At 51.0% G+C, this 121,896-nt stretch overlaps 2 protein-coding genes across 2 annotated transcripts; both read left to right on the forward strand.

Annotated features, from left to right (window-relative positions):
* Nucleotides 1-27,797: 27,797 nt before the first annotated feature.
* On the forward strand, nt 27,798-70,657 carry TNIP3 (TNFAIP3 interacting protein 3; the record flags this gene model as incomplete). Its single annotated transcript, XM_080675491.1, has 11 exons — nt 27,798-27,845; nt 29,654-29,734; nt 32,076-32,141; nt 33,382-33,513; nt 34,500-34,628; nt 39,374-39,493; nt 40,942-41,067; nt 42,460-42,510; nt 43,724-43,822; nt 46,494-46,554; nt 70,602-70,657. The coding sequence occupies 11 exons, from the start codon at nt 27,798-27,800 to the stop codon at nt 70,655-70,657; spliced, it is 969 nt and encodes a 322-aa protein (XP_080531617.1).
* Nucleotides 70,658-88,223: 17,566 nt separating this feature from the next.
* NDNF (neuron derived neurotrophic factor) lies at nt 88,224-120,560 on the forward strand. Its single transcript, XM_080673879.1, has 4 exons — nt 88,224-88,567; nt 112,530-112,718; nt 116,423-116,547; nt 118,580-120,560. The coding sequence occupies exons 2-4, from the start codon at nt 112,531-112,533 to the stop codon at nt 119,977-119,979; spliced, it is 1,713 nt and encodes a 570-aa protein (XP_080530005.1). The 5' UTR covers nt 88,224-88,567; nt 112,530; the 3' UTR covers nt 119,980-120,560.
* Nucleotides 120,561-121,896: the final 1,336 nt, after the last annotated feature.

Below are 121,896 nucleotides of genomic sequence, written 5' to 3' on the forward strand. Positions count from 1 at the left end.
ATGCTCTATCCACTGAGCCAAGCCAGCTAGGGCAACAATTGCTGTTTTTAAGAAAACCTGGAATGTACACTCCACAAGAGCAGGGGTTTCTTTTTCCATCTTATTCTCTGATAGAATGTACCCACCACCAAGAACATCTGACACATACTAGGTGTTCAGTAAGTGTTTGCTGAATGATAAAGTCTGGTCCTTTTTTGGTTTTGCTTTCTCACCAATCTGCAGCGCTGGGAGCGTGATTTCAAACGCCGCACACCCGTTAGCCTCTGTGTAACGGAAAGCTCAGGCCATGGCACCAGCCGTGTGTTCTGGGCACGTTTTCTATGAGCACAGTCTTTACGCTGAAGGCCGTGTGCTGCTCTTCAGCCTATCCTAGAAGCTAGCGCTTCTTCCCTGTAACTCTTCCCTTTTGATTTAGCATTGTGGCTTGAAAAGGCTTTAAAAAGGTTATTGTCATTGTTTATTTTTTCTTTCCTGCAATTCATAGAACCAAAATGCAATCTTTCCTAGCCCAGATCTCCAAGAGACACCAAATACTTATACTCACCTTGAAGCAGGTCTATTATCCACACCCTTTAGGTCTTTTCTGTGGTCTATTTTTTAGAACATAACAAAACATTTTGATATTTGCTCGCTGTTTAAAATTGCCTTTGCCTATAATCTCAGTGAAGTTTGCATGTGTGCATGTACTCGGTAAGGACATTTTTCCTTAGAGAAACTTCTCCTTCCACGGCTTAAATTCCTTTCACAATAGTTCAGCTACACCACGAAATTCCACTGCTCACTGGGAAGATCTTTGACTATTTTTTTTGAGAGAGAGAGAAAGAGAAACATCGAGTTGTGGTTCCACTTATGTACACATTCATTGGTTGGTTCTTGTATGTGCCCTTGACCGGGGATCGAACCTGCAATCTTGGCGAATGGGATGATGCTCTAACCAACTGAGCTACCTGGCCAGGGTGGTCTTTGCCTTTCTTACATGGCTCTTCCCACTCATTAAAATAATGTTAGCCATCCTCCTTTCTCTTTCCGGTAGCCAACTTACTTTGAGGACAGTTCCTAAATGTTCTCTGCAAACCCTTCAGAATTCTTGGGTGAATCTGTTTTTTTGTTTGCTTATCTCCATAGCTGGGCTTAGGACTGATCCTATGTGTACTTAAGCTTGGATGTAGGGGTTCAGGAGCAAAGGTGTCTTCTCTGTGAATGCCGCTGCTCATCCCTGGAGTGCTACGCTGCAGGAGAGCCCCTCTGGCCTTGCCTGACTCTGGTACTGAAATGCATGGTCTTCTGCCAAGTTCATGAAGCCTCCTACTTTGAGCCAAGTCTGTTCAAGTTTGTTCTTGAAAGCTTTCACTTGAATTCTTTTCTACTCATGGCTCTCTTACCGAAGGAAAGGCCTTTAATACTCTGACAATACATCAATGAGAAAAAGCAAAACTTAAAACTTCATATGCGCACTCCTAATTCCAACGTAAAAAATACACACGTGCATATAAAGAAAATAAGGCCTATCTACTATGATTTTATTCTACATTTTCTACACTAAAGTTGTATTACTATAAAAGTAAAATTCTTTATTATAAAAGATGAAAATACTTGTTATCCCGATTCATTGACTCAGCACTTCTTGAGACTGACTTTGCTAGGTACTCCTACTTAGACTTCATTTGAATGTATATATATTTTTAAGTAATTACAAACTTTTTTTTCATCTTCAAAACTCAGTACTTTCCCCTGGGTATTTTATAACTCCACTTTCCTAAAAATAAGCCTGAGAATTCCTTGCTTTTCCCAGACTCATTGCAGTGCCGAATTGAACTGTGCTGTGATCTCCAGCACAGCCGGCCCCATACAGTTCCTCCCTGGCCCAATGCCTGTCTTTTAGCTCCTCAAACCCAAAGGGGTATATGGCCCTTGCTTTTCTTCCTGCTGTGTGAGCCATGCTTGTTATGGAATAAAGAACCCTTTGCTAAACCCACCCACCTCAGCCAGTGTCACTGGCTGATGTGCTCGGATTCTTTCCCTGTGGCATCGGCTCGCATCCCTGCTCCAGGAAAGGCAACGGTGGAGGGCTCACCTTGGGCAGGTAACTCCATCTCTGTGAACCCCAGTTTCCTGGCTCAGACCCGGGAAGCAGGTCCTGCCCCGAGAGCGCCCTCTGTGGCCTGAAGGAGACAAAGCACCCAGCATTGAGGGCCCTGCCCAGCTCAGCCGATGCTACCATTGCTGCTACCATGGCGGGGGTGTTTGCACACATTCCGACCAGACCAGGACCACCTGAACGCGGCAAATGTCATTTCTTCGGTAGAATGCGAACGTTTCCCTCCTTCCTGTCCACACTCGTAAATAAGGTCCCGGCGCCCACCTGCTAGGGTCCTCCCCTTCCCCCCCCCAACCCCGCTCCAGAACACGCCCCTGTGTCATCCTTCCCACTTGATCTCTGCAAGGCCATCCTGGGGACACCTGCTTCGGGTCCAGCATCTCACCCACCAGCTCCAGGGACTCCGCGTCTGGTCTTTGTAGCGTTGCCTTTATACACAGAGTTGCTTTCATGTCAATCCTATGTTGGTGGTTGATAAACAATAGCAATTTTATAGCACACTAGAGGCCCAGCGCATGATTAAATCGTGTGCGTGTGGGCCTAGCCTGCCATCAGGGCCATGTCTGCTGCCCTGTGATGCCTTGCTCGCTCTGCAGACGCTGCCGGCGCCCTATCACACTCGCAGCACTGCCCACCCGTGCGCACCCCGCCCACCCGCCTGCTGCCCTGCTGTGCTCTCAGCCTTGCCCACCTGTGTGCGCCTCGCCACGCCCGCTTCACCGAGCCCATCTGCCCTTCACCCTGCCCGCCCACTGGCCGCCAGCCTTGCTGCGATGGAAGCCTGTGGGTCGCGGGGGAAGGACCGAGAGGTGCTCCATGCACTTTATGGTGACTGGTTGTTGGGTCGTTACGGCCACGGGCTTTTTATAATATAGATAACTTTCACTTTTCTGGTTTCTCAGGTAATCAGGACCCTTGAACTCTCCCACCTGCACTCCCTGATTTGTTATTTCAAACAAGCACCAAGCAGCCAGTATTATTTTCCATTTCATGTAGTAATAAGTGATGTTTTCTCTAGAGTCAGAAATAATCCACAATAGTTTTATTTCATAACTGTGGTAAATATAAATGATACTGTGATAAAAAACCATTTAAATCCTTTTGATATTTTCTGATGCCAGGGTCACATCACTGTGTAAAAAAAAAAGTAAAAAATGAAAGAAAAGAAATCCCCTTCTGTGCGCATTTCCTGCACTTGTCGCCCCCTCTGGGTTGGTTTTGGGGGTTAGTGGGCTTTGCACCAGGGAGTTTAAAGAAGTATGTATTGAATTACATGAGAAAGCAGCCTTCCTGGGTTTTGTGTTTTCCTGTTGTGCATGGCTTTGGCGCTGGCCCACATTTGCAAAGGCAGCTCTGTAATCTGGCCGTTTCCACAGAGCTGACGTTTAAGCCCACAGGGAGGCAGGGGTAGCCCTGCGAGCAAAGGGAAGACTTTAGGGTAGAGGGGGTAGGGACTTTGTTTATTTTGTTATTTCCTGTTTGGGCTGTCAATCTTATGCCGGAAATAGCTCCTTTTACTTTCTGGAACCCTTGGGCTAGAAGAGACCCTCAGAGTGATGTGTTTTGCACAAAGGCTCTTCCACGTTCTCCTAGAAAAGCAAAACAAGACACGAAAGCGTCTTCGCTTTGTTTTGGCTTGTGCTGATTCCACAGATCTCAGAGGGGATTTCTTGGCTCGAGTCTGAGTTTCTGCTACACCATGAAATGCTAATTTCATTTTTATAAAATGATCGCTAATAGAACATAAAAGAAGTTAAATGCCAAATCAGATTTCTTTTTAAGCTTTAATCTTTAAGTACTTTTAAAATTTTAAAATAATTTCAAACGTACCCCACACGTGTAAGAAGTATACGAAAATCTTCTTTTCTTTCTTTTCGGAGCCATTCAGAAATCAGTCCCCACTTACAGCCAACAACATTCTCCCCTTTGACCACAAGATAACCATCTACTGGGGAGGAAACACTTATCCTTACTCTGGGTCAGAGGGCTGCTAATCTTGTTATAGAATTTACCAGGTGACCGAAAAATACACAGGAGTACTTGGAGGTCCAGGATAAACCCATTTATTTTCATACTAGAGGCCCAGTGCACAAAATTTGTATGGGGGGGGGGTCCCCTCAGCCCAGCCTGCACCCTCTCCAATCCAGGACCCCTTGGGGGATGTCCAACTTCCGGGGATTGGGCCTAAACTGGCAGTTGGACATCCCTCTCACAATCCTTGACCACTGGCTCCTAATCGCTCACCTGCCTGCCTACCTTGTCGCCCCTAACTGCCCCTCCTGCTGGCCTGATCTCCCCTCAATGTCTCTGCGTGCCGGCCTGATCACCCCTAACTGCCCCCCCGTCCCGTCCTGGTCACCTCCAACTGTCCCCTCCCTGCAGCCTGGTCGCTCCTAACTGCCCCCTCCCGCTAGCCTGGTCACCCCTTACTGTCCCCCCCCCCCCCCGCTGGCCTGGTTGCCCCAACTGCCCCCCCCTGCTGGCCTAGTCACCTCTTACTGCCCCCCCTGCCAGCCTAATCACTCCCAACTGCCCCCCATGCCAGCCTGGCCACCCCAACTGCACCCCTCTGCTGGCCTGGTCACCCCTAACTGCCCCCCCTGCTGGCCTGGTCACCCCCAAATTGCTCCCACTGACGGCCTGGTCACCCCTCATGGGCCCCCCCCCACCCCCCACTGCCGGCCTGGTCGCCCCATGCAGTCTGCTGTTCAGTTGTTTGGTCGTCCCTCACTAACCCCCCTGCTGGCCTGGTCATAGGCAGCCATCTTGTGAGGGCGTGATGGTCAATTTGCATATTACCTCTTTATTATATAGGATGTTTCACATGTACTAGTACAGTGACTCAGGGGGTCAGTTCTCCAAATCCTGGAGGAAGCTTTCTCTTTATCCCCTTCAGTTCCTTTGTTTTCTATCTGTTTCCTAACTACAGGCTTTTGTGGTGGGCTTCCACAGCCCCTCCTGAGTCAGTTAGAAGGGGAAGTTAGATTGTATCTAAATGCCTGGTCTGGGTGGTGTCAGTGATCTCCCCTGTAGCTAACCTGTTACATTCTTTGTTTATGGCCCTTTGTAAGATGGGAGTAATGAGGAAAACAGGACTTGCTAGACCAGATTGTGGAGAAAGGGGAAGTGACTTAATTATAGGCTATCAAGAATGTACATTAGGTGACTGGCACAGATTCAGATTGCTAGCCCCTAAAAAATGTCTTCTTCTCCCCATCAATCTAACTGGCAAAGGCTGGCCAATGGGAAGAAAGGAATCCACATTTATTCCTGTTTTTGTTTGCCCGGGAGTTCAAACGGAAATAAAAGGAGCAGTTAGACGTGGGAGCTTATCTCCCCTCCCCAATGAAAGAGGTTTGGGGGCCTCAAAGTGCCCGCGGGCAAGCCACGGGAGGTGAGAGTGTTTGGGGAAGATTTACTTGTACAGACTCCTTTCGTGTAAGAGAGGAGAGGGGCGAACTCATGCCACTTCCTCGAAGGGAAACTTAGTTTGTGCTTTTAGGGGGGTCAGCGGAGTGCAGAGACTTCTTCCTGTGTTTGTCGATCTGTAACCGCCTTCAGCTCAAAATAATCCTCGTGTTGGTGAAGTGGTGTCCCTGGGAGTGGCATACCCAGCTTCCCTGCCCATGAAAGTCAGAAAATGCATGCTGCCACAGCATCACCATCTAACCCCATGCCCATTCCTTCCCCTCCCAGCATCCTGTCTGCGTCCTCCATAGAGAAGAGGGTCCAGGTCGGGGGCACGACTGCCTTCAGCTGGTGTTCGGCCTCTCCGACCCCTTGTCTCTGCTTCACCTCCATGACCTGACACTTGAGAACAGTACAGGCCTGGCAGTCAGGCAACTGTCTCTCAACGTGCTTTTGTCGAAAGTTTCCTCAGAATCAGGTTCAGATGGTGCATTTTGGGCAGGAATACCACAGACGAGAAGTAATGTTTTGTTTGTTTGTTTGTTTGTTTGTTTGTTTTAATGCATCCTTTCAGATGGTCAGTTTGGATTTTCCTTATTACAAGTGATTTTAATTTTATTATTTGGTTAAGGTGGTGTCTGCTGGGATTTCCCAGTGTAAAGTTGTTCACATTTTAATCATTATTTATTTTGATGCTGAAATGGTCACAATTGAACAGGTCCTTTGAGTACTTCCTAATTTCTGGCACAAAAAGATTTTCTAGGCTCGTCAATTTCACATCCAGATGAACACCGCACACAGAAAAAAAATAAATATGGATTATTGCAATGCTTAACAAAGTCAGCCCGCCACCATAGATGGAAAGCTATGTGGTGTACCACATAAACGTTAAGCAATAACTATAACATAAAAAAACAATTAAAAAAGAAACATGGCTCCTAACCAGCATCAAAAATTATTAATTCTTATTAGAATTTTTAAAGTAAATGAAATAAGAATGAGCTACAGTTAATACACATGTGTACACTACACATTTGTGTCTCTCTCTCCTGAACTCAAAATTCAAAATGAAAACATCAGGAACTGGTTTCCACCTGAACTGAATGCACAGTGCCCTCTAAAGGCACCATTCAGTACTGCAGTATTTCCAGCTGCGAAGGAACCTATGAAATCTCCAGGTTTTCAGAAACAGGTCCCATTAAAGATCTAGTTTGCACTAAACATGACTTAAACTTAGTAGATTAAAGAAAGCTGTAGTTGACACAAGAATGTGGTTCTTTCATATGAGCATTCCAGACCTGGCTTATCTCCTTGCTTCAATACAGACACAACTGTAGAATATATTAACTAATGTTCCTGTTGAAATGCTTATTTCCAAGAAAATTATGGGGAGAAAACTACTTTGCCGAGCAGAATGCTGGTGACTCGTCGTGTCTGCATGCCCCACATTGCAGGCCTCTCTTTTTCAAGAATCAATCCTTCGTAGTGACAGGGAAAAATCTTTTTCTCTACCCATCTCAGGTCTGGGCTGGGGCTTGCGAGAGAAAAGCACCCACATTTAAGTCTTCCATGGCATGGGGACCTTCCTATGGAAAGCAGACCTCTCCCCAACTCTAACTGCCTTGTTATTAGGCTGAACACAGAGAAGCTTTTTTTGAGAAGTAAAGTGCGTGGCGAGGCTGAAGGAAGAAGGTCGGGGTGTGAAGTCTCTCAGCCTTAACCCTCGCCCTGGTCCTGGGGATGCGAGGGCCCATTCCTCCTGTGTGGGGCAGGGATGTCCTTCACGGGGTCTCCCCTCCTGCTTTCAGGAAGAAGAGGGGAGGATCCAAATGCTTTTCCCGCATCTGCTTTTTCAAGTGCCTTTAGCTCAAAATAACCCTTATGCAGAAGTGTAACCGGACAGCCAAGGGGTCCTGCTGCCTTGAGCCAATTAAGCAGAGACAGTGTTGAATCCTATGTGAGTGTTTATTCCAATAATGCAGGCAGCAGGGGGAGCAGCAGGCCATCCACAGCCTCCTCCCCCCAACCCCCCACCCCATCAGCCAGCTGCTTATATTGGTAGGACAAGATTACATGTGGAAGCAGGCAAAAGGGCTAATTATGGGTATGCAAAACGGGCAGTTTACAGGCAATGCTGGTTGGCGGTTGGTGGTATCAAAGGCCTGGGGGTTTGCAAAGGACTGGAGGTTTGCCAAGTCCTGGTACCTCTGGTTTCTGCAACGAGGTTGTTAATCTTCCCATGATAACAGGCAGCTCCCGGATGGGGAGGATGGGCTGCATCTCCAGGTGAGCCCCCAGGTCCCATGTGCAATCCCAGCCAGGTTGGAAAGTGCTTTCTTTAATCAGAACAACACAATCCTGGTTCATAGAGCAGGATGAACAGTCCTTATAACTGCAGCTGGCCCCACTGTTCCATTTCTGCCCCTGTCAGAATGGCGTATGTGGGGAAGGGGTATTCCGCCGCCACCCTTCCACAGGAAGAGTAACACATCATCTTCTGCGCTGGCACTGCTAGCCTAACCTCGTTCCCAGACGCTCATCGAGAAGTCAACGTTTACCTGCCGAGCAAGGGCACAGAGGTACCAATCGGGGATATGAACATCAGAGTAAGCGCCGAGGTTTTCTTGACTTAAAAATAAGGGTTTAATTGTTCATGGTGCTGGCTAGGAACCGGGTCTTGCCCGTCTTTATTCACTCTTTGTTGTCTTCCTCAAGAGAATGAAGTTTCATGACTTAAAGGCAGCCTTGAAGACATAGAATGCCAGGAAAACAACAATAATAAAAACACACCCGATTGGCCCATAAAGCTATCAAGCCATGTTCTTCCTGTGTCGGGGGTGAGGGGGGTCACTTTTCACTGTGGAATGAATGGGGGGGCAGGCAGCAGCAATGCCTGCACGACTTCTTCCTCTGTCTTTACCTGTGTCCCTGCTCCCTGGAGTCGACAGAGAAACTCGGCCCTCGGTCTCCCAAGGACCAGCCTAGCCCTGAGCCCTAAGAGGGTGTCATTTTTCTCTTAACACAGAGCGGGGCGGGGAGAGGGTGCAGGACACTTGCCTCAGGAGAAGGTTTTAGCCTTATTTTATTTCTTCTCTGGTGTTGCCCTGACAAGGGGTATACATCCAGGGGACTGGGTAGGACTCGACTCTGAAATATCTCCAGACCCCGGTTAGGGCCGCCTGGACCCCGACGGCTCGTAGCAGGAAGGCGTGCCCACTGTTACACACTCAGCCTGCTGGGCCTCGGCCAGCCCCTCTTCCCAGAGGCAGGTGTGTGGAGACAGGAGGGAGGAGGGAATGCGGCCTGGGGAGAGATGCCCCCCACCACTTCTTAGCCCCAGCTTCTGCCGCCTTCTGCCTGCTGACCCCCCACCCCGTCTGGGTGTCCTTGGCTATTTGTTCTCTCGTCCAATCTCTCATAATCCCTGCGAGGCCCCGGGGATGCAGGAACGAGCAAGCTGAACCCGCCCCGGCCTCCAGGTCTCTGACCTGATGGCAGACATTCGAAGGAACACGCAGTCGCAATAACGTGTGACAGGCTGGGTGCCGGCGGATGCAGGTTGCCATGGAATCGGACAGTGGGAGCGTCCATACACCCAGGGTCCAGGTCCCTCCTGGGGCGGAGGCGGAAGCGGCAGGATGGCTCACATTGAGCTGGGCAAAAGGCACACACGTCCCAGAACACCTTCTTGTCAAAACAGCGCGTGCTGCGAGGCGACAGCCTTCTCGGCCTGTCACCTGCCCTGGGGGACGAGGGCTGCACCTACAGGGCATTTCCTACCTGTCCCAGGACCTATTTCTACAGAACTCTGTCACCTTTGCAGCGGCTCCGCCTCTTTGCTCCAATGGGGTTCCTCTGTTGCTTGACCCTCCTGGGCGCAGCCACAGAGGTTTGGCCGAAGCATGTGGCATCAGCTCCATGACATAGCCCCTCCCCCTCCCTGCCCCATCGCAAGGGCAGAGGGTAAATAAACGGGTTCCCAGCCCAGAAGGCAGATTGAGGCCAATGACCCCCGTGGTGATGAGAAATGTTCCCCTTCCTCTGGGCTTTGGTCTCAGGCATGCAGACTAACGTCCACGCTTATTTAAATGATGACGCCACGCATGCAGCCTTGGGTGAAACTAGAAAGATGCACGTTTGCCTAAGGCCCCACCATTCTGTGAGCCAGCCTTTTCCCTCCGACTTCAGTCTAAAGCCACGTCGGTGAAAGTTCCCATCTCCTAAAATAGCTACAGGCCATGGCTCTTCACCGGAAGCACGCATGCATGGCGCCAGTTCCCTGTGGAGCAATTTATTTCCCCGAGAAGAGCCGGGAGCATCCTGAGATGCTGATCATAGTGACACTGAGTGGAAGCTGAGAGCCGGCACTCGCTGCTGCCACACAGCCCTCTACTTCGGCGTCACCGGGCACCACCAGGGCTGTGAGCACCTGACAGTTTCCAGTCCGGGGGACCTGCCGTCAATGGTCCCCTGTCTTATATTTGAAAGTGGACTTTGTTCTCTTCCCTAAGAAGACTGGGCTAACGACCAAGAGCCAAGCCTAACCGGGGGCCTGGGCAGCGGGCAGGGAGGCACTGTGGACGCCGAGGTGGGAGAGGGTGTGGCGGCAGGAAGAGCAGCAGCGCCCAAATTCTTGCCCTGCCTTGCTCTCTTTTCGCCCTCCCTGAGCCTCATCTCCCCACCTTCTACAGGACGAAGGCAAATGAAATCATCTCCAGTTAGTTCCAAGACCATGGTTGCATTGTTTTGTCTTCAGAGTGTAATTGTTTCTTCAGGAATGCACGCTGCAGGCCAATACTAACGAGCGACCGTGGCATGGAGCCGGGACGCCCGGCCTGGCGGGCTCGGGCTGCTGCCTCACCACCAGCCTTTCCCAGCAACTGGAGATGCAATGTCTTCAAGCACAGACGCCCGTGGGCTTGACGGACGAGCACAAGGAGTCAGAAACGTGACATCCTACAAACATAGAGTGAACACAGGGTTTAATTCACCTCATTATTCAGTGAGGGCCCTGGGAAGCGAAGGAGACCCATCTGAGGAGCTGAGTATTTGCAGGGAACTTGATCACGGGATGCTGGAGCCAGAGGAGAGCCAGGCTGGCTGCTGCCCTACAAGGCAGTGCATGATGACCAGAGAGGCATCAACAGACGAACAACGTCAAGGCTCTAAGCAAACAGTAAAATGGAAGGAATCCTTGGCTGAGCTGCTAGACCAGGCCCTGGAGGACACGCTGCACCCTCTGCTTTATTGGGTGATATTTGGAGGCTGCTATGCTAGAGGCTCCTGAATATGTAATAAAAGTCCGAGGCCCAGGTAACCCTGTGGCCAATTACCTCTGCCGGCTCTCTCGGCTGACCCCTCACTGGGTGGCTGGGCAGACTGTGGGCTCCCGATGGTGGCTGGGAGGGACAGCTCCCACGCTGTACGTAACTCAGGGGAACTACTTTCTAATTTATCTTTATTATTGACAGTGTAACAGATGCCCCCATTTCCCTGCCCCTTTCCCCTCTGCACGAGGCTCCGTTCCACCCTAGTCCTTTATGGCACTGTTGTCTGTGTCTGTGGGCTGTGCTCATATGCATATAAGCTCTTTGGTTAATCTCTGCCCACGCCTTCTCCCAGCTTCCCTCTGAGAATTGTCAGTCTGGTCCATGCCTCCATGTCTCTGGATCTATTTTGTTCATCAGTTTATTTTGTTAATTAGATTCCACATATGAGTGAGATCATGTGATACTTGTCTTTCTCTGACTTATTTCACTTAGCATAATGCTCTCTAGGTCCCTCCACGCTGTCTCAAAGGGTGAGAGAGCCTTCTTTTTTACTGCTGCATAGTATTCCATGGTGTAACTGTACCACAGCTTTTTATCCACTCGTCTACTGATGGGCACTTGGGCTGTTTCCAAATCTCAGCTATTGTAAATTGTGCTGCTATGAACATAGGGGTGCATGCATTCTTTCTGATTGGTGCTTTGGGATAGGAGAAATACTTGTTAAAAGTTTGTCACATTGGCTTAACCCACTCTCCTATTCCTAAAATCTAATTCCTATGAACTTCATTTCTACTTACTTTCCATTTGTTCTTGTGAGTGAAGGGTAGGAAGGAGGGATGTGAGCGATGAGTCGGCCAAGGGTCCAACAGGGACTCTCGGATGTCACTGAGCTCTGTCCCCGTTCTCTGTGATCTCTTAGCCTAACAGTATTGCCTCTGAAGTCTCTGATCACTTGCAATTCAGTAAGGAAGCCACCAAAACGTAAGGTTCTAGTCATAGTGTTTGATTCAAAGGGTCATGTCCGGATTGTCATGGGCCATGGCCACTAAAGATGAAGTGCACTCGCATCAGAGAAAGCCACAGAGAGGTGGTTTTCAGGTGGTCGTGTGGCAATAACTGGAGTTGGGCTAGTGCAGAGGTTGGCAAACTCATTAGTCAACAGAGTGGCAAACCGTGGCTCGCGAGCCGCATGTGGCTCACGAGCCGCAGTTTGCCGACCACTGGGCTAGTGATTTGATGTTTAGCTTGTGGGAGAGGTCAGAATGTGATAAAAACTAGAAATCCTTTCTTTCGAAAGAGTCAAGGAGCAGATACACATTATCTTGCATTTAACTTGATTTGGGGAGATTCATGGGTCCATGACCCATCACAGATCCTGGTCAAAAACTCCGACTTTAGAGAAAGAAGGAGCCACGTGAGCCAGGCCGGGTGCAACCCGGGGCATCACAGCCTGTCTCCAGGGCCTGTCCTGACCTCCACCTCTCTCGGTCGGCTGCATTTCCGTGTGGGCATCAGCAGAAATGTTTATCAGGAAGGGAAACCCACACGCAGTTATCTGGATAATACAGCCCTCTGTGGGCCTGCTGTATTGACAGTTGCTGAAATCACCAAGGGCCCCTGGGAGAGCACAGAGTCGTGGCTCAGGGGCAGCCTCACCCTGCCCCTGACAAGCCCCATGACCTGAGAAAGGCACTTAACCTCCCCCTAGGCTCAAGGTGCTAACCTGCAAAGCAGAGGTGACCCAGGGTGAGGGTGCCGAGCACAGCCCACGGGCACCGAGCCCCACCTTGTCAGCTGAGTAGAATCGGGGGCAGGTCACATGGTGAGGACAATACAGGTTGTCCCCTGAAATGCATGCACACCTTCACAGCTGGTAGCTCAGTTTTGAAAATGAAATGTATTTTCACAAACACTGCCTTATAATTGTTCCAAGTGTGTGTATACATTTTGGGGGACACCTGGTATGTACCCAGGAAAGCCAACACAAGGTGATGTAGGATTTGTCCTGCTTGTGTTCACAAGACTTGCGGAGTGGTTTTATTTCCTACCTCTACTCCGAAACCTGGCTCATCATGTTATGTTAAGAATATAACGATGTTGCACGCCCTTATTTGTAATCTAAAAAGTAAAGCAGAGTTTACCGACTTTAATCCTGCCTTTCAACGGTCAGAATTCTGAGCTTTATAGGAAAGAAGGGAACCTTAATAAACACTCCCCTTAGCAAAAGAAACCTTTGACATTCACAAAATAGGACAAATTTCACTAGCTAAAAACAGAATGTGAAAATATTTCCATCCACTCAGTCCTTACACTGGGGACTGAGCTAAAAGATTTGGTAAGGATGTTATGAAACCCAAGTCGCTGGCATGCTGTCTTCCATCCGAGATGTGACTGCACTTTTTTATTATCTTTTGAACAAAACTGAAATGCGTCTGTGCTTTTTGGGTGATTTCTGTCTTCAGCACTAAACGATGGGGCCCCTACTTTCCTAACTCACTTGTTAGATTGTTGGGTAACCATGGCGGAGCCTCAGAATCATAACAGCAGTGCCAACGGTGAGCACAGCCTGCCCGGCCTCGTGCTAAGCTGTGTACATGTGTTACCACAAACCCTACCCACAGTCCCATAGTACAACATTATTTTCCTCTTCCTATGAATCAGGCCAATGGGGTGCAGAGAAGGTAAGGGACTGACCCTGGGTCCCCACTGTGCTCCCCTCTAAAGGGACACTGACCTTAGCTGGTGGGTGCACTCCCTCCGCCCTCCTGCTCACCCGTAAGAGGCAGGGAGTGGCCAGTCACATGGCACTCCCGTGGGCTGCTGTGGCCATCGCATGAGAGCATCTGCGAACGCCTGGCTCTTGGTGGGCACTCAGCTCCAGTCCCTGTTATCAGACTGAAACTCCCTCAGTGCCCTGTCTACTGTGTCACTTTGTAGCAGCGTGCAAACGACTGAAAATTGAAGTGCACTGAGGGCCTGGACGAATGGTTACAAATGTGGTGAGAGATGGGGACGCCGGTCATGTACACAGCCACCTCACCTCCATGTAACCTGGCTTTGCATGTCCCGCAGGTGTGAAAGCGCGGAACTGGATCACGCCATCCGTGACCTCATCGAGAGGAGGGCGGCTCCTGGGCCCCGGGCTGCCCCTGCAGGGGCCACGCTGCCGCACGGAAGCTCACGTTCCCTGAAGGTAAGGCAACGCCTTCTCTCTGCTTCGTCTCAACACACCTGTCACATGTTCACCGAGAAGAATGGATGGGGACATTCCCACGTCCTTGTGGTAGGGAACTTCCTGATCGCAGGGAAGACAAGGCTGTGCACAGCCACTTCCTGTTACAGAAGGAACCCCGGAGCAGAAGCGCTCCCCGGTGAGAGTGACAGCCCGTGGCCACAGGACGCCAGGCTCCTGCAGGGAGAGGGTGTCTAATGCAGCCAGCACGCCCATCTGGGAGGAAGTGACCCGAGCTGTGTACACCTGGTCATGCTAGGCTACCAACACCAGCAGGATGCACATGCATTTAAAAAATATATATGTTTTTATTGATTTCAGAGAGGAAGGGAGAGGGGAAGAGAGAGATAGAAACACCAATGATGAGAGAGAATCACTGATCGGCTGCCTCCTGCACACCCCCTACTGAGGATTGAGCCCGCAACCCAATCTGGGCATGTGCTCTGACCGGGAATCGAACTGTGGCCTCCTGGTTCATAGGTTGATGCTCAACCACTGAGCCAGGCCGGCTGGGCCACGCATGCATTTTTAGGAAAAGAAGCTTTCCTGGTTGAAAGTGTTGTTTGGCTGCCAGCTTACTCTTGTTTGGGGACATGTGTCTCTGGTGCTTTATGGGAGCAAATAGGCTCAGGGTGAGCGCGAGCGGGGCCATGGTGGCGGCTTTCTGGAAATGCATCAGAAGCGACCACACTGATTCTTTAGCTCCATCACCCTCCCGGCGGGAAGCTGTGCTTTTGAAATGATCATTTTTTTAAAAATGTAGTGTAAGTAAATGGAGAGCATGGTTGACATGAACAAATGTTGCCCAACTTCTATTTTATTTCCTACTTCTGAAATGATTCATGCTCATTGTGAAAAGGTTACACTAAGCACTGAGATAACAATAAAAACCACGTAGAGACGGATTTACTGGGCCAGTGAAGCTCGGTTCCCGTAAAGGGGGATTGACTTTTGTTCCTAATTTGCATTCACAAGTTTGTATCTTTTTCTCTTTAAAAGGAGGCCCTGGCATGGCGCCAGGCTTGGGCCTCTCCAAACAGAGATTGTGCCCTTGAATCTCCTCCAGGGCACCACTCCTGAGCATCGTCAGTAAGCATGTGGGGTCTGTGTTTCTCTTACACACACACACACACACATATCCACACGCATGCACACACATGCACACACAATGCATGCGCACACACATGCACACACGGGCGCACACAATGCGTGCGCGCGCACACACACACACACACACACACACACACACACTGTTAAATTGCCCTTTATTTCAGAGCATGTTGTGGCTAGCCCTGTGCCTCCTCTTGTCATTCATTTAATGAACAGACAGTATTGTGCGTGTTCTGTACCTGTGCACGTTTTCCTGTTTAGAAACGCACTTTTTCCTGAAAATGTCATCTTTCCTTTCAAAGTCAGCAGTGGCTCTGCTAAGGGCTGAGCAGAGACAGGCTTCTCCTTCCTCCTCCTCCCCCTCCCCTCTCTCTCCCCCCCACTCCCGACCTCCCGACCCTCCCCATGCACCTCTGACCCCCATTAGGATTTCCTTCCATCATGGAAATGCGCGCTTTTCTCTAGCGCTTCCTGTCTAATCCTGGAAAGACATCTGAAGGTGAGAACTGAGCCCCGCACCTGAGCCCACATCCTCTCTGTCAGCTCAAGACCCACTTGCTCACACCTGCCTCCCCGCTCTGCCCATGTTGTCCCTGATCCTTCTCACATGGTAGCGACCTCATCTGCTTCCTCGCTGCCATCCTCTTGGTGACTCGTTCCCTCTCTTTGGGGGATTACTGAGGCTGCCTCTCTGGCTAGGATGCTGTTTTCTCTACACGTCTTGGTGAAATTGGCTCGCGTTCCTGCACCCACACACCCAGGCTAGGGAGAGCGCATCCCTTGCCATGCTTTTTCTTTTCCTTGTGACGTGCCAGGTAAAGCCATCTGCAGAGCAAGGGGGACAAGGCGAGGTCCGGCGATTACACCCACTGGGGGAGATGGGAACTGGCCGTGGGAGGCAGAGAGACAGGAGGCAGTAGAGTAACCGGTTGCTGGGCGGCGCTCAGGGGCTTTTGGGCTCCTGTCTCCTCACATCCCACCACCTCCCACCAGATTACAGGTGCTCAGCACTCCCCACTTTTGAACAGATGTGAGATGTGAGGAGACAGGAGCCCAAAGGCCCCTGAGCGACCACAGTATTGTCTGGCGGTGCTGCGGCTCCCTCATCCCAGCCTCGCTCCCTGAGCATGGCGCCCAGGGCTTCCCAGCCGCTTCCCCCGCCGCCACACTCCCAGTCAGCCCCGTGTCCTTCTATCTGATTTCTCATTTGTCCTCTCATTGGCATTGGACTCAACTCACTTCTTCAAATGTCTTCTTCCATTGACATCTGTAATGTGAACCCCCCAGGGCCCTTTTTTCTCGCCCCCCCCCCCGCCCTCCAGCTCACCTGGGCTGGCCATAATCACCCAGCCTGTGTGCTGTGTCAGACTCACCCGGGTCTGAATGGTCCTCGGTTCATTAAACTGCAAGATACACGCTGAGGACGCCAGACATATGCTGAATGTGGACTTCTTTCTACACGCATGCCAATTTCACTCAGCATTTTCTAAAGTGGTTCAATCTCTTCCCTGCTAAAACTTTCCGACATTAGTCAATGGGTCATTACTCACCAAGTCACCCAAACTTGGGCCTCATCCTGGGCTCTCCCAGGCCTCCTGCCGCTCACCTCCAGGGGCACCGTTCATAGAACAGCGCCTCCCTCCCTCCCGGGACGCGCAGGTCTGCCTATCCCTCCTTCATGTTGCCTTCGGACTGTGGTCCTTTCCCTGCATCTCACGGCTGCGCCAAAGCTCAGATACTCGGATCTCCTGCCCAGACCACCCCCAGGCGACACTATTTCTATCCTCAGTTTCCAGCCGAGGAAGTCAAGGTTCACAGAAATTCGAAAATGGCGCCTAATTCACAAAGTTGTAAAGTTCTAGTCTCGGGACATGACGCAAAGCCGTGAGTGTTTTCCTTACAGGGCCGCGCTGTCTCCTACACATTCGGTCCCTTCCCCAAATGCACCCACATCCCAGCCACGTCCCAGCCACCCCGTGATCCCACAGACCCCGCAGTTCTGTGCATGGGCCTGTCACAGGCTGTGTGTTCCCATGGCAACACTGGCCTCATGCGGATCACGGATCACGGATCACGTGGTGACAGGGCCAGCACTCAGGCTGGAACCAGGAGCCCGCCATGGTGGGAGCGCCCCTCCTTTCTGGGCTGGAGCCGCTGGGTCTTCACTTATCCTGGGAGTCAAGTCTCCTGGGAACAGCCCCTGGAAGTCTCCCTTCACCCTACAGACCGGGGATGAAGCCATCCCAAGGGCCCTTCCAGCAGACATGACTCCTAGGGGGGCGCCCAGCAGAGGAAGGAAGGCCTGCATCCGAAACAGAGCAAACACGTTGCATCTCCGGGAGACACTGAGAGGGCTGGGAACTCGGTGAGAATTCTCTCCCGGCGAGACCAGGCGAGCCACGACGGCAGGGCGGGCTGCGGGGCATCTCTTGCCTCCACGGAATGAAGCAGGAGAAGAGTCCACGACACACGCCCTTTCCAGGAGCAGGAAGTGAATGTCGTTATGACTTGACGAGATGTGAAGAATGGGGCTGAATAAGAGCCAAGAGTTGATGGGGCCTGGGGCAAAGTTCCCTATTTGCTCAGCTACCTTTGCCAAGAATAAGCAGAGGGAGAGCTACTCTGGGAGAGGGTGCGAGGCTGACTCATCACCCCGAGGAAGCGGAAGGAATCCGTGGTGAACAGCGGGCTCCCGTACGGAAGTGTGTGCTCGCCCTCCAGGGGTTGCAGCAGGCGTGGGCGAGCATAGGGCATTGGAAGTCTTGTAGCAAAAAGGAAAAACATTGTCTAAGCGAGAATAAACAGATTCCAGAACGAGTATTAAATGCAAGTGGCACTAAGCCAAGACAATTCATATATGAGCGTTAATTTCTGACCCTGTGATTTATGTCTTCAAATACAAAAGGAAGTGGTAGGAGGCTTGCAATGCTATCACGGACCAGCAGACCCAGGCCCCGTGATGCTTGGAATCAAGGATGCGGCTTGGGAGCAGGAGGGAGAGTCCAAGCCCGAGAGGCCCCCCTGAGAATTGCCTAAGGGCCCATCTTGTCTTTGGATTCTGTTTTGCGTTACTGATTTTTAACTAAGAAACATCACCCAAATTGGCTTTTAATACCTGTGGTACAGCCCTGGCTGGGTAGCTCAGCTGGTTAGAGCGTCATCCTGATATGCCAAGGTTGCAGGTTCGATCCCCACTCAGGGCACATACAAGAAGCAACCAGTGAATGCATAAGTAAGTGGAACAACAAATCTCTCTCTCTCTCTCTCTCTCTCTCTCTCTCTCTCTCTCTCTCTCTCTCTCCCCACCCCCCCCTCCATCTCTCGGAGATTATGAGGGAAACTTCCTGACAACTACTGCAAGGCAACCCGTGGTTTCTGGAACCACCTGTTTGAAAAAAAAAAAAAAAAAAGAATAGGATCTAGCTTCTATTTCTTATTTACCTTTTTTGAAAGTTGAGCTAGCTATTCTTTATTAAAGGAAATTTCGATAATTGAAATCTTGTTTTCCCATCTGTAAATGGGTTTTGACAAGAATATAAAGCGAGTGAAAGTGTGAAAGCACTGGTGGCGGCTGTGGCAGGTTTGGTCTGTGCTGCATCGTGGTGTGAGGCACTTCTCACGTTCCCTGGGGCGTCTGGATGGTTGGCTAGGAAACTGCCTGCAGGTCTGGCTCGGCTCAGCTGCTCTGTGTGTGCCTGCAGCCTCAGCGAGGCCATTGAAATGAGCACTGCGTCTTCCCCTTCGCTGTCAGTGCAGCTCTGAGAGTCGAGCCTGCTCATCATAGTGTATTCAAACCCCAGAGCTAAGTGCGTTAGTGTATGGAGAGGCCAGTGAGCTTGTGCCCATGGCGAGTCTGTGGCAAACTCCTCCTTCCCTTCATCACGAAGATGAGAAGGCCTCCACTGCGCATGACTATCAGGTGCGTGTCCAGATGAGGAGAGCTGGCTGTGTCTGCCCACCTTGAATCTAGTTTACAATAAAGTGTCTCACTGGGCGGCACAGGAAAACAGACACAAGTCCGTAGCTAAAACCAGACTCCCAGACACCACAATTCAAACTCTGAAAGAGGAGGCAGACGAAAGCCGTTCCCAACTTCTGCATGGCCTCCTGTTGTTGGATAGAAGGCGTTCCGGGGTAAACGGAGGCTCCCTCTGGGTGGGTAAGAGACTCCTTTGAATAGGACACTTTCTTATGGGCCCATTACTGGGAGGACTCGCCCAGGTTCCAGGAGATGAGAGGCAGGTGTGCTCCGGGAGGGTACGCAGCAGTGACCTCCGTGGAAATCAGGATCCGGCAGCCACAGGCCAGGCCCCTGGGCAGCCAGAGGAGCAGCAAGACAGCATGCAGGGTCGCGGGGAAGCCCCAAGCCTGGAAGTAAGGCGTGGAATGGGGGATGGGGATTTACCCGATTTTATCATTTTCCTGACTGGGTGACCAGAAGGCCCAGGCACCTGCACAGAGGAGAAAAGGAGAGAGATCCTGGAATCTGGGGTTTCTGTGAGCAGACACCTGGGGCGGGGTGTGGCTCTTCCCACCTTGGGCGGTACTCGCCCAGACTCCTGGGACCTCAGCGCATGCCTTAGAAAAAACCTTACATTCACCTTCCTGGCTATGCACAACAAATAACAGAAGCCTCTCGGTTAAGAAATTTATAAACTCATGACGACATTAAGGAAGCAAAATATTTGGCTTGGGAGGTCCCATGAATAACACATCCATAGGAGATGTTTCACAAACTGTCGTCTGCACTCTTGACCTGCATAGCTTTGTAATGGGACCTGGAATTCTACCCGGAGTTGGGTTTTGGTGACCCTTCTCTCTCAAACCAGCCCTCCCAGGTCTAGTTTGTTAGAAACAATGTCAATAATGGATGTCCGCTCTCACTGCAGTAGCGTGGAGGGTGGGGGCTTGCTGTAAAATTCAAAGGCAGACAGAGCTTTCCCTCTGCATCTGTGACACCTTTAGTCGGTCTGCGGAAAAACACCTCTAACTGAGCGAGGAAGGAGGAGTTACATGGAACAGTGTGCTGTCCAGGCTCAGCTGAGGGCACTGCCCTGGTCCCAGACATCCTGCTCTCTGGAGAGACAGGTGTGTGGATCTGATAACTGTTTGGGGGAAAGACAGGTGTGTGGACCTGATGAATGATTGTGCGAGAGACAGGTTTGTGAACCTGATGATTGTGGGAGAGACAGGTGTGTGGACCTGATGACTGTGGGAGAGACAGGTGTGTGGACCTGATGAGTGATTGTGGGAGAGACAGGTGTGTGGACCTGATGAGTGACTGTGGGAGAGACAGGTGTGTGGACCTGAGGAGTGACTGTGGGAGAGACAGGTGTGTGGACCTGATGAGTGATTGTGGGAGAGACAGGTGTGTGGACCTGATGAGTGACTGTGGGAGAGACAGGTGTGTGGACCTGATGACTGTTCGGGGGAGAGACAGGTGTGTGGATCTGATGACTGACTGTGGGAGAGACAGGTATGTGGACCTGATGAGTGATTGTGGTAGAGACAGGTGTGTGGACCTGATGACTGTGGGGGAAACAGGTGTGTGGACCTGATGAGTGACCTTGGGAGAGACAGGTGTGTGGACCTGATGATTGATTGTGGGAGAGACAGGTGTGTGGACCTGATGAGTGACTGTGGGAGAGACAGGTGTGTGGACCTGATGACTGACTGTGGGAGAGACAGGTATGTGGACCTGATGAGTGATTGTGGTAGAGACAGGTGTGTGGACCTGATGACTGTGGGAGAAACAGGTGTGTGGACCTGATGAGTGACCTTGGGAGAGACAGGTGTGTGGACCTGATGATTGATTGTGGGAGAGACAGGTGTGTGGACCTGATGACTGTTTGGGGGAGAGACAGGTGTGTGGACCTGATGACTGTTTGGGGGAGAGACAGGTATGTGGACCTGATGAGTGATTGTGGGAGAGACAGGTGTGTGGACCTGGTGACTGTGGGAGAGACAAGTGTGTGGACCTGATGAGTGATTGTGGGAGAGACAGGTGTGTGGACCTGATGACTGTGGGAGAGACAGGTGTGTGGACCTGATGAGTGATTGTGGGAGAGACAGGTGTGTGGACCTGATGACTGTGGGAGAGACAGGTGTGTGGACCTGATGACTGTGGGAGAGACAGGTGTGTGGACCTGATGACTGTGGGAGAGACAGGTGTGTGGACCTGATGACTGTGGGAGAGACAGGTGTGTGGACCTGATGACTGTTTGGAGGAGAGACAGGTGTGTGGACCTGATGACTCTTTGCGGGAGAGACAGATGTGTGGACCCATGATGGTTTCATGGCCTACGCTGATGCTGCTGCTCCCTGAAGCTCCAGAACCACAGAGGAGGAAGCGCTGACAGGGCTCCAGTCAATGCTGGCAGGGCTCGCGGCTGGTGCAGTGCAGAGAAACATTCCCCATCGAGAGGCTCAGACAGTCTTGTTCCATACAGACCACAGACCTGTCAGCAAAGCCATTGCCCTGCAATGCATGTGACACGCACTAAAAACTAAAGGCAGCCGTGGTGGAAAGAGGCCGTGGCAGTGTCTCCAAGCTGCAGGGGAGGATGGCGCGTGCCCTGCTCGGAGGGAAGGGCATGCACCTCCAGGGGCTGTGGAATTCTAGACTCACTCTCCCTGCTCCCTCCTCGGCCAAGCCCAGGTGTGGGGAAGGAAAGAGAGGTGATGCCCTAGTCCGGAGGCCAAGGAGCTGCCCTTTCTGGCCTCAGCTCTCTGGAAGCTCCCAGGCGGATGTCGGCCTTAGCCGCTGCATCCAGGGGAGGGGGCTTCCTGTGTGAGTCCTGTGCGAGGCACAGGCACTAAAGTAAGTGGCACTAATTGTTCTGGAGTTTACGTCCTGATGGGGAGGCAGGGCACGAGGAAGAAAAGTAGGTGGTGTGTTATCCACCTAGCTCAGTGGGGAAATATTGCTGCGAATGTGGGAAGGTCTCAACAAAGAGCTGCCATTCAAGCAATCACCTGTCACCTCCTGAAGGTGGCCGTGAGCCACGTGGACCCGGGGGAAGACAGGTGTCCCCAGGGAGGACAGGGAGTGTGCAGCGCAGGGCCGCAGAGCAGCGGCGTGGTGGGGACGGGGAGCAGAGAGGAATGGGTCAGTGCTGAGAGAGGCGGGCCACGCCTGTGCTGGGTGTGTGGGTCCTTGTGGCCGCTGTAAGGATTCTGCTGCTGCTCTGAGTGAGATGGAGGCCATGGAAGGAGGAGTGGCGTGAAATGGCGTATTCTAAAGACTTGCAGTGGCCACTGTACTCAGCATGGGTGGAGGAGCGAGAGGGGAAGCTGGGAGGCGTGGGGTTACTGTGGTCATCCGGTTAACAGGCTATGGAGGCTGGGACATCCCGAGACGAGGAGCTCAAGGCCACCCAACGAGAAACGGTGAGCGAGGCCTTGACACAGAGAGAGACACCAGTCCCTACTGGGTGCTCTCTTAGAGATTTTCCTGTGAATAAAATCTGGAAGCCACTGTTGAAGTTCCCATTTTGAGGAAGGTTATAGCAAGGCTTGTGGGCCTCACCTCGCCGCCCTCTTGTTGAATGGAAGTCTGCGGCTCTTGGCAGCGTGCTGGCCCCCGTGCTGGGTGTGTGTTCAGAGCCGAGAGTGTGTCCAGTCTGCTGGTTTCCAGTCTCAGCACAAGGCTGTCTTACTTGCCTCCTCCTTATGACTGTTTGGATGCTTAACAGGCACCTCCTTCCCCACCTTAGGAAAACCTGCCTCCTGAACGTCCCATCAATGATTGATGGCCCTTTCCTTTTGCCATGTTACTTTTTGCATAAATAATTTGATTGGCAGTTCTATCTTTTAAGGTCATATTATGATTGCTATCTAAGCTCCTACATGCATTTTCACAGATAGAAATCCCCGGAAGAGGACACATTACTCTCCCCATTTTCTCACATGTGGGCGTTGAGCCTCGGGGCCTTCAGCCTCACGCCAAGTTACAAGCAGCAGGTGGCAGAGCTGGGGTCTGAATCGGAGACTGGATTCTAGAATCAGGTCCCTCAGTCACAGCCAGCACTCTGTCTCCTGCCTGGGTAGCACATTTGCTTCAACATTCATGCCAAGAGATTCGGGATGCAGAGGAGGTCCTCCAGCCCCCTTTCTACAGGAGATTAAAGTCCATGTTTATCTTACCTGCCAAAGAACGGCTCCAGGCATTGTTAGAAATGGAGGGATCTCTCGGACTAATTTTGAGAAAATGATCTCAATGTGAATGGTAGTTACAGTCCAGTGACTGGTCATTGCTTGGTCCTTCCCTTCCCCGTATTTCTCCTGGTTAGTTATTTTCTCTATGAAATAGTGTCACTCGAGAAAAGAGGACTCCTTAAGACCGCTGTGGAAACGTGGAGTGGCATGTCTGTCTCGTGAAATCACTGCTGCCAGTGAGGTATCTCATGAGTCAAAGCTGGACACGGAGCCAGACTTAGAGCCCATGCCCCACGTGAGAGGGTGGGGAGGGAGAGAGCACATGGCCGAAAGCCCCAGGACTGGCCTGGCTCACTCAGTCACGGCCATGGCTCTCTGGAGTAACAGAAATCTGTTTATGGTGAAACTGCTTAGAGAAGAGGCAAAGGAAGTGTAACAAGGATTTCTGTTCAATAGAAGCAACCACTGCCCAACAGGGGACACCTGCACAGAGAACACCCAGCAGGGGACACCTGCACAGAGAACACCCAGCAGGGGACACCTGCACAGAGAACACCCAGCAGGGGACACCTGCACAGAGAACTCCCAACAGGGGACACCTGCACAGAGAACTTCCAACAGGAGACACCTGCACAGAAAACACTCAGCAGGGGACACCTGCACAGAAAACACCCAGCAGGGGACACCTGCACAGAGAACTCCCAGCAGGGAACACCTGCACAGAGAACTCCCAACAGGGGACACCTGCACAGAGAACACCCAGCAGGGGACACCTGGGCAGAGAACACCCAGCAGGGGACACCTGCACAGAGAACTCCCAACAGGGGACACCTAGACAGGGAACACCCAGCAGGGGACACCTGCACAGAGAACACCCAACAGGGGACACCTGCACAGAGAACACCCAGCAGGGGACACCTGAACAGAGAACACCCAGCAGGGGACACCTGCACAGAGAACTCCCAACAGGGGATACCTGCACAGAGAACACCCAGCAGGGGACACCTGGGCAGAGAACACCCAGCAGGGGACACCTGCACAGAGAACACCCAGCAGGGGACACCTGCACAGAGAACACCCAAAGACAGCAGGGCCAAGGACAGTGTTTCCTGGCAAGAAAATGTTCTGACCACTCCCTAGATCACTGTTACCACATCCACTGGTTACTACTGTTAAGTACACACATAAGACTGAAGGAACCTCAAACTACTAGTATATATAACTATGGGGGTGTGTGTGTTGGAAAAAGTATTTTACATTATTGTCCTTTTTTCTTTTCTGCTGATAGGATTCTACTGTTAGTGAAGTGTCCGTTTCCAGGAAATCTCTGCTTGGGTCCCCTAAAATCAGACCATATGAGTCATAACATTCCCCTGAGATCTCTGAACAATTTGATTCCCACTTCTAATTTTAGATATTGCCTTAAGGAAATGTCACTGCCTTTCACTTAAGTACACCGAAACAGACCAAGAAACCAGCAAAGAGTAAACACACATGTGCGCACACACACACACACACACACACACAGAGCACATGTCTGTACGATTGGCAGGTAGATATTTATCCTTCGACATGTGCGGGGCACCTGTTCCGTGACCGGGAACTTTGGACACAGAGGTGACCACACCCACATGTAAACGAGCTACTGTAAATGCCAGGCGAAGCACTTGGCCTAGCTGGTTGGAGGTCAGACAAGGTCAGCAGCCACAGGTTGGAGGGGGCCCACGAGGGCGGTGCTCCGGGTATCGGAGCTGCATGCACGGGGGCCAGGACTCGTTTCAGGGAGAGGAGGGCATTTACGGGGCTGTGCCCGGGAAGAGCCCATCCATCCCCTTTGAAAGGCTCTGACTTTCAGGAGTTTTAGGATTTATACTACATCCATGTGGGCATCTCATAGGGAGCTCTGAAGACAAATGTAAATTATGTGATCGACTGTAAATCCTTTCTTTTCTCCTTCCAGCAACATACTCTTCCCTTTCCTATTCTTGCTTATCTTTCTTCCACGCCAGAATGAGGCCTGTGCCCATCAGCCCCTTGGTGCAGCGCCCAGCACCCACCCCTTAGGCTCCCTGTCCCGCTACCGAGTGCTCCATCACTCCACTCGATGCCTTGCACAGGCCACGAGTCCACCAACTGAGGGAAAGTGTGAGATCGGGAAAGAGTTCATGTCCGATGAGTCACAGAGAAAACCCGGACTTCGCCTGGGAAAGGGCAGCATTGAACCTGAGAGCCACCTTTAAGCTTCCTGCGAACATGGGAGATCAGCTGTGCAAACAATGCCAGTCTCCTCAGTACTGAGTGGTTTTCTCTCTTAGTTCCATAAGATTAGCAGAATTATAGAACCACAGATGACTCACTAAGCCCCACACAGCTCAGCGCACACCGAGAGGCACTGCCCGAAAACCTGGCCTGCAGGACGCGGTGAGTGAGCGGGAAGAAGTCAGCGTTCACCTCCGGCTCTGGGAAATGCAGGGAGCTGGTGGCAGTGAGGGACCTGGTTTGCCTGGGTGACTTCCCCTCCGCGGGGACACTGCCCGGAAAGGAAGAATGGCGATTTACATACCACAGCAGGGCTCATCCACCCTAGCCTCTGAGTCACAGCCACCGGCTTGAGACATCCCGGGAAATCCCTGCTTGGAAGAGAGGAAACGTTAAAGTCGCAGTTGCTGGGCTTGTAACCATTCTGTGCAGCACAGTCCAGGGCTCCCCTGTAATGAAGAGACGCTGACCCTGTCTCTACCCAGTGCTCTCTCTCTCTGTGGGCTTTTGAAACTTGGTATACTTGGTCTCCCTTGAAACGACACCTCAAGAGCCATTTTCTTTCTTCTTTTCCTTCTGCTCTCCAAGACACCAGGACAGACAGCTCCCCTGGCGCACCCTGAGCAGGGCACGCGGAGAATGAGCGCTGCGGAAGGCGCCACGGAGCCCGCGGAGGTAAGAGCGCACTCAGGGAGGTGGGCACCCCGGCCGACAGCATCTCTAAGGGTGCAAAGGTGAACGAGAGTGGACACGGCCAGGCTGCTCTTCAGCTAAGATCTCCTCTGCATTGTAAACAAGGCCATTCAGTAAGAAACATAATCTGGGAGACATTGCATTGTCTTTGCCAGCTCTGGGCTATATTTCTTCCTTCGCTTAGTGAGAGATTAAATCCGGTTCCTTCCCAAGTCTATGCGTTTCATGTTTGGCTCTTGATTTAGAAGAATTCCATTCAATGTAGATTTTAAAAAGGATATCATATTAACGTGGTTGGAAATACAACATATTATTGCAATAGAGTAACCATGGTAAAATATTAATATATATATTTGGAATTAGTACCATTGTCTTTGTTTGGTTACTGGTTACTACAACAGATACTATTTGAATGAATGAATGAACGAACAAATGTGCTTTCTTGATGTCTTTTTTTAAAGAGATAAGCAAGACATCATAGGAACTAAGTGAAGCTCATTTTCTCCCTTGTGTATTTAACTGAGCCGCGTCAGGCCTGCCTGACATAGGGTAGTCTTGGACTGTGGTAAGTGAGAGGGAAACACCCAGATGCTCTGAACGGATTACGTTTTATGGGGGATAATTGTTACAGAATGGGGCCCTTAGTAGGACCAATGACTAAAAAATATGCATTTCTTGCAGTATCAGATGCCTTCATTAGCAACTGGATAGCAAAGCAAATGTAAAAGAAAGGATCCCCCCAAAAATTGTGTTTAATAGAATTTGCTTCATTTTAACACACGCCTGAGACATAGGAACCATGGCAAAGTGTTGGCTAATCTCCAGAGGAGCTTCTGGTGATAGATTTATGCTTGTAAGCCATTCCTGTTACTGTTCTCTCTACCTCCCTTCACTCCCTCTCTCTATTTCTTCCTCTGTCCTCTCCCTTCCTTCTCTCCCTCTCCTTCCCAGAACTGTATATAGCTTTTCAATAACTCTTATTTATAAAATAAAAATTAAGGATCCATATATTTCATATTTTTTCAGAGAAAATTATATATGGGGGGAAAAAAAGAATACACACTATCTGATTACTCTTTATTCAGATTCCCAAAAGTCAGGGTCATACAAATGTTTGCTGATCCCAGATTTTTTGTCTATATCACAGATAGAGAGGAGACCCTGTAAAGATCCTAACTCCATGTTCTCGGGCATGGTGTGACATGGGAGAACCTGGCACATTAGCATGAACCCATGTTCCCGGGCATGGTGTGACATGGGAGAACCTTGCACATTACCATGAACCCATGTTCCCAGGCATGGTGTGACATGGGAGAACCTGGCACATTGGCATGAACCCATGTTCCCAGGCATGGTGTGACATGAGAGAACCTTGTACGTTAGTATGAATCATGATGACCTGTGGAGTTTGTTTAAAATAGGGGTGGGATAAGTAGGTGGACACAGAGGAATTCTGGGCAGTGAAACTGCTCTGTGTGATGTAGTAGTGATAGACACCTGTCACTCACCATACATCTGTCCAAGCCCATCACGTGTGAAACGCCAGGAGGGGACAACGCTCACGCACACCATGGCCGGTGGTGCTGATGTGTCCGTGCAGGTTCACCTGTGTCACAAGGTACCCCTCGGGTGGGATGGTGGGAGCCTACACACATTGGGGGCAGCAGGAACACGAGGAATCTCTGCATCTGCCACTCAACTGTGCGATGACCCTAAAACTGCTCTAAAAATAGTCCATTAGGAAGAAAGAGGTGCCCCGGCTCCGTTTCAGAACTGCTGGCTCAGTGCCCAGTGCCCTGTGGTTGGCTGGCTCCCACGTGACCCGGGGCTGTGTGAGAACCTCGGGCCTGGCGGCGGCCACGGCCCCTCTGCTCCGTGAGCTCAGGGCACACTGGGCAGGGCTGGCTCTCAGCCTGTTCCTTCACGGATGCTCGATATTTACTCTGTGCTGATCCACAGGGCAGTCTCTGCAAGTCTTCCCCAGAAGGGAAAGCCCGAATGCAGCTCCCAGCACACTTGTTGCCTGGATTCCGGTGCCACTCTGGCACTCGCCGAAGCCCCTTGCAGTCAGAATGTCGCTTTTACTCTTTTTCCTGTTAATCCTCACCCAAGGATATTTCCCCCTGCCTCCATTGATTTTTAGAGAGAGTGGAAGGGAGGGGGAGAGACACACAGAGAGAGAAACAGGGATGTGAGAGACACATCGACTGGTTTCCCCCCCAAGTGCCCTGACTAGGGACAGGGATCGAGCCTGCAACGGAGGTATGTGCCAATGCTCTAACCGCTGGGCCAAACAGGCTGGGCCAGAATGTGGCTTGTAAAGGGTGGTTTGAGTTGTGCATGGGTCTGAATGGGAAGAAGCAGGAAAATGAAGAACAGCGTCTACAGATCTGCAAGAGGGCACCACCCCTAAAGAGCCGAGGGAAGTGTAACAGAGAAGATGGGAACGCAGTTCATAAATCATTTCTAATGAAAGAAGCTCTGACATCCCGTGACGATTGCGAAAGAGCATTTCCTGGCACGTCCCCGGAAGGCCAACGTGTTCTGAATGTGTTTCTTAATTGCTCATGAATATCTTTAAGCAGTTTTGTGGTCCACGGTAACTTGAGCCTGAAACCCAACCGCGGAGTGAGGGACTACCGCCCGATGCGATGTATCACTACACAGAGACGAGCCAGTAGCATGACGGCGGAGGGAGCTCCTACGGAATGCCTGGGCACAGAGGCAGGCGACTTCCAGAGCTGCTGTGCTTTCTTTAAACGAAAGCGCCAACCCCTGACCAAACAACAACAAACGACCCTGACAATTTGTTAGCTGGTGACTCTATTCAAAGGGCTAGTTAAAATGACGTAACCCACACGTCCCATGCCCACCCGCTGCTATAACATAATCGTATGATGGCCATTGAGGCAGCTGACTTCCTGTTGTTTTAGAATCAACTTTCTGCCTTTTAACTGTATGTGCTGGTCTCTTTTCTTCCCGGTTCCCTCACTCCTTTGACCTGCGCCAGGGCCGCCCTTCAGGTCACGGACACACCTACGAACATGCTTGTTTAGGAATGTTTCCTGTGTAAATGCCTCGCCTGCATCCATGAGAATTGTCAGGTTTCTAAGTGCATTTTTAAAAAAACAATTGAAGTCCAAGCTCATAAAATCCTAATTTCCTGCTTTCCTATTCCATAGATACTTTATAATTTGCTAGAGAATTATTTTGTATTAATTTATATAAGGATTCCAAGGTGGATATAAAGCTTATGCACCAACAGGCTCCTTGAAGGACTGTGATGGGAGGATCGTTGCTGCTAGAATAGACATTGTTTTATAAATCATGGCAGGAGAGTTTTCCAAATGCATGGAGTTTGTGAAGGACAGTATTTTTCCTGTTTATTTTATAGCCTATTTTGTTTCACTCTTTTTTTTTTCCAAGTGTGCTAACCCATCAAGAGGAAAGAACTCGACAAATTCTCTTGAACGAAAGATAAGGTGCTTGGAAAAACAGAGAAAAGAGGTAATTTTGAAATATGAGTTGAATCAACATGCGCCATGGGTTGAGGCTGAGAATGAAACAGAGAGTGTATCACCCAATTTTGTTACTGGGTCACAGTCATTCCTTCTAGGGGCTGGACTTATTAGTGTGAGAGCACATGCTTTTTCTTAGTCACCTGCTTATCTCCTACTTGCTCTCTCAGTACAAATGAATGACAGTCATATGATGATAATCTTAATTTTCTTGAAACTTAGAGCTTATCACCTGTGCCCTGTGTGCCTCACAACTTGACACACTGTCAAAGACCTTAAATATAGCTGGCTTAGGTGCTACGACCTCATGAACTGGGCATCCGCCTGATGGGTTGAGGAGTGGTACCATAAAGAATGTTTGCTTCTAAGATGTCATGGGGAATGTGACGGGTACTATTTTTTTGAGTTCTGAATTTCTGAGTTTAATGAATGTTAGAACCTCTTTATTCTTCTCGAAGGGGGAAGAAGTGGAAAATGTAGCAAGTTTAGCACCATGTATTGTTGTATCACAAATCAGCGAGCTGGACAAGATGCCTTAATGAGCCAGTTAGTTAGGAGTCATCTTTACTGAGAGCAGGTTCAGAGCAGATTACCTCTGTCAAATTCTGAACCAACACAGGAGGGAGTATTTCCTTTTTATATCCTTCTAGTTCTTTGTGTAAGTTATTTTTGTAGACAATTTGTAACCTTGAGTATCATATCATATCTAACAAACACCTGTAACATTGAGTGTCTATCTATACAGGCACTTGGCATCAATATCAGCGTATCAGTTACATGGCTAGCTTGCAAGGTCAGACAATTAAGTTTATCTTTTCTATTCAAGCAAAAAAACCAAGTTATTTTACAGTCTAAAAATAACAGAGTTGACCTACAGAGTAAGAGCCTATCTAAGAATAACAGAGTAGTTCAAACGCAGTTTCAAATGGCAGTTTTCCAAAGGAGGGATCACTATGCTTCAGTATATTGTCAATTTTGTAACTGCTCCTCTCAGCTGTTGTGTGTGTTACATCCTTCCTGTTGCTTCTCTGTGCCTTCTACTCCCTGTGGCACTGCATAAAATACCATGCCCCTTGGAGATCCCTGAGCTACAACAAGGCATGCTACCAGGGCACAGAAAGGTAGACCCCTAAAATGCCAATAGCTCAGGTGTACACTCTTATAATAAACTAGAGGCCCGTTGCAGGAAGATTCCTGCAAGAATAGGGCTTCCTGTGGACTGAGTGATGCAGAGAAGGGAGTAAAGCCCGCCGAGGCCCCTAGCCCAGCTGACAGGCCTGGACACTCCAGAGGTGGCAGAGCAGGGAGGCTGGATCCGCTACCAGAGTGGGCAGATCCTGCCTCTCCACTTGGTCCCTGCGACCCTTGGCTGGGCTGACAGGCCCAAACACTCCAGTGGCAGGGCTGAGGGGACTGGGCGCTGCCATCTTGTGGCTATGGGCGCTGTCATCTTTGTGATGGAGTGGCAGTTAATTTGCATATTACTCTTTTATTAGATAGGATACCCACCTGTATTCCCAGAATAAGAATTACCTTGTAACTGTCATTCTAAATTAGATAGTTTGTTTTGCAATTAGGAGAAAGTCTTTCTACTTTTTAGCCATTGTGGCTGCCTTCTGCATGTATGTCTGCTGGTAATTGTTAGAGTTTCTCTAAATCAGGAATTTGCACACTCCCATTACAAGGAAACTAAAACACAGGTCATAGTGTCTGTTCCTTCCTTCTATTTAGCACAGTTTTTTTTTTAACTTTTAAACTGCTTGCAACCTAAATTATTTCTAAATATTGTCTTATGACAAAACTATTATTCCTTGAAAACCTATACTTTCAAAACTCGATAGTATCCATTTGTTGATCCATATTACAAATCATGTGTGGATTTTTAAAAGCCCATTATTACAAGTAAATGATACTCAGTTAATGGGTTTGGAATTTGTTGGCATAAATTCTGCTTTTAAAAAGCTGGGAGAAAGATTTCACTATAATAATCAATATAAGCACATAGACACATACGGAAAGGTTTGAAAAAAGACCTTTTATATTTTAATGAATCTTACAGAAAACCATCAATACTTAGACATTTTTACCAGATTCTGGTTGGCTTAAACAAAGAAGATAAAAATTCACATAACTAAAGTTTCACAAAGCTAACGGTGCTAATCACATGTTCGGTGGACTGGTCAAGATACACCAGTGACGAGAGAGTTTCGAGAACGCCGTCCTCCCCAGGGCTTCCAAAACCTTAGCAACCTCACAACGTGATTTCCTTCTGGCCAAATTTCCAAATGGGCAGAACCCTTCGCTGATTTCCCAAGTGTTAACGGTTGCAGCTCCTGGAGGTGAACCGGCAGTGGGACCAGCAGTTCCGAAGCATGAAAGAGCTGTACGCCAGGAAGGTAAGCCCCTGCCTGTCCGGGATCTGCTTCCAGTCAATCACCGGGGGAGCCAAACAGGGGGGTTTGGGATCCCAGGGGCGGGACTGGTGCAGAGCCAGCAGCTGAAGGAGGCTGCCCTCGGGGCACTGGAGGTGAATGCCCGCTGTCAGTGCATGGTCTTGGCAATGGCTCACCTCGCCTCTGGAGCCATCGTGGGAGTTCTCACGCACATTGATAAGGGCGCATGGAGCACCTGGGTGAGAGGACCAGGGCCACAGACACGCAGGTTACCTGTGGGTGAGTCAGTCTCAGGTGCACCCCGTGTCACGCCAGGCCAGCTCTCTGATTCCTTCACTGGACGGCATGGCGACCCTGCACGGGGACACATGGCCCCAGGGGAGGCAACAGAATGGGGCATCCCCTCTTCTCGCTAAAGCAGGTTCTCTCTCAAGAAGCGTTTGCTTTGCTGTCAAAAACTTTTTTGGAGAAAATATCTTTTAAGAGGTCCAAGTCAATTTAGAGTTTAAAATCATCCCACAGCCAAGAGAGGAAGAGAGTGAAGACCCGGATAACGGGGAGTGCAGAGCCCGACCGAGAGCACAGGGCGGGCTTGCTCGTGCCTCCCGTGTTCATGCCCAGAGGCCTTGGACTTGGAGAGAGGGACACGCCCCCGCTTTGGCCACGGTCAGGCCCCCGGCGGTTCTGAGTCTGGGGAAGTGTGGGGGCCTCCACACTAAAGAACATGATCTGAGCATGTTTACGTGGCGTCCGAGCGGCTGGCGGGAGCGTGACGGGGTTGGGGACACACGGGGTTGGGGAGGTGCCATCCCCCTCCCTCCGGGGAGGCACCTGCCCTGGGGCCCCTCACTGCCTTCAGCACTCTGGGCTACAGTGGCCTGTGCAGGTCAGGCTGTGGGTTAGAGGGGCCTGCTTTCCTCGGGGGCGCAGGTGCCCCTGTCCCACCGGCCACTCCTGGGCAGTTGCGGGTGGGAGGCCAGGCCCAGAGGCCCTGTCTAAGCTCTCACTGTCCCCTGGGAGGTGGTGTGGTTGGAGCCAGGAGGGAGGCTGGGCTCTGGTGGGGGACCGGCCTCTTACATGCAAATGCTCCGGCCTTGTTCAGGGCATGGGAATGGACCCTGCATAGGACCCCCAGGAGCGGGGCCTGGCTGTCCCCTGTTGGCTAGCTGAGAAAAGACCCGGGGATGTGGGCTCCAGTGGGGGGCTGAGGGGGGGCTGTAACCCTCTGTGCCAACCTTCCCAGCTTGCAGAGCTGCAGATGAAGCTGGAGTCCACAGAGCGATTCCTCAGTGGCCTAGAGCAGGGACGGCCAGAGAGCCAGAGGGCCAGTGCCGGGCCCGCGGACCTGGCCCAGGAGCAGCAGCAGAGAGAGGAGGTGGGCACGGCCCGGTGACCCAGCCCGGGGAGCTGAGGACATGGGGCGGGGACAAGGGTGAGGGAGGACAGTGATGCAAGTCACAGGGCCACAGAGGGCCCTTCTCAGGACTCAGAAGGAAGGACATGTCCTCTGTCACACAAATGGGCAGATGGACCCTGAGCCACGGAGCTGGTGGCATATTTCTGGGGCATTTCAGCTAAAAAAAAATTCAGCTTTTTCTTTCTTTTTTTTTTTTTTTACTCACATTTAACAATAATATGACAATACCTTGTATTGGTACAGCTATTTTTCAGTTTACAGAGAGCTTTACAAATAGGTATTATTTTTTAAAATATATTTTTACTGGTTTCAGAGAGAGAAAGGGAGAGGGAGAGAGGGAGAGAGAAACATCAATGATGAGAGAGACTCATTGATCAGCTGCCTCCTGTACACCCCACACTGGGGGATCGAGCCCACAACCCAGGCATGTGCCCTGACTGGGAATCGAACCATGACCTCCTGGTTCATACGTCGATGCTCAACCACTGAACCATACTGGCTGAGCCAAATAGGTATTATTTTTGAAATCAGGAAAATGTAACATTTTGGAAAGTCCCTCACCCTCCTTATCACATTTAGCATTCCCAGCTCACCTGGGAAGAAAACGTGATTTCTGCCATTTGCAAGCTGAGAGAGCTGAGCTGTGAGGAGGTCAGGCGACATGCTGATGATGATCGCTTAGTCCCTGGGCACGGGAACTATCTCATTCACAGTCCCACCGCAAAGTGAGATCGGGGACTCGGATATCTTTGTCTGAGGTCACACAGCTTCCCGGCATTAAGGATAAAAGAAGGATTTCTTCGATGCTAACTCGCCCTCCACCAGGAAATGGGCTCCAATGGGATGCCCTGAGAACCCTGGGCCTGGCTGTGTGGGAGTTGGCATCTGCCTGCAGGTCAGTAATCAGAACTGCGTTGATTTTGTTTTCTCGCTCTTCACTTCAGAAGGAAAAGCAGACCCTAAGCGAAGAATTACACGCGCTGTGGAAAGAAAACAAGCTGTTAAAGGAAAACAATGCTGTCATGAGCAGGAAGAGGGAACATTATGAATGTGAAATAAAACGCCTTAACAAGGTACTAGGCAGGCCGGGCTGGGGCGGCCTGGAGAGCGGCCCTGTGTGAGGGCCCCTCCTGGTGAGGCACACGTGGCCCGCGCTGCAGGGGGCTCCCGGGCCCGGGCACAGGGGCGTCTCTGTGACATTACACATCTCTCCTCCCTGCGTGGTTCAGCAGGGCTTAGCCATGAGGCTTTGGGCATTCATGTCCCTGCAATGACTCCTCATGGAAAACAAATGAGAAATTCTAGAGGAGAGTCAGGACGGTGTTTAGTTGGCAGAGCCACATAGAGCAAGCAGGTGTTAGTGAGCAGCCGCCTGTTTCTGGGTCAACCACAGGAAGCAGGCTGCTCTGGACACCATCAGCAGGACTCTGGCGTGAGGCTGATGAGGTAGGGGGTGCGTGTGTGTGTGTGTGTGTGTGTGTTTCGGGGGGAAAGGATCAATGAAAAAATTAAATGCTTTGCTGTTGACTTTTCCAAGGGCCGTGTCATATGTGGACCAGGAGCCCTCGAAGTACACGGTTCAGTGGAGACACACATCTCTCAAAATACTAGCAATTAACCAAACTAATAGAAATCGTCTTCCAGAACAGGAGTGGTGGTTGACCCTGAAAATGCCTTTATTGCAGACTGTGTGTTTCATGCTGGGTTTAACTGTGACCAGGGTGTCATTTAAAGCAGCGGTAGCCACCTGGTGGTCCACGGACCACTGGTGGTCCATGAGGTTCTAAAGGTTGGCGGCCGGTGATTTAAAGGTCCCCACGTGTTAATATGGGCCCGTATCGTTAACAGAGTGCGTATTCGAGCTGTCTGCAGGCCTGAACTTCAGGGGAAAAAGAGGAAGTGGGGGTAGACTTCATAAACCAGACACTTCTCTATCCTCCAAGAGAAAACAGTGGCCAGATACAAATTCAGGGCAAAGATGTGTTTTCCCCCTTTTATTCTCTGCTGAAGCTTCTCCACAGATGACTTAGAGGAACTGGCATGGAGATCATCTTTAAAACCCTCCCACTTTTGACCGATTGCTTGGTCAACTTTCTTCTAGTCTCTCACTCATTTCTCTCCACGTAGCACAAGGTGTAAGTTGTAGAAAACAGAACATCCAGGAACTCAGGGTTTTGCTCATGCCTACGGGAACCCTTTATTTTTGTGTATCTTTATTTATAGTCATCAGAAATTTTTAAACAGTTAGACCAACACTAATGTTGTAAGTCTTGTGGTTCGAATTGTAAAAATCTCAGTGAGAAAAATTAATTTGGGTAAAATTCAAGTCTTTATGGAAATGTCCCCTTCTCCAAGAGAATTTTTCTGGCTGTCCTAATTGAAATGACAGCCTCCACCCTAGTCTCTCCTGCTTTAATTTTTCCTTGGAACTTGCTGCTATGGAATATATGCTTAATGGCTCCTGTTTATTATCTTTTGTGCTTCCGGACTCCCAACCTTGACTGGAAGCTCAAGGTCGAGGGTATGTTTCTGCAGGGCCACCCTCTCCATTAGACAGGATGGGCCCAGTGCCCAGGGCCCACGGTGCTTTTAGGGACTCATGAATATGTCAATTGTTCTTAAAATTAGAAGGAAATAAAAGTGAACTGTTAGGTTGAAAAATGTTTTCATATTCACATTCATCTACTAGCACTCATTTTCAGAATACAGTTATGAAATATAATTTTAATAGATATTTCGATAGTGGAACAGACTCACCAAGACTTTTCTGCTTTGTTCGGGTGCCTAGAACATGACCCTGCTCATAGGATTCTCTTAAATATTTGTTGAATGAATGAATGAGTGAATTTAATTAGCTAGGACAGTGGTCAGCAAACTCATTAGTCAACAGAGCCAAATATCAACAATACAACGATTAAAATTTCTTTTGAGAGCCAAATTTTTTAAACTTAAACTTCTTCTAACACCACTTCTTCAAAATAGACTTGCCCAGGCCATGGTATTTTGTGGAAGAGCCACACTCAAGGAACCAAAGAGCCTCATGTGGCTCGCGAGCCGCAGTTTGCCGACCACTGAGCTAGTACATAGATGTTCAGTAGCTCATTTTGGACCTGTGAAAGCATGAGATTCATGCGTCAACAACACATTACTTATGAGTAGTGAGGAAAATAAAAAGCCAGAAAATATTTCACCCCACACGTCTATCTATACCTTAAGTTGTCACTTAAAAAACACAGGCATAAAATGATGAGTCATTTAGTGCATGTGCTAGTGTCTATTGGAAGGTAAGAAATTATTCTCATTCACACAGTACATTTTTTTTGAGAATCCTCATTTGAGGATATTTTTTCCAGTAATTTATTTATTTTTAGAGAGAGAGTAGAAGGAAGGGAGGGAGGGGGCAGAGAGAGAGAGAGAGAGAGAGAGAGAGAGAGAGAGAAACATCGATTGGTTGCCTCCTACACAAGCAGCAACTGGGACCAAGGACCAAACCTGGAACCCAGCTACATGCCCTTGACCGGGATTGAACCCATGACTTTACGGTGTGTGGGCCAATGCTCTAACCATTTAGCAACACTGGCCAGGGCCACAGCAGATCTTGTTCTCTTTTTTTCTTTTTTTTTTTTCTTTTTTTTTTTTTTTTTTGCCACTGTAATAAGTAGCAGTTACTTGAAATGCTGATCTGGGCGGCTGTTAGGGCACACCACCATCACAGCATGGAACTCGGGGCCCACTGCCTGTGGACCCCGGGCTCGGCAGCTAATGAACATATGGTTTTCAGAAGCTCACACAACAGTGTGTCCTCAGTTCAGCTTAATTGCTTTGAAGGAGCACCCAAGGGCTTTGTTTTTGGTCAGGTTCTGGAAGAGAAGGCCACCAGTGGGAGACTCGCTGTGTCTAGTCTCACACCGTGAGGTGGGTGGGGATGGGCAGTGTGTCTGTGCTGCTCACCAACAGCCATGCTCCTGCCCTGTTAGAGAGAGAGTAGAAGGAAGGGAGGGAGGGGGCACAGGCACCTGCTCAAGGAAGCTGGAAAACACGAGATGGAATGCCTGTCCACAAGACTCACCTTTCATCTCTGACTCATTTGCAAAACTTCTAGGAGCCTGAATAACATGAAATGTAGACCAGGAAATTCAAATATGACAAGACCCACAAAGATGGTCTATTCATAGGGGCAGGACATGGAACCAGCATGTCTGATTGTCTTGACCTGTTGGACTCACCTCCCCTAGATTCTCTACTACTTACTAACACATTTTATTTTTTAAAGTATTTTTATTGATTTCAGAGAGGAAGGGAGGGAGAGAGAGAGAGAGAGAAATATCAACGATGAGAGAGAATCACTGATCGGCTATCTCCTACACACCCCACACTGGGGATCAAGATCACAACCTGGGCATGTGCCTTTGACTGGAATCAAACCTGGGACCCTTCAGTCCACAGGCCGATGCTTTATCCACTGAGTCAACCCAGCCAGGGCCTTACTAACACATTTTAAAAAATTGTAACTATTACGACATTTCCTAGAACTATGTAGCTAAGCAACAAATTTTAACAAACAATTCTTCTTGGAGGAAGAAGAAAGCTCTATTTCCGTTACAACTTCCTGAAAAATGACATTGACATCAGCCTGCACAGTGTCTGTGGGCGCTAAGGCGTTCCGTGATGAATTCCTAGGCTTCCACACATACTGGAGACCACACATTGGTTTTTCCTTCCTTGCCTTTATGAGTTCATTGCACAGTGATGTAGGCAGGTGGGCCGCTGATAGTATCATCACAATGGCATCGATGAGTTCCCGTGGCTCTGGAAGTCTCCCTCCCTGTTTGCACAGAGACTCGGACAATAAGCAAGTCACCGCCCAGCGTGTGCTCCGAGACCATGCCAGCGGGAGGCATGCTCTGTCACCATTGTTGGCATCTGTTCTAGAGGCCAGGAACCAGAGGCCCTCAGAAAGAGGCGCTGACACTCATTGACATGACCAGACAAAAGTACACGTAAGAGTGCTATGGGCTGAGGAGTACGGATGAGGATCCTGTTGGCAAAACTAAATGTCTTATTTCCTTCACCTCCTCACCCCAGGAGAAATGCCACATTGTACTGAATGTCATGAAAGCAGAGCGCCTTCTCTGTCCAACCCCCACCCCCGCCCCCCCGTGGGTTCCTGGCCTCTTCCCGGGGAACAGGGTGCTGCGGTGAGGCCAGGAGGGCTGCTGCAGAGGGCGGGGACGGACAGTGACTCTGCATGGCTCACATCTCTGTGTCCCTCTCTCCCACCGGGGACACGGCAATCTAGCAGAATATTACCCGGAATGGCATCGGGCCCAGCAGCATCAGCTCTGGGAGAGCAGGGTCTCAGGCCCCAGCCCCGGCCTGCTGACCCAGGGTCTCTGGAGCCATCACCCAGGGGCAGGTGTGTCTGCTGCCTCGCTGGGAAGCTGTCCCTCAATTCTGATCGTTACTGATAGAGTTCGTATTTGACTGAAGCAGAGAATCTAGAGAAAGACAGAGCCTAGAGAAGCAGCAGAGATATGCCGTCCTTTCGCGGCGGGCTAGGTGGAGGGGGGCTGTGACAGCAAAGTCTTCAGAATAACCATGAGGGCTGAATGCCATAAGTATCATCATGGAGAAAAGACTGATTCTGGAAAGACATAAATGCCCAGGCCAGAAAACCCAAAAGCCATTCCGTCCTGAGAGTGGCATTCATGAGGAAACACTGCCGTGCGCGTGCCTGGGAGGCGATCACGGTGACTGTCACAGAGAAATGCGTGCCATGTGCCTCACAGGTCAACGATGTGCTTGTCTTGCAACACAGGCTCTTCAGGAGGCCCTGAAGGTCGAGTGCTCTCCACTTCCCGAGGACCGTCTGCGGGGGCCTGAGCCGGGGTGCGGGCACGAGGAGATGAGGACAGAGATGGAGGTGCTCAAACAGCAGGTGAGATGCTGCAGGGGCGTGAGCACGTGGAGAGGCTGGCCCGGGTCCAGCGCCTTCGGGCATCTGTGAGTCTGCTTTGCACAGCGTGTCAGATAGTCAGCTCTTTTCAAAGCTTCGTGGCAGAGTACAGAACACGGCACCTCCGACTCGTTAGCAGAAGATCCCGAGTGTCGGATGGGTTCAGAGGCTTGTCCAGGGTCACACCAACGACCCTTCTGGCGCGATTCTGTGAGTTTCAGGGAGGCATGCTTCACTTTGCAAACAGTGTTAACCGGGTCTCTGGGCCGTCTCGTCTCAGAAAGTGGGCCAGCTGGGCTGTTGTTTGCAGCTTCAGCTTCCAGGCTTTTGAACAACGAGGGTGGTCTTAAAGGGAATAGTACTCCGCAGTCACTGAGGGGCTAAGCCTGCTCCTCCGCGCTCACACAGGCTCCGCCTCCTCCCCACTCACCTCACCTCATTCATGGCTGCCGAGCCTTAAACATTAACTATATATACCTACATGGAAGTCTATATGAGATGTTTAATTTCTTCCTCTCTCATCGATTGCATTTTGTAGTATGATAGAGTTAAACTTGATGAACCGCCAGTTAAAACTCATTGCCCTGTTGGGGATGAAGGTATCAAGTGCATTAGTGTTAACCGACAAAATTCTAACTACTAGGTTCCCATATGCATTGTAATTCACATCATGGTCTTGGAGGAATTCCTTTGCCTCATTCCCGAACCTTTGTGTGTTATTTCCACAGCTCCACATGCTAGCCGTCCAACCGTTAGTCAGCACTGTGCCAATGAAAAACAACAATAATTAAACCCGCTTTTCTATTTGGTTTGTTTACTTTTCTGAAATATCTGGAGCATCTCAGGATAGCTGTTCCATTGAAATATTACTATGTTTCTTTTTCTGTAATTTACCTCCAAAATTGCCTGTGGGAACCTTTGAATAATCATGCTTTGGTTCTCCACATATATGAGACTTTCACCTCCAGGCTGTGCTCACCTGGTCACTTACGTTTGCACACAGCGTGTCAACACGTAGTGTCATCACTTCACCGCGGTTGTTAGCAAACTTCTCTCAGAACTCCACACAGGCGCCACATGTCTGCGCCCTGAGCTGGGGGTGGTGGCTTCTCTAAACAGTCACACTTACCATGGGAAGAGGTCACCACAGCAACCAAATAGGCAGCCAATAATGGCTGATGACAATGCTTCTCAAAATATCCATGTTATTACTCTACTTCTGAATCCATGAATTCAGGAAAAAGTGGAGAATGGCCATGCTAAACAAAGAGAAAGCTAGAATTACAGTTACAATGACAGTCCCGTGTGTTAGGTGGAACCCCACCGTGAGGAAATTGTCATGGAAGGGAGAAACATGCAGACGGACAAGCCCAGCTAGAACTCGCTTAGGAGGAAAGGAGGCCACAGTAACGGCAGCGAATGTCTCCTAGGTGCAAATCTACGAAGAAGACTTCAAAAGGGAGAGGTCGGACCGAGAGAGACTCAGTCAGGAGAAAGAGGAGCTGCAGCAAGTGAACCGGACGTCCCAATCCCAGCTGAACCAGCTGAAGTCCAAGGTACACAGCAAAGCAAAGGGCCTTTGCCCACATGTGTATGTTGCACTTTTATCCTCTCCCTTAAGGGAGAACTTGGGACTCTTGGGCTTCTGGTATTTGACACTGTATTTTTTTGAGAGGTTAGCACTGGGGATGAAACTATTTATACTAATAAAAGCGTAATATGCTAATTAAACTGGACATCCTTCCGGACAAAGCCATGGTGGTGGGGTCAAGGCAAAGGCAGTTAGGGGTGATCAGGCTGGCAGGGGAGAGCAGTTAGGGGGATCAGGCCAGCAGGCAGGCGAACGGTTAGGAGCCAGCAGTCCTGGATTGTGAGAGGGATGTTCGACTGCTGGTTTAAGCCCGATCCCACAGGGACGTCGGACATCCCCCAAAGGGTCCCAGATTAGAAAGTGTGCAGGCCAAGCTGAGGGACACCCCCCTCCTGTGCATGAATTTCGTGCACCAGGCCTCTAGTTCTTAAATAATCTTGTGAGAAATTGGAAACAACTGGGCATTTCTTTTAGCGTAAGTATAGTGAGGAGTTACCCAAGCAACTTCTTTTCTGAAGTCTAATTCTTTTGATCTTTTTCTCCTAATATTTATTTTGGTCGCATGGGAGCTGGCCTACCCAGGACTCCCACTTCAACCTGAAACTCTCCAGTGCAGTGACGTTGTCTCCAAGTTCTTGTCACTTTCTTTGAAGGGCTGTGTTGGAATGTTCCTGTCTTCCTAAAGTATGCCCATGGCTACGTGTCATTTCTATGTCTGGTGGAACCGAGACGTTCCCTCTGTGGGTTCCCAGATTAAATGTGAACGGAGTATTTGGGAAGCCAGTAATGTGAGCCAGCTCATTGGAATGGGGTCTATTAAATGTAAGCTGCTAAAATGAAGCATAATAGACTATATTAAAAGTAGACTCAGGAAGCTACCATGATGGGTAAATATTAATGTGAATGAAGAAGATGCAGCGGACACAATTTTGGCTTCAGAAAAGAAAATGCACTACAAACTATCTGACACTGTCCCAGGACGTGCCCGGACTCCTGTGGAATGTGACACTGTGGCCGCCTCTGTCCTATTCAATGAGTAACAGAAGCTGTTCTGTGTCCACACCCATATCTGCACCTCTTCCCCACCCACCTCCCTGTGGAAATGTATCCCCCTAATGCTGAGAATGGTAATGGCCCCCCACACACTGGAATAACAATGTGAACTGCCCAAGTCTCCAGACTTCATTTGGGATTTTCATTTTGCGTGTCTGGAAAACCTGATGCCCACCTGCTCTCCCGCGCCTCTGCTCTGTGGTCCCCCACACCTCCGCGCGTCACCGCGAGCTGGTCTTAAGCAGCGTTAGGAGGAACTGCTCAGACCCTTTCTGATAAGCAGATGCCTGTGCTTTGTCCACAGATAAACGCATGCCAGGTGGAGAAAGAAAGGCTGGAAAAGCAGTTGGAACAGGTACGTGGATGCTCACTGACCTCCCCAAGCCTCTCAGCGCTCCCTGCGCCCCTGCGCTCCCCAAGACAGCAGCTCTTCCGAGGCCAGTCCCATGGCCTCCACGCTCCCCCAGGGCCCAGGCAGCCCTGTGCTCATGGTGGCCGAGTGCCGCGGAGAGAGCATCAGGAACCCCCAGCCCTGTACGCATGAGAAACACATGCTCTGCGACACGTGACCAAAGCCCGAGCCCGTGGGTTCTCACAAGGAGCATCCTGTGCAGACCACGGCCACCTGGGCGGCCACTCCCTGTGGTCCTGCAGTTGCTGACAGTTTATGGTGGGAAACTACCTCCGAGACACCCGCCTCTTCTGAGAAACAGGGTCCCCTCTCGGCCCGACACTCTCTCGTCCCCCGGGCCGTCGTAGCCCTCATAGCCATCCATTGCTTCCTCTCTGACTTGTTGTGCCAAAGGGAGTCGCCTCAGGTAAGAGAACTTCCTGGAGCTCAATGGCAAGGACCTTCTCTGAAGACAGCTCAGTGAAGTTAATGCCATCTACCTTTCAAGTCTCACTAATTTCTTCAAAATTAGAAAAATCGCAATTGCACCTCAAGTAAACCGGCCTGTGAGCCCATCTGTGCTGGTCCAGGGCCCACGCTGACCTCCTCCTACTCTGACGGAGGGTTATGTCAGACCTAGGCTAACCCTGGCCCGGGTGGCTCAGTTGGTCGAGCATCATCCTGTGCACCAGGGGGTCACAGGTTCGATTCCTGCTCAGGGCACACACCCAAGCTGTGGGTTCAATCCCCGGTCGGGGCTCATACAGGAGGCAATAGATCCAAGTTTCTCTCTCACATTGATGTTTCTCTTTCTCTTCCTTCCTCCCACTCTACTAAGATCAATTAAAAAAAAAAAAAAAAAAGACTACTGGCCAGTGTGTCTCATTGGTTGGGTGTTGTCCTGAGCACCAAAAGGTAGCAAGTTGGATTTCTGGTCAGGGCATATGCCCGGGCTGCAGGCTCGGTCCCAGGTTTGGGGTGGATAGAAGGCAGTTGATCGATGTTTGCCTCTCCCATCAATGTTTCTCTTTCTCTCTCTCCCTTCCTCTCTCTCTAAAATCAATAAATTAAAAAAAAACAAAAAACAGAAACCAAACCATGTGACTGTCTAAAGCTAGTGTCCATGTGAGCCCCTGGCTGCACCCACTCCCAGTGACCAGCGGCCTTGTCTCCTCAGATGCGTATCCCATCCTGTCGCTGTGGCCGGAGTCTCCACCTGCCGGAGGCGGGCACACCTGCCGGCCCCGGGGCTGTGCAGGACATACCGAGGCTCCCGGTGAGTAAGCTCGCTCTCCAGCCTGAGGGCTGACCCGTGTTCTGATGCGCATTCTGATGTGGTGACATCAGCCCATCTCTGGAATGTGGCACCTTAGCTCCGCCCCCAATCTGCGGAGTGACGGGGCCACACGCACTGTCATTGACTTGCCATATTGTGTCCACAGAGATATGAACATTCACTGCAAGGTGTCACATTGAGCTCCAACCCCTGGAACAAACACACAGCATTTTATATGGGTCGTTTTTAATGCCAGACCTGATTCTACCAAGAGGACGTTTTTATGTTTAAAGCAAAGCAAAGAGAATAAAGCAAAAATCAGTTCAAGAGACGCCCTTTCTGTTGTAAACTTAGGGTGAACGACTGTGGATGGTGCTACATCTGGGCAAAATAGTTTTTGACATTTTCCAATTGGAAGGATATTCTTAAAGGGGCCAAGAGAAAGTGACCCACTTCCGTTGCTCTCCACAGCAGTGCCCCTTCCCCCCCAGGCAGGTGCATGGACAGTGGGGCAATCCTGTGTGAGTGGAAATGACACAGACAGTCTGCCTAAATGTCAGCCCAGCACCCTCTCTGCCTCTCAGCCCCAGATTCCACTGCCCTTCCCCATGCCCTCCGTCCTGCCCGAGCAGACAGAGCCTTCACACAGGGAGAAAAAAGATGCCTTTTTCAGTGTTTTGCATTTGGCCCAACCACTCCCCTCTCCCACTGCTTTTATTAACGGTGCTTCTAATTTTGCGGAGTCTGAGACTTTAGCCGGATTTCCCCAGCAGAGCACCTACAGAGAGCAGGACTCTCCCTCCGGGGCCCATTCTTCTGTATCTGAATGTGACTCGAGCCCTTCCGCTTGGGAGGGCCGGTGCATGCGGCCGCAGGGATTTAATGAGCCTTCTGCTCGAACCCGGTCTTGTTGCAGAATCGCCACTTCTGTTTGCTCGCCTGCCTTCCTCCAGTTCTTCTGTTTCCTTACGTGCTTGCTAACTTTCAGTCTTTACAGAAACGTTTCTGGGAATCTTCAAAAGCGGCTATGATTCCTTACATACTTTTTCGAGAAGGGAGAAGCAAGTTAATATTGCAGAAACTATAAAGAGATAGAAATTTACTTAGATGTTAGTTCCTATGGGTTGAGGAATTGGAAAAATATTCTTGGGGTCGGTTGACTGTTAAACCAATAAATCATCCAGGTTTATCTGGAAGTAAAATGGCTTTTCCTTCACACCTTCACTTATGTACAGAAGATAGGAATTCTCCTGTCATAATAGCTCAGCAAACTTTCCTCATCAATTACCAGAGATACAGGCCCGATCATGTAAAACTACCACCCATAAGGCCTGCGTTTGAAAAAGATTCCAAGCTGTGTGTGAAGGCCCACATTTTCAAGCAGTGCTTACGTAAACAAAATCTCAGCGTAACAGCAGAATTCACAAAGACGCCCGGTGTTAGTTTTAAGAGACTGTTTCCGAGCCTGAGTGAATGCATGTGCGATTGCGTTTGTAAAATTACAGCGCGTTCCCCTGCTTTGGGCACCTCGGCGGGAGTGTGGGACTGAGGCTCAGCCCCTTACCCAGTGCATCACCCAGGCAGCTCCACATAAACGAGCAGATAGAAACCAGAGGCGATCTCATTTCCTCCCCAGCTTTTTGTGCTCAAAGAGAGCCAAGAGCCGAGGTGTCTGAGGGGAGTGCTGGGGGCGGGGCGCAGGCTGTGCTGAGAGCAGCTTTCGGTCTTGTCAGGGACCGAGCTTTGGGGCGACCTCCAGTGGCCAGGCTGCCCTGCAAAGCTCCCCTTGGCTCCAGGTTAGAGCAAGTCCCCGAGTTCTCTTGAGAGGTAACTGAACTAGAGAAGGACAGGTGTGAACTCGATTCCTGGGGAGGACGCAGGCTGAGCGCATGGAGCAGAGATGAGCCACCTTGCGGGCAGGTCTGGCTCAGGTTGCCGTTCCGAGCGGTTAAAAATACTGGGCTGGGAATTGCATCTGGAAACCGCTGATCACAGGCCAATTTAAGAAAGGCAGTCTGTGTGACGTGTTCCCTGATGTTCAACATCTAGCTGCTCTTCGCTGGCGGGAACCCAGGAGAAATCACTAGAGAAAAACCCAGGTGTGTGCTCTGGTGTCAGCCTCTCAGCCTGACCCGCCGGGGCACGTGGGGCGGGTTCTTGGGAACAGCGCGGGGGGCGGGGGGGGGGGCACGCCCTGAGCCCCGAGGGCCAGGTCCTCCCTCCACAGCTCAGCTTTCCCACTGGATCCACCAGCAAACACTAAACTTGTCATGTTTCTCTCTGGTCTTCCTGCTGCCTCCTGTGTGAGGTTCTAAAAGGAACTTTATTTGTTATTTGTTGATAGGAAATGGCTTTATTTATGGGCTATAGTAAGTTTTACAGGAGTGTTTATACTTCGGCAGACATCCAAAACACATCTGCCACAAGAAAATGTGCCACAACCCCAGAGCAGTCAATTCTGGCCTTCCACAGAGTGGATTGACGGGGGCGGGGGCAGGAGGGGGCCCGGGTCCTGAGGGGGGGCCTCAGAGATGAGCGGGACCGCCAGCGGCCCCGGTAGAAATGACCTTGTGCAGCCTGTGGGATGAAAGCCGCAGGGCCTCGTTATCCTCTGCACGTGCCACCCTGTGCGTTTGATCCCATGCTCTAACCACGCTTCTTGTTCCCACAGCCAGACCGCCGGTGGTGTGCTCCTGGCCGGCTGCCCCCAGATGCGCAGCACGCGGCGCACGGTAAGGCCACAGCTGCTCTGAGCGTTCTGTCATGTTTGCGTGCTAATGGGGCGTGGGGGGGACCTTGACTCGTGTACGTTTGTGTGGAGCACTCGCTGTAGGGTTGTGCTGCACACACAGCTCTGCTCTGCGCACCTGGGCTCGGACTGAAGTCCTTCAGAAAAACAGAAGGTTCTCACGCAGAAGCGCGTGGGCCCGGTTCTGGCTGCCACTCCTTTCCAGCCTCAGAGCCAGGGTCCCATCTGGGCCGAGACGCAGGCTTGGAGCGGGTGCATCCACAATAGGCTCTGTGATTCCCCTCCAAAGGCCAGATGCTCCCCCCTCGGCCAGTGGGGACTCGCCCCACAGATGTTTCCAATGTCACTGGCACATGGACAGAGGAAACCCAAGCTCACATGTGTTCCTGATGGCTGATGTCAGACCCTGTTCCAGCTGGGCGTGCCACACGCCCACCGCCGAGCTGCTGGAGAGACTAGACAGTCACCAGAGAGTGCCCACACCTGAAAGAACTCTTTCATCTCGTTCTCCTCTGGCTTCCCACGCTTCTCCGCCTTTCCAGAACCGGCTCCCCTTTCTCCAGAGTGTTTCTCACAAGGCCACCCAGGAGTGGGCCGTGTCCGCCAGGCTGTCCTGGCCCAGTTAGCGTCACCGTCCCACTTCCCTCCGCACACAGGCTGAAGTCCGCGGTGTACGCATTCAAGTCTCTGAGGACACACACCCGGGGCCCTGGGCGCTCAGCTGCCAGAGGCTGGACTCCACCAAGGAAAGCTGAGGACGAGCCATCCAGCTTCAGGCCACAGCTGGAAGCTGAGCTCACTGAGTCCACGCCTGAGGTCACAGAACTCGGGTTTTCAGGACAAGGAGCCCACTGTGGGGTGGGAGCAGGGAGCCGGGGACGCCCATGCAGCTGCCAGGCTGTGACCCTTGCTGCTCCTGGCCATCAGGAACGGAGCCCCTGGAGCTGTGCCGTGCACACCTGGCCAGCTGTGCACGGCTGCACCGGCGCGGCAAAAGTCTTGGCTCAGACCATCACAGAAAGGAAAGAGAGAAAGTGAAATGACAGGTTTTCTTTCTCCTTTGTTTCCACTACAAATACAACCACTGGTCCTCAGAGGTGCTTGGTGCAGCCACAGTGAGCTTTAATTAGAAAGGCTGCTATTTCCCATAGTCACCGCTGGGGGCGTCAGTGATGTTGAAATCCGATAGCTGAGTTTAATAGCTGGGTTGTCACCCCAAAATTATAATTTTCCGCTTTAGATTCGTCTAGAATGAATATTAAAGATATTTTCTTCCTGAATTACAGTTTAATGAATATTAAAGATATTTTCTTTAATGAATATTAAAGATATTTTCTTTCTGAATTACAGTTAAGCAGTTAGGGGCACTAGAAAATGTAATTAGGAGGAAGAAAATTCAGTAATATCATAAGGCCATCTATATATCACTACTAGAGGCCCAGTGCACGAAATTCGTGCACGGGGGAGGGGGGTGTCCCTCAGCACAGCCTTCACCCTCTCCAATCTGGAACCCCTCGAGGGATGTCCGACTGCCCTCGAGGCAGTTGGACATCCCTCTCACAATCCAGGACTGCTGGCTCCCAACTGCTCACCTGCCTGCCTTCCTGATTGCCCCTAACTGCTTCTGCCTGCCAGCCTGATCACCCCCTAACCACTCCCCTGCCAGCCTGATTGATGCCTAACTGCTCCCCTGCCGGCCTGTTTGCCCCTAACTGCCCTACCCTGCAGGCCTGGTCACCCCTAACTGCCCTCCACTGCAGGCCTGGTCACCCCTAACTGCCCTCCCCTGCAGGCCTGGTACCCCCCAATTGACCTCCCCTGCAGGCCTGGTCCCCCCAAACTGTCCTCCCCTGCAGACCTGGGTCCCTCCCAACTGCCTTTCCCTGCAGGCCTGGTTGCCCCCAACTTCCCTCCTCTGCCAGCTTGGTCACCCCCAACTGCCCTCCCCTGCAAGCTTGATCGCCCCCAACTGCCCTCCCTTGCAGGCCTGGTCCCTCCCAACTGCCCTCCCCTGCTGGCCTGATTGCCCACAACTGCCCTCCCTTGCAGGCCTGGTCCCTCCCAACTGCCCTCCCTTGCTGGCCATCTTGTGGTGGCCATCTTGTGTCCACATGGGAGCAGGATCTTTGACCACATAGGGGCAGCCATCTTGTGTGTTGGAGTGTTGGTCAATCTGCATATTACTCTTTTATTAGATAGGATAGAGGCCTGGTGCATGGGTGGGGGCCAGCTGGTTTGCCCTGAAGGGTGTCCCGGATCAGGGTGGGGGTTCCCTTGGGGTGTGAGGCGGCCTGGGCAAGGGGCCTGTGGTGGTTTGCAGGCTGGCCATGCCCCCCAGCGACCCAAGTGGAGGCCCTGGTATCTGGGGTTTATTTATCTTCTATAATTGAAACTTTGTAGCCTTAAGCGAAGGCCTGGACCGGCCAGGGTGTGCGGAAAACTTGGCTTCCTCCATCACCGGGGGCAACCCTAGCCTCCTGCTCTTTCCAGCTCCATGGCTGCTGCCATTTCTGTTTGGGTTTATGTATCTTCTGTCATTGAAACTTTGTAGCCTTGAGTGGAGGCCTAGGCCAGCAAGGGCAGGCGGAAAGCTTGGCTTCCTCCATCGCCAGGGAAACCCAAGCCTCCCTCCTGCTCTCTGTGGCCGTAGCCATCTTGGTTGGGTTTATTTGCATATTCGCTCCTGATTGGCTGGTGGGCGTGGCTGGTGGGTGTAGCAGAGTGATGGTTAATTTGCATATTACTTTTTTATTATATAGGATTAGATTCTTCCTGGACCAATGTTACAGAAGCTAATCATGATATAAAAAGGGAATGAGCTGAGATGAACCAAAATAAAATATGAAAAAATAGGATTTTATAGTTGGTATAGGAAACTTACTGATTTTTGTCTATTTGGGAAGAAATAGAATGAGTTTTGTGATATAAACATGCTGTGTGAGTTGCTACAGAGGTAAAATTAAAAAAAAAAAAGCCTCTATTATATGTTAACCTAAGTATTTTTAAAACACTGTTTTAATCTTCACAGGATGCTATAAAGTAGGTTTTATTGTTGTACCATTCTACAAAGGAGGAAACTGAGGCTTGGGACTGTAAGTAGCGTGCGAGATCCCCCTGAGGAAGACTGGGGCTGGGGTGACATTCCACGCATACAAACCCCACACCTGCGCTTGAATCATAGCTCATGGGGCCCTGAAAACATGCCCGCTACTGCATTAGAAGTTTATAAAATGATAGCTATGAACATGAGAATGGGGGTTGTGGGAAGCTGTGCAACAACCCTCAGTCATCTCCTCTTCCCACGGACACGTGGCGTGTGTGCTCCGTGCTGCTCGTGGCCACTGACAGCATCCCAGGGCGAGGCCCAGTCCTGTGCAAGGTCAGGTGCATGACACAGAGGTGAGGAGCAGCCGGGGCCAGTGGCCCTGGTGGAAACCAGCCGGGCGGCTTTGTTGCCCTTTGAATCCTGTCCTTTTCCCCCCAGCACAGCCCCGCAGCCGCCTGAACTCTCCGCAGCAGGGATGGGCTTACTGTGGCCAGGGGAACACCATGGCGAGACATTCCTCACTCAGAAACCTACAGCTGCAGCTCCTGTTCCTCCGCCAGCTCCCAAAGCTGATGCTCTTAAAGCTCCACCAGGTCCCCCGCAGGGCAGACGCCGGAATCACCCTGCACAGGCCTCTCCTGTGCATTATTGCATTTCAGTAGTGGCTCTTGGTGGTTGGGTGTTTTTTTTTATTGTTGTTGTTGTTAATTCTCACCTCAGGATATTTTTTCCATTGATTTTTAAAAAGAGTGGAAGGGAGGGGGTGAGTCAGAGAGAGAGAGAAACATCGATGTGAGAGAGACACATGCGCTCCCATGAGCACTCGACCCGGGGCCAGGGATGGAGCCTGCAACCGAGGCCCGTGCCCTTGACTGGGATCAAACGTGAGCTCCTTCGGTCTTCAGGCCCATGCTCTAACCACTGAGCGACTGGCTAGGGCTTTTTTCTTTGCTTGCTTGTTTGTTCATTTACTTGGAAAGATCCTTTTGGGGTGTAGGGCCAACCCAATTGCTCAGATTCTCAAAGGTAATTCTGTGGTATTGGTAGCTAAGCAAATGTGGGCTTAGACATCTTTTATTGCCCAGATGTTGTTGTTCAGACAGTAGTCATTGTTTTATTATATGATTAATATATTTATACCCCACTATTCAAGAATAGACTACTTGTCAAGACCCCCTATATATTTTGGGGTACAAATAACAAAAAATTCAAGCAACAGAAGAAAAAATGGGTGGAAAATTAAACTGATAATCTATAACCAAAAATTATTTCTTAAAACTCCCATCCTTTTTATTCATAGAAGAACTCGAAACACTTCACTTACTAGAATATTTAAGCAAAAATGATCCTTTCAAAGCGTGAACATTTAAATTGACATTAATTAGTGTGTGTGCGTGGCAGGTGGTCTTGGTCTCTGTTTTATTAACTTCCTGTGACTGCTGACAAGTTTGCTTTCTGGCCCCAAAGTATGAAGCATGTTACATTTTCCCTAATATCTTCCCCTTAGAACTATTCCTCTTTAGGACAACTTAACCCGAAACGGTAGCTCTGGCGTCTCTACGTTCAGGATTTTTAAAGGCACAAAGGGCATAAAAGGTGATTACATTTCTATGATGTCACCAGACCCTCCTTTAACAGTCCCAGAGCCGGCTGCTGCTCTGTGTGTGAATGAACCTTCTGAGTGAGGCTTAGATCATGTGACAGCTGGTCTCCCCTCCTGCTGCTACCCAGCCGGAGGCCAGCAGAGGGCTCAGATGCTCAGCGTCCAGCCAGCCCTGGGCCATGACTCAGTGGCGCCAGCCGAAGGAGCTGTGGCTGCCTGCCTGTCCACTGTGCTCCAGGAGGGTCTGACAGAATCTGAGGGCAGCCTGGCTGGTATACCCACACGCCTCCCCATTCCACAAGCAGTGCCCGTGCCAGGCCTGGGGAGAGGGTGATGAGGCCTGGAAGCCGGCCTGGGGCCCCCTGGCGGAGGGTTTGGGGTCTGTGTGTGAGGACAAGGATTGTATTCTAGAGGGCGGCAGCTTGCACAGTGAGGGGAGGTGTGGCACAGGCGGGTCCCCTAAAAGTGGGGACTCAGAGAAGGCTCCATGGCCAGGGGCTGGGTCAGGGGGTGCTGGGCCGCCTTGGACAGCCTCAGGGTCAGCTCATCTCCCCTTTGCTCTCAGTCACTGTCCAAGGCTGTGCTTCGGGGACACGCTGAAAATCAACTCTTCTTCCAGAAACTAAAGATTGCAATGGAGGGTTTGAAGGCATTTAAGACATATTTGGCTTTCTCTCTGTGTAGTGTTACCCAATGGGGTTTTTATACGTTGAAGTCCACATCTGTTAACAGGTTACAGCTTCTGCTTAGAAACATGTGATTTTACAAAGAACATGTTAGTCTTGTTTCATCTGCTCTCAGAATGGGACGTACAATGACGTCCACGTTCCTAGAACACTGTAACCTTGAACTGTTTGTTTCGTCCTTGGCAAAACACAAGAAGGTCCGCTTGCTGCCTGCCGCCTACCGCCTGCCGCCTGCCAGTCCCCTCTGCGCCTCCCCATCACTCACTCGGCGGGGCTGAACTGGGTCTGACTGTGTCTGCCCTTAGCGATCCGGGAAGGCCCAACACGTAGGTATGAGAGTCTGTTGTGAGCCAACACAATTATTTCTTTACATTTTAAGAGATCAAAGCCCCACGATTATAATTGGCCTTTGCCGACATCTAATAATAACTAGTTAAACCTAAATACTGGCTGAATCCATTTCCCAGGACTGCATATAAGGACCACCAGCTACGGGGAGAGGGTTGCTTAAACAGCAGGGCTTCACTCGAAGTTCTGGAGCTACAAGTCCAATGTCAAGGTGCTGCGGGCCATGCCATCTACAGAGTCTGGAAGGGAGGGTCCCTACTGACTTCCCAGCCCAGCAGCCCAGGTGTCCTTGGCTTGTGGCTGCAGAACTCACACCTCTGTCTCCCTTTTCACGTGCCATCTCCCCTCTGTGTCTGCATCCAAACTGGCTCGTCCTTCTAAGGACCCCAGTTATGCTGGATTAGGCTACCCTTGGGTAACCTCAGATTTGCCTGATTATGGCTAAGAAGGCCCTGTTTCCAAACAAGGTCACATTCACAGTTCCCAGGGGTTGGGACTTATGCATATCTCTTAAGGGGACACAGTTCTACCCATAACACTATATGTCAGAAACTACTGCATGCACATTATCTCATCAAGCGTCGTAGCAACCTGGAGCATGAGTATTGCTGTGGCCTGTTTCATAAACATGGAAATTGAGGCACAGAGGTGATGTAGCTGGTTCCACGGCAGCTATTGGCTGGGACACGGAGAAGCCAGCAGCCTGACTCCAAACCGCATTGCAACCACCTAGCAATATGAACTATATATTAAGTAGCTATAACAATATTATAGTCTGTATGTCTTTTATTCAAATACTAGAGACCTGGTGCACAGATTTGTGCACTGGTGAGGTCTCTCAGCCTGGCCTGCAGGGATTGGCCAAACCAGCTCTCCGACATCCCCAGAGGGGTTCTGGATTATGAGAGGGCAGTTCTCGGGTGACACACCCCGGAATTGGGCTCACCCTCTCTGGTTCCAGATTGTTATGGTGCAGCTTGTGTCTGCTTATAATTGTCTCTATATCTAAACGCTGCATATAATTCTATGTTGTTAAAAGGGCCGGACTAATTCGGTTTTCTTTAGTTCCTGGCAGTATGGAGCAATACAAGGAACCACTATAAATAGTGAAAGCTACTTAAAAGATGTAAGAAACAAAAAACTTAGAGACCCTATTTACTATGATTTTTGATATTGATAGATAAAATATGAAGAATATATTTCTTTTAAAAACTAGATTAATTTCTTAATCACCTTATCAGTGGTTATTATAGAAGATTGAGCAAAAATTTAGAGAGAGATAATTTTATACCTTTTTCTAGATTTTTTTAGAAAGACAATGTGCAGGAAAAATGCCTCTTCACCTTAACCTATCTAATAAAAGAGTGATATGCAAATTGACCAGCACTCCAACACACAAGATGGCCGCCCCCATGTGGTCAAAGATGGCTGCCCCCTGGTGGACACAAGGTGGCCAGCAGGGAAGGGCAGTTGGGAGGGACCAGGCCTATAAGGGAGGGCAGTTGGGGGCAATCAGGCCTGCAGGGGAGGGCAGCTGGGGGGCAATCAAGCCTGCAGGGGAGGGCAGTTAGGGGACTGGGCTAGCAGAGGAGGGCAGTTGGGGGGGACCAGGCCTACAGGGGAGGGCAGTTGGGGGGGACCAGGCCTGCAAGGGAGGGCAGTTAGGGGGGGACCAGGCCTGCAGGGAAGAGCAGTTGGGGGGGACCAGACCTGCAGGGGAGGGCAGTTGTGGGGCAATCAGGCTGTCAGGGGAGCAGTTAGGCATCAATCAGGCTGGCAGGGGAGTGGTTAGGGGGTGATCAGGCTGGCAGGCAGAAGTGGTTAGGGGCAATCAGGAAGACAGGCAGGCAGGCGAGCAGTTGGGAGCCAGCAGTCCTGGATTGTGAGAGGAATGTCCGACTGCCCATTTAGGCCCAATCCCAGTGGTAGGATCGGGCCTAAACGGGCAGTCGGACATCCCTCGAGGGGTCCCAGATTGGAGAGGGTGCAGGCTGGGCTGAGGGACACACCCTCCCTATGCACAAATTTCATGCACCGGGCCTCTAGTCCTATATAATAAAAACCTAATATGCAAATCGACTGAATGGTGGAACCACCAATGGAATGACTAGTCACTATGACGCACACTGACCACCACGGGGAAGATGCTCAGTGTAGGAGCTTCCCCCAGCCCGCAGGCCCCAGGCCTGCCAAGGTGAGGGCCCTGCTGATCACCCTGCTGGTTGCCCTGCAGAAGGAGCAACTGGCGGTGGCTGTGAGGGGCAGGGCCAGCGAGCAGGCAGTGCCAGGCTTGCCAAGGCGGTGACAGCGGGGGTCCCCTGATTGCCCCACCAGTCACTCCACAGATGGGCCCTGATCGCCGGCCAGGCCTAGAGACCCTACCCATGCACAAATTTCTTGCACCGGGCCTCTAGTAATGTCCTAAAGGCCAACTTATCAGTAAACTTGGTGATTTTGCTAAGGAAGTATTAAGGTGTAAAGTATATTTTAAAAAGTACATAAATATATGAAAATACAGGTGGTAAATATATTCCTACTCAAACATGGATTTCATAAGCTAATCCTAAATATTCTGTTTAAATACCAAAGCAAATGCTAATCATTCCAGTTAACAACTATCTGTTTGTTGATACGTATGAGTACTACATGTGGCTCGTCTAGACTAGGTTCAGGAGAAAAATGCATACAATTAATGCAGACAAGTCCAGTCCCATGACAGCCATTCTCCTACTGGGAGTGAAGCCCTCCAGGGAAGGGCGCAGGCTTGTGTCACATATGGTACACCCCCCCCCCCGCCCCGAGGACCAGTGTCCTCACTGCTTATGCCTCAGCGTCCAGTTCTGAGAGGCTCATGGTCACATGAAGGGCAGGGTGACCCCCTCCTTTGTCGCTACCCTGCCCCTTAGTTCCAGCTGAATTTCAGACTCTGCTACTCCTTGCTGCTCAGTCAAGACATCACCTCTGTGGCCATGGTCTCTAGGTCACTTTGGCCTCATGCTACTCACCCCGCACCCTTGTAAACTCGCAGCCTAGAGCGGAACCGACACCGAGAATGAATAATGGGGTGTGCAGTGAGCAAGTGGGGTTTGCACCCACCAGCAGGCGAGGCCCCCCTCCCTGGCATATGAGGCCCCACCGTCCCCCGCGTGACTCTTGCCGGTGGCTGCACCTGGAGCAGCGTCTCAGGGCAAGCATGTCCCTCCTGCACCAGGCGGGACGCTCCGCCTTCCCTCCCAGGAGCGAGGTCCAGCCTTTGGGCTTTGCTGTGCCAGGTTTCCATTCTCCAGGGGTTATTGCATCAGCACTGTCTCAGGGTCAGTGACCGCCCCGATACCTGCCTCACAAGGGCACTGTCAAAGCTACAAAGGAATACGTTTTCTGGACATTTTAAGATGCCTAGGCATGGGATAGATGAAATCGAAACGTCAGGTTGCTTCATCAGCGATTATGCTTCTGGGCCCAAATTTACATTCTCAACATAGGAGGCATGTGTAGTGGCCACAGTTCTCAGAAGCACAGAGTTTAAGGCAGAGAAAGCAACTCATTATGTTCCACAGCGTTTGTTTAACATGCCTTTGAAATACCAACCGCAGGCCAGCAGGGTAATCCACTAGCACATTCTAGGCTGTTACCATGAATAAGGGAAATACCTCCTTTCTTGGCATCAACAGAATTATTTTCCTGCTCCCATGAGTGGGCCATTTTGACTTTGTCTTCTTGTGGCACCCACTGTGGCATCGTATCTTGGTCCTACAAACTATCCCAAGGTTTCCATCCTGGTCTTCATGCCCTAACTTCACGATGCCCCATCATTCAGTGTAAGTGCATCTTGTTACCGGGGAACCCCCGCTACCCCCGCCCGGTTGGGCTCGGGCTGCCTGTCGCTGTGTCCAATAAGGAAGGCAGAGTCAAATCAGATAAGGCATTTACTGAGAAGGCCAGCCCACCAAGAAGACAGGGCGCTTATAGCATCCAATCCTGCCTTCCAGCAAGGTGCAGGGGCCAGGGTTATAAAGGGGAAGGGGCTGGGGTGAGGAATGCAGCTACGTGCAGGTCTGGGGGTCCACGGATGTCAACTATCATCCTTAGGCATCAGGCGATGAGATGATGTTGATGACTTGATGTTGATAAGATGTTTTGACTCCTGGTGGGTCAGTCCGACCATGCTTATCGGTTCTATTTGCTGGATTCACAGCTTAGTCACCTCCTCAATCACTTCGCACAGGCCTTGAAAAAGAAACTTAAGAAAAATGTAGCCCCCTATTCACATAAGTATATGAGATTTAAAGTACTATGATTATTTTTCAGATTATAAGTCCCCCCTATCATTCTCTTCTGTGGCTTTGACGGCAGGTACCCAGGGCCATATTTTAAAAGTAGTTTATCTGACAAGCTACCTTTCTATGGTTAAATACCCTAACAGCAGCACATATGACTCAGTGTCATAGCAAATGCCATGCCCACCCGCAGAAGAAGCCGAACGGAGTGTTCCTCTCGGGCACGGCTGCCCCGGGGCCGCACGGGACCTCCCACAGCAGTGGGCACCTGCCAGTGCTTAGCGCAGCACCTGCCACCTCCTGCCTCAAGGTGTCTCAGTGGGCACCTGTGGGCAGCTCACCAATAAACCATTTCTGTTTTACCAGCCCAGAAGTTTACGTTAACCCTAAGCCAGAAGGAGAGAGGTGGGCTGCTTATCTCTAATCTGAAACATCTTTCTGCTGTTTTCATAGGTTTCTCTTCAGAAACGAAAGGTGACCAGTAGCCAGAGGAGCGTGGACGCAGGGAGCCGGGCGGGGTGCTCGCTGCCTGTGACTGTGGCTCGCGTCTGCCAGCTGCGCACCACCTGCCCCGCCACCTGCCCCGCCACCTGCCCCGCCACCTGCCCCGCCACCGTGTGACGTGCCTGGGCCCGGGCAGAGGAAAAGGCTCTGATGGCTGAGATCCCGTGGGGTCTGCGAGGCCAGGGTGACATGGCCCACACACCGCCGTGTCCCGGCACAGACTGGCAGGCGGATCACGCACCACTCCCTGAGACCTCGGCACATGCCATGGGGTGTACAGGGGCGGCTTTGTGATCTTGGCATCTCCCCGCTGGTGCGATATTACATTTGACGTAAATATATATTCCCTGGGGAAGGTGTCTGCGGGGTCAGTGTTTGCTCTGGGGATTTTTATAGGGCTCAGCCTTTAGGCAGTTTAGCTGGGCCTCACTCCTGGCCTCAGAGAACCCAAAAGCAGGGCTGCAGAGGTGTATATACTTGTGGAAACCACAGTGCTTTGACCTGAATAAAATGATAAACTTGCAACCTTTCCTTCCTCAAGGTGCGGAGAACTGGGCGCCGCCTTCGTGTTAGGTGACTAGACCGGGGAGGGGAGTCCTGGTGTGAGGGGCACCACTGGCTGCGCCCACCTGTGATCCCAGAAGCAGCTCAGAGACCTGGGGTTTGCAGTTAAATTGGTGGCTTTCTTTCCTATGGACTCGAGTGGTTATTAATGAAAAGCATAACCCCGACTTCTCATGCAAATAAATGAAAAACGAATGTACCCAATTACGCAGTAACTTAGTATTGCCATGAGCTACACCGTGGCGTGCAGGTGTCTGACGACTAAGGCGACTTTCGAGTCTGAAGCTCATGCATTTGCTGAGGCTTCTGCTGGGAACCCCTGGATCCGCTGCGGGAGTGTGACCCACAGGGGTGGCGGGGCCACTAGAAGCACCTGAAAAACCGGCCATCGGCTGAAGCTGCAGCCGCAGGAACCACCCAGACTCCGTGCCCAGACGATAGAGGGTTTCGTCCAGAAACCCCGTGGCTTAATTCCAGCGCAAGTGTTTTGGGTGTTTTTTCCAATTCCTGGAAATACTTGAAGCATCGTGTAAAGGCAGATGTAGAGCCTTGACAGTCCACCACGTCCAGCCTCGTCTTCCGCTCTCAGACACAAGGCCTGAGAAGGAATTGTCCTTCTGTGAATTCTGTAAAGCCTTTTTTTTTTTTTTTTTTTTTTTTTTTTTTTGCTACTATTTATTAAAGAGGTGAGTCATGCTTGAGCCGCACTTCAGTATAAGTGAATCGGGACAATAGAACTCACAAGTCAGTTACACTGAAACATTTTGGCATATTTATTTTTTAAATATATTTTATTGATTTTTTACAGAGAGGAAGGGAGAGGGAGAGAGAGTTAGAAACATCGATGAGAGAGAAACATTGGTCAGCTGCCTCCTGCACACCCCCTACTGGGGATGTGCCCACAACCAAGGTACATGCCCTTGAACGGAATCGAACCTGGGACCCTTCAGTCTGCAGGCCAAGGCTCTAACCACTGAGCAAAACTGGTTGGGGCACATTTTGGCATATTTAAAAAATCCCCATTCTCTCCGATTAGTGAAAAAGCCATTGTAACATCAACGTGCAGAGGCTGGGAGGTTTCCCACGGAGGTGCGCCCAGCAGAGTGAGATCTGAGTGTACCTGCCAGCCGGCTGAGGCCCGCGTCCCCTGCACCTGCGCCTCCCGCCCTCCGCTGCTCTCCACCTGCAGTGCCTGCCCCGCCCTGGAAGACCCTCGCCCAGCGCTGCTCTTCTAGGAGGTTCCACCAGCAAACAGACTTGGGCCACGTGTGCTCTCCACGCTCCCGATGGGAACACTGGGGGCATGGAAACACGGAGACACCAATGCTGGCCCCCCAGACACCGAGCTCCGCCTTCCCTGCAGGCGGGGGTGTCGCTCAGGTGAACCCACACCTAACACAGCATCAGGACGGGTGAGCATCCAAGACACAGGGCTTGCTGACGGAACACGGAACATATGTGTCATCCTCATGGGGACACTGCGGGGAGCAGACGCCCCTCCTCCTTCCTCGAGAACAAATGTGTTCCCACGGCCACGCTCCCCTCAGAGCTGACCCCCAGCTCCAGGCCGTGCCCGGCGGGTGAGAGCAGCCTCCCGCCTGCCAGTTCTAGGTGACGAGGTGAGGCGCACGCAAGGCGGGCAAAGCAGGCGTGCAGGGTGAGCGTGCGACACAGTCTATGCTTGTCTTCCTTCTATTCGTTACTCTACTACTTTCCACACAAACACCTGTACACCTGCTTCTGGCCACACCTGTGTAATGGGACCCGACACAATCAGATGCAGTCCACAAAAGGCTACACTGGCCAGCCAGACACCATTGGACCCTGGGTTACCGGCTGCACATCCTCGCGTATTTTACAGTGGAAAACACTGGAACAAGACACAAAATACCTACCATTCTCCACGTGACTTCTCTCCTGATCTGACAAAGCCCCTTCAGAGATGTGTGAATGGGGCAACCTCGGGACAAGTCCCACTGGAATAACACCCCCTCAGCCCCTGTCTACAACTTCCTTCTCTTCCGGAAGTGCTGACTTGACTAACTGGTGACTTACATCCAATGGGGTGTTAATGACTAAGCCATCGGAATAGAACCCCTTGGGGGTCTGTAAGATCGGGGGTGGGGTGCTCAGAGAAGTTAGGCTCTGGCTCTGTAAACCTCGGGTCACTCTGTACAAATGTTAGCTGAGACACAGAGAAGCGCCTCAGTGAGAAATCAAGGCCGAATCCCGACACCTTCGCCATGTCCTGTGAGTCCGTGTGCTTCGGGACGACTGCCCCCTTCTACACACACCCGGCCTCTCATCTGGACCATGAGCTGTCCTTCAGTGGCATTTCTTCGAATGACTTTGTTTGACAGAAATGGGCCGAGTGTGTCGTGAGGGCCGACACTAAAGAAACCGTGGCACTTCCTGCTCTTCCCAAGTCGAAGGGGACCCCTCCCAGCCCAGGGCCTGTCAGCAAGGGCGCCTTTATTCCCAGCACAGTCCCTGGCCTTCCAAGATACATAAAGTATCACCTTCCTTCTATAAACCACAGCAATCAACCAGGCAAAATTGGGCAATTTAAATCAAGCAAAATATTACAATACTCAAGTGTTCTAACAAAATTTTATACCTTTTCTCTTTTTAAACAAAAATGTATTTCAGTAATTGGCAACATCTCCCATTTCCCCCAGAAGGACAACTACCCTTTACTTTTATAAGATTCCCGGTTCACAGTGGTTCTAACCATGTGGCAGACTCCATCTTTCCAGAACACAGTCAAGGTTAATCTCAGCACCCAGAGCAGTTATTATAAAACCTTACCAAGCTGAAATGGCTTTTCATTCTCTCAAATCTGAGGAAGGGAGGGCTCCAGTTGGATTTCTCCATCGCACAGCGCGGGCGTGGCCTCACCGTGTCTGGCGGGTGTTTGTGTCGCCCGTGCGCCTGGCCCCCTGAGCGCGTGGCCCCGTGAGCGGCGTCACTTTGCAAACAGGACAGGGCCTCTCCAGGCAGCACGGCCCGGACCAGAGCAGTGACGCTGGGAACAGAAGGCATCCCAGAGCCTCCCTGCATCTCACACACTGGTCATGGCAGCAGCAGAGTCCCTGTGGGCCACGCACCCGGAGGGGGCCCGCAGGCAGCCTCTTCGCCGCAGCGGCTCGTCGGCACGTGTCGTCGGTGCACGTTCAGCAGGTCTGAGTCCTGGATGTAGTGAGGCTCCCGCCGGGCTTTCAGTGTCCACGCCTGCCAGCCTCGGGCTGTGATTCATGGCGAGCCACCATTTGGGGCTTTGAAGTGGTCTGTGTATTGTTGAGCTATACCCAAGTCCGCTTGCTGCTGGCAAAACCAAGTGGAACGCAAAGGCTTGTGTCGGAAACATCTGGCGCGCCAACAAGCTACACACTGAGCCACCCGTACGTCACCCACGGCCTCACATCTACATGGATGTGGAAACGTGGCCACCCTGTGAGTATCTTCATCGTGTGGAAGAGACACATCTCAAAACGTCACAGTGTTACAGAAGCTAACCCAGTGATTCGGTTGTTGTCTGGCAGAATACATTGAAAGGCATATTCCCAACAGAACACTCCTCCAAGGAGAGTGGCATTAAAAACTTCCAGTGATGAGACCGACCGTCAGGTTCCCAGGTACGTTTGCTGTTGGACATGGTTCTCCGCTGGGAACTTGCAAAGATTTCTCACGCAGCAGCTTTTTATCCCAGCATCGCTACCAATTTCCAGTGGTTCCGAGGGTATGGAACACCTCCCATTCCCCAAATTCTCCTTTTTGTTTTTATTTTGTTTTTAATTTTTTTTCATTACAGCATAGGGTTACACATACTTTATGGGGTGTCACCCCTGAAATTTCCAGTGCACACCTGGCCCCATGCCTCGTTATTAAATATTATCAGCTCTCCTCCCTGTGCTGTACTTCACATCCCTGTGACTATCTGTGACAGCCACCCTGTGCTTCTCAATCCCTCCACCTTTCACCAGCCCCCACCCTATGGCAGCCGCCAGTCTGTTCTCTGTGCCTACGAGTCTGTTTTGTTCATTAGATTCCACATGTAAGTGAAATCACATGGTATTTGTCTTTCTCTGCCTGACATATTTCACGTCCCTGACCACGTGTTTGTGATTCCCCGAATGAATATTCCTTCCACTTCTGATCAGGTATATATTATACAAACGAGGATCCTGTGTGAATTCAGAGGGAAAATGAAGAACTAGCGTCTGGAACCCCTGACTTGGCTCGGAGCCTCGACCCAGAGCTGGGCCATGGCTTCCTCCTTCCCAAGTGTTCCCAAGCGTTTCCTCCTGACAAACCGCCAAAGGCAAGACAGGAGTGAATGTGTTGGAACTTAGACACTTGGGGAAGATGTGCACCATAGATAAAAAAATTCAGGCCAATTTTGCAAATACGTTTGTTTCTATCCTATCTAATAAAAGAGTAATATGCAAATTAACCATCACTCTGTCACACCCACCAGCCACACCCACCAGCCATGCCCACCAGCCAATCAGGAGCGAATATGCAAATAAACCCAACCAAGATGGCTATGGCCACAGAGAGCAGGAGGGAGGCTTGGGTTTCCCCGGCGATGGAGGAAGCCAAGCTTTCTGCCTGCCCTTGCTGGCCTAGGCCTCCACTCAAGGCTACAAAGTTTCAATGATAGAAGATACATAAATCCAAACAGAAATGGCGGCAGCCAGGGAGCTGGAAAGAGCAGGAGGCTAGGGTTGCCCCTGGCGATGGAGGAAGCCAAGCTTTCCGCACACCCTGGCCGGCCCAGGCCTCCGCTTAAGGCTACAAAGTTTCAATTATAGAAGATACGTAAATCCCAACAGAAATGGCTGCTGCCATGGAGCAAGCAGAAGGCTTGGCTCTGCTCCAGGCTACAAAGTTTCAATTGTAGAAGATAAATAAACCCCAGATACCAGAGCCTCTGCTTGGGTCGCCAGGGGGTGTGGCTGGCCTGCAAACCACCACAGGCCCCTCGCCCAGGCCGCCCCACTCCCCAAAGGAACCCCCACCCTGATCCGGGACACCCTTCAGGGCAAACCAGCTCCCCCCCCCCCAATGCACCAGCCCTCTATCCTATCTAATAAAAGAGTAATATGCAGATTGACCATCATTCCAACACACAAGATGGCTGCCCCATGTGGTTATAGATCCTGCCCCCATGTGGACACAAGATGGCCACCACAAGATGGCCAGCAAGGGAGGACAGTTGGGAGGGACCAGGCCTGCAAGGGAGGGCAGTTGGGGGTGACCAAGCCGGCAGAGGAGGGAAGTTAGGGGTGACTAGGCCGGCAGAGGAGGGAAGTTGGGGGCAACCGGGCTGGCAGGGGAGCAGTTAGGCATCAATCAGGCTGGCAAGGGAGCAGTTAGGCATCAATCAGGCTGGCAGGGGAGTGGTTAGGGGGTGATCAGGCTGGCAGGCAGAAGCGGTTAGGGGCAATCTGAAAGGCAGGCAGGCGAGCAGTTGGGAGTCAGCAGTCCTGGATTGTGAGAGGGATGTCCTCGAGGGGTCCCAGATTGGAGAGGGTGCAGGCTGGGCTGAGGGACACCCCCCACCATGCACGAATTTCGTGCACCGGGCTTCTAGTACATAAATATTAAGCACAGTTGTGATGTCAGGAAATGCGCCATGCGTATTCCATGACTGCTCGCACTCCAGACATACCGCATGTCCCTGGGAACATGCATTCTGCAGTTTGAAAACTTGACGGAACAGCTTCTTCCCATTCTAAAATCTTAAGTTTGTTTCTGATATTAGGTTGCAATATCATCCATCATCAGTAGGTGCCGCCACTTAACACAGTTTCCTGGAATGTGAGCATTCCTTAGTTCAATGCATAAACTAATTAGCACATTTAAAGTTAGTGTCATAAATGTAGAAACACATTGAAAGTAGAATTAGCCTTAGCTGGTTTAGCTCAATGGATGTGTCGCTCACATCGATGTTTGTCTCTGTGTCTCTCCCCCTCCCTTCCACTCTCTCTAAAAATCAGTGGAAAAATATCCTCCCGTGGGGATTAACAACAAAAAAAGAAAAAAAGTAGATTTATGCCCTGGCTGATTTGGCTCAGTGGTTAGAGTGTCAAACAGCTGACATGCTACGATAACTACATTAGCATCGTGACATAAACATGGTAGTGCAGGACATTATTATTAGCAGGTGTAATAGTAAAGCTAATTTTAATTTATCCCAATGCACTATGAATTTAATATCTAAAAGGTAAACATATTTCCATCATCAAATCAGATCCCACGCAACTTTTCTCTTCTCTAGTTGGAAAATGAAACCGTACTTAGATGAGCTAACCTGAGAACAGAACTTGAGGGTAGGAAAATGACCATTTTCTTCAAAACGCCTGAAGCAATGGTACTCCAGCCGGGGCCACCGGCTCTGTGCAACTGTTCCCACACCAAGCACCCCTGTGCGGGCCACCCAGCATCATCATGGGTCAATACTCCCCCCTTCCGTCCCCCACACACACGCCTGGCCTGGTAAACAGCTCGGCCTGGATCCTCACAGCAGCTTCCCAGGCTGGAGACACCGGAAGCACACAGACCTGCAGAGTGACACCCTCAACAAGATTGCCTCGGAACTCCTCACCTGACCCAGGGGAGAGGAAGAGCCTGCCCTGCCCTGAGGACATCACTCCCAACATCCATACATCTCAGCCAGGTCAGCAGAGCAAGCCCAGACAAGGGGCTGATAACCCCAAGGATGGTGTCAGCAGAAGGAACGCACACTGTCAAGCATGGCATGGGCATTTGTGTGCTGGGGCCGCGGGGACAAAGTGCCACAGGGGGTGGCCTAGCAATGGAATGCACTGTCTCACAGCTCTGGGGGCGGGGCGTCCGAGGCCTCGGTGTGGCAGGGCCACCCTCCCGAGGCTGTGAAACCAGCCTGCCTCCATGCCTCCACCCTGGCCTTGGGCTAGGTGGCCATCAGTGGAAGCATCCCTTCACCTCTGCCTTTACCTCACGCAGCGTTCTCCCTGCATGTCTGTGCTTCAATTTCTCCTTATATGACCTCTAGTCACACGGGGTTAGGGGCTCACCCAACTCCAGTGTGAGCTCGTCCTGCCTTAGCTCATTACATCTGCAATGACACTCTCTCCAAATAAGGTCAGACTGTGAGGTACTGGGTGTTAGGATTTCAATATATAAATGTGGGGTCACAATTCAATCTACAACAGTGTTCCTTTCTGGCTTAAAAATACCCTGGTACGACAGCCTGAATGTGTGTGTCCCCCCAAAATCAATATGTTGGAAACCTAATGCCCAAGGTGACAGGGCCTCCGGGAGGTGCTGAGGTAATGAGGGTGGAGATCCTGAGAAGGGGATAAGTGGCCTTATAAAAGGGCCTGGGGAGCCAGCCTGCCCTTCCACCACGTGAGGACATGGAGAAGCAGGCAGCAGTTCTAGCAGCCAGAAGAGCGCTGCCACCAGAACCCAACTGTCCCGGAACCCTGACCTTGACTTCCAGCCTCCACAACTGTGGGAACTAACATCCAGGTGTTTATAAGCTATGAAGTCTGTGGGATTTATTACAACAGCCGGAATAGACTGCCCACCTGGTGAGTGCCACAGGGACCGGCGGCGACTGCTTCCCTTCACCAACGTCCCGCCAGTGGGAAAGGTCAACCAGACCATGGCTTGGAGGTGAGGGCAGCGTGTGCTCCTAGGAGATGGCTAAGGGCTCACGAGTCTGGCTCATATTGGACAGTGGACCAAACCCACATAGAAAAAAATCTGTGGAGGACCACCCAGCCAGACAATCTGGTCCTGACATTTTGAGTCTGTAAGCCCCGTTTATAAAGACCCCAGCCAGAAGTCTTTCCAGGTGTCCTCCAAAGTGGCCTCAACATCAAAGAGTTAAGATCTACATGCTTCCAGTGAGATTCTGACGTCTGCAAATAACACTATAGGCATGCCTCTGCAGGGGTTTTGGTTACAGTAGGTTTAGTAAGACAAGGATTTTTTCAATCCCTTGTTTTCAGTCATTCCAAAATCTTCTTATTGGAATACTTTGCTTATTTTTAGCTCATTATCTTGAAACCTCCCCATCCCCGGTGGTGATGGTGGTGATGATGGTGATGGTGGTGATGATGGTGATGGTAATAGTGGTGGTGGTGGTGGTGGTGGTGGTGATGGTGGTGATTATGGTGGTGGTGGTGGTGGTGATGGTGGTGATGGTGGTGATGGTGGTGATGGTGGTGGTGGTGGTGGTGGTGATGGTGGTGGTGATGGTGGTGATGGTGGTGATGGTGATGGTGGTGGTGGTGGTGGTGGTGATGGTGATGGTGATGGTGGTGGTGGTGATGGTGGTGGTGGTGGTGATGGTGATGGTGGTGGTGGTGGTGATGGTGGTGGTGGTGGTGATGGTGGTGATGGTAATAGTGGTGGTGGTGGTGGTGATGGTGATGGTGGTGGTGGTGGTGATGGTGGTGGTGGTGGTGATGGTGATGGTGGTGGTGATGGTGGTGATGGTGATGGTGGTGGTAGTGATGGAGGTGGTGGTGGTAGTGATGGTGGTGATTGTGGTGGTGGTTTTCAGATGTGTAGGTTTGTCCAGAGCAAGATTAATATGATGCTGGGTCTGAAGAAGCCATCTACCTGGGCAGTAACAATGTCATGCCTGCCATGATTCCTGTCACATAACAGTATCCTACATAAAATTCCCAAGACTGACCCCCCAAAAGTTGAGAACTGTTGAACAATGTAAATAAGTGACACTGCCAATAAGTTATTCACTGGAATGCAGTTGAAATGAGAACAGAGGGGAAACGCTGGACACTGGCACATTACAACCCAGCCAAGACCAAGGCCAGCATCACAGGCCCTTTCCGTGCGTTGGCATCAGATCACTGAGTAAGTAAGGAGAACAGCTATTCATGGATGCACAACAGATGCAAGAGTTGTTATTGGGTGAAGGGACGAGCCAGTGTTAGTGTTGATAATAGGTATTCTGAAAAGTCGGCTGTCTTTCTTTGATGCAATAAACAAATCTCTTTTGGGAATCCTTCCAAAGAAATAAAAATTATGACACTGCTGTGTGCACCTGAGAACCTCCATCGCTGTTTGTCATTTATGGCCTCAAGAACCTCACCTGCAGCGTCTTCTCCAGGTTCCCTCTCATTGGTTCCACCACACTTTTCAAAATGGTATCTGGTCTAAGGGGAGGAACACATTTGTTCATGATCTTCCTCAGGCGTTCCTTGTGATGATAGTCCTGTAGTAGTGACCATCCAGTTTTGGTCTGACCTTTTCCTTGGACTCATGATGAGCTTCTTTCTGAAGGCCAAGCAGTAGGGAGTAAACTGTAGAGGCCATGCCACCCTCCACACCGGGGCAGCTCCGTGCTCCTAAGAGAACGTAAGGGTGCTGAGCATGTAAATGCTGAAAGGAACCTGAGCTGCTGGACTGAAGTGGCTCAGTGAGTCCTTCCTGGTCAGTGCATCTGGGGCTCCTGGTCCCTTAGCTCTACCCCCCATGCAGCAGGCAGAATGCCGAGCCCAGAATGCTCACATCACGGCGGGGGGGGGGGGGGGGGGGGAGGGAGGCTGATTGAGGAGCCTTGCTACACACTCCACGCTGGTCTTGGCATTTTGCATTCATACAGACACATTCAGGGCAGCACACCCCGTGAGCATAGCGTATACTATGAGGGAACAGCACATTTCTTCCCATGTGACAGAGCCACCACCGCAGGTGCCTCAGGGCCATGTCCCAATGACCTCAGCCAGTCTTTATTTCACCATCCGGCTTCCATTCTGTAGCTCCCTTAAAAGAAGTACCCCCAAATAATCCACCAGGGCCTTCTTGCCAGACAGCAGTCCACATTGAAGCAACAAAGGGAGTCAATTGTGCGGGTTTTCTGTACGAGGCCCAGGCCAAGCTTGTTAGCGAAAGTCTTCTCCTTTGCCGGCCAGGCTGCCTCCCCTCACAGTCAGGGCTCTACAGTTAAGTCCCTTTTAATGAGGGGAGCTGAGCGCCACTCAATATCCCAACCTGCCCCTTGCAGGCGCCGGGCCCGCTCACACCGCAGCTACTCCCAGCAGCATCCCTAATCCAACGTAAGGCTTCCTGCGATGCTAATCCAGCATCCACACGTCCTCACTCTCAGAACCAGCGGGCTATTTTTCACAATAACAGCATATGTTCAACTTATCCCCCATGAAAGAGGACCCCATCACCTACCGTTTCCCCAAATTAGCTTGTAGATCGGAGGTTACATGTTAACAGGCCAATTTATAGCGGTCATCCATAGTCATGAAAAGTCTGTGGCTCACGGATACATGTTAGAACCCTTCACAGTTCGCGCTCACTCCACAGGACCTCGGAGCCCCAGGGCGGGGGGGATAACTGTTCACCAGAGGGACGCCTTTGGCAGTTGAAGAAAGAGGGACAGTGTGCAAAAGCTATTTCTGTTTCCAATTATTTCAGTGATTTATTTGGGGCCAAATCAGCCACTGAATCTAGGAGGGCTTACATCCTGCCTGGGGAGCTGGAGCTTGCTGGCTCTCAGAGGTGGCGCTTTTGATTTAGGGTCCACTCGGGCCCCAGGCCTGCCTGTGGACGTCACCAAGACATCTTTTCTGGGCTACTCTCCGTGCCGTTTTCAACAGACCATGTTCCTCAAACACAGAGTGGCATTTCAAAGAGACCTTTAGGGAATGTTTTTATCGTTTAAGAGAACATTCAAACCAAACTTGTCTTTATTTTTATATCCGCCCTTTGCTTGGCATGACCAGATCTTCCTTGACTAACATTATAATCAACTCTATGCTGTGGAGGCAAAATGTGTGAAATACTGTGCACTGAATCTATGGATCTGTGCGTTGCACCTGTGGATCTGTGCACTGCACCTGTGGATCTGTGTGTTGCACCTGTGGATCTGTGTGTTGCACCTGTGGATCTGTGTATGAATCTCTGGGAAGCAGGTGGGGCACAATCAGCAACGTCACTTAGCAGCAGAGAGAGAGGTGCACACATTTACTCAGGATTTTCAATGAGGTGTCCCAGAGCTGTGACTTCTGCCATTCGCACACTGATCTCCTCATTGTAAGAAATGACATTCTTGTTTACAAACGGTGGTTCCCATAATGTGGCCCCACCAATTGCGTCAGCACCAGCTGGGGACTTGCTGGAGATGCACTCTCAGGTCATGTCCAGTGAGCTGCTCCAGAGACGCCAGGAGGATGAATCCAGGGACCACCCAGGCCGCACACCTGCCGAGCTTCCCCAGTTAACACATGCACAGAGCCGACTCCCACGCTGCCTATGTCCTACTTAGCCACACAGAACACCTTCTGTCCCCTTAGAGCGGTGGGGAGTGGGGGGGCATGGGGACCTTTTTTCTGCCAAGGGCCATGTGGATATGTATAACATCACTCGTGGGCCATACAAAATGATCACCTTAAAACTTAGCCAGCTGTATTTGGTCAAACAGTTAATCCACTCACCCCTAATGCCTTGGCAGGGCCAAACTTCATGATTTTCCGGACCTTACACGGCATGAGAGCCCGATGTTCCCACCCATGTAGAGCCTTCTGCCTTTACTACTGAAATTTCAATATTCTCTTGTTTGGCCAAATCCACTTTAACACAGGAGTCCTATTCCCTGATGTAGATAGAGTCCTGGTGAAAAGACACACGGGGGCAGGGAGGGGACAGTCTGAGGCAGTGGGAACGCCATGACTTGGTGAGCAAGCGTGGTTCCTGTGAGATAACCCATAGGTAGCGCATTTTGCTCAAAATTTTAAAAAATGAGACTCTTCGCCTGCACACGTTCCCTTCCTTCATTGCCGAGCGCACTCTCCTCCTCGGACTGTTCTTCCCGACCAGGATGCCGGCCTTCTCCTATCCTTCTCCTCCAGCACAGGCTCTCATCCTCTCAGGGCAGCGCTGCCTCCAGCCATTCAGCACCGACGCTGCTGCTGCTGTTCACTCCACGTGCTGGTCACTTCCTTTAGCTTCGCACACTCACCCCGCCAGAGCTTGCGCGGCTGCCCCGTCGTCCTCACCCGGCTTGGGTCCTGCGTGCTCTTCCCTAATCACTCACTATCTTCCTCTCAATCGGTATCTTACCATTTTCTTCAGTGGGTCCCGGAGTCCCTTACCTCTGCCTTTCCCGGCATCTATTTCCAGCAGCGGGCGGTGTCACCTGGCAGGTAGCTAAGGAGCCATCGCAGTGACAGGATGGACCCAGGGCAGGATGTGGCCAGTACAGGCCCCGGTGGGAGGAGCATTAGCAGGGAACCTGCCTGTGCAGGGGCAGGCTGGTGTCAGCACAGGCCAGTGGCCTGGGTGAGTGCGTCTCCACCACGGGTGCTCTGAGCAGCGCCCCCATGCCTGCTCCGGCGTCCCCTCCAGCCTCTGGCATACCCCATGGTGTGCAACTTTCAAAAACTGGTTCCCATGGACAGAGCAATGACAAAAAGACACACCCACGGGGCATGTATCTTTCCCAGGGTCCCTCTGGGAGACACACAGACAGACAGATGGCCTTCCCGGAGGCTGCTGTGGGGTAGGGACTGGACCTTGAGGCCCCAGCCTGTGCCACAGCCCCTGCTGGTTGCCTTGGCTTCATGAGACAACAGCACAGCCCTCCCTCTCCCCTCCCCTGCCCCGTGGCCCTGCCTGCCTTTCCCGTTTCTTACTGCTCTGTCTAAAGCAAAGCACGATGCTGGGACCAGTAGCAGCATCACCTCCAAACAGGTGAGGAACGCATTCCCAAAGCCCACGGCAGGCCTCTGCGAGCTGCGGGCTGTGCACTAACAAGGCCCTGACGCATACACGCTACAGTTTGCAAACCCGAGGCTGCCTGGCCCAGCACAGGGCTGGGTGACCTGGCTGAGCAGAGTCCTCGCAGGCTGTATCCTGTGGGACCACGGCAGTGCCCTGCAGGGAACAATGGCCCCTCGGCCCTCTCCTCTCCACGCCTGCCAGAGCCTGGGGGTAGGACCTGAGCTACCGGATTCACTTCTGTCCGCTCAGCTAAGGGCTTGGTCTTCAGCGCGTGGAAGGAAGTGAAGGAGGAAGATCCAAGCTAGCCGGCAGGCACCAGGCTGGGAGCTGCTGCGCCACAGAGCGCCTCGGGACAAGTTTTCTTTGTATGAAATTCCAATCAATTAAAGAACCCACAGCTCCAACACATCTCTCCTTGTCAAGCCCTAAATAACCTGCCCTTTCCTCTCTGCTTTTTGAATCCTCACTCGAGGCTATGTTTTTCATTGATTTTAGAGAGAGAGGAAGGGAGAAAAAGAATCGTTGATGTGAAAGAAATATTTGATCAGTTGCCTCCTGGATGCACCCCAATCGGGGATCAAGCACCAAACATCGGCACGTGCCCTGAGCGGGAATCGGGCCCAAACCATGTTGGTGTACTGGGGACTCTCCAACCAGCTGAGCCACCCGGCCAGGGCCAGGGACCTCCCGGTAGATTGATTTGCTTGCTCATAGGTTATAATCAAATGTGTCTATTAAAATTTAGGCCACTTGTGATTGGTCAAGGGCAGCTTTTCTTTCCATTTCTAGGTCTACATGGAGACATGCTTGTTATTTTCCTTTAATGCTGATTCCAATAAAAGGAAAAAAAATGTAAGGCTTGGAATCAAAGATTTGGTTCTTAGTACTATGTCCACTAGATGGCGCTATTGTTTCAAGAGAACGAGGTGACGCATTTCTAAAATCTTCCCATGAGTTACAGCAGTAAGAGAGAGAAGGCCTTTTCTTTCATTTTTAAAAACTCTCTTTTTATGTAAATGACATTAGCATTTAAAATGTATGCCATCAGAGCTTAATTCTGAAAACCTTTGCATCTCTAAGACTTTGTTTAGTTAAGCTGCTCCATGCTGAGTTCTCTTTTTAAACCTTTTTTCTCTATATACTTAACAGGCTTAATGACAACAAATGAAAACATCTTAGTTATAAAATGTGCCTTAAACTCCACCATCCACAGAGGTTAAATAAAACCCCTGAAGCTACAGCCAACAGGTAACACCAGGATCCAATGTGAGAGTCTGTCAGCCATGCCTGCCTAGTTCTCAGAGAAACGTACCAGTGTGTGTGCACACACTCCTGCCAGTACACACAAGTGTGTTTAAAGTGCATATTTTACCCATTCGCTAATGCAAACAGCACAGCACAGTTGCGAATTCCGTTCCAGGCCGGCCAAGTTTGCCCACCTGAGTATAACACTCCCTTTATTCACTCAAGTTTGTCACAGTTTGAGCCTTGTGCACTGAAGGCAGCATCTAAAGCAATCTCTGTTGTCACTATGATGTTTATGACTAATACTTTTAAAGTATTAACTTAATGCCCTATAGCATGTTGCATGTTATAATTACACAGGCTTTGGGAGTGACGGTTAACTTATCTTTACAAGTGCAATTCCGAAGGAGCAAAGCTAGGACACAATATGACTTGGAGGCTCAAACCTCCGCGTTAATGACAAGGTCCTCCCACAAGTGTGTACCTACAGCAATTGTGTGCTGAAGTCTTAGAGATGCAAAAAATCATTGGGACCCAAGGCAAACCCTTTGGGGTAATCATATACAGTATGTTGAAAATACCACAGAGAACAGATTAAGGCACCATGATGTCATTGAAAATATAGTGGTCTTTTTTCTCTATAAAAGCTGAGGGGAAATTTTAAAAATTAAATTGAAATAGTTATAATATTTTCTTACTTTTTTCTCAAAGCCTCTACAATTGAAAAATATTTTTAAATTTTTGAGAGTAAATATGCTCCCTTACATAACTGACTTAGTAAAATTTAGCAAACAAATTAGTTTCTCAAGTACTAAAATAGAATTTCACATTCTTCCTTTGAATCAGTTGTCAAAATGAAGTCTGACATCTTGGGTTTTGATTTACTATCATCCTGCACTTACAAATACAAAAGCAGTCCACACCCTGTACATTTTACCCATAAAATCCTTTCGCTCGGACACTTCTCGAGGCTGGTTTTCTGGTCCTACAGGTGGATGACTAAATTAGTCTGCGGGGCGTGGCCGGCCGCGGACTGATGGTGTGTGGCCTGACGGTGGGGGTGGAAGGGGAGTTGACCCCTCACGCAATTGCAGCAGGTACAGTCCCAGCGGCGGAATGCTATGCATGCCTTGTTCATCCATCCCTCCAATTACCTCATTCATTCATCAATATTTATCCAATTCCTAACATTCCTCTTTCAGCAGTCGATGTTTGCATGTCTTTATTTTTAGTATGCTGTCATACCTTGCTGATGTGACTCCCCAATGCTCTATTTTCAAACATAAAAAAGAATCTGTAACTTCCCGCTGCCCACGGAAAACAGGCCCAACCGCAGACTCTGAGGTCAGACACGCGTGGCGTTCTCCAGCTTACATGGAGATGTATCGCTATTGCTCCCCCACGCATCTCAGGTTTTGTCCCAGTCTTACCTACGCACCAATCCCTAGCCCCACCTTTACGCTATTGGCGTTTTCCTTTTGCTTACAGTTTTTTCACTGTACATGGGCCCACACCTCAGAGCTCTTCACATACCTCAAACACACCTCAGATCTCCCCTCTTCTATGAGACTCAGAACCCTCTTCCCTGAGCAGCTGTTCCGTGCCTTTGCCTCCTAAGTGGCTGATGTTCTGGCTTAGTTTCCCAGGTTCTAAGATATAATTTCACATTCTTCCTCTGAGTCACTTGCATATTCCTAAGAACAGGATCATCGGCATATGTTTCTCCTCCTTCCATTGAGAGAGGACCGGGACCCTGGCATTGTCACCTTTGCATCTTGAAAGCTCTCATCACACTCTTTCCCAGTACCACCTGTCCCCACCGGGCCACCATCTCCTCCTCTGTGATTGGAGGGACTCTCCCTGGGGAAGACCTGAGCTCCCACTGTGTCTCCCCCGCCCCCCACCTCCTGGGTCTCTCCTGCCACTGCTCTTCTCCATTTTTATTGGCTTTTCCCAGCAGCATATAAACATGCTGGTCTCCCTTAAGCCTTCTTTCCACCCAATACACTCTTTCCACTCTCATGCTATCTCTCTACCCCCCTAACAGCCAAACCCCTTGAGAGGGTGTGTCTACCCCATCACCGCACCCACAGCTCCCTCTCCCCAATGAACCCTGCAGGCTGGTCTCCATGCTCTCACCTTGAGTCGGCTGCGTGTGAGGTCCCTGAGGTCCAGATCGCCCTTATTCTCAACTCTTGGCCTCTATGTAAGGCTCACTCCTCGTCTCCGAGCCTCTCGGCTCACATACATCTCTCCCCGGAAACTTCTCACTAATCTATGCACCTGGGCAGGCATTTGCCGTGTCCTGTCAGTTGCACGTTGCATTGTATAGGTCACACTTCATCCTGGAAGCTCAGGAGCTGGTGTGCAGGGACTGGCTATTTTGTGCACAGCCATAACCGCAGTGCCTAACACAGTGCCTGGCACACGGAAGTGACCAGTATGTGTTAAAGGGGTCATAGGTGTTCAAAATGCATGTAATAGGTGATGAATTTTGAAAAGTAATCAAACCTACCCTATTGGGGAGAAACAAAGCCTTCGGTGATTGGTTAGACAGTTTTGTTTTGTTTTCTGCTATGTGACTGACTGTAGAGGATAATGATGATGTGTCTGAGCAGGTCAATGATGTGGTCACACACATAAGGCAGTGGGGACAGGGGCAGGCCTGGGGGATCATGATTCCCATAGACACACGGTCACGCCTGCACCGACGTCACCTCAGGCGCTCCGGTCCTGCTGTGCAGGCGGCTCTGACCAGAATAACCCGCGGGTGGGGGAGGGGTCCATCCCAGGAGTTTCCTGTTGGAGAAGTCGTTCACCGTCGTGGCATTGAACCAGGGACACCGCTTTACTTGGCGCCGACAGTCCCCGTCACTCATAAATCGAAGTCAACCCTTCAGCTAAGTGTGTAGATTCCCATCAAAGGCACCATGTTTAACTGTCCAAATGGCAAACTGCATCACATAAAAACAAGCAGCAGGGTGCCTTAACCCTGGGAAGCGCTCGGGGTTTCGTGGGCAAGAGCTGGGCAGGGACACCTTCCCCCTCCTTCATCCCATGGACGAGGAGCAGCATCCCGAGAAGCCATCTCATACCCAGCCCCCCCCCCCCCGCAGGCAACTGCCCCCCTTGTCAGAGGGACCACAGTGGGGCCCGGGCCACGCCTTCCTGCGTTCCCTTCCACACACCTGCCGCCCTGGCCGTGGCCTGTGCACAGCGCAGAGCGGCCTGGCTCTGGCTCGGGTCCCGGAACACTGAGAGCCTTATTGCAGGGATGTGTGCTGTGGAGCTCAGACAGGAAAACATTGTGAAAGTGAAATCTTCCCCGGAACAACAGGATTAAAACCCAGGTAAGGTCAATGATGAGCATTTGGGCAATTTAACTCTCCACTGTCTGCAGAACCTGAAGCCTGACGAAGGCCCAAGATATCTCGGGGCGGAGCTGGAACGCGGCCCTGGCGGGCGGAGCGGGCATGGAACCCCATCCCCCAGGACAGCGGCCCGCATGCTCAGTGGTGCCCAGTGGGTTTCAACCACATCAAGCACTAGGTCGTTAAAGCCCAAGAGCTCAGCCGAGATGAGGAGAGAGAACTGCGGGCAGGGGCTCTGTGCTTTCTTTCCTTCGTTGTCGCCTGATATGCGTTCATTCAACAATTTGACATTTGTTTATTCTGTGCAATTTCCCTGAGGGGCCACCCCCAGGCCGACACCAACGCTACAGCTGACCACTCTGTGCCCGCACTCGCGATGGAGAGACCCTCGGTCCTTGTGGAAGATTCCGCCACGAGTCTGAAAAGGCCTCATTCTCTGCACAGGAGCCTGGTAACCTGAGCCCAGGGACGGCCCACATCTCATGCTCAGGACACGGAATGAACGGTGCCTGTCCTCCACGTCCCAGCCAAAGCCGCAGGCAGGGCAATCGGCGGCTCCACTCGTCCTTTCTCTGCGCCCTCGCTAAGCCCCGATGCACACAGCACGACGTGGGTTTCCCTATTTGTTTGAAACACATGCACCTGGGGCACCTGCACCTCTGGGTGACCTGTGGATGTGATGTTTACATCCTGTCATGGTCCCAAGTGCTCTGTGCACGGCAACGCCAAGTGCCGGGTCCCAGGCCCGTCCGGCCTTCTAACTGTGAGTGTGTGGCTTTAACCCTAAGAGTCTCTCATCTTAGACCACAGCGAGCCGGGCTGTGAGCCCTAGAACTTCCTACAGGTGGGATTCTTTACAGCCTTCTGGTAGGTGCACCCCGAACCCGGGCCACGCCTACAGGAGCACGGCTGTTATTCACCGTCTCCGCTCCTCTGTGTTGACAGCACACTGCAGTGAGAACGAGCCGGCTGCAAAGTCGGAGTCCTCCCAACAGGACACAGCACTGTGGTCAGGGGCCCACCAGAACATAGAGGCCATGCCGTTCTTCCAACAAGGATGGATCTAGCCAGGCCTCGCAGGACAAAAAGGGCGCAGCAGGGTGAGGAGGGAGCAGGAGGCCTCGTCTCAGCACCGAGAAGGCCGGCCCGGCACAGAGGAGAGGCGACAGCATTGAAACCAGGAGCCTGGACCGAGAAGCCCAGGAGCACAGGCGGCTGGATCTCCAAGCGACAGGGGCCCACTGACCCCGGGCCACCCAGGCTCTGAGGACAGGATGCTGGTGCCCGGGGGCGCCGAGTCTGCGCTTGCCGGGGGTGTCGCAGGGCGCTGTGAAGACAACACGTTCCCTGTTCACTTTAGGTGGCAGTCAATCAAGGGGGCCTTGGTTTTCCCCATGCCTACTGGAAAATGATTTTCCTAGTTCACATGACAGACAGTGCCGGCACCTGTGTCAGCCGGAGGTGTGTGCGTGCGCGTGCGTGCGCGTGCGTGCGTGCGTGCGTGTGTGTGTGTGTGTGTGTGTGCGTGCGTGTGTGTGTGTGTGCCCGCGTGCCTCAGTGTCCCCAAGGCAGCAGTGAGAGGTGGGGAAAACCCCCGCCCTGCTCTCCATCTACCTCGTTCCGTGAAACACAGCCCCAAACACATCTTGTCCCGAAAGCACGTGAACAGGACACTGGGATTAGCATCGCCTGCTCTGAGCCGTGTTGCTGACTCCACGCTGAGTTTTGCAGCCTGTGCTTTTATGCCTTAAGATGCAAAGACATGGGCACAGCCCCAGCTAGTTTGGCTCATTGGACAGAGCGTTGGATGCAGACTGAAGGGTCCCAGGTTCGATTCCGGTCAAGGCCACATGCCCAGTAGGGGGTGTGCAGGAGGCAGCCCATCAATGATTCTCTCTCATCATTGATGTTTCTATCTCTTCCTTACTCTCTGAAATCAATTTTTTTTTTTTAAAAAAGGGCACAAATTCTTCAAGTCTGGCCCACCCAGGAGGGGGTCAGCCCGCACCTCCTGGACCGGGCTGCCTCTGTGAGTGGCTTCAATCCACAGATGAGGCAGGAGTGGAAACGCGCGGCCTCCTGCCCGACCTCGAGGCCCACGTCCTCCTGCCCGTCCTCCCAGGCCGGGTCGCTGCTGCTGCTGCTGCCCTCCTGCACCTCCTGCCCCTGAGGTCTCTGAGGAGCTGCCCCTCCGGTGCCAGGCAGGACCCTCCCGCCTCCCTCACCCTCAGGCGTGAGGTGGGGCAGCAGCTGCAGGAGAGACTGCCATAGGGGGCCCATAGCGACTATTGTATTGACTTTAATGCGTATGAGAAAAAAACACACAAACCAGCACATGAAACAGATATTACTGTTTAGGTTGCTAATTTCCTTTTAAAACAAGCTATTTTAAAACAGAAGGTCTTACAGTTTAAACAAATCAAGTAAGTAATCCTGGAGGCTGTGTTTAAATTTGGAAAATGTTGGGGGAATTCTGCTTTAAGGCGTATTGGCTCCAATCCCACTCGGGGCCAATGCACAACCCAGTTTACTTCCACCGGAGGGCCCCTGACTCAGCGTCCTTCCTGCTCGGCTGTCTGTCCTCCTTCCTTTCCTTCCACGGGCCATGGAGACCCAGCGACGCTGAGGCCTTCACCCCTGGCCCAGACATGGAAATGCCTAACTCAGGCCCCTCTGGGCCCGGTAGATGCCATTGCCCCTGCTCCATTTCATTCCCTCTCTACGGACATGTTGGCTTTAGGGTGTCGCCTCTGGAGTTGGTGCTAAGCCACCCCTTTTCTCGGGGACTCTCGACCCTCTGATGCGCTCGATTTGCTTTATTTTCCTGCGTCTCCACTTCTCCAGTGCTCAGCCTCCCGCCCTGGGCTGCCCTTCCTTGGCCCTAACCATTTACTGCCCGTCTCACTGCCTTGTCTGTCACTCTCCGCTATTAGTTCTTGAAAAAAAAAATAATTGATTTCAGAGAGGAAGGGAGAGGGAGAGACAGAAACCTCAATGATGAGAGAGAATCATGGATCAGCTGCCTCCTGTACTCCCCACACTGGAGATTGAGCCTGCAACCAGAGCATGTGCCCCAACCGGGAATCAAACTGTGACCTCCTGCTTCATAGGTCTGTGCTCAACCACTGAGCCACGCCGGCTGGGCTCCACTGTAAGCTCTTAACTACCCTCTATTCTTCACCTTCTCTCCTCGATACCCCTACTTCTCATTGTCCTCACCTCCCGTGATGGCGCTTCTCTCCTCACCTATGTCCTCGGGACTAGCCCGACACACGGGGGAAGGGCACCTGTGGGGCGTGGGAGTGGAAGTGTGTTGCTCTTGTAAAGGTGGGGGGAACCCAACATTCCAGCGCCTTGGAGGTCCTTCCTGCCCTGGGTCCTGCTCGGTGTGTGTCACTCCCTTAAGAACATTCCCACTCAAAATAAATTACAAAAATTCTGGTCTGGAATCAATTGGGTAGAAGATTGTTTGTAGTTCTTGAATGAGACTCTGCGCTTAACACATATATTCCTCATAGGTCAGCACACAATTTCCCAAGGAGGTAAGTGCCAGAAGCCAATTCCAGCATGTCATAATTACAAGAGTTTCATCAAAAGGTTGATGAAACTTGGGGGCTCAACAAGGGCTGAGTCACATATGTAATCACCTGTTGGAATGGCTGAAAGGAACTTCCCCCAAAACCTGAATAGGATGATTGTTTGCTTCCAGACAGCTCAGGGCATCTTAATCTACATGTTATGGCCTCCTGTTGACCAAACACCTGAACAGCCGTAGGCTATTCCCCAATCTGACAATGCTTCTGTACCCTACCCTTTGAAGTGTATTATCTCCACCTTGCCTTAGGACAAATTGTATTAATAAAAAGCAAGGGTCCTAAGACAAGAAAGAACTTTAGCTCCTTTAGCTGAAGCTCCTCTGACCCCCATTGCCTTTCAAAATTATCTTTCATCTTTGGACTCTTATTTAATCTACGAAAAGCCTTTCTCCAGATTGCTGAACTCTTTCCCTATATAATGCTGGAACAAGAACCCCGGCAGGTAAGGCCTTTGGAGAGAGTTCTTTCAAAATCGGAATGATTTTCTTGGTTTTCAACAGATACACAAACGAGTTCTTTGGAGGTTCGTGTTGCCCATGACCCCGGAGCTCCCGCCTACTGGAATTGTCCCGATGCTGTTCTCTTCTCCCGAAGGACGTCCCACCCCCATGTCCGCAGCCTCTCCTCCACAGGAATCCACGCGGATCTTGCCTGAGCCTTGAAGGTCTGGGTATTGGAAGTGATGGACTGACACTGTGGTTATCATGTTAACATAAACTTATGAACTGAGAATAGAGAGAGCTGCTCATAAAATGCCAGGAAGTTGAGAGAAAAATGGAAGCTCCACATCTGTTATGCTTCATGGAGTGGGAATGTGGCACAGGGATTCATCTGAAGGAAGGGAGGGGACCGAGACTAGTGACCAAAGCTCACATGAGCAAAATCCACATTCTTCCTTTCTAACACCAAGCGCGTTCCTTCCCAGTCACACCAGACTATTGGAATGGAAGCCGTTTTCCCAAAATAGTTCCAATGATTCAATTACGATCTATTATCGAGGGGGAAAAATGGCTTTACTCCTTTTAAATGACCTGAAATAATGCAATTTTCCCCTCAGCAGCGCATAATGAGATCTGAGATGTGACGCCCAGAAATGAGACAGCCTCTGTTTATCATTACCTTCCACACACAGAGGTTGGGTTTTTCAGGGAAGTGATTCGTATTCGATCTGGCTTTATAACAGGGTCTGACGTGGCACAACGAAGTAAATATTGGGACATTTCTTTTCTAGATGTAGTATTTAAGTAGAAATGTGACAAAACCCAGTGTTAACAGGACTCACCCCATAAGGAATTTCATAGATCTGCGTCTGATAACACAAACTGAGAAGCTTAACAGAATTTTAAAGCAATGTTGTTCTTCTATTCAAGAAAAGTTTATTTTCTCAGAGGGAACATGTTCATATGCCAAACTAGTAGGAAAGAGTTAAAAATAAATGTTGATACCACCAGACTTGGCTCATTCTTCAATTTTTTAGTTCAGTCTGCACATCTGCAAGGGGCTACTGTGAATCCACGCCAACAGGGGGCAGAGAGAATCATAGCAAAACCACCACCTCGGTTCACACACGTTCTGACAGCCTCAGTAGTCCCATCTCTAAAGTGAGGTGATGACAGTACCTATTGTAGAGGGCTCTTGTGGGGACCAGTGAACAGGCACAGTAGTAGATGCTAGAAACCGCTCAATTGGTAACAGGAATTAAACAGTCTAGAGGTCACTAGGGGATGCCTTTTTTAAAGCAATTGAGCTCTAGGGTTAAGGAGTTCCTTGTAATGGAAACGTGGAAACGGACTGAATGAAAGATACATGCAATCTTACATCTACTTTTTCTGAGCTGCATACGGTAAGATTTTTAGAATTTTGTTAGCCCTCCTGTTTTTATAGATAAGCTGATTTCTTCAAGATCCTTAAGGAGGGACATATTGTGTCAGCAGGCTGCACTTGACTGTCAAGACAGGTTTTGGGTGCTTGTAAGCGCCCTGTCTTCTTGGTGGCACTTCTCGGTAAACGCCTTATGTGATTCAACCGGCCTTGGTGATTGGGCACAGGGACAGGCAGCCCAAGCCCATCCGGGGGTTTCCTGGCAACAAAATCACCGTCTTGGTCATCCTCGTGAGCAGCTTCTGAATGACTCCATTCATTTTCTTCTTTTCACTTACAAATGGTTTTCTGATTGGGAGGGGCAAGTGTTCTATGTTTTGGGCACTTTACATATTCAAAACAGTTTAATTCTGGCGATAATCCTATCAGGGGAATTTTATTATCCCCACTTTACAGATGAGAAAACAGAGCCATTTTCCAAGTCCACGCGGGCCCAAAGTCATTAGGTGGCTAAACCCAGGGGCTCAGAGGCTGTGTTCTCTCCACTCCATCTGCTGCCATCAGCTTCACATTAAACATGACCAGGCTTTGTGAGTGCAGCCTTAGGCAGTATGATATCACTGCATGCAGCAGCCACCCAGTGTGCGTGCCAAAGGCCCGCATAAAAGAGTTTTCCTCCCTGCCTTGCCTAAACAAGCCAGGGGATGTGGGAAGTAGAGCGATTCTTATACGCTCCCAAATCATCGGAACATATTCATCACATCATCATAGACGCCCTGTTATATCTAGGAGTACATTCTGCCCTGATCCTTCCAGCCCCTTATTTTTACCCTAGACCGGCCCGGGCTGCCCCCGTCTCTTGATTTTTGTGGGCACACAGTGCCACACCCTCACCACACTGCTGCCATTGCTACAGAGCTGGTGCGTGCAGGGTGCTGGACACAGCAGGCCACGCTGATGTGGCCACGCAGCCCGGCCCTCAGGACAGGGGTGGGTCCCACAGGCCGAGGCTCCCGCTGCAGGACACAGGGGGCTCTCAGAAACTGTTTTCTGGGCGGGTTAAAAAATACGCTCGTGTTTCCATCGCATAACGGGCACAGTGCAACATACCACAAACCTTCACAGGAAATGCAATGATTGTGCAGATATATACTTTGAAGTGAAATAAATAGGGGATTTTATGCAAGAGGAACCATTTATTATAATCTGAAGAATGCCTCTTTCTCAGAGGGAAGGGTGGTTGGGAGCAGGAAGCGATTAAACGAAGATCTTATATGCGTATATGCATATATGCGTCACCTATGGACAACAGGGTGGTGAAGGCCTGGGCAGTGCGGGAACCAGGCAGGGCAATGGGGAAAAAAGAGGGAAATTTGTAATACTCTCAACAATAAAGATTTAAAAAAAGAATGCCTACTGCCCAAACCGGAGTGACCTCCCTCAGCGTGGCAGACAGTGCTTGCTCCAGTATTTTATCCACTTAGATTCTATTCTCGCCAAGAGGAACGTAGGCCAAACCTCCTTCCAACGTGGTCACTCTAACCTGCTCAACCCGCACCCCCAATTCCTTTTCTATGTTAGTTACACTGCAGACCTCCCCCCCGCCCGCCGCCAGCCTGCCAAAGGCAAACTGGCCTCATCTCTGCCCTAACGCACCTGGTGCACCCCTCAACCTCTCCAGTGACATGTCTGTGGGTCAGATGCTCTCATCACCTCAGCCTTCCCCAGGGGTGGGAAGGTGCTCTCCCATCACTTTCCCCGCCCCCGGCCACTGACATGGGGTCTGATGCTGGGGCGGGGGGCGGGGGGGCGGGTGGTCTCTGAAAGCCAACCAGCCCATTACTGCTGTGTGGCATGCTCCCTGAGAACAGGGGCCCACCTTGTCTTTTTAATGTTGTGTCCTCTGGCCAGAAGGCGCCAGGCACTCAGCAACTATGTACTGAATGTGCAAAAAAGGAGAGAAGCCACGTCTGAGCTCATCTCTCAGACTCTTTCCTGTGAACACTATGGGCTGTTTTCATGTCTTTAGGCCTTAGCTCAGGGCCTTAAACAAAGTAAGAATAAACATTGTTTCTTCCAGTGTATTAGATTAATCTTTGGGAAGCCATGCAAAATTGTTTGAGGTTTTAACTAAAATGTTTAATATTTTCTTAAATCCATGAATACTTTTGTAAGGTTATGGTAATTCTGATTTAAATTAAATATATTTAAATGTATTGTAGTGATTTAAAAATACCCTATTCTACTTCTCAAACTAAAAGTCCAGAAAATTATGTTGGTCTTATCTACACCTTTTACATTAAGGCAAATTCCTATAGGAGTGTATATTTTGGTTAATATACCCTGAATATTTCGTAATCCATATGATTTCTCCTTCATTCAAATGCTCATTGACTCCACACCCCCATCCTTCAATCCAAGATGACTGGCCGCCTTTGGCTTTCTGCTTAGATGTTATTTTCCCCAACAACCCCCACTGGGTGCCCCACTCCCACCCTCCTCACAGCCTGCGGCAGCACCCCAGATTCCCTTATTAAGTCCTGTGGTAATTCCCTAACCTGCCTCTAGACTACAGGTTCCTGAGAGCAAGGGCCCTGTTGACTCTTTTATTCCCAGCAGCTAGTAGTGCCTGGCACATAGTAGGTGCTCAACCAATATTTGCAAAGTGAATAAATGCCCTCAGAAGTATGATAGGCGACTGAGGCTCATGGCTCACGTTGGTTCAGTTGGGAGGAGTCTTCACATCAGAGGTAATCATTAATTCCTAAGGGGTCTGGGAGAATGACTTCAAGAATGATGGGACAACTTCTGCAGGGGTGGGGGAAGGGAAGGGATGGAAACTGGGTGAACAAACAAAAGCAGGCCTGGGGCTGACTCAGCAGAATACAAGCTTCTGGGTTTGAGTGCAGGGTCCTCTGTTCCTTTGGTCCCCAGAGTGGAGATGGGCCGACAGCACTAGAGAATGAAGCACTCGTGGAGAAGTGTCTGTGTGCATTGGTTCAAGATGAGAACCAGGCTGTACAGTGCAACCAGGTGGCGGCCAGTCTCAGGGGAGCCCCCTGCCAGGCCTATGAGGGTCTTTCCGTCTGTATCATGATTGGGGCGATTTCACGCGACAATCTTAAAATCCTCAAGGATTCCAAGAAGCTTTGTTTATGTGGGTTACTTCTATCAGCTTTCATTCTACTGGAAATTAATACAGAAATTTAAAAACCATTTATTCAGTTAAAAACTAGCGTATACCTACTACATTTTACCATAAATAACATTTTTTTTCCTGAAAATAACAATATTTTCCAAAGGAAACAATTCCATGAGAAGAGGGGCCTTGTTTTACCTTTTGGGAGTTCGGTGTCTGGCTCCGTGGAGGCGGCTGGGCTCTCATTCCACTCCTGTTTGCAATCTGTTGCAAGTTTGTTTTGTTTGAAGTCAACAAGGAATGTCTGCCTTCACAGGAAAATGAAGCAGCATCCTAATAACCTTTTCAGATAATTCAGATAGTCCTCTTATGCTACACCAAAGCTCAACCAATGCTAGTTTCTTAAACCTTATCGTTGCCCCATGAAATAAGAAATCACATCAGTTAACTCTTATGATCTGTTATGTTAAAACCCATCGGTCTAACTTCTGCTTGGAATGGACCTCTAACTCCGGCGTGATGTTATCATATCCTACTTCACTGGTCATTTGGAAAGTACCGGTTCACGGAGTTACACGGAGCCCCCAAATGGCAATACATTTCACTGCCCAGCATCAAAACCCAACTTAATTAAAGAGACGGCCACCGCCTGAGGAACGACTCCAGTGTTGGGAGGCTGTCAAACTCACGGTGGCGGATACAAGTTCCCGAAACAGTACGTTTTCTACTTGCAAGCTCAACATTGCAACTGACAGTAAATACTTCCAATCCCTTATCACGGAGTGGCGGGCTCATTTCGTTTGCGTTGGAAAACAGTGCCTGTCCAAGAACTAGCTTGCCGGGCCGCGGTTCCTCCCAGTAAACCATGTTCCACTAGGCAAGCAGCCAGCTCAGCTCACAGCTCGGACCCACGTGCTCCGTCGAGTTCACGACAAACACTGAACTGGAGACCCAGCAGGAAAGGTGAATGTGTGCCTCCCCTTGCGCCACACAGACTATTCAAAGGGCAGAATGGAGGGTTGAACTGTAAGACGATGAATAGCTTTTACTGCTTCATCACAGACCATCTTAAGCGACCCTGCATTGGTGGCAGTGGAGGTGACATTAACCACCCAGTTTGGGGCCACTGCCTGGATCTGTACTAAGGTGGCAGCATTTCACCCACTGTTGCTTTTGTACCAACAGTGCAAATGTCAATACTTCTAAAAAGGCAAGTGACACTAGCTTTGGCCTTGTAGATATCCCTGATAAAAGGGTCTCATGACCCCCTCACCTCACCCCCCTCGGAACCTAGGACCGGACTTGAAGGAAGCAGGCTTCTCTTAAATAGACCGAAATTACACTCTTAATTTTATAATAGGTCTTCACTTTTCTTTCCCCCCAGTGGACTGTTTATGCATTTCATGGGTTAAAAGTAAATTCAGATGTAAATAGTCAAATCTCTGCCAAACTGGCATACTACCAGTTTGAAGATGACATAACTACCTAATCCTCACAAAACATCTGTAAGCCGGCTTCATTTGCTCCATTTTTATCCTTGGAAAAAACAAAACACTGAAGCTCAGTGAGGTTAACTTGTCTCACAGCAAACAATTACCAGTCTCAGATGAAACGCAGGTCTGTCTGACAAGACAATGTGTGTTCTAGCCGATGCGGCACACTGCCCACGTCTCTCAAAAACTGAAGATATTGACTTACATAAATATACGTATATACAGGACCACTGGGTTTACCAATGGTGTATTTTTTTCTGAGGAAACAGGTAAGGAATATTGATACACACAAATCCTGATGTTCAGGGCTATTTTTAGGAACTTTCATAAAAATACCCTTCCCAGAGTTCTTAGGGAACTTCCCCATCGATTTGGTCTATCACTATTTGGCTCAACTAACAAGTCACTTTAATGTCTTTTGGGCTCACCCAGCCGGTGTGGAACCAGGAGGTCATGGTTTGATTCTCTGTCAGGGACATGCCCGGGTTGTGGGCTCCATCCCCAGTATGGAGTGTGCAGGAGGCCCAGCTGATCAATGATTCTTATCATTGATGTTTCTCTCTCCCTTCCTCTCTGAAATCAATAAAAATACATTTTAAAAATAAATTTTTGACATATTAATTAACATGTTAATTAACATATTAATTTTTTAGTATGTTAAAAATATCTTGTTTCTTGCCAACGTTAAAGTACTGTCTCAACCTTGGTTTATTGAAACTCCCCACCAGCCTCTCCTTCCCCCCAGGGCCAACTGCGAGGTCAGTGAGCTTACGTTCTGTGTCCCCACGACACCACCTTTTCTACCTGCCATTGTCTGGATCCTTTGGGCACACAGGCCATGAACCACAACTGCTTAGGTTGAGATCACGGACACATTTTGCAGAGCAGCAGTGGCTTTTGCCTCGGGGCAGATCTCCCTGTCACGTTTGACCCTGGTTGCCGGTCCCTTCCTGCGCTGGGTCGTCACCCTGCTCTCTCCTGAGTCCCTCACTCACTGTCCCTACATCTCTTCCACAGGCTGCTCTTCCTCCACCCACCCCAGCACGTTGGTCTATGCCATGTCCCATCCTATGTCTTCTTGGTGCCCCCCGCCACAGGCTTCAAGGATGCTGGTGATCCTGATGGATGCCTCCGGCTGGGGTCTCATGCACCCCAACTCAACAGGTTTAAAGCAGACCTCATTGCATCCCCCCTGAAAGGCTCCTATGGTGTTTCTCTTGGCAAAGGGCACCGGCACCTGCCTTCTTGCCCCGCAGAAACCTGGGAGTCAGTCCAGACTCCTCCTGTCCATCCACCATATCCAGTCAATCACGAGGTGCTGCCCGTTGTATCCCTCAACCTCGGCACAGCTCGGCTGCCGCATGCAGACCTGACTTTCTCCTCTGGAAATGACCTCCCAACAGCCATCTCTTTCCCTTCTCCACAGCAATCCCAGATATAACTTTCTAAAACTCCTATCTGATGATGTTTTAAAAACCTTAAAATCTGTCCTTGTTTAAGACCCTTACCAGTTTCCCAACCACAGACCACCTTCAAGAAAGTTCTGATTCTTTGGCCCCCAAGAGCCTGGTGCTGTCTGGCCTTGCAGATGGACGTTAGCTGCAATGCAGCCACAGCTGATGCCCCAGCTCCCAGGACACGCCGTGCACTTTGACATCGTCCTAACCTTTCCCTCGCTTCTCTCTGTGCGAGGAATGCCCTTCCCTCCCGTGTCCGTATCCGTATTTGCCTGGCCTTCTCTTCCTCCTCCTTCAGAACACGGCACTCCAAAACCTACCCTCAGGTCTGCCCACAGAGCCTTCTAGAGGGGCGCGCTGCTTCCTTGCCCACGCGCCATGCACTGCAGAGCAGGTAAAGACACCTGTCACAGCCTCAGCAACTTTCATTCATACCTCTGTCTCCCGCCAGGCTGTGAGCGCCTTGAAGGCCAGCACATGTTTCACCTTGAAATCTCACCACCAAGACAGGCCCGGTACACAGCGGGCACTTGAGGAGCGTTAATGAAGGCTTGAGTGACCTGCTCTGGGTCTTGTTTCATAAGTGCAGGGTCACTTTCCACATTTTCCCATGTCATCATCTCCTCTGCACAGAGATCTCAGAGTCCCTCTTAGCGCTGAGGGTTCTACGGCTCCACAGAACGACTTTGTGGTGTGCCAACGGCTTCATAAATCCCGAGGAGAGAGAAGCTTCGGGCGCCTCATGGGACAGCCCTCTGCAACCAGGTATCTCACAAAAAGGCCCCAGTGTTTCATATGATTTTGGGAAGGTTGATTTTCATCTTATTTATTGTCATTTCGCCGTAGTTATCAGAAGAGAACCAGTCGTTTTCATGGCCTCAGTGCTGACTCTGCATCTTAATAAACTAGATGTCCCGAGAACCTAAAATTCGGGAGTCTAAACAGCAGGTTTGCTGGAAACTAGGCTGGCGGTTGTGGTTGTGAAGGTGAGATTGCTAAGTCACTCAGTACTTTCCCCTTCAGAGTTCCTAGGCCCAGGCCAGGTTGCTAATTGGGTAACTTCTTATCATAATTACCCGGCTGGCCTCAATGGCTGCACTCACACTGCTTGTCTCTCAGGGTCTGCGGGGCCCTTTTCAATTGTTAAAACAGCTGCTGAGTTCCAGCCACAGGAGGCCGGGTGCAAGCGAGGGCCTCACAGTAGGCAGGGCGGACTGGGGACCGCGGACACGCAGGCACAGCGCGCACCCTGGGCCCTCCTCCTTCACCTCCTCCTGTCGTTGCCCCCCCACCCCGCCCCCAAGTCCACCCCGAGTCCCCTCGTTGTGCACCAGAGTTTCCCTGTCCCCGTTGCCCTGGGTTTTGTGGCTGGAGGGGGTCCTGAGGGGCCTCGCTCTCCTTCCCCTGGCCATCTCTGGGGAGGTAGGACCACACTAGGTTCCCGCGACGCCGCCGGCGAGGGTCAGGGTTTGGGGAGTACGGGGTTGAGGGGCGTGAGTGTGACTGTGTGAGTGTGTGTGTGTGAGTATGCGTACGAGTGTGAGTGCGCGAGTGTATGTTTGCGCGCGCGCACGGTGGCGCGCAGCGGGAGGGTAGGAAGGAGGGAGGAACTGGGGAGGCAGCGGGCAGTGGAGGGAGGGGCGGCGGGCGGCGGGCGGCGGGCAGCGGCGGGGGGTTGGGGAGGGCTCGGGCTTCAGCGGTGACACTCGGGAGCCAACTCACACTCCCCGCTCGGAGCCGCCAGAGAGCAGAGCGAGCCGCGTCAACGCCGCCGCCAGTGCGCCCTGTTCCCCGCGCCCGTCCGCCGCATCCCCCGCGCCCGCCGGCCCAGCACTTCCCGCCGCGCCCGCTCCACTTCGCAGCAACTTGGGCGGCCGCGCGCCGCAGCCTCGCCGCCTTTGAAGTTCGCAGCGCCGCCCGCGAAGTTGGGACGCCTAGCGAGGGCTCTCCCCGGCGTTCCGCCGCCTCCATCCCGGCCCCGCGGGTCCCGAGTGCTGGGCGCGCATCTGGCCGACGCGGGACGTGGACGTTCGGCGCCGACGCAGCGGGGACGGAGTTTCCTCTCCCTCGGGAAGAGCCAGCGGATTTTCCAGGTGAGTGGGGAGGGGAAGCCATCCCGACGCCCGGCGCCTTTGGCTGCACCCGAGACCCGCCCGCGGGGCGCTGCCGTCCCCGGGAAAGGGCACGCGGGTCCCCCACTCGGTCCCCACTGGCGAGGGCTCCGGCTGCCGGGAGCTCCGGGCCAGGGGGCCGCGGGCGGGTGTCCTCGGAGTCCCGGCTGCACCTAGAGGGGGTGGCCGAGCGGGTGGACCGGCGGGGCCCCGGGCTCTGAGAAGCCCCGACTCGGCCCGGACACTCACTTGGCTCACTCGCGGGCGGCTGGCTGCGACTCCCCGGCTCCTGCCCTCCACGCGCCGTCTGAGGGCTTGCCCGTTCGGCGGGCGCGCGGCGCACAGGGTGCGGGCAGCGGGGCGGGCGTGGGTTCTGGACCGGGCAGCCGGGGCGCGGGGATCTGACTTGGCCCCAGGCGGCTCCTCCTTCGCCCCCCGCTCGGCAGGCAAGCGTCCTGGCAGTTGCCGAGCCGAGCCGGCTGGCCTGGGACCCGTTCCTCTGCCGGGGGAGCAAGTGCAGCCACGGGACAGGGGCAACGGCGTGGCGCCCCAGCCCGGCCGGCGCGAGGCAGGGTTCACTGTAGTCGGTGAGCCTGCAGGACCGAGGGGGAGCAGCCCGGGCACTCGGGAACCCAGACTAGAGGTTTGGGTCCCAGCTGTGCCCCTGGCACGTCGCAGGCTGCTGTGCTCGGGCGTGCCCTCCTCCGTGCAGCCCGCAGCTCCGCTCAGCTGCACGCCCGCGCCGCGCCGAGGTCCCTGTGCTGGCCGAGCTCTCCCGAGGCTGGGTCCCCCTCCAAGTCCCCTTTCGGGCGCTGTCCGTCTCCTGCTTTGGGTTCAAGGAGCACCCAAAGACCGTGAGTGGTAAATGAACCTGAGCAAACGTCTCTGGGTTTGCTTTTTTTTTTTTTTTTTTTTTTTACTGAGGTTTGGAGCAACTTGGGTTGGTAACATTTGTTTACTTATATTTCGATCCAGCGAAGTCACAAGAATTTATTTCTTCATGCAGCTGCTGTTCTCTCTAAACACTCTGCCCCACCCCGTCCACTCCGTCCACTCCCTCCCCCAGCCTCACTTCTAAACTCTTTCTCTTCCCAAGGCGGGGTCTCCCATCCTCTCTCCTCCCACCAGCCCCCTGAGGACCAGGGTGTCCTCAATGGAAATCAATAGACCCGCTTGCTTCTCCGCCCCCTGCGCAGGAGCTGGAGGCTTGGGCTACAGACTAGAGAGCAGGCCTCCCCCTGAGGGGAGTGAGGGTGTGATGGCATTGAGTGTCATTGTCCCCAGAGGTGGGAGGGACAGATGCCAAGGCAGTTACTCCCGCTGAGCCCAGTGCATTGGAGGTGATCAGTATTTGCTGTGATTCATTGCTGCTTATTAAGAGTGGCTGGTGGTTGTGCTTATATTTGGTTTGATTTTATGTCCGTCTCTTATTACAGTGGTTTCGGAAAGTGGAACCACTGAAAGCGTATGAATTCCTCACACTCATTCTGCATATGGGATGTCTCACATGTCAAAGAAAGACTGTCATCCTGTCCGAGTTTTAACCTGTGAGCTTTAGAAGGTTGCAGTCTGGAAATGTCCCCATTTGCCTCCATCTGGCTTCTTAAAGTTCAGAAAATTTGGCAACATAATTAATGATGGTCCCAATTCCCATTTTCAATCTAAACCTATATTCAGGATTATATTAAAATACCTCATCATTTATCTTTTAAAAGTGTTCCCAGTGAGTTTCAATTCTTGGGGCTGGGTCAGCTGGGAATGGAGGGCTCAGAAGTTAGAGAAATGAGCACTCTTTCAGGTTCCTCTAAAACAAAACAAAACACAAACAAACAAAAAAACGCATGCGTCTTCCTCTAAAGAAAGAAAGGGCTGCTTTCTGGGCAGTTCTGACTTGAGTGGACGCCCCTGGTCTGTACCATGCGCTCGGCACGGGCAGCTGCCTGCCTGGTCTCGTGTTGTTTTCATTTTTGTGTCAGGACGTTTTAGTCATTAAACCTGTATGTTGCTGTCCTTCTCAGGCTCCAAGGGCGGGAACACTCTGTTTTAATTAGCAACTACCATAAAAAAGAAGCTAGAACTCTGTAATGGGCCTAAATTGCTGTGAATTATGTGTGGTTTAAATTACGCCTTTATTTCAGCAGGAATGGAACCATGACTATAAAACATCTTTTAATCACTTGCAGATCCAGCTTTTTATCTAAGATGTAACAAAATATATATAATTGAAAAGCATCCTTCTAAGCGTGAGGGCAGCCCCCGGGGCCAGTTTGTTTGTCCTGGGTCTGTGAACCCCGTGTAGCAAAGTGTGGATGTGAAACAGTAAGGAGGGTAGAGGCGCACCCTTGGCCATGGCGAGCTGGGGAAGGCTCCGTCCCAGGAGCCTCGGGCAGGCTTGCAGAAAACTTACCGGAGCGACTTGACTTTTTCAACTGGCTTTGCGAACCCAGTGATCCGCATTTTCATTTTCTCACTTGGATTCACCAACCAGACTCTGATATGGGCGAGGAATATATGTTTTAGTAAAGCTAACAAATTATTTGAAATGAAAGGGGGAACAGTAGAGATAAAATGTCTGTCTTTTAAATTGCTGTCTTAATTTCTATGTTAGTTTTACTCAGTCTTTCTAGAGGTCAGAATTTTTCTTTAAAATATGACTGCTTTGGTTGTCGTGGCGTGAAGACAGAACTTAGTTTTTCATTTTGCGTGATGGGTGAGTAGGTATTGGGAATGCAGTGGCTATGCCTGGATGTTGTATCCCAGCTAACAGTTGTCATAGCTACATCTCGTTCTCTGAGGCACTGTCCCACTACACACAGATCAAGATAAAATGTTTGCGCCGACAGAAATTATTGTAACCTTTCTTCCTTACTTTTTCCAGCAATAAGGTGGTTGCTTCCGGTGGCTAAGAAGTGCTCTCACACTTGTTTTGCTCCCTGTCTTCTTGTCAGGTCTTGCTTTGGGGGTCCACGCACTCACTTCTTATCAGGTCCTGCTTTGGGGAGCCCTGCACCCTTAGCAGCACGCGTGTCATGAGTGACTCTTGCCGGTGTCTGCTGCCATCAGCCCATCACAGGAAGCCTATCCCGTAGTCATCTGTATTGGGTCAATGACAAGCGTCACCTACGAAAACCATTCGGATTATTCACTTGACCTTGAAGCGACATCTAGATCCTCTAAATATTTATTTTGGAGCGATGATTCTGAAGGCTGTGACTTACTCTTTCCTGTTGGCTACTACCACTTAGTGGAAGCAACTGCTAAGCAAGTGAACATTGAATAGTAAATCCAAATCTTTGCTTTGAAAACTGATTTGGAAATTAAAGTCCTCCGATATTGACTCCATTTAAAAACACTCTGCCAGCCGAAACTGGTTTGGCTCAATGGATAGAGCGTCAGCCTGTGGACTGAAAGGTCCCAGGTTCAATCCCGGTCAAGGGCATGTACCTTGGTTGCGGGCACGTCCCCAGTGGGGGCTGTGCAGGAGGCAGCTGATCGATGTTTCTCTCATCGATGTTTCTAACTCTCTATCCCTCTCCCTTCCTCTCTGTAAAAAAATCAATAAAATATATTTAAAAAATAAAAAAATAAAAAAATAAAAACACTCTGCCATTTAGAGCCTTATTAGGCCAAATTCTGCTCTATTTGTCCTCTACACTGTGAATGCGGATCGACACCCAGGATGGGTGCAGTTCTGCTTCCACGCGGTAATTTTTGCCACTGCTCTTGTTGTTAAAAAGAAATCACATCATAATGGTGGAGACAGAGAACCGATCATGTTTTATTGCCTCATGGAGTGTGGTAGGTTGACTGTAAATTCAGTTAGGTTTCTGGGAGAAGACACCCCCACAGCGTGAGTCTGTGTGTGTGTGTGGGTGTGGGAAGCGTCACTCGCCACTTCTGAGCTGACACCTGCCCTTGCTGACCGGCAGCCCGCGGTACCCAGGCCAGTGCCAAGGCAGGTGTGTGCTTGGCTGCCTCCTTCCTGAACACACGTCTTAAGACGCTCGGCCCACACCTTCCCCCAGCTTGCTGGGATTTTACTAGCAGCTGCAAGTCAACAAACCCATGCTTTCTAGTCTTTTGAAATATTTTGAAAACATGAACTGTATAATATTAACTCACCCCGAATGAAAGAGGCATTGCTCTTACTGCATTGTAGAAAGGAAGAGCGAGGTGTTGGACCTGTATGGAATACGGAACGAAAGAGAGCTAGCAATACATTTCTGCAGGTTTCCCCGTTGAGATGAACAGTCAGATGCAACCTCAGAACAGCCGGATACTGGGTCCTGTTACAACGAGAGTTTTCTTCAAGAACTCACTGAGCTAGACTTGATTTAAACTTCACTTTAAGTCCGCAGATCTCACGTTTATCAGTATAGAAACTTCCCAGGTTACATGTCCTCATTCCTCCAGGGATTTCCGGATCCTTTGGAAATGGATTTATTTTAGCAAGTTGGTGAATAGTTTTTGGTTTTCATTTGTTAATTTCTTCCTGCAGCGAATTTGAACATGACACATACTCAATGTTTCAACTGTTTCTCTGAGGTATTTATTTTTGGTTTCACTTGTGAACACTCTGGCTCTATTCTTTAGAAAAGAAAAATGGCATAAGGTATATCGTTAACTTATCAGATGTCTCCTTTAATTATTATTTTGAAAGAGTTAGTTCCCTTTTATATAGTTATGAGAAAAGAAAAACATTTAGGTTATGTAAAGTTTGGAAGGAACCCAATAAAAACATGCTTACGCATGATTGGAAATGAAGTTATGTGAGCGGAACTCTTAGCCCCTGCCCTGCGGTGTGATGTTTAATATAGTCGCCAAATAACAGAAAGTGAGTTAGCATCGTCCGTCTTCTCCTTGGAATGACGTCAGCCCGTATCACAGGCCACTGCACGCGTTTCTGTCTGTGTTTTTTCTTCCTCATGTGAAATCAAGGTCAACGCCCTTTGCCGCCAGCTGTGTGCTCAGGGACCATCTAGTCCACAACCTACAGACAGAGCCACCAAATAGGCGCTCAATTAAATTAAACAAGGGTTTTATCCCAGCCAAAAGTTGTCATAACTACATCGTTCTCTGAGGCACTGTCCCACTACACACAGATCGAGATAGAATACGAGACTGAAATTGATCTAATAAGTAGGGAAAACTAAACTCAGAGAGATTTATCAAGGGGGGGTACCTATTTTTTTTTTCAATCATCAGGGCTATTTTCTAAGTTATAATATAGAAACTATAGAACAAATGTCAAGACATAGAATACCACATCTGGATAGTTCATCAACAGAAGGAGGGGCGACATTGTGGTACTTACTTGAAAATATGTCTAAAAGGGGAAGAAAGTGAGTGTAAAAGACCTGGTATCTTTGGGGTTAGTTTTTCCATCTTAGTTGCTGCCAGCAGGCGTGCAAGGCCCCGGAGTGTGATGGTTACAATTCGTAGCACACGCAGTGGGAAGTAAACCAAAGCAGCCCTCACTGGTTGGGCTCAGTGGATAAAGCATCGGCCCGTGGGTCGATTCCGGTCAAGGGCACATGCCCAGGTTGCAGGCTCGATCCCCAGTGCGGGGCATGCAGAAGGCAGCCGATCAATGGTTGTCTCTCATCATTGATGTTTCTATCTCTCCCTTCCTCTTTGAAATCAATAAAAACATATATATTTTTAAAAACTAAACCAAAGCAGCCATGCCGCTCCCAGGAACCGCCCTCTATTGCTCAGGTCCTATGTGCTCTGAGCCATAGGCACTGCCAAGTGCAACATGATGCATTTTATTCCTGTAACACAATGTGTTTCTGATTACATTATCAGTGCTTTTAAAGACAAACACAAACATAAATGTACTTAACCCATTTCGGTCCTATTGTTTAAAATACATTTAAAGACAAAAAAATAAATACACTTGACTCATAAGGATACACTAGACTTAAATCTAAATATTATTCATATGTTGATAGCGGTCAATAAAGGTTGTAATTTCATAGGAATTACATCAGTCACTAACGTTCACTGATGTTATCGAAAGCGTCACGGTGGGGAGGATTCAGAGATAACGGGATCCTGTCATTGAAGAGGGATTTGTCGTCCTCAGTGGTGACAGAGGCCAGACAGCAGCACCCGCAGCAACACCTGCGAAGTGAGAAAACGGGGCGTTTCTGTCCTGTCTTCGGGTCCCGGCAGCTGTGTTCCGGGGACCTTCAGAGTTTGAGGCCTGAGAGGGTCTGGGACGCCACCCTGCTCCCCACCCTGTCCCCAAGGCCTCTCCTGGTATGAAAGCAACATCCACCAAAAGATGACGTCATTTCTAAAGTTCATTTTTGTTTCACAGTGACCCTAGAGTATGGATACCCTGGGTGGGAAGCAGGGTAGGTGATGTCAGCTGGCTTCTCCAGAGGTGCTAGCAGCTGGATGCACCAGCGGGGCCAGAGAGCTTAGCTAAGGCAGAATCTGCGAGGCTGCGAGGGGCCTGGGCCTTGGCCTCTCCTTGCACAGCCTGCCGCCAGTGCACACCTGCCTTGTCTCATCCTCAGGTCGCTGGCTCTGTTTCTGTACACGAGTGTACATGGCACCCAGGGCAGCACGCAGACCGCCCGCGCCTCGCTGTGCTCTGCTGTCACCTTCGTCATGTCCTCATCTTGAGCAGGAGGTCCTGCGCGCATCCCACAAATTGTGTGCCTCCCCTGCGTTCCCCTGTGGTGTGAATATAAGACCTAGAGTCTGGACACCAAGGTGAGGCGCAGTGGACATTTGTCTTTAAAACTTGTCTTTTGCCCTGGCCAGTTTGACTCAGTGGATAGAGCGTTGGCCTGCAGACTGAAGGGTCTCAGGTTGGATCCGGGTCAAGAGCATATGCCTCTGTTGCAGGCTCGATCCCTGGCACCAGTCAGGGCTCCCGCAGGAAGCAACCAATGATGTCTCTCTCCCATTGATGTTTCTCTCTCTGTGTCTCTCTCCTTTCCTTCCACTCTCTCAAAAAATCAATTGAAAAATGCTGTCAGCTGAGGATTAACAAAAAACAAAACAAAACTTGTCTTTTAAGGAAAGCGAAAGACGCAGGGTGGTCCTTTTAAGTAGTTGAGGGGGAGGTTTCCCCTAAAACCACACTGAACAGGCAGGTCCCACCTTCTGAGAGTCCGCCTGGTGGAGCAGAGGGTGAAAGGGACGGTCCTCGGGCTTCCGATGGAGGCAGCAGGCATCGGGAGGTCACGTTACAGTTACCCGTGTGTATCGAGGAGGAAAAGGCTGGCTAATACTTAGTATGTCTATTGACAAAGGCATCTTACCCCACACAGAGGTCACTGAACAATAAAAATGGCAGAGGTGGCGGCTCATATAGAGTGAAAATAATCCAAGGGGAGAAGCATGACATGCTAATCAGCTCTGCCCCAAATTAACCAGAAAAGGGTTGAAATGTACAGTTTCATCCCCTGTAATAAACTGCTGTAAGTTATTTTATGTATACCACACACACACACACACACACATATATAATATCTACATCTCACAATTCTGAGGGATTTGGAGACAATGTGTAAGAGTCAGGGGTCCTGAAAGGAGGCGGACAGGAAGCTGGGAGGGTCCCAGGATAAATTAATCATCATTGTCTTCTAGAGCATTCTTCATTATTTGTATAAGGGCTTCATAATTACCCAGTTACAATACATAGAAAATACAGTCCATTTTGTCCTGAAAATTTCAGCTCTCAGATGTTACAGCTTAACGCCCTCATAAACATACATATTACATTTGAATTTGTTATTTGAAGTTTCGCTGATTTTCAGTGAAGCTCACAGTTATTAACTTCAGCGGCAGAGGTGCCTGTGCTTTGGGCTTCACACTGCGAGTGAAAACGATTCCATTCATTCCTGTTGTAACTGTGAGCCGCCCTTGTCACAGGCCTTTCCACATCGGCCATCGTCCTGAAAGCTCCCGGGATCCGGGAGGAAGATATGAGACCCTCCCACGCCTGGGAAAGGCCAGACCCAATTTAACAGACTTACCTAAACACGCAAACGTGTAAAATAAAGTGGTAAGTATTGGATTTCAAAAGTAAAATGGATGGGAACATCTAAACATTTTAAATTGAGATTAATTGCCAATGAATTTGCAAAGACGCTGCCATTCGCTTAGATTTTTAAAAATAATTTAATGACTCAAAAACATTAATTTAGCCCTAGCCGGTTTGGCGCAATGCATAGAGCATTGGCCTGCAGACTGAAGGGTGCCAGATTCGATTCTGGTCAAGGGCACATTTCCAGTGGGGGGCGTGCTGGAGGCAGCCCATCAATGATTCTTTCTCATCATTGATGTTTCTATCTCTCTCTCCCTCTCCCTTCCTCTCTGAAATCAATAAAAAATATTTTAAAAATATTAATTTAGTCTAATTCCCCAAGACCTTAATCATTGACTGCTCATATGTTAAGTGTTGTTTGTTAGTTTTGCTAGTAGTTAACTTAGTAGGGAATTTAATATTTGAGGTCATGCCTAAGCAACGTCTTTTTGAGAGTGAAGATATTCTGATGAAAACACAGAGGGCCACATAATCCCCACACCTGCCCTGCTCCCAAGTTAAAGACACTTTCAATAGGGGACATTGTTGACTGTGAAAGGGATGTCCATTTCTGAGTATCTGTAAGTTCCAGTGTAAACCTCCCCACCTCCCCACCTCCCCAACCACCATTCACACAAATTCAACCCCAGTCACAAAAGGTAAACTAGACTTATTGAGTCACCCGTAGCCAGGGAACCACTCTTAGAGGCAAACCTCCTTTCCTTTCTTGAGCCCTCCTCTTCCTTAGTCCCACTGACCTGCCATTCAAATCTGGGTGCTCACATGTCCTAAGACACACCTTTTGTTGAGTCTGATTTTGAGTGTGTGTGTGTGTGTGTGTGTGTGTGTGTGTGTGAGAGAGAGAGAGAGAGAGAGAGAGAGAGAGAGAGAGAGAGATAAAGCCATTAACGCACTTTGGAGACAAGTCACTGGAAAAAGAAGTGAAAAAACTTCTTGGAAAAATTAGTTGTAAGTTTGTTAGAGACATATAACCCATTATTTTTTAAAATTATTTTTATATTGATTTCAGAAAGGAAGGGAGAGGGAGAGAGATAGAAACATCAATGATGAGAGAGATGCCTCCTTCACGCCCCCTCCCAGGGATCGAGCCCACAACCCAGGCATGTGCCCTGACCAGGAATCGAACTGAGACCTCCAGGTTCATAGGTGGACGCTCAACTGAGGAGCCACACCGGCCAGGCCATATAACCCATTATGATTTTGAAACATGTTCCAATTATGTATAGTAGGTACAAACCCAAAAAGTCAGCAAGCTGCAAAATCCCTTTTTAAATTAGTAGTAATTGATAGCAATTATGGCATTTTGGAGAGGTGAGACTTGAAGTTAGGTCAGTTCTAAGGTTTTTAAAATAAATGATATTATATTTACCCTTATATTGATGGCATTGGACACATTTCAGTGGATGAGAGAGATTATAGACTCATGGGGTGTGATATTCTGAATATTCTGAAAGCTTAAAGCCTTTAAACGTAATGAGGAATAAGTACGTTTAGTTAGTGAAAGTGCCTATAGACACCCACTGATGTGTACACTTCAGCCACCCAGTTCAGCCTGTTACTGAAGAGATCTCCACATTCCTGGTTTATTCACACGAGGCAGCAGCACAGAGGCCGTCTCGAGCCTCCCTTCTCTTGGCAGCCTCGGCCTCACACAGTGACCGCCTCACAGCTCGGCCTCCACTCCCAGCTGCAGCTGTTCCCTGAGGCTTCCCCGCGTTAAAGGGAAAGCAAGGCCACAGCTCACTGCATGTCGTGCTTTTGGGGAAAGGGAGGAAATAAATGCGTCTGAATCCCCACGTGGGGCAGTGCCTCGTGGTGTGTCGCCTATCTGTCATAGGTCTATATGCTCGTTTTATTTCATCACCATCTTCTATGGACTTTTCACTGAAAGTGACTGTGGGGTCTGTGTCGTCTGCATTCTGAGTGTCCTGTTCTTTAATCATCTTTTAATCCAGAAATAATCATGCAGAGCGTCCCAGGAACGGAGCCTAATCCTCGGCTCTCTAATCTCCACACGTGCCTCTCAAATCCTCTACTGGATGGGGCCAGCAGACCTGAGCTCATTCACCTTTGTACCCCGTTACTCCGCTGTGTTTAGTCAGTAATGGTGATGTCTTTAGATATGGCTATCAAGGCGAACAGAAAGGATAGTCAGAGTTTTCTACTGTTTAGGAGATTATTTCTAAAAGCCTGGCCTTGCTCTGTGCTTCGTGTCCCTCTCTAATTGAACAGAGGCTTTACCTGATAGATTGGGTAAATAAAGGTAGAAAAATCTGTGTTGAAATTCCTTCTCTTATGTTTGAATAGCAAGTCAAAATGTGTGTCTTTTGCTGCTGAACAGAATTTTGCAACTGCTTTGAGCTGATTTATACTATTTGTAAATAAATAGAACCTTTATTTTAAAAATATGTTTTTATTATTGAGAGAGAGAGAGAGAGAGAGAGAAACATCAATTGGTTGCCTCCCCCATGAGCTCTGCCTGGGGATTGAACCTGCATTGGGCATGTGCCCTGGCCAGGAATCAAACCAGTGACCTTTTGGTGCACAGATAACGATCAACCAACTGAGCCACACCTGCCAGAGCAGACCTTTTCTTACTTCAAAGGAGCATTCACATCCACTATTTTTAATCTCACAACAATCCTGGGGATAATTGTCTCCATTTCTGAGATGAGGAAACTTGGAGTCAAAGAGATTAAGAGACTTGTTCTCAGTATAAAAGCCGACGATGGTCTCCTGAGAACTTCAGCTCAAATCTTCTTCCTCCAGGCCCAGGGATCACTTCCTCTTTCATGTTGGCAGCCCATTAACTGTCCCCAAACTCGAATGAATGAATACACACACACACACACACACGCACACACACATACATATGTACATACATAAAAATTACATGACAGTGGAGGATAGAAAAGAGTAAAGAACAGGCTAAAAATTAAATTCAAAGGTTTGTAAGAAAATCCAGCTCTGAGTTGACAGGAACCCATCACGTGGGAAGAGCTCACCTGGGACGAGATAGGAGGGAGGTCGGATCAAGAAAGAAAAGGGAGGTGACATACTCACAGCTCTCCCCTGAGTGCCCTCAACTCGCAAGCTGTCAGCACGGTGTCCTTGGGAAATACTCCCTCGTCTTCCCAAAGGCTCGGCTCTTCAGTGTGAAGCTGGGTTTGGCCTTGGGTTTTATAAGAGGGATGGTGGAAGAAATGGGTATTAAAAAACTGTCCCTTTAACTTCTTTTTACAAGAGAGCTTCATACTCGGGTGCCCCTCCCCTTTTTCTTCTTTCTGGAAGTAAGAATAATTTAGGGTTTAAGCATTTTAAATACTTAAGGTCCCTGATATATCTGTCTCACAATCCATGTTTAGATTGTATTACCTTGATGACAGTTATTTTAAATTACTGTTTTGATTTTGCCCTGTGTTTGGCATGGAGGCCCGCCCCCTCAGGTGCCTGAGAGCAGGCAGGCTGCAGGGATGCCATATAAAGTGTGGGGGAGGTTGGGGGTGGGGGGAGACCTTCAGGGCCAGCAGGTATTTGGGACAATATGGGGTCCTGTCCATCCACGGAATCAAACTCCGCTTCTTCAGCCTATTGTGGTTATTATTCTGTAGTAATAATAACTGATTTCTTCTGGATAGCACCTTACTTGTTAGCATCGTATTTGCAAATGCCATGAAGTGTATAAGCAAACTAGAAACCTTGGCGCCACTTTGAATCTTGTCACAGTCTCCCGGAGGTCCGCTACTCTGTCACCAGCGTTAAGACAGTCAGACATGTGCCCAGGAGTGAGCCTGCAGGCTACTTTTTTGTGTGTAAAGAAGGTAGAGTAAGCTGGGAAATCCTGTGGATATAATAATAGTCTCAACTGTTAGAAATAGGTGAGCCCCCCAAGTCAAGGGTGCTGGTAGAACACAAAACATACTCACATACTCAGGAGCCAGGCAGCAAGGCAAACATTTTTACTTCTGGGTAGAAGGGTGCACACACATGGTCTGGAAGCACACGCACACAGAGCAGGTAGGCTGCTCGGCTTTATAACCCCTGAAGCACGAGACCTGTCCCTCACTCTTGATTGGAGCTCAGATGCATAGTCTTTCACGATTGGCTAATTCAAAGGGAGGGGTTGACCTTTGCTGTTTCAAGATGGTGGCCCCCAGGAGAGCTGCAAGCCATGCGGCCCAAATGGCGGCTGCCAAGTCACGCAGGCCAAAATGGCGGCTGTCTAAACTCTTTGACAGAAAAGATGATTTGTTTATTCTCACACAACGGAAAAGGAAGAAAGGATGTGGACAGTCCCTAGTCCATTCATGCTCCTCCCTACAGAAACATTTAATGAATGAAAATGAGAAATCCAAGGTCACACAATGGAAGCCCTAGAGATGGAAGTCTTAGTGCTGCTGTTACCCAAGATGGTCGCAGGAGGGAAGACACAGCTTCTCCAAGCACAGTCTGAACCAGTAGCACCAGCTGGGGTCCCGGGAACTGACAGACGGACCACACACCAGTTCACTGTGAGCTGAGCAGGCAGCCCACAGACAGCAAGCCATCCCAACGAATATGTGACACAATCCTGCTAAGCACAGCCCAGGCAGCTCCCAGCCCCATGGCCCAGCCCCATGGCCCAGCCCCATGTCCCAGCCCCATGTCCCAGCATGGCCCAGGCAGCTCCCAGCCCCATGGCCCAGCCCCATGTCCCAGCATGGCCCAGGCAGCTCCCAGCCCCATGTCCCAGCCCCATGTCCCAGCCCCATGTCCCAGCCCCATGTCCCAGCATGGCCCAGGCAGCTCCCAGCCCCATGGTCCAGCCCCATGTCCCAGCCCCATGTCCCAGCATGGCCCAGGCAGCTCCCAGCCCCATGTCCCAGCCCCATGTCCCAACCCCATGTCCCAGCATGGCCCAGGCAGCTCCCAGCCCCATGGCCCAGCCCCATGTCCCAGCATGGCCCAGGCAGCTCCCAGCCCCATGTCCCAACCCCATGTCCCAGCATGGCCCAGGCAGCTCCCAGCCCCATGTCCCAGCCCCATGTCCCAGCATGGCTCAGGCAGCTCCCAGCCCCATGGCCCAGGCAGGTCACAGCACTCCTGGGGGTGGTACCTCGCTCCAGAGTCAGGCAGCGTCCTTCCTCCATGAGCACCTCCTGCTCTTTAACCTGCTGCTGTCAGGGGAAGGGCCTGGTCAGGAGACTCCCTCCCCTCCTTCCCCCCCCCCCCCCCCCCCCGGGGCTCCTCGCTTTTGTCACAAGGGCCTCGGATCCCTCTTCCTCTGCTCGGGCCTGAAGGCACCTTTTTGCAGGAAGTTCCCTGTGGAACACTGGCCTCCTGGTCCTCACTGGCAGGGCCTCCGTGCCGTGGGGTGCAGTGCCTGCTGGCGTGCCCCTTGGAGGCTGCGGACTGCAGTGCGCACAGGCAGGCAGAATCTGGTGTGAGGCCAGTAAACCTTTGTCCTTCCCTTGACCTTGCTCCCTCCCTCCCTGTGAAGAGTCCCATCCCAGCACTTGGCTGCAAGGGCTCCGCCTCTCCATCCCAGTGCTGCTGAGATACAGGTCTCCTCAGAGGGCCTTCCTGACCGCTCAGCTCACGGGGACCCTTCCCCCTCCCCCAGGGCTCCCCTCCAGCCTCCCCACTTTCATCCTCTCCCTGGCCTGCTGCCCCCTGGATTCCTCAGAGGCAGGGTCCCGAGGGCTCCCTCTCCCCCACCCGTTAGTGTTGTCCACACACAGGACCCTCATTCCCAGGAGACTCAGAGCCGGGGCAGCGCCTGCGGAGTGACTGCCAGGACATAGCTGCTGACCAGCCTAGGAGCCCGCGACCCCCTGCCCGCTCCCTGTGCCTGTTCTCTCGGAGGAGGGCTCTTGTCTCCGCCTGCGGGTGAGGAGCCGCTGGCTGACCCACCCTAGGCTCCAGGCACAGGATGCCTGGGGACATGGGCGATGCTGCCCCATGAGCCTCAGATGTAGCTGCGGAATGATGGAGCCTTAAAGCGCTGCGGTCACAGGCCAGGTCAGGGGAACGGCCTGTCGCGTTTGCATAGTTTTGGCACCTGACTTGGTTGCTACGGCGAGGACTCCCAGAGCCTTTTGAATGTCGAAGTTCCTTTGCAAAGATCATAGGAGCCTCCTGGGGTAGGTGGGGGGTCGGTGACAAGTGAGGGCTGTGACTGATGGGCCCATAGGAAATCTCTGTCCTCTTCATGTGTCTGTGGCGTGTTGCACATGCAGGGACTTGGGACTTGTTGACCATGACAATCGGCAGAAGTGCACTGGATGCTGTTGGCTGTGAGTTCCTTCTGAACTGAATTTCATGGGGGTGGAGTGCGCAGCGCCTTAACACTTTGGGGACATTGCACAGGAAGTCATTGTCATTTTGCTGCCGATCGACAGGAAATAAGGTGTAGTTGCCAAACCAAAGTAAGAAAGGCAGCCCAGCCTGCTACCCCCTCAGGGGCGTCCGCCACTGCAGGGCTCCCTGGCCACTCCTGGGACGGAGCCACGCAGCTCTCCGCGTGCACAGGGCAAGTCACGGGAGGAGGGAGATGCCACTGTTCTGTTCCGGTTCCATGTTGCATGATCTTCTGAATTGTTTTTGAATTTAGTATGTCTTCTAATCACGTTTCAGGGGACCTGCCCCCTTCCCGCAGTGGCCTGCATCTGGCTTCCTGGGTCAGAGACTGTTCCTGTATTTAGTGATTTCATTTGGCCATGTCTATTGGTCCTTATTCTTCTTATTGGCATTAATGATGGCGGGAATATACACGGTGACTTACTGGAAACCTGATCCTCTTTGAGCTGCTCTTATTCCACAGGCTGGGCCACCGTTTCCCTCCGGGGTGCCCTGGCCCCGGCCCTGGCCTGGCTTGGCCCGCCGAGAGCTGCAGGGCCGTGAGGGCCTGGGAGGGGAGGACTCCCTGGAAACCGATGCAGGTCTCCGGAGGTTTCAGCCCTGCATTGCATTCTCACAGCACTCAGTGTGCTTCCAGAGGAAGAGCTGGCATTGCCCAGGGCAGCGGTCCAGGGGCGGGACCCACCGCGGGTAAAGTGCATGGGAAAGTCCTGGGTGCAGAGATGATGGACGTAATGAACTCTAACCCTAATCATCACCCCAGGAAGTCCTGACACCTGGCCCTCGGAGGGCTCTGCGTCCTTGGGCCGTAGGGGTTGACATGTGGCAGCCACACGCCACAGCAAGGCTGCACACCCTGCAGCGAGACAGGGCACCCCACAGGGAGGCATCCTCACCCCACAGGGAGGCATCCTCACCCCACAGTGAGGCAGTGCGCCCCACAGTGAGGCGTCCGCACCCCACTTGAGGCATCCGCACCCCACAGTGAGGCATCCTCACCCCACAGTGAGGCGTCCGCACCCCACTTGAGGCATCCGCACCCCACAGTGAGGTAGGGCACCCCACAGTGAGGCATCCTCACCCCACAGTGAGGCAGTGCGCCCCACAGTGAGGCGTCCGCACCCCACTTGAGGCATCCGCACCCCACAGTGAGGCATCCTCACCCCACAGTGAGCCAGGGCACCCCACAGTGAGGCATCCGCACCCCACAGGGAGGCAGCGAGCCCCATAGTGAATGCGGACCTGGAGCTCACCAGGCACAGGTAGAGGACCCCTCCTCAGGGCACACCTGTCAGAAGCCTTCCCTGCCCCCTGCTTAGTCACCCCTTTAAATGTGGAGAAGGACCAAACCCCATGGTGCTGTTTCTCGCTGTGGAACCGTGAGGACTGGGTTGCGGCTCCCACTGTGTATAAGAATGACCACCAATTCAGGTGACGTTCTCCTTGTTTGCAAAAGACAACACAGCCGCTTCCAGGAGTCCAGCTTTTCTCATGGCCCAGTTTTGCCTGGAGGGACTGTGTGTGCCAGCGGCACCTTCGTATGGCAGAGCCCATAGCTCCCTGAGCAGGTCGCGGCCCCGTGGGGGCTGGAAGGGGGGGTCAGGGCCTCCACCAAAGCCACCCTTTCCTTTACAGCGAGGCCACATGGTCACATGCTTCAGACTCATCATCAGATGTAGTGTGGATGAGTCAAACAAAAACAAATGCCCCTGAGTTAAAAATAGCCTGGAAAGACTAAATATTTGCACTTAAAAAGGAAAAGAAAATAACAGAAACCTCTGTGGCCGTGATCCTTGCAGGAACCCTCCCTCGGTTAGACTTGTGCTCTCTCCACACTGTAACCGGACAGCCGGCTCACGTGTCCCAGAGGCCTTGCCTCCAGCGCAGAATCCTTCCCTGCAGGCAAATTTAGTTCAGGTTTGTAGCCTGCACGTGACTGGGGGCAATGGACAGTTTTTGAGGGAATCTCAGTGACATTAACGTTTTTTAATTTATACGTGGTGTGGCATGTGTATACCGACGACACTGATCTCGTGGCGTTATGTAACCTGAGTGTCCACAAGCGCTCGATGGCACTTATAAATCTGTCACATGGATCTGCCAGGCTCGGGGACCGTGGTGGCTACTGGGGGTTAGGGGGTGGCTTTGATCCCATGACGCCCAGGTAAGCATGGCTGTGGCTGCTGTTCTGAGGGCGGGAGGATGCTGACAGCGGTCGCCAGGCCCTGAATCCAGGAGACCCTTCTATTCAGAGAGCCCGGGACAGTTACGGGAAAACCCAGTTTGCAAGTTCCTTACATTATGAGGCCACATAACTAAACAGCAGTCTCTCTATATATTAAAGGCAAGCTTTTAGTGGTTGAAAACTTTCCCTACTCTCAAGTGTCTCAATTAGGATTTGTAGTTACATCATTTAATATATGTTTAAAGAGGTGAGTTAGCCCGGCTGGTGTGGCTCAGTGGATTGAGCGTCATCCCATAGACGAAGAGGTCTGGGGTTCGATTCCTGGTCAGGGCGCACGCTTGATCCCCAGTGGGCGGAGGGGGTACATGAGGCAGCTGATCGATGACCACATCATGATTCTGTCTCTCCGTCTCCCTTCCTCTCTTGTCTAAAAATCAATAAAAACATAAAGAGGTAAATTAACCGGATTCACTTCCCTGTTATCATTGTTTGCATAATTTTGTATTTTCACTAAGTGAACCAGAAGGTTAGCCAAAATGGGTAAACTGACCAGCCGACCTTGTGTCATTAAAGGTAAACTTTGCAAAGCGACCGCAGTGCGGCCGCCGCAGACACCTGGGGCAGGTTTATGTGCTTTCAGGCATCTGTGTTTTCTGAGTTGCTAGAGGTCCCCCCGGGGGGGAGGGGATGACACCTGGTAAATTGCCCCAGCTTCCTTTAACTTTTTCTCGCCATTTTCCCGTGGGGGCAGGACCGCCCGGCTGGCCTACTATTGCTTTTGCTGCCTGGAAGGCTGCACCGGATAAGCAGGCCGGGTGAGTGCTGACAGCCTACTGAGAGCTGTTGGTCTGCTTTCGGTGGCCCACCAGCTCCCTGGGGGACAGTGAAGATGCTCCCGGAGTCTTCACTGCCTCCTCTCTGCCACGGATCTTCCCTCCATCCCCGCAGGCCACAAGGGTCACTGTCCCCTGGGCATGGGGGTGAGAGCACAGCAGAGACGGTGACAGGTGACACGTCGAGTGGGAGCCGCAACCCAGTCCTCATGGTCCCAAAACATTCCCAACAAAGCCCTCTCCACGCCTCTGAGCTGGGTGCTTGCCCACTCGCCAGAGAGGCGGCAACACATATACAAATCAGCTCATTGGACTCATATAATGTTTCTCAACAGTTTGACCTTAAATGTGTGTGTATCATAAACGAATTTCATTGACTGACCATTCAGCATCCAGGTCCTCTCTCACCGTCTGTAAGTGCAGGACACGTGGTCCATCCAGGGACAATAATATTTCCCAACACCTGCTCTTTCATCTGGGACATGTTGCAAATCCAGTGATAAAACCAACTCGCGTCACCACGGTCTAGATTATGAACCATGTCCATTAAAGACTGAGGTGTGTCAGACCCGTAGTCTCGGCAGGACCTGAAGGTGTGTCCAACGTGCCGGCCTCTGACCACAGAACAAGGTCAGTGTCAGATCTGTGGGCTCGGCCCCTCAGATCTTCCCCACGGACTGTCCAAGGTGATCTTCTCAGTAACTCGAGAACACCACCCAGACTTCCCTCTCTGGGCTGGGAGGAACTGGGCGCCAAATCAATTGACCCACCCAGCAAATTAAAACCTTTGGCGTCACCCCAGCAACTTCCCATCTTGTGGGAGCTGGACCCCTGTCTGGAGAAAAACGACCAGGTCTCCCTAGACACCACCCAGGTGCAGGACAAAGGAAATGATGTCGACATAGAAGTGCTGAGAAACGTTTTTCCACTTAAACTTTAACCGAGATGAGCTCTGGACACTTCTAAGACAAAAGGAAATGAGAGGACAAGTTAAGCCATTAGAGGGCACTTTTGCAATCTTAGAATAAACGTCTATTCTCATGGACTGGCTTACCCAAGGCTTACTCCTAAGCATGCGTTTTCTGTTATTTATTTACAGTGACTCATTGGTAAGCTGAATTAAAGTATTTTATTGGTTGAGGGGAAGAATCTATAAAATCTTAGAACCATCCTGACCAAATAACTTATATGCACATATGCATAACCCATGGACCCACAATAGTGCAGTGAAGGCCTAGGGTGGGGGCGGGACCAGGTAGAGGGGGTCAGCGCGGGGGGGCAGGGGAAGGGACATCTGTATCACTTTCAACAATAAAGAGAAATTATAAAAAAGAATAAGTAAAGCTTTACATTTGAATCATTGAATGTAAATTGTAAGAATATGTACAATATGTCTGTATAATAGCTTTTTGATAAGCTATATTCAATACTTTTTTATTTTAAAAAGTATGTTTTTTATTTATTTTTTTCTTTTCTTTTTTTCTTAATCTTCACCCAAGGATATTTTTCTATTGATTTTTAGAGAGAATGGAAGGGAGGAAGAGAGACAGAGAGAGAAACATTGATGTGAGAGAGACATATCGATTGGTTGCCTCCCACATGCGCCCCAACGAGGCCTGGGGATTGAGCTTGTAACCGAGGTACGTGCCCTTGTTCAGCATCAAACACAGGACCCTTCAGTCCACAAGCCAATGCTCTATTCACTGAGCCAAACTGGCTAGGGCTATTCAGTGCTTCTTTTAAATATATTTTGTTAAAAATAATTTTCCCATAAACTGATCTAATTGAATAAGTGGTTAACTTCCTCTAATACCTGACTACATTTCCCCCCAACAATAAATGAATGTTATTCCATAACATTTGGAAACTATACTTCTGTTGGGTAGAAAGTCTTGTGTATTGGGATTGTGCTATTTTTTTTTTTGAATTTTATTGAGAAGTAATGGACATACATCACTGTATAAGTTTAAGGAGTAGACCATGATGGTTTGACTTCCATATATTGTGAAGTCATTACCATGGGAGGGTCAGCTGACACCCCTCTTCTCATAGGCACACAATAAAAGGAAAATAGAGACCAGAGAAAAAAGGAGGCATACTCTTCTCTGGAAGGCATCCCTCTTGCCCATGATTGATGTAACAATTAAAATGGTTAAATTTGTTTCAGAAATAAAAAGTGCCAACTGATAGAATTTTAGCCGGGCAAAGTGGATGTTTTACAGAAAGAAAGCCAAAGATAAAGTTGAGTCTATCCCCCATTGGTGGTGACCTAAATAAAAATGTCCACAGAACCAGTAACGTTGATAAGCTAGTAACGAAATTACTACATAAATGCTCAGAGTCAAGAACTGTGGAGACCTGAGATCCCACCCTACTTGCAAGCTACTAGGTCCGCCTGCCAGCATCTTCTGGATGCTGGGTGGCCCAGACTCGTGGGTCAGAGATAAGGGACCTCGTTCTCAGAGCAGCGGTGGGATCCATAGTGTCAGTATTTTCTCCCACCGGCTCCCCAACCCCCACTTCTCAGGGGATGGTGCAGAAGGGCCAGATAGCACCAGTCTATGTGCTGGGTTTATTACAAGAGAGGCGTGCCCTGAGCCCAGGGAACCCACACCTTTTTCATTTTTATTTATTTATTATTTTTAAAAATGCTTTATTGTTTAGTTTATGACATACATCTCCTTTTCCCCCCATTGACTTCTCCCCGGCCAGTCCCACCCCCGCAACACATGCCCTCACCCCCCTACTTTCTGTGTCCATTGGTCATGCTCATATGCATGCATACAAGTCCTTTGGTTAATTTCTTACCCCTATCTCCCCACTGCCCCCCGCCTTCACTCTGAAGTTGGTTGGAATATTCGATGCTTCTATGTCTCTGGATCTATTTTTGTGCATCATTTTATGTTGTTCATTATATTCTGCAAATGAGTGAGATCATGTGATATTTATCTTTCTCTGACTGGCTTATTTCGCTTAGCATAATGCTCTCCAGCTCCATCCATGCTGTTGCAAATGGTAGGAGTTCCTTTTTACAGCAGCGTAGTATTCCATTGTGTAGATGTACCACAGTTTTTTAATCCACTCATCTGCTGATGGGCACTTGGGCTATTTCCAGATCTTAGCTATTGTAAATTGTGCTGCTATGAACATAGGGGTGCTTATAACCTTTCTGATTGGTGTTTCTGGTTTCTTGGGATATATTCCTAGAATTGGGATTACTGGGTCAATTGGGAGCTCCATTTTCAATTTTTTGAGGAAACTCCATACTGTTTTCCCACAGTGGCTGCACCAGTCTGCATTCCCACCAGCAGTGCAGGAGGGGTGAACCCACACCTTCTATAGTGGGTAGCGATCATGCCTGCTCTTTGCTCTGGAGGCTCTATCTTCCGAGGTTCTTCACTACACACACATCCTGGAGAAGGTAATCTCACATCACGGCAGCCTGTTCTGCTCCCAGGAGACGCAAAAACCAGCCCGCAGGCCCTTGGGGAACTGTCTCAACACATAATCTTACCATCTGCAGTGGCCCACCTTACTAAATACTAAATTACTACGTAGCTGGTGAGGGGAATACATAACAACAATATTTACCACATTTGTAAAGTCACTCATGATAAATAGCTCATAGTTCTCACTCTGGGGTCTTAGCTGTCCATGCCTTAGTTTGACCATTCTGGAAAGGAGAAAAATGACAGTGCCCACATGGCAGGGTGGTCACTAGTATTGCCGGAGATCATGTATGTAAAGCACTTAGAAGAGTGCGTGGCACGCAGTGTGTACACAACAAGACTTATTAATGTTGTTATTAACTCAAAATCCATCTCTTAAATGAGCTGATTGGATAAAGAGCAAGTGTTTTCCAGGGCAGCGAGGATGCTGGGGAATTCCCCACCATCAGAACTACTAGTTGGCTCTCTAACTCCGGGGCTGACCTGCATTTCCCAGGCGCCTAGGGTGTGGGCAGCTGGCCCTGCTCCGCTGTCCTGGGGGGCTTGGGCTGGGCCGCTTCATGGCCCCTCATGGGGCTTCTTAGTAGTTCCCGGGCAAATCCGCCGTGGCTGGCACTCTCAAGCGCTGCCAAGGGGCGTGTTGGCTCCAAGTCCCCAGTCAGTGTGGACAGCAAGTTCCCGCCCTTTAGAGGGGCCGGTTTCACTCTCAGGAGGCAGAGTGTCAGGGGAGCCACTGCAGAGCGCGCTGAATATGCTTCCTCGTGCTGAAATAAGTATTTCCTAACAGAGGCAGTGTGTCCAGTTCTGCTCAGATTGAGGGGCAGCAGAGGGGAGGGGATAAGGGCTGTGAGTGGGGGGCCCACCAGTTCAGTTCCTCTTCCGTTCATGTAGGTTCCCTGAGTTTTAATTTTGATGCATCCAGCCGTCTTTTGTCCATACGACCTTTGTCTGCAGGTGAGACTCACGTGAGTGCCCTTTCTCAGCTCGCCTTCCCGGGACTGTGCCTTGGCGACGTCGGTGGCTGAGGGACAGGTTGTTTAGGCTATTTAAGGCCTGGTCTTATTCCTAAACTGCTAACGAGTCGGGAAAGAGATTAGTACCAGTCGAATCATCATTTGTTTTCAGAGTTCAGAGGTCATCTGCCCAAATCCTTCTGAAAATTGAGGTCCACAGAGGTTACGTGGCTGCCTAGGACGACACGTCCGGTAGGAGCTGGAACGGGAGGGCGAGCGTGTTAGCTGTCGCTCACGTTTTCACCCCGTCGCAGTGCTGTCGAGAGCGAAGGGGGACGAGGGGCCTTTGGTAAGAAGTTCTCTCAGCTTCCTGAGAGATTGCAGTGGCTGGACACCAGGGCTCTGCAGTCAGGTCCTCCTGGGCCTACCACTGTTCTCTGCTGATGGGGACGGAGGTTTGTTTTGTGTGAGAACAGCACCCGCTCCACTAGTGATCGTGAGGACTGGGCGCAGTGGCCAGTGGCGAGTGCGGCCCTGCTGCGCATGGGGACTCAGTGCTCCGGGGACTTGGGCAGGAACCACTGTCTGGGAAAAAGAAGTTAAAGTGCTTGGTGAGCCAGCTCCATGCTGAGCTCCTTCTCATGCCTCATCAGGAGGAGAGTTAGCTCCCTCGCCGGGCTTCTCTAACCACACCCAGCGGAAGATAGACTAACGCCGGAGGGGCTGCGTCCGGGTGCCTTGGCTGCAGTGACTGGAAACAGCGCTGGCCGTCACTTCCCTGTAGGTGACCGCAGGTGTCAGCCTTGGCCTCTCTCGCTATTTACAGTGCTTAACATGTGAAAACGCGGTGACCCTAGTGCTGCAGCGCTGGTGCCGGCTGCAGGGGGATGAGGAGACCCTCAGGCAATCTGTCTGTGAGAGAACTGAGCCTCCCCACACCCCACAGGGAGAGGCCTTGCCTGCATGCGGCTGCGCGTCGCAGACACTGCACGGTGGTGTCCTTGGCAGCGTCCCCGCAGCAGTGGCCATGGCAGTGGATCCATAATGACTCGCAGGGTCTCTGCGGAAAGCCCGTGCCACGTGCCACAGAGTAACTCGCTGACAGGAAATGACCCAGCCACGGCTACTGTGCAGGGGCTCCCTCGACCCGAGTGGCATCCAAGCCCACTTTCTGGTACAGGAAAGGCTGCCCTGTGAACTCCCCATCGCAGAGTCTGGTAATAGACAACAATTAGGCGGCAAAGAACTCACCTTGTGATGTTGGACATACTGCTTTACCTGTGAGAAAGTTCAACCTGATCATCTGCAGAAAGCTCGGTTTGTGAGAATCTGAGTTTGGGAGTAAGAATACTACTGTCCATGTATAACGCTGAGTCAGATTATAGGAAGAATGCAAACTATTGTGCAGGGCGCCGCTCACGTGGCTCATTGGTTGGAGCATCGTCCTGTGCACTAAAAGGGAGGCAGGTTCGATTCCCAGTCATGGCACATGCCTAGCTTTCAGATTCAATCCCTGGTCGGGATGCATTCGGGAGGCAACTGATTAATGTTTCTTTCTCTCTCTCTCCCTCGCTCCCCCTCCCTCCCTCTCTCTTCTTCGCTCCCTTCCACTCTCTCTAAAATCAATAAATGAACAAATAATTGTGTGCTGGTCCTTTCCTGGCCCTCAGCAACTCACAGTAGGTGTCAAACTCTGAGACATTGTCTACAGGTGCCTACAGGGACCACCTGGGGTTTCCTCTCTGAACACCCTGGGAGGTCACCGCACCAAAGGTCCTTTCCTTTCACAGTCCTTTTACTACCTGAAGTTCTAGTGTGTTCATCACCAACTCCAGGATATACCGGTGCCCCAAAAATGTATACGCGCACTTTGAATAATTGTTAAGGCAGGGTTTATTAAAATACATTTCGTTTTCACATTGAGCTACCAGCTGTGAAAGCAGGTGTACATTCTTTGAGACACCCTGTACTTTGGGAGGAAACCCAGCAAAGTCATTGTCAGGATCAGGTGCGTGATCCAAAGTGCGTAAGGCGGCCCTAACCGTCAGAGCTGCAGTGTGGGAACCTGCCGACACTTGTCTACCCACAGCACTGACGTGCCACTTCCTGTCCCCCAGGATGGCACCCCTGTCCCTGTGGCTGCTGTGGCTGCTGCTCCCACTCGGCCCGCGGGCCCAGAAGCTGCCCACGCGCGATGAGGAGCTCTTCCAGATGCAGGTCCGCGACAAGGCCTCCTTCCACGACTCCTCGGTGCTCCCGGACGGAGCAGAGATCAGCAGCTACCTCTTCCGAGACACACCTAAGAGGTACCCCCGACGCCCTCCCTCTCTGCAGGCTCATCGGGGTGTCAGCCAACACGCTGCACCTGGACGCTTTGTGGTTAACCTTGGGTGGCCTGGCCGTGTCCTCTCAGTGGGAAAAATGCAGAGCCGCTGCCAGTCCTCGGTGGAGGCTCCGGTTCCAGCCCACGGTGACCTTTTGGGTGGGGGGCGATTTTTGCATTTCTTACCTTTGGAACGATTGCTTTCTTTTCTTCAGGACAGAGGGAAATTTCTGAGGTGGGCTCTATAGGATTAAAATGAGATTCATGAACACACACGATTCTTCAAAGTTGTGCGGTTAGTCTTAGAAGGATAACATCAGATTCTGAAAGAATCAAACCCAACAGTGATAACAATGGACCTGTTCATTTACCTTCATGCCAGCCTCATCAAAATGGGCTTACGTAGTTCTTCTAAACATTCTGACCTTTAAAAATGACATATCTATGTATTAGAAAAGCCTAATGACCGGTCAACCAGTCTCTATGATGCACACTGACCACCAGGGGGCAGATGCTCAATGCAGGAGCTGCCCCCTGGTGGTCAGTGCGGTCCCACAGCCAACCTCCTGCAGCCCCCCCCCCCCCACCAGCCGGCCGGCCTCCTGATAGACCTCTATCTCCCGCCTGGCCAAGGGACCCCACCCATGCATGAATTCATGCCCCGGGCCTCTAGTATGTTACATAATTAAGTATATATGTGTATATCCTTCATTGAGCTAGTTATATGTAAAGTTAGTTACTTTGTGGTACCCCAAACCCCGCTCAACCATATTTCAGAAATAGTTTCTCCATTTAGCTGGGCACTCGGGCATTCTGAAGGGAAAGATTGTGTCACACCACCAGTGACCCATTTTCCAGAGATTGAGTTGCATCAGATCGTTGAGTCATCTTTCTCTTGTCACTTCACTTTTGATTGACAGTGATAATGGGAGGTGGCTTCCTCCCACCGTGGCCTATGTAGCTTGTCACCCTCTGGTCCTCGAATGGTAGCAGAGGGTCAGCATTCCTATGTTGACGGATGTGGCCTATGGTTTGGGCATCATTTCAGCGCTGCCTTAATGACATCATTTGTTTGAATGAATGTAATAATAGATTAGGAGCTGACTCGTCAGTAAAATAAAAATAACCACGATCCCTTAATAATATCCTCAAGAGTGAAGGCCCCAAATGCAAGGACGATGACATTGCAGAGGCGCGATGTCCTTCCACTCACGGCTCAGGCTGTGAAAGGGGAAAGGGTGTGCGAAACAGCTAGTCACTCAGCTGAATTATTCTCAGCCGCATTCTGGCCAGACACATTTGCTTTTTGAATTATTTTGTCTCTTAAAATCTTGGAGTGAGTCAGAATTTTTCTTTAAAAATGATTTTGATTTCCCAAGTGCACCAGTGCTCTGCTCTGTGGTGTTCTTTATTGTTTTTAATATATTTTTATTGATTTCAGAGGAAGGGAGAGAGAGAGAGAGAGAAACATCAATGATGAGAGAGAATCATTGATCGGCTGCCTTCTGCACGCCCCCTACTGGGGATCGAGCCTGCATCCCAGGCGTGTGCCTTGGCCAGGAATTGACCTCCTGGTTCATAGGTCGACGCTTAACCACTGAGCCACACTGGCCAGGCCGTGGCTTTTACTCTAAATCAGCCGTGGGCAAACGATGGCCCGCGGGCCGGATACGGCCCGTTTGGCTGTTCTATCCAGCCCGCGGAGCTGAAAGAGCGGAGGGTTCTCTTGCTCTGCCCTCCGCTCCTTTACTTTGAATTTATATTAGTTCACACAAACACTCCATCTATGCTTTGGTTCTGGCCCTCGGTCCAGTTTAAGAATCCATTGTGGCCCTCGAGTCAAAAAATTTGCCCACCCCTGCTCTAAATGAAAGGAGATACTGTTGGGGGGGGTTAGAGCCGGGGCAGTGGCATGTGCTGGATCCGAGGAGTGGCGTGTTCAAGGATCACTGCCCCTGGAAGGGGGTAAATGAGTAGGGGGTCCTGGGAGCAACGAGGACCAGTCGAAGGCTATCATAGTGCTCAGACGAGGAGCGGCTTGGGTGAGAGGGTGGCACGGAAGGTGCGGCAGAGTGACGGCTGGGGATATTGTAAAGGCAGAGCCAGCGGTGTTCCGGGTCAGTTACATGGAGGGGAGAGGAAGGAGCAAGGAGGATCCTGCACTGCCCTGAGTGACTGGGAGGTTGGGGGTCACTCATGACAGGGACAGACCACAGGAGGAGCTGACTGGGGTGAGAATCAGAAGTTTGGATTCAATACCTTAAGTTTAAACTCCCAGTGAAATCTAAGTGAAGATGGCAGGAGATAGTTTTACCTAAATTGAGGTCGGAGTTTAGGCTGACAGTTGAGATTTGGGAATGGTTCACATAGAAGAGGAGAAACCATGAGCCCAGTGCAGTCACACAGGTGTGTGCACAGGTGGAGGGGGGCGTGCACAGGCGGGGGGGGGGGGGGCGCACACAGGCTGGGGGCGCGCACAGGCGGAGGGGGGGCGCGCACACAGGTGGTGGGGCACGCACAGGCGAGGGGGGGCACGCACAGGCGGAGGGGAGCGAGCACAGGCGGAGGTGGGGCGCGCACAGATAGAGGGCCGGGGTACAGGCACAGGCCCTCCCTGTCTGTCCCTGGGTGACCAAGGGCTTGGAAGGTGAGAGGGAACCACAGAGGAGACAGACAGAGTAGAAGACCATGGTGGTCCCTTTGGAGAGGGCGTGGGGTGATGATGGGGAGAACACAGGGAGGAGGTCCCAGGAGGTGCAGGTGCGGGAGGTAACACCTAGGTGGGCTTTGCAAGGGGAGCGAGTGGCTCTGGGCTTGCTGAGCTGGAGGACCGGCTCCTCAGGCAAAGCTCCTGGCTCTGAAACGATGGATGAAACCATCAGAGGAGGACCGTAGGGCACTGTTACAGCCGGCCCATGTGTTCATCCTCCTTGAAAAGTCGCACGAGGCTTCGTAAAAAATCAGGGGAAGCAGAGAGCAGGATGTTCTGATTTTCTAAAATTTGTTTTAAAATCACTAGGTTATTTAATTCCAACAGAAAGTCTTAGTGGCAGAGAATGAGTCTTTCCACTGATTGAAACGTTGATCTTTACTTTTTAAATATTCTCACGTGGGATTGGGTCCCTCTATCCAAAGGCTGTGGGCAGTGGCACTGTGGGTAAATGTCGCTGATGTGAAAGCCGAGCAGCGATCTCGATCTCGCAGAGACAGACCAGCCGGCCTTTCAGAGGGCGCTGCCGGGAGAGGAGCGTTTGAAACAGTGGGTGACTGTCAGGGTGCCCCGGGTCCCTTACAAACCTATTGCCAACGTTCTGGAAAATACAGTTCCTGCCGGTCAGGGTGCCTGCGGGCTTCTCTTGGCTGTGCCTTATTGGAATGGCAGGGCCCAGGCTAAATAGCACCCCAAAGAGCTAAGTGTTGGTTCTTCACTCAAGTAACACCCACATTACGCGTTTCAGCTCAGCGTCTCTTTATTCCTTCACAACGTGTTGCTGGTAGACCTGGTTGCGGATTTGGCTGATGGAGTCCCGTGGTTCATACTGAGAGAGTCGCGGTCGTGTCAGATGGCCAGCTCCAGTCCCTGTGAAATGAATGGAATTAGCCTGTGGATTTCCCTGAGCCCGGCTGGGCTGGGCGTCAGATTGGATCCTCTGTCTGATTGATGGATTGATGGCCCCTCTCCCGCAGGTACTTCTTTGTGGTGGAAGAGGACAACACCCCACTGTCCGTGACCGTGACCCCCTGTGACACCCCTCTGGAGTGGCGACTGAGTCTGCAGGAGCTGCCGGAGGAGAGCAGCGGGCAGGGCTCAGGTGAGCAGTGGGCAGGTCTCAGGGGAGCAGCAAGGGGGTGGTGGGGGGGCTCAGGGGAGCAGTGGGAAGGACTCAGGGGAGCAGTGGGCAGGGCTCAGGGGAGCAGCGAGCGGGTGGGGGGCTCAGGGGAGCAGTGGGGGGAATGACTCAGGGGAGCAGCAGAGAAGGCCAGGGGAGCAGCGGCGGGGAGGGCTCGGGAGCAGGAGCAGGCTCCGCATGATGGCTGCAGCAAGAAACAGCCTCTCCTCCTGGTGGTGCAAAAAGTCAGCTGAGGTGCAGGGGACACTAGAGATTCTCCACGGAGATGAGGGAAGCAGGGGTGGCACCAGGGGACAGGGTGGCACCAGATGATGGGCATGGCACCAGAGGCCAGGGTGACACCAGATGGGGATGGCACCAGAGGACAGGGTGGCAGCAGATCCGGAGGACGGGGTGGCACTGGAGGTCGATGGCCTTGGGGGAATGAAAGGCCAGGGAGGCAGGTGAGGACGGGGGGAGGAGGAGGTGATGCCTGCACCCGCCTCTGGCTGGGGGTTCAGTCCTGCCTGAGCGTGGAGTCCCCGTTGAGGTGAAGAGAATGCCCTGGGCTCTGAGCGGGTCTGAGCATCGCCCTGGGGCCTGGGCTTTGGGATTCAGCACCCGCAGTGACCGACAGCAGCTGAGGTCGCAAACCTCTGTCTCTGGGGCATAAAGGGTGGCGACGCGGAGACAAGCAAAGGGCGTCCAGCACCTGAGTCCAGGGCGAGAAGAACGTTGCAGGAGGCATGGGGTCGGCAGCGGAAGGAGGTGCCGATGACGGTGACAGGAAGCAACTAAGACACAAGGGCATGAGAAGAGCCTGCACAGGGCCGGGGAGGGTGCTGCCGGGCAGGGGCGAGGCATCGGGCGCGAGGGCCACACTCAGCGACGGGGCTGTGGGATTGGAGATGCTGACAGCTCATGACGGGGGATGAGGCTGAGAGAGAAAATAAATAGTCTTGTGAGGGCTGCTGATCTCAGGGTTTAAATACAGGATCCTACCCCTCCCTGCCCCCCTGCAGGGTGAGCTGGGAAAGGCGGGTTCCCGTGGGGCCTGCTCTCATCCCCACACTGATCTCTGTGGCAGCTGGTTTGCTTTCAGCGCTTTCCCCGCATCACTCTCGACACGTGTTCCCGACATGGGACACGGGGTGCTCTTACTGTGCTTCCCACTCTGCACTTTAGGGAGATTGCCCGACGCCAACAAAGGGAGATTATCGAGGGGCACGCCGTCGGATGCGGCTGAAGGGATGATCCCGCCCGTACGCAGATGGCGGAAGGGGCTCTCGCTCAGAGGGCTGCAGTCTGTGACCTACAAATTCCACTCATCGGAGCCTCTCCTGAGAAAGAATTTAAAACCACAACAGCCTCACACACATCTCACAGCACCATCTATGACAGTCAGAAATTACCCACAGTCTTATCCTCATGCTGTAGTCTTACATGAGGAAAACAGGATTTAAAAATGGAGGTTTGTCTAGAGGCATGCAGGCATGAAGAAGAATGTGATTTGGTGACAAAGAAAAATGAGGGTGAAAAATACGTTAAAAAACGAAGACTGGATGGGAATAGCCCAAAATCTTCATAATGGGCTGCTCAGGGGTCCTGACTAGAATGACTTTATTTTTTAAAAATACGTTTGTATTGATTTTAGAGAGGAAGGGAGAGGGAGAGAGAGAGAGAGAGAAACATCAATGATGAGAGAGAATCATAGATCGGCTGCCTCCTGCAGGCCCCCCCCCCCCCCCCCACTGGGGATCGAGTCCACAACCCAGGCATGTGGTCTGGCCGGGAATCGGACTGTGACCTCCTGGCTCATAGGTCGTCGCTCTATCCATGGAACCAAGCCAGCCAGGGCGACTGGGAGGGTTTTTTCAATCTTGTTCTGTGTTTCCCAGTTCTCTGCTGGCAACAGGCATTGCTATGACGGTGGAGAACACAGGGGTCTTGAGCCCGCGATTTGTAGGCGGCCCCACAGCCGAGCCCTGATGGTCGCCTCTGCTCTGTCTTCCAGGCGAGCAGGAGCCGGAGCCACTGGAGCAGCAGAGGCCGCAGGCCACGCATGAGGCGGGCGCCGAGCTGCTCTCCTACCAAGGCAACGATGTGGAGTCCTTCGTGTCGGCCGGCGCCCCCTCCGGGCTGTACCGGCTGGAGCTGCTGTCCACGGAGAAGGATGCGCACTTCCGAGTCTACGCCACCACCACGCCCGCGTCCGACCAGCCCTACCCGGAGCTGCCCTACGACCCCAGGGTGGACGTCACGGCCCTGGGCCGCACCACGGCGACGCTGGCCTGGAAGCCGAGCCCCACGGCCTCCCGGCTGCAGCAGCCTGTGCAGTACTGTGTGGTCGTCAGCCGGGAGCACAACTTCAAGAGCCTGTGTGCCGTGGAGGAGAAGCTGAGCGCGGATGACGCCTTCATGACGGCCCCGAAGCCCGGCCTGGACTTCAGCCCCTTCGACTTTGCCCACTTCGGGTTCCCTCCAGGGAACCTCGGCAAGGAGCGTGGTCCCCGGGCCAGGCCGCCCCCCAGGCTGGGCCCAGTGGCGCACTCGCGGCCCCAGGCCGACATCCAGAAGGTCTGCATAGGAAACAAGAACATCTTCACTGTCTCAGACCTGAAGCCCGACACGCAGTACTACTTCGACGTGTTCGTGGCCAACAGCCGCAGCAACATGAGCACGGCCTACGTGGGCACCTTCGCCAGGACCAGGGAGGAGGCCGCGCAGAAGACAGTGGAGCTGAAGGACGGGAAGGTGACCGACGTGTTTGTGAAGAGGAAGGGGGCCAAGCTGCTGCGGTTCGCCCCCGTCTCCTCCCACCAGAAGGTCGCCTTCTTCGTCCACTCCTGCCTGGACGCCGTGCAGGTCCAGGTGCGCCGAGACGGGAAGCTGGTTCTGTCCCAGAGCGTGGAGGGCGTGCGGCAGTTCCTGCTCCGGGGCAGGCCCAAAGCCAAGTACCTCCTCCGGCTGAAGGGGAGCAGGAAGGGGGCATCGGTGCTGAAGGTCCTGGCGAGCACACGGCCCGGCAAGCACGCCTTCCCGTCCCTCCCTGAGGACACGCGCATCAAAGCCTTCGACAGGCTGCGCACCTGCTCGTCGGCCACTGTGGCCTGGCTGGGCACCCAGGAGAGGAGCAAGTTCTGCGTCTACAAGAAGGAGGTGGGCGACACCTACAGCGACAGCCAGAGGAAGAGAGAGCAGAACCAGTGCCTGGGGCCGGACACGAGGGAGAAGTCGGAGAAGGTGCTCTGTAAGTACTTCCACAGCCGGAACCCACAGAGGGCGGTGACCACGGAGACCGTCCGCGGCCTCCAGCCGGGCAAAGCCTACCTGCTGGACGTGTACCTCGTGGGGCACGGCGGGCACTCCGTCAAGTACCAGAGCAAAGTCGTCAAAACCCGCAGGGTCTGCTAGTGACCTGGGTGCGGGTGCGTCACATGGACCTGTCCCGGGGCCTCCGGGAGAGACGCGAGTGCCCGCAGCTGAGTGTGAGGGAGGGGGTCCGCGGGCGTCTGTGGATGCTGGTGTCCCCTCGAGAGGGGAGACTGGTCCTCGCGTGCCCAGGGTGCCTGGTGTGTGACGTCACAGACGGACCCCCTGAAGGAGCCGCCATCCCCGCTCTGACCACTGCATGAACTGCTTCTAAATTATTTTATTACCTGAAAGTTTAAAAGATGCCACTCATTGCACACATCCCCAAAATGCAAGCCAGTCCTCTCAATAGATGCTAGGATATATCGATATAAATTATTTTATAAAGTCTTGTTTTAAATGTCGGTGTGTCTATGATCGTAAACTATTCAAGTCTCCTGTTAAAGTGCAGATCGGACCTAAGTCTACGATGTGGATGGTGCTCCGGTCAGCTGTATTGTAAATGTTTATCTGTTGAGTGGATTGTTGAAGTGCTATATGTATCTCCTGTGCAGAGTTGACACATTATATCCATGTACATAAAATTAAAGATATTAGAGTATATTCTGCTCATTTTCCCAAGCAGCTACGTTGGTGTATTCAGTTAATGTCTGTCCCCCGAACTGTGCCCTTATGCACTTTGACACCGGGCCTGACCCTTTTTTGATAGTTAAAGACATGGCACGTCTCCCTGAAGTCGCCATGGCATTGGAGACAGGTATTACGGTTCGCGCTTTGACATTGAACAGCGCGCAGTTGTGAGCACTGCGAGAGTCCAAAGGACTGGTTTTCACGGAACAGGATGAGTCAAGCACTGCGGCTCCGAGTGCCCAGCAGCTCGTCCTGAACAACTCAGTACATCTCTGTTGAAAATAAGCTCCTCCTATAAGTACAAACTTGGGGTAATTCCACGTGTTTTCTGTGTGCATGTAATTAGTAACGAGAGGACGCCAGAAGCGGCTGTTTTGTAACATCAACAGTCCAATACTTCTCCATTTGATTTTTCATGAATCTTTAAAAAGTAATTTAGATGTCAGACAAAGCTGAATGACAGCGTCCATGTGTCAGAGGCCCTGGAAGGCCAGTCCGAGGTGGTCTCATTCTCCGCACATGCTGTACGTGAGGCTGTGAGAAGCAGGACTCTGAAGGGTCGGGACCTGCAGCCGCCTGAGTTTTGTGGCTTCAGGAACACCTGTTCCTGCCCCTGTATACCATTAGGTGGGGCGGACTCGGGTCAGATGACATTACAGGCTCCCTTCCATCATAAGACATTGGGGGAACTCTGCGATTCTCAGTTACAGAGTATTTCTGGAACTCCAGGTGGAGACAGGTGTAACCCTTTGCGGCTCCCTTATCCCCGACGTGCTGGCTCCACCTTCCCCAGGGGTGAGCACAGGTGCATTGTGTGCGGGGCAGATGGCTCTGGCCCAGGGGATGTGAGTGCTGGTCCTCACGACAGATGCCCTGTCCCCTTAGGAGCAAACACCCCCCCTCCCCACGCTCCCCCTTTGCCCCCATCAGCGTGGACCATCCAACTCGTCCGTGTTGAGACCAAATCAAAATGTGTCCCGTGTGTCTGTGCAACACAGCAGTGACACCTGAAATCACCTTTTATAAGGACGTGTGTAAACAGCCTAGAAAAACTTGGTTGGTTGAAAGTAAACCTTCAAAATTGATAATATCCCAGGGATGTTCTCTCCTAAACTATGAGCATGGTGCCTTTGGAAGGGGAATCCACAGTCTCCCATGACTCACAAATATGTTCTTACCCAGCAAAGCGCTAAATCCACTCCAGTGAACCCACCTTATTGAAGTTTCTGAAGGTGGCAGGCTCCACGCTCAGCCGGCCCGGGAACCAGGCCAAGTCAATTTCACCGAGTTGGCATCTCCAGCTGCTGCGATGGTGGTTGCTACATTCTC

Source organism: Plecotus auritus (assembly GCF_963455305.1).
Source record: "Plecotus auritus genome assembly, chromosome: 6".
Taxonomy (NCBI): Eukaryota; Metazoa; Chordata; class Mammalia; order Chiroptera; family Vespertilionidae; genus Plecotus; species Plecotus auritus.

Bases quoted from the DNA above. Each gene is read 5' to 3' on its own strand.
- NDNF (XM_080673879.1), top strand. From the start codon at position 112,531: ATGGCACCCCTGTCCCTGTGGCTGCTGTGGCTGCTGCTCCCACTCGGC. The intron at 112,719-116,422 runs GTACCCCCGACG...CCTCTCCCGCAG, and splicing joins TTCCGAGACACACCTAAGAG to GTACTTCTTTGTGGTGGAAG. The intron at 116,548-118,579 runs GTGAGCAGTGGG...TCTGTCTTCCAG, and splicing joins GAGCAGCGGGCAGGGCTCAG to GCGAGCAGGAGCCGGAGCCA.